Genomic DNA, 144,179 nt, shown 5'->3' on the forward strand with positions numbered 1-144,179 from the left:
CATTAGACTAGAGTGTATGGTGAGACCTTTCCATATACATAAGGTATGCCCTTGAGGGGGTCCAAGGCGCTATTAGCAGACGTTCTTTGAAATGTTTTAATAACAGAATGTTTACTCCTGGCCTTGTCATATTAATTGCAGAGTGCAGAAAACATTTCAAAATGTGTTAGTAAGTACTATTGTGTGAGCATTTGCAGAAGATTCTCAGACAATAGATAGAACAAACATTTATTTGCTTTGACCGAGGGTCAGCATTCTATGTTATAAGTCTAAAAATGACAGAATAGTGATGTAGCATTCTAAGGCACACATCTTCTGAAGTAAAGTTTTCCAAAATGGAAATTCAATAGGTTTTTCAAGGTTGGTTCCCTCATACCTCACACAAGCTGCATCCTGCTTTGACCAGTTCTGCTAATGTTGCGCAAACAGTAAGTGAATTATCTCACCACATTTGTGAGATTCCCCAAAAATACAAGATTAACTTGCGGGGTAGATGGGTAGGGAGATTTTGTGATGCACATGTTAGCACCTAGTTATAGTAACAGTAAAAAGCCACATGAACAAGACGTCTTCATTTTAACAGACAGTACATGATGGATGTAATAACACCACTTCATCTCAGTTTAAGGGCTTCTTCTGTCTTATTTGTTCCAGTTTTTGTTGCTGGTTTTTGTTGCTTGTTCCTAAGAAGTGAAGCCAATTCTGGTTGTTTTCAGAAAGAGTAGGAGTTATCTTCCCACACTAGGCATTGATTCCCACTGATGCCATGATTCATAAAGCTTAGCCTACTAATTCTTAGCCTGCAAGATGACGCGAACAGACATGGCAGCTCTGCTTCAAGCTCCTTAGCAACTTTACAGTATTTAGTTTATTTGTGTGTTATTTCTTACACTATTAGCCCAGAATTTTGGGGGGGGTCATTACATACAGCCAGAAGTAACTTTTGGATAAATGGCGGTAACTCACCAGCACTGCGACAAGGAAAACGACTTTCCTGAATTGGATCCTTTGTTCGCACCACTCAGGGCAATTGAACTTATCCCAGAGGCTGCTCCAAGACACCGCTGGCGGAGAAGAGGTATTCGGAGTGGACGTCTAGTCCGACTCAGGAGGCATGCACACCATCCACCGCTTCCGAGTATATTACTCGCTAATGTTCAGTCTCTGGACAATAAAGTAGACAATCTCAGGGCGAGGATCTCCTTCCACAGAGACATCAGGGACTGTAACATACTCTGTTTCACGGAATCATGGCTCTCTCCGGAAAGACTGTTCCCGTCCATACAGCCAGCTGGGTTCTCAGTACATTGCACAGACAAGAATAAAGAACTCTCCAGGAAGAAGAAGGGTGGTGGTTTATGCTTCATGATTAACCTTTCATGGTGGGATTGTGAAAACGTAAAGAAACTCAAGTCCTTTTGTTCATCTGACCTAGAATACCTCACAATCAAATTCTATTACCTCCCAATAGAATTCTCTTCGGTTATAGTCACATCCATGTATATTCCCCCTCAAGCCGATATCATGACGGCCCTCAAGGAACTACACTTGACTTTATGCAAACTGGAAACCACATATCCTGAGGCCGCATTTAATGTAGCTGGGGATTTTAACAAAGCAAATGTGAGGAAAATGCTACTGAGGCTCTATCAACACATTGACTGTGGTACGCGTGCTGGGAAAACACATGACCCTGCTATTTTCTCTTCTAGGATGCCTACAAGCCCCTCCCCCACCCGCCCTTTGGTAAATCAGATCATGACTCCATTTTGCTCCTCCCTTTCTATAGGCAGAAACTCAAACAGGAATAAACCGTGCTAAGGTCTATTGGGCACAGGCTGGGGAATATCGCCACCCCAAAGAAGAACTGGAGGCAGCTAAAGCTGAGAGGCAGCGATATGAGGTAAGGCAGTGCAACAGGCACGAGAGGCAGCCCCAATTTTTTGGGGGGGGAGGCGCACACGGGGAGATTGGCGGAGTCAGGCGATAGACCTGAGCCAACTCCCCGTGCTTACCGGAAGAAGCGTAGTACTGGTCAGGCACCGTGTTATGCGGTCAAGCGCACAGTGTTGCCAGTACGCACTCATAGCCCGGAGCGCTATAGGCCAGCCCCCCGCAAGTGCCATGCGAGAGTGGGCTTCCAGCCAGGGCGTATTGTGCCGGCTCAGCGTGTTTGGCCTCCAGTACGCCTTTTCGGCCCAGGGTATCCTGCGCCAGCTCTGCGTGCTGTGTCTCCGGGGCGCTGGGAGGGTGCAATGCACCCTATGCCTGCGCTCCGCCCGTGCTGGGCGTATCTGGGCATTGAGCCTAAGGGAGACCAGATCTCCAGTGCTCACCCACAGCCTGGTTCAACCTGTGCCTGCACTCTGGAGGGTCCGGGCTAAAGTTGTCATCCAGCCTGGAGGGGTGGTGCCAAGGCTGCGCACCAGAGCTCCAGTGCTACCCCACAGCCCGGTCCATCCGGTGCCTCCTCCCCGCACCAGGCCTCCTGTAGGTCTCCCCAGCCTGGTGGGTCCTGTGGCAGCTCAGGTCACCCCAGGTGAGTCAGCACCACACTCACCCAGAGCTTCCTGTTGGTCACATGTTTATATTAATTTGTTTTCTTAAGTTTTCTCCTTCTCTCCAGCGTAAGGCGCTAATGGATTCAGGCACAGCTGGGAACTTTATAGATCGCGGACTCGCCCAGAGGTTGAGGATTCCGTTAGTACAGGTAGACCCCCACTTCCCCATGCACTCCTTAGATAGTCGACCGTTAGCGTCAGGGCTGGTCAGGGAGGCCACGATTCCTCTGGAAATGATTACGCTGGGGGATCATAAGGAGCAGATTAGTCTGTTACTTATCGATTCACAGTGGTGCTAGGGATCCCATGGCTGGCTATTCACAATCATAGGATTTCGTGGAGACAGGGAGCTCTCCAGGGGTGGTCCATTACAGGTTTCCACCATGCGCATTCCCACTGAGTATGCCGATTTGGCTATCGCCTTCAGTAAAAAGAAGGCGACCCAATTACCACCCCATCGTCAGGGGGATCGCATGATAAACCTCTAGGTAAACGCTGCACTGCCCAGGAGTCACGTGTATCCTTTGTCCCAGGAGTAGACGTAGGCTATGGAGACATATGTCAAGGAAGCTTTGGGACAGGGGTACATTCGGCCCAGTGGTTGGCAGAGGCAGATGGAGCTTTCCATCGTTTGAAGGCTCTGTTCACCGACGCGCCAGTGTTGGCACATCCGGACCCCTCTTTGGCGTTCATAGTGGAGGTGGACGCATCCGAGGCTGGGAATGGAGCCGTGCTCTCACAGCGCTCGGGTACGCCACCGAAGCTCCGCCCCTGTGCATTTTTTTCAAAGAAGCTCGGGCCGGCGGAGCAAAACTATGATGTGGGAGACAGGGAGTTGTTGGCTGTGGTTAAGGCCCTGAAGGTGTGAAGACACTGGCTCGAGGGGGCTAAGCACCCTTTCCTCATCTGGACTGACCACCAGAACCTGGAGTATATCCGAGCAGGAGAGACTGAATCCTCGTCAGGCATGGTGGGCCATGTATTTCACCAGATTTAGATTCACGATTTCGTAAAGACCAGGTTCCCTAAACACTAAGGCCGACGCGCTGTCCCGTCTCTACGACACCGAGGAGCGGCCCATCGATCCTACTCCCATCATTCCGGCGTCTAGTCTGGTAGCACCGGTAGTATGGGAGGTGGATGCGGACATCGAGCGGGCGCTAAGGTGCCCGAAGGGTCGTAGGTACGTGCCGCTCGCTGTTCGTGATCAGTTAATTCGGTGGTCATAGTCTTAGTCTACCCTCATCGGGTCACCCGGGGATTTCGAGGACAGTGCAGGGTCTTAGGAGGAAGTACTGGTGGCCCACCTTAGTCAAGGATGTGCGATTATATGTCTCCTCCTGTTCAGTGTGCGCCCAGAGCAAGGCTCCTAGGCACTTGCCACAAGGGAAGTTACAACCCCTCCCCGTTCCACAACGGACGTGGTCCCATCTATCGGTGGACTTTCTCACTGATCTTCCCCCGTCTCAGGGGAATACAACGATCCTTGTCGTTGTGGATCGGTTCTCTAAGTCCTGCCATCTTATCCCGTTGCCCGGTTTCCCTACCACCCTACAGACTGCGGAGGCTCTGTTCACCCACTTCTTCCGGCACTACGGGGTGCCCGAGGACATTGTTTCTGATCAGGGTCCCCGGTTCACATCCCGAGTGTGGAAGGCATTTATGGAACGTCTGGGGGTCTCGGTCAGCCTGACCTTGGGGTATCACCCGGAGAGTAACGGGCAGGTGGAGAGAGTGAACCAGGACGTGGGTAGGTTTCTGCGGTCGTATTGCCAGGACCGGCCGGGGGAGTGGGCGAGATACGTCCCCTGGGCTGAAATGGCCCAGATCTCACTACAGCACTCTTCTACCAACATGTCACCGTTTCAGTGCGTGTTGGGGTACCAGCCGGTCCTGGCACCATGGCATCAGAGCCAGACCGAGGCTCCTGCGGTGGAGTAGTGGGTGCAGCGCTCTAAGGAGACCTGGAGGGCCGTCCAGGAATCACTACGTCAGGCGAGTGGATGGCAGAAGAGGAGCGCTGACCGTCACCGCAGTGAGGCCAACCGTTTTCGTACCGGGGGACAGGGTCTGGCTCTCGACCCGAAACCTGCCCCTTCGCCTGCCATGCCGGAAGCTGGGTCCGCCATGTGTGGGGCCATTCAAAATCCTGAGGAGAATAAACGAGGTGTGTTATCGATTACTACTTCCTTCGTATTATTGTATTAACCCCTCGTTTCATGTGTCTCTCCTCAGGCCGGTGGTAGCTGGTCCCCTGCAGGAAGGTGAGTTTCCGGAGGTCCCTCCGCCCCCTCTGGACATCGAGGGGTGAGGGGCCTGCAGTACCTCGTGGACTGGGAGGGGTACGGGCCGGAGGAGAGGTGCTGGGTCCAGGTGGGGGACATATTGGATCCATCTATGCTGAGGGAGTTCCATCGCCTCGATCCGAATCGCCGTGCGCCTCCCCCCGGGTCGTCCTCGAGGCCGGTGTCGGCGCGCTGCGGGAGCCGCGCGTCAGGGGGGAGGGAGGTACTGTCACGATTATCACCGAAGGTGGCTCCCCTTTCCGTTCGGATGGCTTCGGCGGTCGTCGTCGCCGGTCTACTAGCTGCCACCGATCCCTTTTTCCCCTTTTCGTTTGGTTTTGTCTAATCGGTTTCACCTGTTCCTTGTTGGAGTTTTTGGGTTGGGGTTATTTAAGTTTGGTTAGCCCGCCTGTGTTTGTGCGGGCTTGTTACTGTTATGTAAGAGGTGTTCTTTATTATAGTGGGTTTTCCGCTGTCCGGTGAGATACCAGTGTGTACATGGGTGGAGTGTATTACGTTACCCATTGTACGTTTTTGGCATGTTCGGCGTTACCCATTGTACGTTTTCGGTTGGACATTAAAGCGTGTTTTTTCCCCGAATCCTCTGCTCTCTGTGCCTAACTCCACACCCATTCACTCTTTGAGCGTTACATGAAGTCATAAACAACGCAATGCATGAAGCATTGCGAAGAGCTGCTGGCAAACGCAGGAAAGTGCTGTTTGAATGAATGGTTACGAGCCTGCCGCTGCCTACCACCGCTCAGTCAGACTGCTCTATCAAATCATAGACTTAATTATAATATAAAAACACACAGAAATATGAGCCTTAGGTCATTAATATTATCAAATCCGGAAACTATCATTTCGAAAACAAAATGTTACTTCTTTCAGTGAAATACGGAATTGTTCAGTCTAAATATTGCTGTTACATGGCACAACCTTCAATGTTATGTCATAATTACGTAAAATTCTGGCAAATTAGTTCGCAACGAGCCAGGCGGCCCAAACTGTTGCATATACCCTGACTCTGCGTGCAATGAATGCAAGAGAAGTGACACAATTTCCCTAGTTTAATATTGCCTGCTAACATGAATTTATTTTAACTAAATATGCAGGTTTAAAAATATATACTTCTGTGTATTGATTTTAAGAAAGGCATTGATGTTTATGGTTAGGTACATTTGTGCAACAATTGTGCTTTTTGTTAAATCATCTCCTGTTTGGCGAAGTTGGCTGTCTTTGTTAGGGAGAAGTTTTGTTCGCAACGATCCATGTAGCCCAAACTGCTGCATATACCCTGACTATGTTGCACAGGACGCAATTGTGACACAATTTAGTTAAAATAAATTAATGTTAGCAGGCAATATTAACTAAATATGCAGGTTTAAAAATATATACTTGTGTATTGATTTTAAGACCGGCGTTGATGTTTATGGTTAGGTACACATTGATGCAACGACAGTGCTTTTTTCGTGAATGCGCTTGTTAAATCACCAGTTGGGCGAAGTAGGCTGTGATTCATCGATAAATAAACAGGCACCGCATCGATTATATGTGTTGCCATCAGACGGGGAAGAACCGTGACAAAGTCCAGGAACATGTGGGACCAGGGACGGTGGGGGACAGGCAGAGGTTGGAGGAGACCAGCCGAAGCCTGCCGAGGACTCTTGTTCTGTGCACAAACTGTGAAAGCTGCGACAAATGCGGATATGTCTAGGACCATGGCATGCCACCAAAAGCTGAAGCATCGGCTTCCACAACGAACTGATGAGATGGGTCCGGATGAACCAGGATTGGAGATTTGGTGAAGCAATGTTTGAGATCCCAGAACGCCCGGGACCACGTGAACGAAACCTTGGGCAAGGTGAGTGCTGACAGGGGGGAAGCCAGAGTGCTGTAACCCCAGATAAAGCGGCGACAGAAATTGGTGAACCCCAGGAAACGTTGCAGCTGCACCCTGGATTTAGGCTGAGGCCAATCCATCACAGCTCTCACATTCCCGGGATCCATCTGGAAACTCCAAGCAGAGTTGATGTAACCCAGAAAGGGGATTGTGGAGCAATGGAACTCGCACTTCTCCACCTTCACAAACAGCTGATTCTCCAGAAGGCGTTGAAGGACCTGTCAGATGTGGAGCAAGTGTTCTTGAGAGGAGTGGGGGAAGACGAGGATGTCATCAATGTAGGCGAAGACGAAATGGTTCAACATGTCTCAGAGAACATCATTCACCAGAGCCTGGAACACAGCAAGGGCGTTGGTGAGGCCAAAGTACATGACCAGATACTCGTAGTGGACACTGGTCTTGTTGAAGGTGGTCTTCCACTCACCCCCCTCTCGTATCCGTGCCAGGTGGTAAGCGTTCAATAGATCCAGCTTGGAAAACACAGTGGCCCCCTGGAGCAGCTCGAAGGCCGAGGAGATAAGTGGTAGCAGGTATTGGTTCTTAACCGTAATGTTGTTAGTCACCGGTAGTCAATGCACGGGTGCAGGGTCTTGTCCTTTTTCTCCACGAAGAAGAAGCCTGCGCTGGCGGAAAAGGGATGGATAAATTCAGCAGCCAGGGAGTCCCCAATGTAGGTATCCATAGCATTGGTCTACAGACATCCCCGGGCTGCATGGTGCTAGGGAGAAGGTCAATCCCGCAGTCATAGGATCGGTGCTGCGGACACAACATGACCCGGACCTTGCTGAACACCTCCCGGAGATCCTGCTTCTACACCTGCATTGCTTGCTGTTTGGGGTTTTAGGCTGGGTTTCTGTACAGCACATTGAGATATCAGCTGATGTACGAAGGGCTATATAAATAAATTTGATTTGAAATTTGATTTGGTACCCCGCGGGAATAGCAGAGAGGTCCGGGGCACCGTCCGAGCCCCCAGGAAGATGTCCCTGGACAGGTTGTGCTGACTTCAGGCAATGGGCGTCGCAGAACGGGCTCCAGACCATGATGGCACCAGTAGACCAGTTAATGATGGAATTGTGTAGTTGGAGCCAGGAGAATCCCAGTTTATACGACCATCAAAGTCATACAATAGTACCCATTACCCATTCTAGCAAAATACATTCTAAGTAAACTCTTTCACCTGGAGCGATACTAAAGCTTTTATGGCAATCACTTCCTCTCTTTCTGGCATAACATACCCAACTGTATCTATGTTTTACAGGCAGTCTCTATCCTGTAGTCTGCACCAGCTGCAGGCACAGCACAATAACAATGTCATCCTGTTTTCCCTCTAGGCCAAATATTTATTTTCAAGTTGAAATTTTATTGGAAAAAGTATAGTGTTTGTCTCTGTATTGACAATATATGACATTTAACTGAAAATATACTGAACAAAAATATAACCGCAACAAGTAAAGTGTTTGTTCCATGAGCTGAAATAAAAGATCCCTGAAATGTTTCATACTGTATGCACAAATTTGATCACATTCCCGTTAGTGAACATTTCTTCTTTGCCAAGGTAATCCATCCACCTTACAGATGTGGCGTATTACAAAGCTTATTAACCAGCATGACCATTACACGGGTGCACCTTGTCATCCTGACTGCAGGAATGTCCACCAGAGCTGTTGCCAGATAATTGAATGTTAATTTCTATACCATAAGCTACCTCCAACATCGTTTTAGAGAATTTCGCAGTACGTTCAACCGGCCTTACAACCACAGTGTAACCACGCCAGCCCAGGATCTCCACATCCAGCTTCTTCACGAGTGGGATCATTTGAGACCAGCCACCCGGACAGCTGATGAAACTGAGGAGTATTTCTGTCTGTAATAAAGCCCTTCATTCATTCTGATTGCCTGGGCCTTGCTTCCCAGTGGATGGACCAGTCTCCCAAGTGGGTGAGCCTATGCCCTCCCAGGCCAACCCTTAGCTGTGACCCTACCCCGAAATGTGAAATCCATAGATTAGGGCCTAATGAATTTATTTTCAATTGACAGATTTCCTTAGTATATGAACTATAACTCAGTAAAATTGTTGCATTTCTATTTTTGTTCAGTATAGTTGAGCCACAGTGGGCGCAGGTCCAGTATGTGCTGACAGGTTGGCTCTCTCGCTGTAGTTGGTTTTACTATCCTTGTAGGGACATTTCACCGGTCCACACAAGGAAAAAGGCTATGTTAGGTTTAGGGGTTGGGTTTAGGGTTAGGGTTAAGGAAAATAGGATTTTGAATGTGAATCAATTGTTTTGTCCCCACAAGGATAGTGTGTGTTTGTGTGAGTGCGGATGTGAGAGAGGGTGGGAGTTCAAGAATATACCTCTCATGGGAAAGAGAGAGAGAAAGAGAGTTGGTACAGTAGATGTAGCTATTTGCCAGGCCCTCAGTCGGGAGTGTCTAGTATCACAGAGATGTACAGATTAGGATGGCAGGAGATCAATGAGGGCGGTTCATCCTCACAATCTTTAAAAGACCCCCTGCCCAGGCACACACACACACATGCTGGAGAAGTAGCATTTTATATAGTGCCTTTATACAGCCACGGTTACTGACTAGCAGCTGTGTGATGGCTCAGCTGGCTCAGTAGTGTCAAAGTGAGCCGAGATGATTAGTCATAGGATAATAATAATAATAATAATAGTAAAAATAATAATACATGGGACTTATATAGCGCTTTTCAAGGACCCAAAGTCGCTTTACAATTATAGAAATGAAAAAGAAAAAGAAAACAATACATCAGACTAAACAAAACATGAATAAAGAGAGGGGTGGGCTCAAAGAAGGGAAATAGTGATGTATCAGTGTATGGGGAGAGGAGGGTTGGACACAAACCCGGTTTAGGGTAAGGGGTGGGGATTGGGATTTGGATACACACACGGTACAGATCTGAATCCCATGGAAAACATATGGTGAGATCTGACAACAGCAGTTGGTGGAAGGCACCCCCTCAAACACTGAAGAATTTGAGCAGTTTGCAGCTGAAGAATGGGCCAAATGGCCAGTAGAAAGGTGAAGCAATCTCATTGATGGCAGGCAGTTATCTTGGCCAAAAGCTGCCAAAATAAGTAATAGATATGAGGTGCCAATAAGTTTGTCAATGCCATTTCTAATTTTGATATCATGGATGGTCAGTCCTTGCATTCATAGCTCTGTCTATGAATTTGAGAGTGATTTCCGCATCCCTCAGCATTTTACCGAAACAATGGAGGGCTACACACAGATACAGTGCCATCAGAAAGTGTTCATAACCGTTGTCTTACAGCCAGAAAAAAAAGACCTACACACAGTACCCCATAACGTCAAAGTGGAATTATGTTTTTCGAAATGTTTACCAATTAATACAAAATTTAAAGCTGAAATGTCTTGAGTCAATAAGTATTCATCCCATTTGTTATGGCAAGCCTTAATAAGTTGCTTAACAAGTCACATAATAGTGTTTAACATGATTTTAGAATGACTACCTCATTTCTGTACCCCACACATACTGTACAATTATCTGTAAGGTCCCTCAGTTGAGCAGTGAATTTCAAACACAGATTCATCCACAATGACCAGGGAGGTTTTACAACGCCTGACAAAGAAGGGCACCTATTGGTAAATGGGTAAAGAAAGCAGACATTGAATATCCCTTTGAGCATGGTGAAGTTATTAATTACACTTTGGATGGTGTATCAATACACCGCTCAGGGATTTCTCCATGATGCCAATGGTGACTTTACAACAGTTACAGAGTTTACTGGCTGTGATAGGAGAAAATTGAGGATGGATCAACAACATTGTAGTTACTCCACAATACTAACCTAATTGACAGAGTGAAAAGAAGGAAGCCGGTACAGAATAAAAAATATTCCAAAACATGCATCCTGCAACAAGGCACTAAAGCAATACCGCAAAATAATGTAGCACAACAATTAACTTTTTGTCCTGAGGACCAAGTGGGTCCCACTTTAAATGATGTGCAGCATATAAAGGCTCCATAAAGACTTTATAAAGCCTCCATAAACACTACATACAGTTATAGATGATTTGTAATTCATGTCATACTTTATAAAGAGTTCATAAATGTGGCATAACTGTGAGACGTAACCACCAATGTCAAATGTGATATAACCCACTATGTCAAATATGAGATAAATCTGTGCTTTATAAAGGGTGGCATAAGCACCACTTAATAAAGTCTTTATAAATCATATTCAATTGAGGCTTCACAAAGCATTTATAACCCTGTTTATGCATCTTTGTAGAGCATTGAAATGCCAGGATAGTGGGTTCGATTCCCGGGACCACCCATACATAAAGATATATTCACGCATGAATGTAAGTCGCTTTGGACAAAAGCTTCTGCAAAATTGTATATATTATTTTACTCTAAAACATTTTTAGAATGACCCAACTTCTTTCCCTCTTGGATGCATAGTCAATATTGGACCTGACGTCAACTTTCCCCAAAATGCTGTGCTGCAGGATGACACACCCTAAAGTGCAGTTATGCACAGCAAAAAACATTGTCAGGGCCTTGTAAAATTAGTTTGAAACCTCCCCCCAGAATTAGGAAAAAATGAGAAAGTCAATTTTTTGTTTTTTGTTTTTCCAGGTTATGAATGTACCCCATTTGTTTTATAGAAAAGCAACAAAATTGGATTTTCGCTGTTCACAACAGTGCTTAAACCACATTACGAATGACTTTTCAGGTCTGGGAAAAATCTAAGAAACTATTGGCCCTCTAATTCAGTGCACATGCCCTGCACTGTTGTTTGGTTAGCTGTGTTTCTGTTTCTGTAGTGCAATAAATGCATATTTGACAGGTTTGCAAATCAAAAAAAGATCAAGTTAACCTTTATTTATTGTAATTTAAATTAGTTTGTAGTAGTTAAGTGTTGAGTTAGATTACATACAGTAGCTACCTCAATCATTATTTCAAATCATTTTGGTAACTTCACAGCAATTGCTAGCTAGCCGAGATTCAGCAAGCTAATGTAGTAGGCTCAAGCTAAATAAAAATCCCCGTAGATACAGCCACGTCTCATAGTCACGTCTGAGTCACGTCTGAGTCACGCAATGAGACAAGATAGTAGCTACTACAACAATTGGATACCACGAAATTGGGGAGAAAAAGGGGTAAAATTAAAAAATAAAAATAAAAAATGTAAAAAATGATTTAAACCAACTTTGCTGTAGGCTACTACTAACAAAAATCATGTACAGTTGAAGTCGGAAGTTTACATACACTTAGGTTGGAGCCATTAAAACCCATTTTTCAACCACTCCACACATTTCTTGTTAATTAATAAACTATAGTTTTGGCAAGTCGGTTAGGACATCTACTTTGTGTATGACCAAAGTAATGAATCAAACAATTGTTTACAGACAGATTATTTCACTTATAATTAATTGTATTGCAATTCCAGTGGGTCAGAAGTTTACATTCACTAAGTTGACTGTGCCTTTAAAAAGCTTGGAAAATTACAGAAAATTATGTCATGGCTTTAGAAGCTTCTGATAGGCTAATTGACGTCATTTGAAAGACTGGAGGTTTACCTGTGGATGTATTTCAAGGCCTACCTTCAAACTCAGTGCCTCTTTGCTTGACATCATGAAAAAATCAGCCAAGACCCCAGAAAAAAAATTGAGGACCTCCACAAGTCTGGTTCATCCTTGGGAGCAATTTCCAAATGTCTGAAGGTACCACGTTGTCACGCCCTGACCTTAGTTATCTATGTTTTATGTATTATTTTGGTCAGGTCAGGGTGTGACGAGGGTGGGTATGTGTGTTTTTGTCCTGTCTAGGGTTTTTGTATATCCATGGGGTTTTTGTGGTGACCTGAATTAGTTCCCAATCAGAGGCAGCTGTTTATCGTTGTCTCTGATTGGGGATCCTATTTAGGTTGCCATTTTCCATTTTGGTTTTGTGGTTTATTCTCTATGTGTAGTTGCATGTCAGCACTCGGTCTATATAGCGTCACGTTAGTTTGTTAAGTGTTCTTTTTTTATTAAAAGAATAATGTATTCATATCACGGTCTCCTCTATACGACGAACTTGATACACGTTCATCTGTACAAACAATAGTAAGCAAGTATATACACCATGGGACCACGCAGCCGCCATACCGCTCAGGAAGGAGACGAACATACTTTGGTACAAAAAGTGCAAATCAATCCCAGAAAAAACAGCAAAGGACCTTGTGAAGATGCTGGAGGAAACAGGTACAAAAGTATCTATATACACAGTAAAACGAGTCCTATATCGACATAACCTGAAAGGCGCTCAGCAAGGAAGACTACGGTTTGCAACTGCACATGGGGGACAAAGATCGTACTTTTCAGAGAAATGTCCTCTGGTCTGATGAAACAAAAATAGAACTGTTTGGCCATAATAACCATCGTTATGTTTGGATGAAAAAGGGGGAGGCTTGCAAGCCGAAGAACACCATCCCAACCGTGAAGCACACCATCCCATCCTTGAAGCACGGGGGTGGCAGCATCATGTTGTGGGGGTGCTTTGCTGGAGGAGGGACTGGTGCCCTTCACAAAATAGATAGCATCACAAAATTATGTGGATATATTGAAGCAACATCTCAAGACATCAGTCAGGAAGTTAATTAGAGCTCCCCTGAATTATTTCAACATTTTGTTAAAAATTGCGCAACATTTCAACATCCTGCTACTCATGCCAGGAATATAGTATATGCATAGGATTAGTATGTGTGGATAGAAAACACTCTGAAGTTTCTAAAACTGGTTAAATAATGTCTGTGACTATAACAGAACGTGAACAGCAAGCGAAATCCCAAGAAAAACCTGGTCACAAAAACCCCCAAAAAGTATTCATCCGCCAGTCTCTGAATTGTCTATCGCAAAGGAAAATAAATAAAGGTAAGGTTACAGTTCCTACAGCTTCCACACGATGTCGCCAGTACTGGCATTTTCATTGGTTTAAATCCTTGGTGGAATGACAAATAGGCCCTTCCTTTCGTCCAGTAAACAGGAAGAGACTTATGGGAGAGAGACAAAGGACCATGATTTCAAGAGTAGCTGCTATTGAATACAGATCGCCCAGTGATCAATTTGATTGATTATTAACGTTTACAAATACCTAAAGTTGGGTTACAAAAGTAGTTTTGTCAAAGAATATAGGCAACTTATTTAATTTTTAAAAATGACGTTGCGTTTTGGAACGGAGCTTTTGGATGGATCAGACGGGCTATATAAATTTACATTTTGGGTATACATGGACGGATTTAATCGGGAAAAAGACCCAATTGTGATGTTTATGGGACATATAGGAGTGCCAACAAAGAAGCTCGTCAAAGGTAATGAATGTTTTATATTTTATTTCTGCGTTTTGTGTAGCGCCGGCTACGCTAATTATTTAGTTAACGTCCCCTTCAGGTATTTTGGGGTGTTGCATGCTATCAGATAATAGCTTCTCATGCTTTCGCCAAAAAGCATTTTAAAAATCTGACATGTTGGCTAGATTCACAACGAGTGTAGCTTTAATTCAGTACCCTGCATGTGTGTTTTAATGAAAGTTTGAGTTTTATCGAGTACTATTAGCATTTGGCATTGCGCACTTCCATTTCCTGTTGACTAGGTGGGACGCTAGCGTCTCACATGGCTCTAAGATTAAAGCTTGGTCGCAAATGGGTCTTCCAAATGGACAATGACTCCAAGCATACTTCCAAAGTTGTGGCAAAATGGCTTAAGGACAACAAAGTCAAGGTATTGGAGTGGCCATCACAAAGCCCTGACCTCAATCCGATGAACACACAATCTTAGCTGAACATCGTTTGTTGCTATAAGCACAAACTTGGCAAGCTGTGCCAAGAGTGAATGGAGATGCATTGTATTCCAGATTCCCAGCAATTATCACACATAAAACATACAAGGTTTCTGATGTCATTGTTTGCAGTTGTGCAGAGTGGATTTCCCCACAGTATAAACAAGTGCAATTTAAACCATTCATCATAGCAGGGTAAAGTTGCTCTTCTCTCTGTCCTCCCCTTCTAATGAGAAAGCTGTGAAATATAACACCAATGCATACGTGGTCATTATTCAGGAAAATGTCCCATAGAAAAGAAAAAAGCATACATGAGTAGATACATCAAAAAGGTCATCATTGTGACTGAGGAAAAAAACTCCCACTGAATAACTCCTCTTAGATTTATTCATTTTTAAAGGAATTTACTCTGAGTTTTAGTTTTACATCGCAGCATACAGTAAGGAAATCCATTTTCATCCACACTGGTCTAAGGTTATTACTTGGCACAGGTGCCCCAGAGAAGTTATGGAACATTTAACACAATGCATAAAGTTTTACAACTAAATCCCCTAGCTCCAAAGGCAATGATGGAATATCATATTGCTCAGGTGTTGCAATTCAGAGTCGATATTCTGTATTTCATGAAATACCATTCTCTTCCAGGGACATGGCCAATGATAGCAACTTTTATTAAGCACAAACGGAACACAGAAATTCCATTCTGAGGCACTGAAGAGCTACGCAGACAGGCTGCATTGCCAAAATCCCTCTCCCTTTAATTCTAGTCCTCGTTGCGGGGCGTTAATGACTTACACAACAGCTGTTTCACCAGGAGCGTTTGGGTTTATGATTCTTCTATGTGAACCATAACCACCCACAGTCAGACTGATGCACAGCAACCAGTGACTATCTCTGAGGTAAAACAACAGCGTTCTCCTCATTCTCCCACTCTCTCTCTCTCTGTCAAACACCTTCTCTTTCTGACATACACACACACTCAGACATACTCACACGAACACACACACAATGCAAACACACTGTGTGTGTGTAATACATGTATGTGTTAGAGAGGACTAGAGAGAAAGAGAGGGGAGAGAGAAATCAAAATAAATAAAATCCCAGAGATAAAGAGAGAGAAATAACGGCAGAAATGTGATGGAGTGATAGCCCAGTCACTCATAGGATTAAAGTTACGACTCAGAGCTCCAACAAGCAAGAAATAACCCACTGCTGGGTCAAACGATGTATGAACAATAATCTAGCAAGAAATAACCCACTGCTGGGTCAAAAGATGTATGAACAATAATCTAGCAAGAAATAATCCACTGCTGGGTCAAAAGATGTATGAACAATAATCTAGCAAGAAATAACCCACTGCTGGGTCAAAAGATGTATGAACAATAATCTAGCAAGAAATAACCCACTGCTGGGTCAAAAGATGTATGAACAATAATCTAGCAAGAAATAACCCACTGCTGGGTCAAAAGATGTATGAACAATAATCTAGCAAGAAATAACCCACTGCTGGGTCAAAAGATGTATGAACAATAATCTAGCAAGAAATAACCCACTGCTGGGTCAAAAGATGTATGAACAATAATCTAGCAAGAAATAACCCACTGCTGGGTCAAAAGATGTATGAACAATAATCCAGCAAGAAAGTAAAGCAACCCACTGATGGATCAAAATAAGATTTTGGGGGGTAATCCCAGTAACCCAACACATTGGGTTATTCACAGCGGTATTTATTTAAAATAACCCAGCATGATTTCTGTGCTATAACCCAAGTTGGGTTGCTTTTAACCCAGCATTTGTAGAGTGAGAGAGAGAGAACAGAGAGAAAGAGAGAGAGAGAGAGAGAGAAATGACAACCATCTGCTAGGGAGCCACTGGCGTTGACTCAGACAAATCCACCGTTCAGTGCATCTGTACCCGCTAACGTAATAATAAGGGTATTGTACCAAGTCTATTTTATACAATTAAAAGTGATGCTGGTGTCCTCATCTTGCAACTTTTCAATTACATCTGCAATACATTCGATGCACTGTTGATTAGAGAGAGGTTTGGTTTTCTGCCAATGATAGTCCACAGAGAGAGAGAGCAACTTCTAATGCACTGAACTTGGCTTTCTAGACAGCCATTGGTATTTGAAGTGCTCTCTCACTCTTGAAAATCTGCATGAATTTATATTCATGCCTGCAAATGTTCAGACTCATGATACAAGTATGACTCATAGCTTACCTTCAAACAATACAAATTGTTTGCTGTGTCCAAATCACATACATGTAGGCTATAGCAGGTGTGATTTCAACAGCTGACTGCACCTGTTTGACACATTCACCCCAAGGTGCAAAATAAGCGCACCACACTCATTCTCTCTGTGTCACGCAAGAGCTGAGCTTGTCATATGTAATGTTTTCACTTATCTGGCTGTGGTCATACTCAGTATGATGAGTCTAATGTGATGGGAGGTTACCTACCTCCAACATCTTGCAATACAGGTGTGCAGATAGCCGAGGGCAAGACCAGAGCAACGGGTTGAGTTTGCAGTGTGGGCTCTAATATCACATATTTTACTTTAAAATGACGTCAGAGGGGTGTCAGCCGAAGCAGGACTGGCAGATTGTCAGTCTGTGAAAGGCACGGAGAGGCAGGGAGATATAGCACCGGGTGATAACACTGCACTCTCTCTCTTCAAATGACAAGTGCTTATTTTCCCCTATACCGCGCGCAGCATCTCGCGCTCATAGACTCACTCTTCCAAAAGAACTCGTCTTCTCACTTGGTCTCCTGTTTCTTTTTTCTTTTTTAACCTATTACTTACATTAATTTGTTCAAAGATGTACGAAATGTGCAATTTTAGCCAAAGGTGACCTGTCTGCATGTCGAAATTCATCGGTGCATCTTTTCGGGGTTGACTGTTATAACCGTCCAAACTGGGTAGGCTATCTATCCCGATGTTTTGCGATGCTCTGCCTCTCAGCAATTTAGAAAAGTGCGTGGTCATTTTCAGCGCGGAATCCACAGATGCCTCCGACGAATCACCTTGCCTTTCCGGTGTAATTTTTCACAGCCCTTTGACTGTCCAGTGGAGTAAATTCGATGATTTATATAAAGACAAAGTTTGACCGTCACAAGTGGTCAGCGGGCACCTTTTGGTAATCGGACAGTGGACGGACCACCTGTCCACGGGCTCGGTGCGTCCTTATCAAATTGAAGGAAAGATAATTGCAAAGTCCAATATATTTGCATCGTCTCGCCTTTGGTGGTGTAATAGCAGGATTTACATCATATCTGGAGTAATTTTATGTGCGCAATATTGAAGGATATAGCCTTAGAATGTTTGCATTAATGACATTTGGAGTAAGGTACATCACTTGAGTGTATTAGACACTATAGACTTTTGTGGAAACCATCTAAATGTGAGGAAACCTGGAAAACTGACTTGTTGTTGAGAAAATTTGGATAAAACGGTCTATTGCACGCAGGTAAGAAGAATTTAGTCTCTACCTTATGTAATTAGCTTTATATAAGTTTCACTGTAAGTGGAACATGTCTCTGGGTGTTATTTAATCTACAAAATTTTATTGTTTCATATTTGCATACGCCCATATCGAACGCTCTCTCTTCATAATCTATGCCATTTCAAGTGTTATGAGCGTCTTCTGGAATTGAATATTAGCCTACTGTATCGATTGTAGGGTTCACAGGAAACATAAATATTGTGTCTATAGTGTGTTTATTGGCACAATGTTTTTTACATTGTGCATTCAATATGTTGAATGTGTGAGTTAATTTTGTGAGCTTCAACAGAAGACTGTTTCCAGCTTTATGATGAGAAATTGAGCAAAACTTTCACTTACCGTACGCTGGGGGTCGCCAAAGGTACATGCTGCTGCGCTACATGACTGCAAGCCCTTGTTGGCAAATAGGTTGACACACACCAGGGGCGTAATCACAGGTGGGACCAGGGCGGCGTAAGCACGGGTGGGCCCAAGCACACCTACTGGGAAGCCAGGACTACCCAATCAAATTGAGAAAAAATAAGCTCTTTACATGTCATTGATCCAAAAGGGGTGTTATTTGTCTTTTTACCTAAACATGCAAGCAGTGCACTGGGTTAGTCAGATTTGATTGAATATAACAGAACAGATGGGCTGGAATGTAAAAAATAACTAACTGAAAGCCACACCCGTAATAAGCCACAAATATGACCGCATTGAGGCATATGTCACTGTGCTTCTATGGCTATATGCACCAAAATGAGAGCTTGGGTTCGATCTGCAAAATATGATTCTGAGGTAATTGGCTTTAAATGTTCTGAACCCTTATTGGTTTGAATGGTGTCGGAAATGTTTATCTTGCAACATGAATTGGGGTATTTAGAGGACTATATAGTACTGTATCCCCCAATTTTCTTTTACACAAATGCAGATAGAACCTTATAGTCCAAAGCTCTCTCCATGCCACTGCCTATTTAATGTGTTAATTTAGCGAACTAAACACATTTGTATTTTATCTTTAATTAGCTTTATAAATGCTATATTTTCTCTCAGCCTCATGGCAAAATGTGTAGAATTGCAGGAAATTTGCCTTAAAACAGCAACATTTTTCATCAGTTTCATGGCACAAAGTGTAGAATAGCATGAGATTAGCTATACAATTGCTAAATGTTCTCTTTGCTCCAATGGCAAAATGTGGAAAATTGCCGAAAGTTATCAGCTGTTTTTGGCCAACCCAAATTTCTGCAGGCCTACCCACCCACCATGAATTTCTGGCTACGCCACTGACACACCCACACACACTTTCTCATTGCCTAACACAAGAAAAATATGTATGAATTACAAGCCATTAGTTGTACCAGAACTGTCAACCCTGTTTCAAAGAGACAATGCTATAATAACACTTGCAATGGGCGATTTTACTTGTATATGACCATTATGTGGCCATAGGCCTATAGTATATGCTTGGTCTTATGAATTGGCTAATATGTCTTTATGAGATAGCACCATTCATCACCACTAGATTCTTTGAAGTTTGTTCCTGTGGCTGGCCACATTAGAGCAGAGCTAATGTAAGCAAATCCATCTTGCCAAGTATGTTAATGTTTACTGTTAATGTTTACAACAGCGGTTACAAGAGCAGCGGAAAGTATCAAAAGCCAAGTGACATCCACCGTGGCACAGTGCCCCACCTTGTTACTCAGAGCACACAGCTGGTTAAATGCCTCTAACGAACTAGCTACTCCCTCTCCCAAACTCAACATCAACTGAACATCACTTCATTAAAGCCTCACAGCCAGTGATTCATACTGAATTCTGCAGTGTTCAGATAGAATGAGGCTGGTTGTTTAGTTGAGACAGGTCCCCCTCTGTGAGAGGCAGAAGAGGTGCGTTTTATTCATTTTTATTCAGAAGGATCTTTAATTAGAAAAATAATAGTATTGGAGTGAACCAGCCTTTCAGGTGATTCAATGAACACAGAGTGGGAGGGATCCTACTAATTAGAACACCATTTCATGCTGAATTGTGCCTCTAATCACTAAACATTTATTTATTTCCCACAAACAATGTTAATTAGGTATTAAGGATAATGTTGAGGGTTGACTTCACAGTTGAATGATAATACGTTTGAACAGAGCATTGCTTTTGAAGATGCAGAAATTAGAAGCCTTTAGAATGATTGGTCAAGTCAATGATATCACAGTTACTGTAGAGAGCTAGAGATCGAGTCCCACAACCCACAACAGTTCTCTGCCCCCGCTTTAAAATGCCATTCATTATCTTTATATAAAAACTGGTTTAATCAGGCTGAAATATAATTGAAACAATTCTGAGAATTTTGAGATGCAGCGTTCCATATTGAGATTCAGTGTTTTCAATCTGGTTATGTTCTGAAACATGATACTAGCCTTCCTAATTCTAACGTTGGATTGTATCACTATGCGTGTTACAGTGTTTGTATGTGTGTCTGTGTTTAGGAGAGTATATTGTGCATGAGGTGCAGTTGATTTGAACATCTGAAGGTGTAATAATACCACCATGTGTTGCTATATGTTAAATGCAACAGGAAACATAAATAGTGTAGTATCTACAGTAATCTGCTCATCTATGTTGTTTGTAGATTGGAAATGAGCCATTTTGGACCTTTTCAAACGTCAGCTTTACACAGTGACACTGATTAAATTAATATTTGTTTTGCTTTAAATAATAAAGAGGCACAGGATTTTATTGAATAGGACTTTCTGTGTTTACAAATGTAACAGCAAATTCCTACACCTTCTGCTGCAGAAGTTCCTCCATTGGGCTGGAAATATGGCTGGCTAGAAACGCCTGAGCGCTCAACACAGTATTGACTAACCAAGCACGAAAGCATTGCTCATTATGCTAATCTAATATGTTGCCTACACGGAGATGTTGTCTATACAGCAAGAATGTGGTAGGAAAGCATGTCACCTATTTGTGCCTTTTTATATGACCAAAGTTACTACTACTAAAGGTAAATGAAAATGATTTATCTACGGAATAGGCTATTAACTCTTTGTGAACAGTTTCAAATGATGTAGACATTGTTCCCTTGAATCCCATCACCCCCAGGGTTCTCTCCTGGTATCTAAAAGCATAGTATGTGGGAGTGCCCCAAGGTATTGATAGTTTTAAAAATGAAAAATAAAAACGCTGCACACTGCTCTTCATGCTCCCAGGTGATTTTATAGTCTTAAAAGTGGCCCTAAATGGTTTGTTCTATTTAAAGATACTCCTCCTTATATTTCTCCTCACTGTGATGGTATAGGATAATAGAGTAAGTATGTGTGCTTGGCTTGTCTTAACCAATAGGGATTCCTCCCACTCTCTTCCTTCTTGGCATCAATGGTGTTTAATATAAGGGCTTCCACATTAAATAATCTTAATATATACACTACACGACAAAGGTATGTGGACACCTGCTCATCGAACATCTCAATCCAAATCATGGGCATTAATATGGAGTTGGTCACCCCTTTGCTGCTATAATAGCCTCCACTCTTCTGGGAAGGCTTTCCACTAGATGTTTGAGCATTACTGTGGGGACTTTCTCCCATTCAGCCACAAGAACATTAGTGAGGTCGGGCACTGATGTTGGGTGATTAGACCTGGCTCGCAGTCGGCGTTCCAATTCATCCCAAAGGTGGTCGATGGGGTTGAGGTCAGGGCTCTGTGCAGGCCAGTCAAGTTCTTCCACACCGATCTTGACAAACCATTTCTGTATGTACCTTTCTTTGTGCATGGGGGCATTGTCATGCTGAAACAGAAAATGGCATTCCCCAAACTGTTAACACAAAGTTGAAAGCACAGAATTATCTAGAATGTCATTGTATGCTGTAGCGCTAAGATTTTTCTTCACTGGAACTAAGGGGCTTAGCCCGAACCATGAAAAATAGCCCCAGACCATTATTCCTCCCACACCAAACTTTACAGTTGGCACTATGTAGCGTTCTCCAGGCATCCGCCAAACCCAGATTCGTCCGTCGGACTCCCAGATGGTGAAGTGTGATTCATCACTCCGAAGAACGCGTTTCCCCTGCTCCAGAGTCCAATGGCGGCGAGCTTTACATCACTCCAGCCAACACTTGACATTGCACATTGTGATCTCAGACTTAGATCTTAGTTTGGAACTCAGTAGTGAGTGTTGCAACCGAGGACAGATGATTTTTACACGCTACGTGCTTCAGCACTCGGCAGTCTTGTTCTATAAGCTTGTGTAGTCTACCACTTCATGGCTGAGCTGTTGTTGCTCCTAGACGTTTCCACCTCACAATAACAGCACTTACAGTAAACAAGGGCACCTCTAACAGGGCAGAAATTTGACGAACTGACTTGTTGGAAAGGTGGCATCCTATGACGGTGCCAAGTTGAAAGTCAATGAGCTTTTCAGTAAGGCCATTCTACTGCCAATGTTTGTCTATGGAGATTGCATGGGGGTGTGCACGATTTTATTTACCTGTCAGCCACGGGTGTGGCCGAATCCACTAATTCGAAGGAGTGTCCACATACTTTTGTCTTTATAGTGTATATTTTTTGTCAATGTTTTGCCATCAAACTTGTGGCAGTTGTGAAAAAAATCTATAGTTGGAAGAGTTGCAAAGTTAATTAAAAATAATGTCCTTGTTGATGAGATGTTTTTTTCATTAATTTGGCTATTTTCTCTTTATTAGTATTAGTATTGTAGTATAATAGTTCCCTACAAATGCTGTTTTGAACACAGATATAATAAATTAATACTAGATATGAAGTTATTCAACTATAAATAACCTAAGTTACGATAGATTGCCATAGATTTTTTGTTAATTATCAAAATTACTGAAGATTCCGGTAACTTTAGTAAATTAACGGAATCTTTGCAAACCTAGTCACACATGTGACGTTCCCTACGGTGAGCCCTGGCAGTGGTCAGGTAGATCAGACAGCTACTGACGCTGGAGGGGAGGACTTGGCAGGGCTGCCCGGATCCTTTGGGAGGGGGTGAAGGGTTGGTTGTTTTTTTAGTGTGTCTTCAAACAAGATTATCAATGGATCCTACACATTGAAAATGTATGGCTATGATTTTGTCAACTTTCTATGAGCCAAGGGATGTAACTGGTTGTTTTAATGATGGATGGTTTCTATGGACCTGAATTTAAATATTTTTTCCTAACCATTTCCTGACATCTCTTATTTTTGAGTGTGCAAAATAGCCCAGTGCACATAGTTTTACATATATCATGGCTTATGCAATATATCAATATATGGTTCATAAGCAATCTTATTTTTCAATATGCCCTCAATGAAAATGATGAAACAACATATTATTAGGGTTAGGCCTCGTGATACACTGCAAAGAATGTAAATGTTATTACATTGAGATAATTCAGTTAAAATTACTTGTGAGTTGATCCCGCTCACCAAGAAAAGGCATTTTCTTGTTTTCATTAATTTAGCTTACCCAGAAATGCATCAAGATAATTTGTATTGTTTTAAGATATTCTGACTTGTTTCAAGCCTTTTTTAGGTTAAAGTAAGAACAATTATCTGCCAGTGCACTAAGACAATTTGTCTTGGTAAGATGTCTTATTAAGATCAAATAACTTGAAATGAGGTCATTTATCTTTTTGGGGGGTTAAAATAAGCAAAAGTATCTACCAGCGCACTAAGAAAATGTACCTTGGTAAGACATCAAGTCAATGCATTCTAATGGTAGGAGATAAATAGGTAAGATAAACATTTTTTTAAACTGCAGTCTAGACTAGCGTCATGTCCAGAGGGTGCACACCAAGCTGCCTTACGCTACAGAAACAGGAGATGGGCTTCTGGCCTATGGGGCGTTCTAGCTCAAACAAGGCAATTTACTTACTATGTGTGATTTTACCAAGTAGCCTACCTCCCTTTACTTGTGTGTCAACTACTGTAGTGCATTATGAAGTAAACCTCGATCTGATATTCAGATTCTTAATAGCCTTTATGGGGGTTATTAACTGGAGCCTCTGGAGCGTGATTAACCTAATTTGCTGTGAAAAAGGCTGTGTTGCATCTCTGAGCTTCCCTTCTGTGGAGGATTATGTGTGTGTGTGTGTGTGTGTGTGTGTGTGTGTGTGTGTGTGTGTATATGTGTGTGTATATGTGTGTGATTACTAACACCCTGCACTCAGCAGTCTGATAAACCCATGAGGAGGGGGGAGCAGAACTGGTCCATGTGACACACAGCAGTGACAGTAAATCAAATACAAATCAAATGTTATTTGTCACATGCTTTGTAAACAACAGGTGTAGACTAACAGTGAAATGCTTACTTTTCATCACACACTGACTGGCACCACCAGCTCGGACCACACTATTAACACCTGACATAACAGTATACATCTTAGTTTGACAAAAGGTGTGATGGGTCTGCACTCAAAAATACGTTTCAAAAAGCTTACTTCATTTAAAAAATGATTTCAATTATTTTCACTGCATCAGGGATAGCGTGCACAGACATTTAGGTTCTGCAGTCTTCTTCAGTGTGTAGGTACAAATCTTTTAAATTAAAAACAGCATTTGTAGGGAACACAGGTGAGCACGAAGGGAAATTGAGGGCATCAGGAGTGAACCATTCATGAATCAGTTGCCTTACAGTAGTTGTCTGCTCACTTGGATACATTATATCAATTCATGAGATAGCTTACCACAAAGGACATTAGACTCAGACGTTCATAAATATGTAGGGCTAACTCATAAACGATATGCAACATTTTATATGGACAGTGTTCTCGTCTAACAGTCTGAATTTGGCCAAAAGGAATGAGGTGAAATATAGTTATTTGTTTAATCCGTGTGGGGATACAGAATTACATTTATATACAGTTCTTTAGTTCTTTAGAAATTAGTCAGACCCCTTGACTTTTTTCACATTTTGTTACGTTACAGCATAAAATGTATACTTTTTTTCTCAGCAAATCTGCACACAATACCCCATAATGACAAAGTGAAAACTAGTTTTTAGAAGTGTTTGCAAATGTCAAATCAAATCAATTTGATGTTTTTTTAATGGACAAAAATGTGCTTTTCTTTCAAAAACAAGGACATTTCTAAGTGACCCAAACTTTTGAATGGTAGTGTAAATTAGCAAAAAAAATCTAAAAACCTGTTTTTGCTTTATGTGGTATTGTGTGTAGATTGACGAGGAAACATTTTAGAATAAGGCTGTAGCATAACAAAATGTGGAAAAAGTCAAGGGGTCTGAATACTTTCTGAATCCTTGGGCAGCAGGCAGCCTAGTGGTTAGAGCGATGGGCCAGTAACCAAAAGGTTGCTAAGATCAAATCCACAAGGTAAAAATCTGTCGTTCTGCACCTGAACAAGGAAGTTAACCCACTGTTCCTTGGCTGTCATTGTAAATAAGAATTTGTTCTTAACTGACTTGCCTAGTTAAATAAAATTTAAAAAAAATCCACACTACTTCTCTTTGGAGTAATTTGTTGTCGTAATCATCTCCTCTCGGCGGGGTGGATGAACTTTTTCAATCCTGACACATTGCAATTCATTAATATTATTATTTTGTTCTCTAAAGTGTCTCGCAGCTGGCGAGGTGATATCTTCATGTCGGAAAGTGGATTTATGTTCTCATAGGCACATTCAAGCCGCGGGATGTTTTTCCAAATAAATCTTATTGTAAGAACACTAACATAGAAATAAGTTATTTCGTAGTGCAAGTTATACATTGCTTTATCTCATAGGTTCTAGAGGTCTGAGGGCATACAAAGTTATAACATTTCCTTATTTTGTTTGCTACATGAGGTATATGATCTACATCCTTTTATGAATGCCTCTTTTCTCTCTCTGACCACATCTGATTTAACCAATATGTTTGATAGATTTCTTGATCATTTATAGGTGAATAAAGGTGGATTCTGGAAGGCAGAATTTATAGAGGAGTCAGATGATACTATATGCCAGTGTTTATTGGCAATAGACTTGATGCCATTACAACTTGCTCACCTGTGTTTCCTACAAATGCTGTTTTGAATTCAAAATATTTGTACCTACACATTGAAGAAGGCTGCAAAGCCAAAACGTCTATGTACACTAGCCCTGATGCAATAACAAATAATAAAAAACACAAAATTAGGAAATCTTTATTAAATATATTTTTGAGTACGGACCCATCACACCTTTGGTTTGTCTGAATCACGGGTGTTACGCACCAGCCAAGCTTCTGGGAGAGCGCAATGGTCCCCTTTTGAATACATCTCAGTTTGTCCAAGCTGCACAACCTGATCTTCTAAATTTGATTAGCGAGTTGTAGAATGGCCACAGTATGTGTTGGAGGTGACCTTGTACTGTAGAACAGCACTGTCTGTTAATGTCAGTCAGAATCAGTGGCGGTCAGTGCTGTTAATTTTTATTTATAAACGATATGAACAGAATGAATACAACCCTGATCACGCGTAAACACAACTAACTTTCATAGCAGCCACGGTGTATTCCTTCTTGCATCTATGCATCTCCTCCTCTCACCTGTGTGCAATGAACTCAAGCTTACAGACAATGTCAAATGTGATATAGCGAGCACCTGAGTGAGCTGGGTGTGCAATTACGCAGGTATTTTCCTGAAACAGACGACACAAACAACTGGAATCATTATCCCTCTAGTCCAGTTACCGATATCTGAACAAGAGTGCCTCATCAAAATTGCAACAAGCGGTTCTGTGAAAATGTAATTTAATTAGAAGCCACTGCCAAATCGGATAGGGCTGCGCTCAGAGTATCCTGCCATGGCAAGTCGTGCTGTTAAGACACTGATGCCCTTTGCAACCACATACCTATGTGAGAGTGGATTCTCGGCCCTCACCAGCATGAAAACTAAATACAGGCGTGTGGAAAATGATTTAAGACTGAGATTCTCTCCAATACAACCCAACATTGCAGAGTTATGTGCATCCTTTCAAGCACACCCTTCTCATTCACCTGTGGTGAGTTATTCACAATTTTTGATAAACAAATAAGGTTTTATTTGTAATATATTTATATTATTATTTGTGCCCTGGTCTTATAAGAGATCTTTGTCACTTCCCACGAGCCAGGTTGTGACAAAAACTCACATGTTTAATAAATGTTTTGTATAGTGTGTGCGTGGCAGGCTTACAATGATGGCAAAAAACAACATTTGAGAGTGCGCTGACCCTGGTGCTAGAGGGGGTATGCAGTTGGAGGTTGACTGTTTGAAGAGGTACTGGACTGTAAACAAGTTTGGGAACGACTGAATTAGAGAATGATAGCTGAAGAGATGGAGAAAACACCTGTCTCCGGATGACATATTCAAACTAAGGACAATTGTGGTATGGCATTCCTGACAGGGAGACAGGAAAGATAGTCCAGTGTTAGCTAGCTACATTTTCAGATATTGTCACGATCGTCGTAAGCATACTCGGACCAAAGTGCAGCGCGATATGGGTTCCACATGTTTATTCAATGAAACACACAAAAACAATAAAGAACAAACGAAACGTGACGTTCTGGAGTGCTCATAGGCAACACAAAAACAAGATCCCACAAAACACAGTAGGGAAATGGCTGCCTAAATATGAGCCCCAATCAGAGACAACGATAAACAGCTGCCTCTGATTGGGAACCATACCAGGCCAACATAGAAATAAACACATTAGATCACCCACCCTAGTCACACCCCGACTTAACCAAAATAGAGAATAAAAATGCTCTCTATGGTCAGGGCGTGACAGATATGTCAAGTTTCTAATTTGACAGTGGTTTCATTTCAAGCTAAAGTGTGCTAGGTAGCTAACGTTAGCTGGCTGGCTCCCTAGGTGACGTTATTATTTGTATCCCAGAGCTGTATTCATGCAGGGTAGCAACGACATGATGGTGTTGTGTTCATTGTTGTTTAACTAGCTAATATTACGTGACGTGTGTGATCTTAAACGTTTTTTACCTAGTTAGGTTCATTGTTTTACTAGCTAGCTAGCTACCTGTCTTAAGCTAAAGTGTACTGATAGCTAGCTAACATTAGGTGGCTGGCTCCCTAGCTGACGTTATTATTCATAACCCAGAGCCATTTGCATTTCTAGTTAGAGCCTAATATTAGCTAGCTAACATTGAACCTGGTTGGTTAGCTCTCAGCACTGTGGCATTGTTGGCACTGTGTTCATTGTTGTTTAGCTGGCTGGCTCATTAGCTAATGTGACGTGTGTACAACACCCGTTGAATATGGCCTGTGTCAGTAAACGTCTGCAAAAAAGCGTAATGAAATTGTTGCCAGCAGAGCTGGATAGGCTGTTTTCATGTTATCCATAGGTTAACAAATCCTCGACCAGAGCATCAAGTGTGCACTCCGAGAGCAAAACGAGATGGGTGGGGCTAATGCTTAAGAGGGTGTGATCAATGGTGAATGGGTGGAGCTCTTCACTAGATACCAAAACATTCAAAGGCCATATTCTCAAAGTTGATCAACTTTCAAAGCAGAATTACTTTCCCATTGTTCCACAAATGCAGTGTATGATATACCATTTTGTAGCTCTGTCTCTACTTATATTGAAAGTAAAAAATACACCATTTCAAATTTTGCTACATAAGAAAGAAATCCAGGTGGTAAGTCACAAATGTGCTTATCAAGTTACCTAATAAGTTGCATGGACTCACTCTGTGTGCAATAACAATGTTTAACATGATTGTTGAATGACTGAGTGAAAAGAAGGAAGCCTGTACAGAATAAAAAATATTCCAAAACATACATCCTGTTTGCAATAAGGCACTAAAGTAACTTTATGTCCTGAATACAAAGTGTTATGTTTAGGGAAAATCCAACGCAACACATTACTGAGTACCACTCTTCATATTTCCTAGCATGGTGGTGGTTGCATCATGTTTTGGGTATGCTTGTCATCGGCAAGGACTATGACATTTTTGGGGGATAAAAATAAACGGAATAGAGCTAAGCACAGGCAAAATCCTAGAGGAAAACCTGGTTCAGTCTTTCCAACAGACACTAGGAGACAAATGCACCTTTCTGCAGGACAGTAACCTAAAACACAAGGCCAAATATACAATGGAGTTTCTTACCAAGACGAAATTAAATGTTCCCGAGTGGCCTAGTCTTGACATTGAAAATCTATGTCAAGACTTGCTGTCTAACCAATTTGACAGAGCTTGAAATCTTTTTTAATAAAAATGTGCAAATAATGTACAATACAGGTGTGCAAAGCTCTTAGAGACTTACACAGAAAGACTCACAATTGTAATCTCTGCCAAATGTGCTTCTAACATGTATTTACTCAGGGGTTTGAATACTTAAGCAAATTAAATTTTTCTGTATTTCATTTTCACTTATGGGATATTGTGTGTAGATGGGTAAACATTGTTTTTATTTCATCCATTTTGAATTCAGGCTGTGGAATAAGTCAAGGGGTATGAATACTTTCTGAAGACACTGTACAGTATGTGCGGACCCATCACAAAAGAACTAGCCTGAAGACACTATTCAGACATATTCTTGTGTTATGGTCAAATATGCCTAATATCTGCATAAATTATACATGTTATGTACATGACAAAGTTCTACTAAAAAGGGTTTGAATCAAAATGAATCTTTCAGACTCAATACCATGCACGCATTTGGGATGTCAATTTCAAATATTCTCAATCCCATCCAAAATATAGCACCATTCCACACCATCCATGCAATTTAAACATTCTATTCCAACTGTAGAGAACAGCTTGATTGAGTGGTTTTAATGACCACTGCTGGAACCGAGCCTTGCCACAGTTGCAAGTGTGTGAGCACGTGTCGGAGGATATGTGCTATTATTTCACTGAAGCACATCCATCGCACTGAGCCGAGCCTGGGAGAGGGAGCGGTTGACCTCATACTTGATTCATGTAGTGAGCTTTTGTCGGATCAATAGAGCCTCTGCAAAGGATCAGATTTATCCGTCACGGCCCCTCCACTAACTAGCCTGCTCCAGGCATGGAGGTCACCTCTCAGTGGCCCGCTATTCCGAAAACACTTCATAAATGAACAACAGGGATTTTCTGGGAATAGTTTCCCTTTTTCCCATTCCATCCACTTAGACTGTTATAGAGATGGCTGGATGGGAGGCGAAAACCTTGACTATGAGGGCTGAGTTGAATCGAACATTGTCCTGTTAGTCCTATCAGGAAGCTTGCAGACTCTTTTTCAGCATGTGGGCCATGTACACAGTAGTGGAAGGCGTTGTGCTGAGGGATTAATTAGTTGAACGCTACAGCACTCTTGGCTGTTGCATCTTGGATCTTCCACACTTTTTGTTTTGCCAGGCGTAGATTCCCTCAGCTAGTGGTGACACAACATTGCTTCATCCACCCGTAGTAGCAGCTGCTGCCTGCTCGGCCTTACAGGCATGGTGTGTGTGTGTGATATGGTTGACTTTTTACAGCTTTTCATGTGAGCACCTTAAGCACGTTATTGAAACACTTGAAAGATTAAGTACAATATTTACCACCCAGAGGCCTGTACTGAGGCAATCCATAAAGCTGCAGAACCTTCGCTAGAGCTGGCTGTGGTAATTTACTCTGAAATAGTGGATTTCTGCTGAGAAACCATGAGGCTGTGCTAGTTCCCTCAATAACTGCTACATCTCAGTCTGCTTTTCAAAGCCATTCAACCACGCACTGACCAGAATCTGGAAACTGCACACTCCAAGTAATGTTCCAGTCTGTACAAATATAGAAAATAACACTGTTTGATTTATTATTTGAAAATGTCTGGAGATATGATTCTCTTGTGAAACACTAGGTCTAGGAGATACAGTGCCTTGCAAAAGTATTCGGCCCCCTTGAACTTTGCGACCTTTTGCCACATTTCAGGCTTCAAACATAAAGATATAAAACTGTATTTTTTTGTGAAGAATCAACAACAAGTGTGACACAATCATGAAGTGGAACGACATTTATTGGATATTTCAAACTTTTTTAACAAATCAAAAACTGAAAAATTGGGCGTGCAAAATTATTCAGCCCCTTTACTTTCAGTGCAGCAAACTCTCTCCAGAAGTTCAGTGAGGATCTCTGAATGATCCAATGTTGACCTAAATGACTAATGATGATAAATACAATCCACCTGTGTGTAATCAAGTCTCCGTATAAATGCACCTGCACTGTGATAGTCTCAGAGGTCCGTTAAAAGCGCAGAGAGCATCATGAAGAACAAGGAACACACCAGGCAGGTCCGAGATACTGTTGTGATAATAAATGTCGTTCCACTTCATGATTGTGTCCCACTTGTTGTTGATTCTTCACAAAAAAATACAGTTTTATATCTTTATGTTTGAAGCCTGAAATGTGGCAAAAGGTCACAAAGTTCAAGGGGGCCGAATACTTTCGCAAGGCACTGTACATGGAGGTACTTCATATTGTGGTGCACCTCCTTGTCCCTAAGGTAAAAGGTTGAAGGGGAGATATAATCATTATTAGGATCCCCATTAGCTGTTGCGAATGTAGCAGCTACTCTTCCTGGGGTCCACACAAAACATGAAACATGACCCAATACATAAAATTAATAGACAAGAACAGCTCAAGGACAGAACTACATAAAAAAATGTAAAGGGACACGTAGACTACATATCAATACATACACACAAACCGTCTAGGTCAAATAGGGGAGAGGTGTTGTGCCGCAAGGTGTTGCTTTATCTGTTTTTTGAAACCAGGTTTGCTGTTTATTTGAGCAATATGAGATGGAACGGAGTTCTATGCAATAATGGCTCTATATAATACTGTAGACTTTCTTGAATTTGTTCTAGATTTGGGGACTGTGAAAAGACCACTGGTGGCATGTCTGGTAGGGTAATTGTGTGTGTCAGAGCTATGTGTACGTTGACTATGCAAACAATTTGGGATTTTCAACACATTAATGTTTCTTATAAAAATAAGAAGTGAAGCAGTCAGTCTCTCCTCAACTCCTAGCCAAGAGAGAATGGCATGCATAGTATTTATATCAGCTCTGATATACAGTGTAGAGCAAGACGTTCCGCTCTGTTATGGGCCAGCTGCAGCTTAAATAGGTCTTTCAGACTCAGACACAAGAGGCATGTGGCAGGGTCTACAGTCAATCACGGACTACAGGAAGAAATCCAGCCCAGTCACGGACCAGGATGTCCTGCTCCCAGGCAGACTAAATAACTTTTTTGCCCGCTTTGAGGACAATACAGTGCCACTGACACGGCCTGCAACGAAAACTTTCGGTCTCTCCTTCACTGCAGCCGAGGTGAGTAAGACATTTAAACGTGTTAACCCTCACAAGGCTGCAGGCCCAGACGGCATCCCCAGCCGCGCCCTCAGAGCATGCGCAGACCAGCTGGCCGGTGTGTTTACGGACATATTCAATCAATCCCTATACCAGTCTGCTGTTCCCACATGCTTCAAGAGGGCCACCATTGTTCCTGTTCCCAAGAAAGCTAAGGTAACTGAGCTAAACGACTACCGCCCCGTAGCACTCACTTCCGTCATCATGAAGTGCTTTGAGAGACTAGTCAAGGACCATATCACCTCCACCCTACCCGACACCCTAGACCCACTCCAATTTGCTTACCGCCCAAATAGGTCCACAGACGATGCAATCTCAACCACACTGCACACTGCCCTAACCCATCTGGACAAGAGGAATACCTATGTGAGAATGCTGTTCATTGACTACAGCTCGGCATTCAACACCATAGTACCCTCCAAGCTCGTCATCAAGCTCGAGACCCTGGGTCTCGACCCCGCCCTGTGCAACTGGGTACTGGACTTCCTGACGGGCCGCCCCCAGGTGGTGAAGGTAGGCAACAACATCTCCTCCCCGCTGATCCTCAACACTGGGGCCCCACAAGGGTGCGTTCTGAGCCCTCTCCTGTACTCCCTGTTCACCCACGACTGCGTGGCCACGCACGCCTCCAACTCAATCATCAAGTTTGCGGACGACACAACAGTGGTAGGCTTGATTACCAACAACGACGAGACGGCCTACAGGGAGGAGGTGAGGGCCCTCGGAGTGTGGTGTCAGGAAAATAACCTCACACTCAACGTCAACAAAACTAAGGAGATGATTGTGGACTTCAGGAAACAGCAGAGGGAACACCCCCCTATCCACATCGATGGAACAGTAGTGGAGAGGGTAGCAAGTTTTAAGTTCCTCGGCATACACATCACAGACAAACTGAATTGGTCCACTCACACAGACAGCATTGTGAAGAAGGCGCAGCAGCGCCTCTTCAACCTCAGGAGGCTGAAGAAATTCGGCTTGTCACCAAAAGCACTCACAAACTTCTACAGATGCACAATCGAGAGCATCCTGGCGGGCTGTATCACCGCCTGGTACGGCAACTGCTCCGCCCTCAACCGTAAGGCTCTCCAGAGGGTTGTGAGGTCTGCACAACGCATCACCGGGGGCAAACTACCTGCCCTCCAGGACACCTACACCACCCGATGTCACAGGAAGGCCATAAAGATCATCAAGGACATCAACCACCCGAGCCACTGCCTGTTCACCCCGCTATCATCCAGAAGGCGAGGTCAGTACAGGTGCATCAAAGCTGGGACCGAGAGACTGAAAAACAGCTTCTATCTCAAGGCTATCAGACTGTTAAACAGCCACCACTAACATTGAGTGGCTCCTGCCAACACACTGACACTGACTCAACTCCAGCCACTTTAATAATGGGAATTGATGGGAAATGATGTAAATATATCACTAGCCACTTTAAACAATGCTACCTTATATAATGTTACTTACCCTACATTATTCATCTCATATGCATACGTATATACTGTACTCTATATCATCGACTGTATCCTTATGTAATACATGTATCACTAGCCACTTTAACTATGCCACTTTGTTTACATACTCATCTCATATGTATATACTGTACTCGATACCATCTACTGTATCTGCCTATGCTGCTCTGTACCATCACTCATTCATATATCCTTATGTACATATTCTTTATCCCCTCACACTGTGTACAAGACAGTAGTTTTGGAATTGTTAGTTAGATTACTTGTTGGTTATTACTGCATTGTCGGAACTAGAAGCACAAGCATTTCGCTACACTCGCATTAACATCTGCTAACCATGTGTATGTGACAAATAAAATTTGATTTGATTTGATTTTGATTTGATTTCCTTGCAGCACTCGACATCACGACTGGACAATAATCAAGATAAGACAAAACTACAGCCTGCAGAACGTTTTGGATTGTGTCAAAAAAGTAGAGCATTTACCAAGAGAGAAACATGAAGTTAATGCTTATATTACTGTCCTCTTAAACATTTCCTACTCTGGAAAAGCTAGAAAATACTGTATGGATACTTGGATGAGATAGTCCTTGTAAACCAGGAGTGTAGTATGTGTATCCTCTGTGCCTCCTATCTCCTGGCAGGTGGCGTTTCCACAGAGCTACAGTATGTGTGAGGACATGCTGGGCTGTGTTTGTCCTATCGCTTAATCTAAGAGCTTAAGCACACAGGCCTCTCCCACCCCAACAAAGGCAACCTCGCAAATTCAACAGGCTCCAAATGGAGGCTCAATGGGCTCTCAGACTTTTAAACTTTCCTAAGACTTGTGACTTTAAACTGACTTACCGAAACCACACAGGCAACTAACAATATTCACAAAATGGGATCTCTTGAGCAAGCACAAGCCACCAGACCTTACAGTTGTACGAAAGCATTACTACCTTTTGCAGACTTAAATTGACAATATCACCAGTATGCTCAATATAGTCTCCATAAATATAGGGTTTAGGTTTTGCATATAAACTCTTAAATGTCAAAATAGAAGCTTAGGGAATATAATCAAATCCCCCAAAAAATTGTCACATACACATGGTTAGCAGATGTTAATGCGAGTGTAACGAAATGCTTGTGCTTCTAGTTCTGACAGTGCAGTAATAACCAACGAGTAATCTAACCTAACAATTTCACAACAACTACTTTATACACAAGTGTAAAGGAATGAAGAATATGTTTTTAAAAATATATGAATGAGTGATGGTACAGAACGGCATAGGCAAGATGCAGTAGATGGTATCGAGTACAGTATACACGTATGAGATGAGTAATGTAGGGTATGTAAACATAGAAAAGTGGCATTGTTTAAAGTGGCTAGTGATACATGTATTATGGCAAGATGCAGTAGATGGTATCGAGTACAGTATATACATATGAGATGAGTAATGTAGGGTATGTAAACATTATATGAAGTGGCATTGTTTAAAGTGGCTAGTGATACATTTTTCATCAATTTTAATTTATATCAATTTATATTATTAAAGTGGCTGGAGTTGAGTCAGTGTGTTGGCAGCAGCCACTCAATGTTAGTGGTGGCTGTTTAACAGTCTGATGGCCTTGAGATAGAAGCTGTTTTTCAGTCTCTCGGTCCCTGCTTTGATGCACCTGTACTGACCTCGCCTTCCAGATGATAGCTGGGTGAACAGGCAGTGGCTCGGGTGGTGTTGTCCTTGATCATCTTTATGGCCTTCCTGTGACATCTGGTGGTGTAGGTGTCCTGGAGGTGCCAATTATCAAATTAAATCAATTCTATCCCCACTTCCAAAAATCATGTCAACAATTAGCCTATGTGGGCTGATTATCCCAACCATTTAGTCACTGTTATCCAAAGCCTGCCAGAGTATGATGCTTATCTCTTCTCCAGACTGTCCCTAGTCACCCACCTTTCCCCCTGTATGCCCCCTCCACAACACTGATACTCTTTAGGAGGCCAAGACTTAGCCCTTTCTATCTTCAATTAACTTAATGAAACGACAGAGCATATTAAGACCTTTATTGGAAAAAGGGAAAAAACATGGTCAATAAAGGATTAAAAGAACTATAGACAAAATTGCCAATGGCCCTAGTTTGAAGCACTGCCACAATGTGACATTTACTCAGGGGATTATGTGAGATAAGTAATGCATTGATGTCTCAAAAGAACACTTCATATTTTCCAGGCTTTGATAATAAGGAAGCAGATTCAGTGCCAACGGTAGTTTTGGATAGAATGCAAGCTACAGTAATATGGAATGAGGCACTTTATATCTTGTATTTCCTAATTCTGTATCCTGAGACTACCGGCACCGCATTTACTTATTGTCTGTGACTGTGCATGTCTTAAAGTGAGATAGAATAGGCCTAGCTTTTTTTCCATGATGACTTGACTGTATGAAAGAATAACGAACTTGAAAATAGATTACACTTTTTCTCTTCTACTCATGTCAGATATTTGGTTTTTCCCAAAGTCTGGAGGACTGCCGGGCTGGAGCTGGATACGTAAAATTAAAATGTAATAATGGAAGCAGCCATGTATCCTCATCATTCATACATTTCTAATGCGGCTGCATTCATCCGTCCCTCCGAATCCCTCTCAGTATTTTGTATACATTCGGACGTATTCAATTTACCTTATCGTTAGTAATTCATTGAGTTTATTGGACTGGAAAGCAGGGCTGCCATATTTTTCAGTTGAATAAGACAATTTTCGGTGAAGTCCGGCCTACTACATACCTCCAGCAAATGATAGCTGGTGTTTTCCCGACATCACGGATTGATTAGCTCAATTGTACGTTAGAGATGAACATAATTTCAGACGTTAGCTCTTGAGAGACACTTGCATTACAGTGCATTAAGCTTAATTCAGAGAAAGAGGATGCCATTGTCAATGAACGTTCTCCCCTTTCTCTGCAGTGGACTAAGTGTTAGTCTCACTCAAACTATCTGTAGAATAACAATTGGTCAGTGATTCATCCATCTGCAGAATCAGAATTTCCCTTGATAGCTATGTTAACCATTCCTGACTAGGGTGATTGAGAATAAAGTCATTAAGAGAGATCAGTGTTGTAAATCTTCATAAGTACATCTCTAATAATTCCAGCCCAACCATTTAAAAGTGCCAGTCAGTACTGTAATATATCTCTCCTTTTCCTAATGATATCTGAATTGTAATGTGAGACTGGTGATGGAGGTATTGGGAAAGAATGCTGTGGAGATTGTATCTCCTCTGTTGACGTGAGTGCTTCACCTAATTGGCAAGGAAGGACCACATCATCTGCCCCCCTATTTCAACCCTCAAACCTACCTAGCCATAAAAGTGCTTTTTGAGCAAGCAAACCCGCCAGCCCTTCAAAAAAAGAATAAACTGTATGAAACCACAGGCTTCTTGAGGCCTTATTTGTTTTAATATCTTGGCTGTTTCAAGGTTCTTATGTAGAGATAAAGGGAGTCTGTCTCCAAGGCTGATTTAACACAGCTCATTCATGTCTGTGCAATGTGAAAAGTTGTCATAAGGGGGACAGAAATTGGGCTTTTTGAAATCTCTCCGTAATATCCTCGTTTAAAAAATAATATTGATAGGGGCCAGTCCAGTCGTTCAGTTCAGTCGTTTGAAGCAAGGCTGCTTAGCTATCTAGGGTTTAAAGTCCATTTCCACTGACCTCGACTTGAAAACAGTGATTATTCTGGGTCAGTCTCCCTTAAAGCTGCAACGTTCGTATTACTGGAAGTGGGAAGCGCAGTGAAACACTGTTCTTATGCCCTTACTTTGCCATACCCTTCAATAGAGGTACAAAGAAACCGCATGACCCGCTTTCTTCCTTATCTACTTAGGGTCAAACTAATCTCCCAGTGATGTCTAAAGCAATATAGAAAGCAAAATAAATAAATGTAAAAAAATAAATATATGCTGCATATGAATCATCGAGACACAACCACTTACTATTTTGGTAATTTACATTTCTAATGTAATTAATTATGGGGTAATGGCCATCCTATGGTGCTTGTGTGTGTTTTGTGCGCCAATCTAGACTTCGGGGGGGGATTTACTTTTCCTCTCCTTCTGATGTTAATCGTGATGCTAATATGAAATGCTCAACATAGTCTTTCAATATGAAAAGCATGTTTTCCTATTCCCATCAAGTTGAACTTCATTGTTCTGAAACAACAATGAATGGTTGCATGGAAGCATGTTCATTAGTTTCTGTCGATGAAACCTTTTATGACATAGCTATAGCAGCATTCATTGGAACAAGACCAGCATGCTTTTTCCCATCCAGAATCACTGTTGAAGTCCACTGACACATTGTTGTTTGGGTTATGCACCAAAATGAAGTCCGCCTGTAATACCACATTCAGCTGCTGCACCAAAAACAATAGCAGAGCCCCGGTCCCCTCATCCTTCTCCCTGCATGCTTGAAGCTATTCATTAAACCATGGGCCTCGGCTCTTCTCCGCTTTCCTCTTAACTGCATTCATGGGACCATTGTTGTAGTTTAATGAAGCGGTCAAATTTGCCCTGCTGACAGTGATCTCCCAATCTCTGACTCTGTCTGTACTGCCCCTGTGAGTCAGATGAAAGGGATGGGTCCTTGTTCCATGGCCTGTATACAATCACATAGTTTCCCCCCAGTGGGGCAGGACTACCACACCACTGTGCAACTGTTCAAGAGCTCCTCTCAAGGTAATGCATCCCCCCCCCACTCGTATATCATTACCCCTATGGGGCAGGTGCTCTGGGCTGCCAGTTTCAGGAGAGGGGAGGTAGAATGAATGGATTCACATTGTATGAGCTCCTGCTGATATTCAGCTAAAGTGTCAGATAACTTTCAATGCTCTTCATGCAGAGATAGACCTGGTTCTTAGTGTCATGACTCAAACTGTGTGGTTTAAGTATGTCGTACCCCACTCCCGCGTCCCCTCAAGGTGTTGGAAAGCCTTGACAATGCTGTGTCTTTGCAGTGAGAAATAAGGAATAAATAGCAGCCTTTTTAGACAACTTGCCTAAAAATAAGTCTTATGTCAGAATACACACAGGCATAAAATGAAAGAGGTCATATAATTCCCATTCCCTTTCAGCCAACTGGAAATGGATCCTGTTATGTAAATCACCATACTCTTCTCCAGAGTTGTGAAATATGTAATTATTTATTAATTAAGGCACCCATTATGACAAGCTTTGTAATACATTACACCATTGTTCATAATGTGACATTTACATTTAGGTCATTTTAATAGCAGATGCTCTTATCCAGAGTAGAGGTCGACCGATTATGATTAGGACAAAAAAGCAGATTAATCGGACAATTTTAAATTTGTAATTATTTAAATACATATATATATATATATATATATATATATATATATATATATATATATATATATATATACACACAATATAATAATGACAATTGCAACAATACTGAATGAACAATGAACACTTTTATTTTAATTTAATATAATACATAAATAAAATCAATTTAGTCTCAAATAACATGAGAACATGTTAAAATGAACCACCAGCTTTCATGGGTCTTCAATGTTCCCAGTTAAGAAGTTTTAGAACACACACACAGCTCTGAAGTGACAATGATACTGAAGAGTCTGCTTAGGAGACAAATACTCTCAACTGTTGTCTCGTTTAGACCTTAGTTCCTTTGTTTTTGTCTGTGTTTTAGTATGGTCAGGGCATGAGTTGGGGTGGGAAGTCTGCTTGTTTTTCTATGTTGGTTTTTGAGTTCGGCCTAGTATGGTTCTCAATCAGATGCAGCTGTCAATTGTTGTCCCTGATTGAGAATCATACTTAGGTAGCCTGGGTTTCACTTTTGGTTTTTGGGTGTTTGTTTCCGTGTGAATGTTTGGGCCACACGGTACTGTTTCGGTTTTGTAAATTCACATTGTCCTTTATTGTTTAGTGTTCTGAGTTTGAATTAAAAATCATCATGAACACTTACTACGCTGCAAATTGGTCCTCCGATCCTTCTCGCTACTCCTCCTCAGAAGAGGAGGACGAGATCCCTTACAACTGTTTGAATAAAAATAGAGTTTAAGTTACCTGTGATGAATGTTGAAAACAAAAACAAATTCTATATGCAGGAAATCCTATTTTAATAATGGGCATGGTAAGAATTGACTACCAAAGTGCGAGTCATAATTCCCATGACACCTTCTAGCAAAATCTGAAAAGCAGTTCCTTCATTAATTTATTCCATAGGATATTTTTAGATTCACTTTGCCAATTTTATAACTGTGTAGATATCCACAGGACAAGGTAACTCTGATCAATATTTGATAAATATAAGTGAAGATACATTTTTTTGTAGAGTGGATTTATGAAAATATGTGTCACGCAGGACTAGGTGGGTGAGGAAGGAATCAGTCGCAGAGAGTTCCACAGGGAAAAGGTGCACTTTAATGCGGCACAAAATAACAAGCCCATAACACAGGGCACGGATAAAAATGTGGACCACCCAAAACACAGGGTGCCAGGTCCAGAACACGAACACCTCTACCTAGCGCACACACGGGTACAAGGGCGGGTACACGTACTTTAAATAAAGCCCATCAAGCACATACAACAGGACACAGGTGAAACTAATAAGACAAAACAAACAGACAACTAAAAAGGGATCGGTGGCGGCTAGTAGGCCGGTGACGACGACCGCCGAGCACCGCCCGAACAGGCAGGGGAGCCAACTTCGGCGGAAGTCGTGACAATTTGTTGACAAATGTTACCTTATCCTAGTGAGATTTACACGGGTATCAAAACGCCGAGGCGGTTTAAGCCTGCACGAAACACAGACCTTATTTGAAGTAGATCAAGACATTCTCTATGGAAGACATGAACGGTAAAATAGTGAAAGAACCCCTTTCAAGTTCAACCGCAAGTTATTACAGGAATTATAACGCGTCGACTATTTCTCTCTAAACCATATACATTTTACTATTACAAGCCTGCTGCTGCCTATCACTCCTCAGTCAGACTGCTCTATCAAATATCAAATCATAGACTTAGGTCAAATCCGGAAACTATCACCTCGAAAACAAAACGTTTATTCCGTTCCGTATTTTATCTAACGGGTGGCATCCATGAGTCTAAATATTCCTGTTACATTGCACAACCTTCAATGTTATGTCATAATTATGTAAAATTCTGGCAAATTAGTTCGCAAAGAGCCAGGCGGCCCAAACTGTTGCATATACCCTGACTCTGCGTGCAATGAACGCAAGAGGTGACATAATTTCACCTGGTTAATATTGCCTGCTAACCTGGATATCTTTTAGCTAAATATGCAGGTTTAAAAATATATACTTGTGTATTGATTTTAAGAAAGGCATCGATGTTTATGGTTAAGTACACATTGGAGCAACGATAGTCGTTGATTTATTGTTTTTTATAAGATAAGTTTAATGCTAGCTAGCGACATACCTTGGTTTCTACTGCATTCAAGTAACAGGCAGGCTCCTCATGGAGTGCAATGTAATCAGGTGGTTAGAGCGTTGGACTAGTTAACTGTAAGGTTGCAAGACTGGATCCCCCGAGCTGACAAGGTAAACATCTGTCCTAGGTTTCTAGGCCGTCATTGAAAATAAGAATGTGTTCTTAACTGACTTGCCTAGTTAAATAAATATGTAAAAAAAAAAAAATGTAAATAAATCAGCAAAAATCGGCGCCCAAAAATACCTATTTCCGATTGTTATGAAAACTTTAAATCAGCCCTAATTAATCGTCCGACCTCTAATCCAGTATATGACTGTTGTTATAAAGGCTTTATAAATGCATCAGGAGGACTGCAGTAAAGTGTTACCAATAAGGCATATCTGAAGATGGTGAACAGTTTACCAGCACACCTAAGGTTAACCTTGTTAACACCGCAAGTGTAAGGTCTCCACTAAACATGTCACCAGTTAAATGTTGTGCTGACTTTGCACATCCATTTTGGAGTAGGCCTACTGTAGCTGCTTAGAACAGTATTTTTACTGTGGATGTTTTCCTATCTTATAGCTAATGGCCAGTTAGGGATGTGTATTGGAAATTGACCCTTTGCTAAGCCCCGCTGCAGAATGTTGGGCAACCAATCGCAGCAAGCCGGTGAATAGCAGTTAACCAGCTTGACTCTGATTCCTCAGGCAAGCTTAAGTTTCAAATGCATGCAAGCCAATAAGGGCAATGGCAAAAACAGAGTTTATCAAAAATAAATAGTCTAAATGGCTAAATAATTGAATAGTGCACCAGTGGTACTGACTTTCAAATCCAAAATTATATTGTTACATTGTTTGCTAGCTGTCATTGAAGATGTTGCTAACAGTAGCATGCTAGCTAGACAGTTAATAAAATATGTTTTTTCCAAATATATGTTTGCTACTGTAGCTAAGTTAGCTATATTATGAATATACTGTAACTCATGTGCTGTAGACATCAAGATACAATTTGAGAGCCCTAGTAACTCCAAAAGTGGTTAGTAGCTTTACTGCATGCTGACAGAAAATTCAGAGCCATCCAGTGGCTAGCAACAATACAAACTTACTTTTACCAGGTTTCCCATGAAGTAATTGTAATGACAGTCCACCACAACATACCCCAAAGTCTCCAGAGTTCTATCATACGAATCAAGTTTGAGGAGTATCTTTGGGCAACACATTTTAGCCAGGTACATTTCTATAGCAACACATCAATCAGAAGTAACCTGCTCCAGACAGGCTAACTCCATTTATCCTGAATTAAATGTCTGAGCCGCGAGTTCAGGACCAATGAAATCAGATTCCTCCCTCTGACAAAGATTGATTAAATATTTTATTAACACCTTTTTATTTGTGTGTTAAAAAAGAGCAATGTTAAAATACCTATCAGAATAAACATTTAGTAATGACATAATTCATTTGATGATTCAATACAATTATTTTATTGATTCAATTGGGATAAAAGTTTGTGCATTGATAAGCACACCAAAGCACTCCAAAGATTACATTAACGATAAGTAATAAAATAAAGACTGCATTTCTAAAAGCCTATTTGTCACGCCCTGGTCTTAGTATTTTGTGTTTTATTTATTACTTTGGTCAGGCCAGGGTGTGACATGGGTTTATTTATGTGGTGTGTTTTGTCTTGGGGTTTTCGTAGGTATTGGGATTGTGGTTTAGTGGGGTTCTCTAGCAAAGTCTATGGCTGTCTGGATTGGTTCTCAATCAGAGGCAGGTGTTTATCGTTGTCTCTGATTGGGAACCATATTTAGGCAGCCATATTCTTTGAGTGTTTCGTGGGTGATTGTTCCTGTCTCTGTGTTAGTTTGCACCAGATAGGCTGTATAGGTTTTCCCGTTACGTTTGTTGTTTTTGTACTGTTCGTGTTTCTTCTTTATTAAACATGTATCAGAATAACCACACCGCATTTTGGTCCGCCTCTCCTTCACCTAAAGAAAACCGTTATACTATTTCACACCATAGCCTGCTGAATTTTCTTGATAACTTTTCTTTCATTTTGATATCAGCACAAATGAAAATGTGGCACTGACTCGCCCATGGATTAATGTTTCGGCATTGTCTCAATGAAAAGTTCCGCGGTCAACTAGCCATGTGCGACATGCACACGCAGTTACAAGCCTGCTAGAGTTAGCGGCAGGTAGACAAGCAATATCCACAGTTGTAGTACAGATGAAGCGCTGGAATGTTTGGCAGCTGCCCTGAAGGACTACATGAAAGATGAAAGTCCTTTGGTCTTGTAAACCAATCTCACGATAATTGAAATATTATTAACCTGTCTAGGACTGGGGTTCCACTCGCAACAGCCAGTGAAAGTGCAGGGCGCCAAATTCAAAACAACAAAAATCTCATACTTACAAATATTTTACACCATTTTAAAGATACATTCTTGTTAATCCAGCCAGAGTGTCTGATTTCAAAAAGGATTTACAGCGAAAGCACCACAAAAGATTGTTAGGTCACCACCAAGCCACAGAAAAACACAGCCATTTTTTCCAGCCAAAGAGAGGAGTCACAAAAAGCACAAATAGAGATAAAATTAATCACTAACCTTTGATGATCTTCATCAGATGACACTCATAGGACATCATGTTACACAATACATGTGTGTTTTGTTTGATAAAGTTCATATTTATATAAAAAAAATCGGAGTTTACATTGGTGCGTTACGTTCAGTAGTTCTAAAACATGCGGTGATATTGCAGAGAGCCACATCAAGTTACAGAAATACTCATAATAAACATTGATAAAGATATGACTATTATACATGGCACTTTAGATAAACTTCTTGCGACTCTCAAACCCGGATCCGGGAGCGTAATCATCGCCTCAAACTAATTAGCATAACGCAGCGGACATAAATCTTCCTATTCATGGAAATCACAAATGAAAAATATTGAGACACAGCTTAGACTTTTGTTAATCACACTGTCATCTCAGATTTTCAAAATATGCTTTACAGCCAACGCTAGACAAGCATTTGTGTAAGTTTATCATGGCATAATGCTATTCTAGGCTCTGCTAGCAGCAGGCAACATTTTCACGAAAATAAGAAAAGCAATCAAATTAAATAATTTACCTTTGAAGAACTTCGGATGTTTTCACTCAGGAGACTCCCAGTTAGATAGCAAATGTTCCTTTTTTCCAAAAAGATTATTTTTGTAAGCGAAATAGCTCCCGTTTGTTCTTCACGTTTGGCTGAGAAATCGACCGGAAAATGCGGTCACTACAACGGCAAACTTTTTTCCAAATTAGCTCCATAATATCGACAGAAACATGGCAAACGTTGTTTAGAATCAATCCTCAAGGTGTTTTTCACATATCTATTCGATAATATATCCGTCGGGACAATTGGTTTCTCATTAGAAGCGATTGGAATAATGGCTACCTCAGTACTTTACGCAAGATTTTCTGCGGGAGCCATCATGTGACCACTTGCTCAATGTGGTCCTTTACGGCTATTCTTCAACATAAATGCGTAAAAAGACGTCACAATGCTGTAGACACCTTGGGGAATACGTAGAAAGCGTAAGCTCATTCGTAGCCCATTCACAGCCATATAAGGAGTCATTGGCATGCAGGGCTTTCGAAATATGGGGCACTTCCTGGTTGGATTTTTATCTGGGTTTCGCCTATAACATCAGTTCTGTTGTACTCACAGACAATAACTTTGCAGTTTTCTATCCAAAGCTGTCAATTATATGCACAGTCGAGCATCTTGTCGTGACAAAATATCCCGTTTAAAACAGGAACGTTTTTTATCCAAAAATGAAAATACTGCCCCCTAGTCACAAACGGTTAATGCAACCGCTGTGTCAGATTTCAACAAAACTTTACGGAGAAAGCAAACCATGCAATAATCTGAGTACAGCCTTTAGACAACAAAGCAGCCAAAAAGATACCCGCCATATTGGGTAGTCAACATCACTCAGAAATAGCATTTTTAAATACTCACTTACTTTGATGATCTTCATCAGAATGCACTCCCAAGAATCCCAGTTCCACAATAAATGTTTTGATTTGTTCGATAATGTTATGTCCAAATATCTTCTTTTGTTAGGGCGTTTGGTAAACAAATCCAAAAGCGTGTTCAGGTCGCACCGAATGTCGGGCGAAAAGTTCCATTACAGCCCGTAGAAACATGCCAACCTAAGTATGGAATCAATTTTTAGGATTGTTTTAACATTACACTTCATTAACCTCTCTAGGGTATGTGGGACGCTAGCGTCCCATCTGGCCAACATCCAGTGAGGTTGCAAAGCGCCAAATTCAATTACAGAAATGCTCATTATAAAAATTCTGAAAACAAAACATATTTTACATAGGTTTAAAGATGAACTTCTTGTTAAACCAACCACAGTGTCATATTTATAAAATGCTTTTCGGCGAAAGCATACCTAGCCCAGAAAAATTATTACAAACAGTAACCAGCCAAGCAGAAGCTTTACAAAACTCAGAAATAGAGATAAAATTAATCCCTTACCTTTGATGATCTTCATATGGTGGCAATCAGAAGACATTAATTTACTCAATAAATGTTCCTTTTGTTCGATGAAGTCTCTTTATATCCAAAAAACGTAATCCTTAGGCTCAAACTCAGTCAAAACAATCAGGCAAAAAATTCAAAATTCTATCCGTAAAGTTCATAGAAACATGTCAAACAATGTTTATTTTCAATCCTCAGATTGTTTTTTAGCCTAAATGATCTATAATATTTCAACCGGAAAATAACGTTGTCAATATAAAAAGGTAAGCCTGAAAAAACTCTGCATCACGTTAGGGTCCACTCGTTCAGACTGGTCTTACTCCCTCATTTATAAGAAAACAAGGCATAGGAACTGCAAATTGAGTCCTAAGTCAATGGATAATGTAATGGCATTGAATAGAAAACTACAAAACCCCCCAAAAAACTACTTCCTGAATGGATTTTTTCTCAGGTTTTCGCCTGGGAAATCAGTTCTGTTATACTCACAGAAACTATTTTAACAGTTTTGGAAACTTTAGTGTTTTCCATCCAAATCTACCAGTTATATGCATATCATATCTTCTGGGCCCAAGTAGCAGCCCGTTTAATTTGGGCATGCTTTTCATCCAAAATTCAGAATGCTGCCCCCTACCCTGGAGAGGTTAATGTTCCAACTGGACAATTCCTTTGTCTGTACAAATTAAGTGGAACGTAGCTACCTTTTACATGAGCGCGCCAGACCGAGGCACTCTGCCAGACCACTCACTCAAAGAACCCTTATGAGTCCCTCCTTCAGAGTAGAATCCTCAAAACAGGTTCTAAATACTTTTGACATCTAGTGGAAGCCTTGGGAAGTGAAAGATAACCCCCATTGAAGATACAGGGTGATTTTAGTTGAGTTGAAAAACTACAAACCTCAGATTTCCCACTTCCTGGTTTGATTTTTCTCTGGTTTTCGCCTGCCATATGAGTTCTGTTATACTCACAGATATAATTCAAACAGTTTTAGAAATTTCAGAGTGTTTTCTATCCAATACTAATAATAATATGCATATATTAGCATCTGGGACAGAGTAGGAGGCAGTTCACTCTGGGCAAGCTATTCATCCAAATGTGAAAATGCTGCCCCCTATCCCAAAAAGGTTAACAATGAGTTGCCCCAATGCCTCTACTCTTGTTACATGGAAACAAAGGTGAGATTAAGGACTGCAAAAGGAATGCATTGCTGTTGAAAATAACTGGAAAACTGATTTCATGGATAGTTTCATCCCCTGAAAATGCTAATTTAAACCCTCAGATGTATACATGGACCATCCAAACTGTACCACCTACTGTAGAAATGAATCACATGCTATCTGAAGCTTGCAAATTTTTCACCATTGATTTGACCTCAGGGCCATTTTTATATACTTTGTGTGGGAGAGAGCGGGATACAACAATAGCTGGCATAAACACACCATCAATTGCTAGACACTTCCCAACAGAAAGCGTCACTTACTGTAAAGCCTCCGAAGATTTTAACATAAGCTTAAACCACGAGACCTGTCTCGGGGGCTATAAATCACATAAAAAAGAGGGGAGCTGAGTGGAGGGGCCAGGGGGTGAACTAGATTATATAAAGGCCTGCCTTTCTCACCTCCCTCTGGTGAAGGACCTGGATCTGCCAAAGGCCTTGTGTCTGCTGCTAACTGACTCCCAGGAAGAGTTCTAATTACAACCTACATTAAACACAGGATTACTATACTGTGACCATGGCAGACCTTTGCTAGCCAAGCCAGAAGACAAACATTAAAGAGATAATAACTGATTCGTTACATAGGCAATGTTTTTCTTTAGCACTTAAAAAAATATATTGTGTTTATACTGTAGGCATATTGTGTATTTTGTGTGTTTTTATGGTCACTGGGTACATGACTGCCGACTGCATATTTTTCTATGTTACTGGGTACGTGACTGCATTTAGAGTATGCTGGAGATACAATGACTATAGAACAAACCTACAGTACTGCATTATTATTTTCTAGTCCACATTCAATCAATCGATACAAACTGACAGGAGAGCACTATGGTCAGACCTTGTATACAGCAACGTGCATATTGCAAGGAACAGCCATTTATCCTTTGTGTTGTCTGTAACTTGCATGACTTAAATGGTGTTTTCCCTAAACCTTTCTCGTTGGAGTGGTGTGCATAACCAGTTTCAGGTATCTGCCAAAACAAAAGAAGCACCGACAAAGTGTCTTAATAGGGTGTTGGGCAACCACGAGCCAGAACAGCTTCAAAGCACCTTGGCATAGATTCTAGTGCAACACCATTCTTCCACAATAAATTCCATCATTTGGTGTTTTGTTGATGGTGGTGGACAACTCTGTCCAAGGTGCCGCTCCACAATCTCCCATAAGTGTTCAATTGGGGTTAGATCTGGTGACTGAGACAGCCATGACATATGGTTTATATATTTTTCATGCTCATCCAAACATTCAGTGACCACTCGTGCCCTGTGGATGGTGGCCCTAAGCATGATGGAATGCTAATTACTTAATTAACCCAGGAACAACACCTGTGTGTAAGCAACTGCATTCAATATACTAATTTCTGAACTGTTTCCATTATTTTGGCAGTTACTTGTACATGGTGTTATTGTCCTTGAAACGAATACTTCGCAGCTGTGCTGAAACTGCATGAAACTGCACATCCCTGTGTGCCTTGTCCTGGATGGTATCGTTAGTCTCTATCGCTGCCAGTGTAACCACAACTGCATAGTGACACTACCCTCCTGCGTGAGATGAGGCTTTGCACTCTGTCCTCCTTGCCCTTTGTTTTCTCATAACCACTGAATGTTATCCAGCCTGGCCTCATTACACACCTGAGATCTGAACACCAGGCACAAGCGCTCATAAATCCGTTCCCAAACAGGGAGTTACAACTTAACCATCCATTCAATTACTCTCTGATTACAGAGATGGATATCTCTCCCGGTCTTCCAGGTGTGTGCCTCTCGACCTTTCAGGCCAACCATGTTCGATGACAAAAGCCCCCAGGGCAGACTCTGAACTCAAGTGGCCCATTGTGCGTTCGTCAGTGGCCCCTGAGTAGAGACCTGAAGGCTGTGTCTGAGACTGGGACAGTCTGTGAACTGCCAACAGTGGGCAGGGTAGAGTCAAATGTCACTGGTTCTCTGTTACAAGTGTCTTAGTCATCCTGTCATTGAGCGTGAGGACCATTGAACCGTTGTTGCCCTCTCTCAGAATGCATAGATCACAGAGAGCCCAGTGCTATAGACTTAAAGCACAGCAAACATGCAGCACAGTTCACTACATCACTATGTCAATGAGCTGAAAAGGCATATAGGCCACATCCTCTATCCACAGCAAGATCCGAGCGGTAATTCCATAAATACATTGAATGAAATATTTTTTTCTTTCCTCCTAACATTCGAATCAGGATGATTTCCCAAATCCTTTGTTGAACTGACATCAAAAGAAGGTAATTCTATTATATGCTCATTTAGCTTTTGGATGGCTTTTTGTTGCAAGTAATGACATTAAGTAGTTGTGCAGAATGGATTTCTGATGAATATGCATTTCCTTTTTTTAATGGATCACAGTTTCTTGTTTTCTGTATGTTCGTATTGAAAGTTTGTTAACACTTTACATGAAGCTTGCAAGTATAATGCTGCACAAGCCTTAATATAATGTCTTACAATCAGGCTTATAAAATGCAGTTTCTCTAAGTATTAACATTTCAACTGACTTGAAATGTCGGTTATTTAGGCAGGATCATTAGGAGATGATTATAATATATTATAAGGTGGTCATTCTTGCTCATAACATGTTTTAGAATGTATTATAACTGCATCATAATGTATTATTATACCTTTAGGCTTTATCTGTTACTGAAAGTTCACACAATTTATTATATATTTTTTTGCGGAATGCATTTTCAGAGTATACTTTAATCTCATTTGTGAAATCTCTACTGTGCCAGTTTGTACACACAGCCTGATTTTCAAGAGTCAATTCACGAGAAAGAATGCTCTTTTAGGAAAGTGCTTTTTTATCATTTTTTAATGACTTACCCTAAAATGCAATTTAACTGTGTAAATCAAGTCTTGAGTCATATGCCAATGATATTTTTATTAAAGCGAAAACCTATGAATTCAAAAGCTGGGTTCAAAAGCTGGAATGTCCCGGATCCCTCCGGCACTTTCATTACGCACATCTGGCCCCTATTCCCAGTGATTAGTAATTGTATAAGTGTGCCCTTGGTTTACCATTGTCCTGTTGATTATTGTTACAATGTCCATTGGTCGTGTGAGTACCTGTGCTTTGTTGTTTTGGCTTTCATGCCATTGTGGAGTGTGTAGATGATTACGGGTCTCATCCCATGTGATATTAATTGTGTGCTAGTGTAATTTATTCAAGGTACTCCTCGCTCTTTTGTTTGGGTTTCAACCCAAACATGTATACATGTTTGTTTGGTCTTCGTCCCCATGCCGTTACATGGTACGCTGTAATTTGGGGTAATAAAAAACCCTATTACGCATTCCTGCACCTATCTCCCAAATCATTCATACCAACGTGACATGGAATTCAATGAAAACCTCACTGCTTTAGAATAGGAAACACACCAGAGCAACGGATGTCAGTGGATAGGGTGGCCATCCTATCATCGCTGACCAAAATATCGGTTGCCAATTTCAGTTAGTTTCCAGACAATTCTAGATGTTGAATCGCGACTGTTTGTCTCCACCCAGCAGATAATCGCTAACACACTGCTGCTTCTCACTGCCATTCAACTCTGCTGTGTTTTTATTCTCTTACACCCACAGAAATAATATTGTTACTGCCTCAAACAAAAGCATATTTGAAATTCAACCCGTTAATGAACTATTATTAGGCAATATTTATGGGTTTTGTTGTTGATGAAAATTTAGATTTTTCCATGGATGAAGAATGGGATTCTTCCAGAGTGGAGAAATCTGCAGTGTGGGTTTGATTGAAATCATGCCTTAAGCCACTCCCTGTTCTGGGAGCCCCCACAGTGACTAATGACTCATAACAGAAACATGATCCCATGCTGCGTCTCTGCTCTGAGCATCATACTTGGAAGATAAATAGGTACAAGGAGAGAGAACATTCACTGAGTAAACATACACTGAATGCATACGTTATATTTCGACAAGGTGTGTGTGTGTACCTGCACTTGTATGTGAGCCTGTGTGTGCGTGCTCTCTCTCTAGTTGCCTGTTTTCTCCATTCAGGGAAGTCTTTACCTGACCTTCAAGCCCATGTCTCCAGGCGAACTGACACACTAATTAATGGGGCGCTCTACAGCTTCACAAAGTAATTCCCTTCCCTGTATGACTTCAGCTGCAGAATGGACCTGGCATATTGAGATCCAGGCACAGATAGCTGAGCCTGCCGGATGTCTAAAGAGAGCCTGAAAGATGCATATTGTTTACAATCAACTTATCCTTTGCCAGTCTCTCAACACTAAGACGTGCATATGCATGTGGATATGTGTGCTCCCTCCTGTTTTACTGGGCATGAAGATCAATGAAGCTGCACTAACCATGATGACTCCCCCTCCCATGATCGCACAGTACCATCAGAATGTATTATGGTAATATTTATTATGGGGGTAGTAGTGGGGGGAAATTGCCAGAAGAATCAGAGGTACCAAAAATATTTTCCACTCCCACTCCAGTTCTTTCTGCCAATAGCCTTTCTCCCTTTCCTTGCCAGCAGCGAATCAGACACTAATGGTTGTGATGCAGAGATATATATCATGCTACATGTGTCATCACGTTTACGATCCCCTCATACAATGGACCTTACTGCTTTCACAGAGCAACACGTTCATGATTACGGCATCGTAGGTGGCATATATGAACCACTGTACCATGGGATCTGGCAACCATTAGACCTACAACAACACTTTATTTTCTTTACCCATGATAATTCACACTCACATAGGGCTGCAACAGAACAGTATGGCACTCTGACAGTCTTCTATGTGGCTGTAATGGAACCCAGTAGAGCAGTCGGATAGATGCTGAACCAAGGTGGTCATTAAACATCACCTGGCACTTTTTGACAGGGCAGAGGTGTTATCCCCCATCACCTACTAGAATCAATATTATTCAGGACGGGTAACAACCACTCCCCTTATCAGAGACTACATTAATTTCAGAACCCTCAGATATAGCAATCTTAGGTGACAATGTAGTCACTTTAAAATGGTGCTTTTTAGAAAGTACACAACTTGGTTTGAGAGCAGGACCAATCCAAGTCACTAGACGTAACAAAATACAGTAGACCATATTTTATCTTTTAAGCTATAGTCATGTGAACTTTCACCCTCTGTCAAAAATGTGAGAACCGTTTGGTGTATTTTCCCAGAACCTTGCACACATCAACAACCCACCAAAAAAGTAAACACTGAAAAAACTAATAATTGTATTAAATGTATTAAAGTTAATTTTGTTCCTGCACTGTGCTTTTGAACACCAGCATTTTTTATAATATGGCAGTTGACTTTCTCCTTCTTTGTGGGTTTTTCATGCCCCTCAGCAGTGTGCAAGTTTTTTCCCTTTTGATGTTTTATGATGACTGTGATTCCCATGCATGGAAAACAACTGATGTTTAGTATGCACAGTCCCATCCTACTTTTACTATGTTTACCGACCCCGAAAACCTTTCCATTGTCCAAATTCAATTCAATCATTTAGTTTAAACAAAATTGTTTAAGTCCTTGTTGAGTTTTGCTATTCAATTGTTAACTTGCTCAATTAAAAAAATTCAAGCAATTGAAATTAAACTGACTGAGACTGACTGAGACTGCTATATCTTTTAAAAAGTCACAGTCGACATGAGCTGGTAACTTGTCTTAAAATGTTTTAGGTGTGTATTTTTTGTTTGTTTTCTGCTAGGTATTACTGCTCTGTTGGAGCTAGAAACTCAAGCATTTTGCTGCACCCGCAAAAACATAATTGAGGGACGCGACCAATAAAATGTGATTGTTTTAATGAAATTGTTTTCATTCAGTCGTTTTTCAAAGCTAAAGTTGGTATTGCTACTGATTTTGCGACGCGGTAAGAGTTTAAGGGTGGGACCGCAAGTTTGTGTCCCGGATTCCTGTTAAATAGTAGTTAGCTGCTAGCCATCATGAAAATGGAGCACGGCTGGACACAAATGCTTCAGGTGTGAGATGATTTCCACACAATCACAAGATGCAGATAAGGTGGACAGTCTGCCCTAAATGCACCACCATCAAGCATCTTAGGGAAAAGATCTGGCTGTTATCTCAGCTGCGAGAAGAGGAAAACTGCTTTCTAAGTACACCAACCTTGCTGTAACCCAGGCAAACCCGAATCTCAGTTTTGAATGCCTCATATTGCAAAGCTGTTGATGAGTCGGGTAGCGTTGATCTTTCCCAATCTAACGGACAGATGTTAAACTCAACTCTGCGACCCATGGGAGACTGGACCCTCACAAGGCACAGGAGATCGGGGAGGCAGTCTGGACCCCCATTTATCTGAGAAGATCCAATCCGGCTATCAAACAGCTTTGCCCTGCTTGAGACAGATTTACGAGTCCCAGGAGTGAGCGAGGATTCTGGGTGCATACCAACAGCCGGCGGCTGCCCAGTGGCACACTCCCCCATGGCCACCACAGTTCAGCAGGTCGTTTCCTCATCGGATTCCATCACTACAGTATTGACACCATCATCACTCACTTAGGTTTTGACGGCCTTCGTTTTAGGCGATCTGAGGAACTGAGGGAGGACTACAAACATTGACAACTTTGATTTGCTGTGGGAGCAACCAGCACTTTTTAAAAGAGAAGGGATTCACTCTAACCTCTGGGGTTCCAAGATTATTTCCAGCAACATCGCAAACTGTTTTAGAGACTGACAGACAGGGTCTGGTAGTGCTCCAGTTCTCCCTGTCAAAATATGCAAGAGGACTTGGAAAAAATATCAACTCCTATAGAAATGGCACTATGGTTATTGGGAGTAAACTAATTTATGTTCCTTTAACTCCGCCTTCTGGTGAGTTTATACAAACTGTAATCTCCTACTATTCCGATAGATTGGAGAAAATGTGGTTGTAACGTTAATAATTTGGTTGTTATTCCATTGGTTACCTCTAGGCAGATGCCCCAGGGGCAGAGTGACCCACACTCATTGAATATAGCACTTTTAAATGTTAGAGCAATCCCTAGTAAAACCTTTCTCATCAATGACCTCGTTACTGAGCTCAAAGTTGATTGCAAATTTCTCACTGAAACATGGCTGTCTTCAGACTGTAGTGCCACTCTTATTGAAGCCTCCCTCCCGGACTACAGCTTTTCATACTATCTGAATAGGGAAAAAAGGTGGGGGGACAGCCTCTATATTTACTAATGCTCTCAGCTGTAAGGACGTTTCATTTGGCAGCTTTGGGTATTTTGAACATCATGTTATACTGTTTCAATGTCAGCTACCAGTGCTGGCAATGACCCTGTGTAGGCCACCACCAAAGCCTCACTTTTTTACTGATTTCTCTGAACTATTGTCTATTGTCCTTGAAAACTATGATAATATCAAGGTGTTGGGTGATTTTAATATTCACGTTGAGAGACAGACTCAAAGGCCATTGAATTTCTGAATCTTTTAAACTCTTGTGTTCTTTATCCAACATGTTACTGGGCCCACCCATAATCGCGGCCATACTCTGGACCTGATTATTACCAAGGGGCTTTCTATTGACATATCCTCTATTGTTGATGTTGCTTTATCTCATCACCACTGTGTATTTTTTACTACCTTGTTGCCCATAGCACAGGGTAATACTGAATGCATTATTAAGAAACGCTATCTTACCTCTGAAGTTGTGAAAGTCAAAGTTGCAGGTCCCTTATGGTATTCTGAGAGTGCAACTTGAAATATACTGTTTAACAAGGCAATTAGAAATGCCAAATGGGCTAATGTTTAGAACTTGATCACTAATAAACCCAAAATATTTGAGAGTGCTCTTCTCGACCATTGATGGCCTGATAAACCCTAACACCGCAAACCTATGTGAACTTTCCTCCACATCTAAAAGTGATGATTTTGCTGCATATTTCAGAGATAAGATAACAAACATTAGGCTGGGTATCACTCAAGGAAGACCTCATGAGAAGTTTGATATGTGCCCTATCCTACCACGCAAAGGCACTATGGATTTATTTTCCCAGGTTCACACAGACATGCCCAGGGGAAAATGATATCACAATTTAAGCCTTCTACCTGCTTTCTCAATCCTATCCCCACCACCTTTTTCAAAACAGTTTTTAATTGCATATCTGTAGAAGTGCAAGCTGTTGTTAATCACTCCCTGTTCACAGGAACTTTCCCACTGCACTAACAACTGGTGAAACCCCTTCTGAAGAAAAGTAATCTAGATTATTCAGCTCTTAGCAAACCTTCCATTCTTAAGCAAAATTCTGTATAATTGTTTTTCAAACAATGATCAAAAAATGATTTTATCTTACATAGCACATGTGACGTTCCACAAGGTTCGATTTTGGGTCCGGTACTGTTTTATATTTGTTACCCCTTGGCAGCGTTATCAGAAAGCACAGCATTGATTTTCACTGCTACACAGACGATAAACAACTTTACATTTCTGTGTCACCAGATGATTTTTGCTCCACAGATACATTATCAAATCAAATCAAATGTTAGTTGTCACATGCAGCGAATACAACAGGTGTAGACTACAGTTGTCGTGACGTTGTATTAGTTAATGTGACGACTGTTGCTCATCGAATGATTACAAGTTTCTAATTACGTGATTAACTGAATCAAGCAATTATTAACTTATTAACCTGGGGCACCATGGGAAAACTAATGTCCTCGGAGTACACGTCCTGGTAATCCGTCTGGTCCTGCAGCCTTGTGAATGTGTTTAAAGGTCTTACTCACATCGGCTACGGAGAGCGTGATCACAGTCGTGCGGAACAGCTGATGCTCTCGTGTATGCTTTCATGTTACTTGCCTCGAAGCGAGCATAGAAGTAATTTATGCTCGTGTCACTGAGCAGCTCGCGGCTGTGCACCCCTTTGTAGTCTGTAATAGTTTGCAAGCCCTGCCACATCCAATGAGCGTCGGAGCCGGTGTAGTACAATTCAATCTTAGTCCTGTATTGACGCTTTGCCTGTTTGATGGTTTGTTGGAGGGCATAGCGGGATTTCTTAAAATCTTCCGGGTTAGAGTCCCGCTCCTTGAAAATGGCAACTCTACCCTTTAGCTAAGTGATGATGTAGCCTGTAATCCATGGCTTCTGGTTGGGGAATGTACTGTACGTACAGTCACTGTGGGGACGACGTCATCGATGCACTTATTGATGAAGCCAGTGACTGATGTGGTGTACTCCTCAATGCCATCGGAAGAATCCCAGAACATATTCCAGTCTGTGCTAGCAAAACAGTCCAGTAGCTTAGCATCTGCTGCATCTGACCACTTTCTTATTGACCGAGTTACTGGTACTTCCTGCTTTAGTTTTTGTTTGTGCACAGGAATCAGGAGGATAGAATTATGGTCAGATTTGCCAAATGGAGGGCGAGGAGAGCTTTGTACGCGTCTCTGTGTGTGGAGTAACTATTTAACATAAAGGGATTTGAGTTTTCTATTATTAAACTGTATTAGTGATTTAAATACTTGGATGGCTCACAACTTCCTCCAGCTAAATCAAGACAAGACTGAGGTACTTACTGTATTGTTGGAGCCAAAGCACAGAAAGAGAATCTGGCCGCACATTTTAATTCACGGGCAAAGAAGATAAAAAAACGTTAGGTGTTATTTTATATTCCGAACTAAATTTCGAATCACACATTAGGAATGTGACCAAAATTTATTTTTAGAAGCATGTCTGACATGTATTGGGGTGCACAATTGTGGATTGATTTAATTAAGGTTCCGCCCCTTTTTTAAAATTTTCACCTAAAATTAAATAGCCAAATCTTACTGCCTGTAGCTCAGGACCTGAAGCAAGGATATGCATGTTCTTGATACCATTTGAAAGGAAACTCTTTGACGGTTGTGGAAATGGGAAATGAATGTAAGACAATATAAAACATTAGATCTGGTAAAAGATAATACAAAGAAAAAAACATGAGGTTTTTGTTGTATTCTTTTTTTTACCATCATCTTTGAAATGCAAGAGAAAGGCCATCATGTATTATTCCAGCCCAGGTGCAATTTAAATTTGGCCACTAGATGACAGCAGTGTATTTGAAATGTCTTAGACTGATCCAATGAATCATTGCATTTGGGTTCAAAATTTTGTATCAAGACTGCCCAAATGTCCCAAATGTTTATTAATACATTTTGAAGTTCATAATTGTGCACTCTCCTCAAACAATATCATGGTATTACTTCACTGTAATACCATGATATTACTTAGCTACTGTAAATTGGACAGTGCAGTTAGATTAACAAGAATTTAAGCTTTCTGCCAATATCAGATACATCTATGTCCTGGGAAATTGTCTTGTTACTTACAACCTCATGCTAATCACATTAGCCTATGTTAGCTCAACCGTCCCGAGGGGGACTCCCCGATCCTGTAGAGGTTTTAAGTTATGTACCCAGTAGGTCCCTCAGGTCCTCTGGCACAGGCCTTTTAACTATCCCAAAGCCTAGGACCAAGAGGAATGGAGAGACAGCCTTTAGTTCAGGGATCATCAACTAGATTCAGGCGTTGGCCGATTTTTTTCTGGAGCCGATGGTCGGGGGGCCGGAACACAAATACAAATAATTTGTCAACTGCAACTTGACCGCAAGAAGCGAAACAGATATTTTTGACTAAAACAATCATTTCGAACCTTGCTTAGATTTGTGTACAATTTGTCTCTCTATTGTGTGTGGGAATACTTGGGAACAGATTTCTTAAATTAAAATCACTTGGAGCTGATTGTGGTGTTTTTACAGTCTTATGTTTAACAATGAAAATTCCACATAAACAAAATGTTTTTTTTGCTCAGAAAACTTTGAGGGGGGGAATAAAACCACCTGCGGGCCGCCAGTTGGGGAACCCTGCTTTAGTTATTGTCCCCAGCCTCTCGAATAGCCTGCCATATAACCTGAATGTGGGCAAAACTGTTGACAATCTTAAAATACCTTTTTAGCTTTGCTTTTTCTTAGGGTGCTTTTTAGTCATTCAGTTGTTATTCTTTAGTTTATCCTCTTATGTTTGTTGTGTAGAAAATATTTCATTTTTCCCCCTGTAAAGCACATTGTGTTGCATTCCATGTCTGAAGTGTGCTGTTTAAAAAAACCTTGATTTGATTTAATATGTAATGTCCTCTTACGACAGCATAACTGTTCACTCCAATAGCTCCTTTTTTTTCAGCAACGCCTCCAGATGACTTGCTGGCTTAAATTGACCAAGGACAATAAAGATTAGAGACACCCCATTTCATGACACAAGGTGAGACCCAGATGCAGACACAGGAGGCAGATGGTTGGAGTCTTACAATATTTATTAATCCAATAGGGTAAGGCAAGAGAATGGTCGTGGACAGGCAAAAAGGTCAAAACCAGTTCAGAGTCCAAAAGATACTGAAGGGCAGGCAGAATCAAGGTCAGGGCAGACAGGATGATCAGGCAGGCGGAAAGTAGTCCAGTCAGGCAGGGGTCAAAACCAGGAAGACTATCAAAAAGAGAATAACAAAAGGAGTACAGGAAAAACACGCTGGTTCACTTGACTAACATACAAGACAAACGGGCACAGAGAGACCGGAAACACAGGGATAAATACACTGGGGAAAATAAGTGACACCTGGAGGGGGTGGAGACAATCACAGGAACAGGTGAAACAGATCAAGGCGTGACACCCCATGATGAGGTTGTTCCCTCTGAAATCAATCGTTTTGCTTTGTCACATAGTTGCAATAGAAGGTTGCACTCGGCAGATCAATTCTTCTCTATATTCTAGTCAGGATCGTGAAAGGTCAATTCCACGGTAACAAAATGACGCTGAGACTCCGATTGTTCACTTTAAAAGTATGACAAAGCAAAAACCATTTGATCGCAAAGTTAAACAAACCATACGACTCTATGCACAAGGACTACTTTTAATAATTTCCACAGATTTTGTTTGACAAAAACACATTTACTCGAAGAACATTGCAGATGTAAAGTTGGGTAACAGAATGACAGTATAATCTCCCTCAGTTTTTTATGTTACCATTTTTTCCAAAAACTCTATGATATGACACCTTGAGTTTGAAAGTGAAGTGGATTAAACACCCGGGAACAGAATGATGGTAATAGAACGACATCATCGGTCCCAGATCTGTACTATACAGAAATGCGTAATTATGAATGGCATTCTCATTATGGTGATGTATCCTGAATAGGTACACAAATGGAGAAAAATGTTATATCCTTGTTTGCATGTTTGGGTATTATTCTACACACTGGCTATTATTCTAATGAGGACCAAATCTTTACCAATCATAGTTTATGCAAGTTTGGACATCACAGTAGAGCACAATAGAGCTCAGTAGAGTAGAGTACAGCACAGCACAGTACGTTACAGTATCTTACAGTACAGTCAATTATACTCTACTCTAGTGTACTCTACTCTAGTGTACTGTATTGTACTGACATTTTCTCTACTATACTCTATTTTTCTTTACTGCACTGTACTGTGTTCTACTGTACTGTACTGTGCTGTCCAAACTTGTGAAACAGATGGGTTCAGATTTGTAATGACCAAATTTGAAGTACTTTTCAACATCCATGGACGTCTGGTTTTGGTGTGTGCTCAGTGCGTGAGAGGGCTGGTTACAGTAAATATAAAGAGAGGGGGCTCATGGGTAGGTGTCCGTAAGAGCCGGGAGAGATTACATTAGAGAGAGAGGTTGTCCATATTGTTTTAACATTCTTGCTTTGACCACCATGCGACAGAAAGACAGAGAAAACATTGAGCCAACTGTGGTTTGTGACTACTATGAACTCCCATTGTAAATATTAACCAATTCAGTTGCAGTCATTCTGATACAGATTTTTTGGTCATTCTGTTACCAATTTGGTCATTCTGTTACCAGTTTAAATGTTTAAACCAAACTGTTATCAGTAGAGTAAAAACCCTATAACTAATTGGTAGGTCTACCTCTATGAACTTGCTGAACTCCTCCCTGTGCAACTGGGTCCTGGACTTCCTGACAGGCCGACCCCAGATGGTGAGGGTTGGTAACAACACCTCTGCCATGCTGACCGTCAACACCGGGGCCCCCAAGGGACGTGTGCTTAGCCCCTCCAGTACTCCCTATTCACCCATGACTGCACGGCCACGCACGACTCCCACTCAATCATCAAGTTTGCTGACGACACAACAGTGGTAGGCCTGATCAGCAACAATGATGAGACAGCCTAAATGGAGGAGGTTAGAGCCCTGGTGGAGTGGTGTCAGGACAATAACCTCTCCCTCAACGTCAACAAAACCAAAGAGCTGATCGTGGACTACAAGAGACTGATCATAGTGCAAGCTCCCATCCACATCGACTGGGCCATAGTCTGGACGGTCAAAAGCTTCAAGTCCCTCGGTGTCCAATCACTGAGGACCTGAAATGGTCCCATCACATCGAAAATGCGGTGAAGAAGGCACTACAGCGCCTCTTTAACATCAGTCGGCTGAAGAAATTTGGCATGGCCCCTAAGAACCTCATGAACTTCTACAGCTACACCATTGAGCGCATTCTGTCGGGCTGCATCACGGCAACTACACCGTCCTCAACCGCATGGCTTTTCAGAGGGTGGTGTGGTCTGCCCAACACACCATCAGTGGCACGCTGCCTGCCATCCAGGTCATTTACAGCATTTGGTGTCGAAGGAAGGCTAAGAAGAAGATCATTAAGAACCTAAGCCACCCGGGCCACAGACTGTTCACTCTGCTACCGTCTGGCAGATGGTACAGGTTCAACGGAGCATTGACCAAGAGGCTTGGAAACAGCTTTCATCACTAGGCCATCAGACCATTGAACAGCTATCACTAGCCATCTTCCTGCCCGGTACTCAGTCCTGCAGCTTAGAGACTTTTGTGCACACATACTCCCACACACTCACACAAAACATACACACGCAGACTCTTGCACTCACGTATACACTCACACACGTGCATACACCCATACTCACAAACACACACAAACATACACACACACAGCCAATGCTGATGTCCCATGTACAGTATATAGAGACATGAAACACTGAACACTTCCTGTTTCTTTTATACTGTTATTCACACTTGATTTATATACTGTATTCTCGACATAGCTCATTCTAATATATCTACTACTGTACATCACATTTTAAGACGCTGTTTATACACACTGCATATTTATATACTGGATGCTTGTCATAGAAAATATGCCTACTGCTGAACATACCTATCATTTTTTGTATATATTTTCAGTGTTTATATGCATAGATTGCATTTGGATTACTGATACAGTCTTATTTGGTTTGTTAATTGGATTAGTTCTGACATTTATTTATTTCATTTTTTATTCGTTTTTGATTATTGTGTACTTGATATTTTACTGCACTTAGGCCCTAGTAATATAAACATTTCGCTTAACCCGCTATAACATCTCCTTAAACTGTGTACGCAACCAATAAACTTTGATTTTGATTTGAACAATCATCATTCTCCCTCATGTATTATAAAATATAAAGTGTCTTAATTAAAGATATGAGTTTTTGGTAATAACAACTAGGTAGTATGGGGTGGCAGGTAGCCTAGTGTTTAGATTGTTGGGCCAGTAACCGAAATGTTGCTAGATCGCATCCCCAAGCTGACAAGGTAAAAATCCGTCGTTCTGCCCTTGAACAAGGCAGTTAACACACTGTTCCTAGGCCGTTATTGTAAATAAGTAATGGTTCTTATCTGACTTGCCAAGTTAAATATAAAACTATGTGACTGACTGCCTCATTTGTCTTATGTAGCAAAATTTGAAATTGTGTTTTTTACATTGGATAAAAGTAGAGACTCAGACCTAGAAAATGGTATATCATACACTGCAGTTGAGGAACATTGGGAAAGTAATTCTGCTTTGAAAGTAAATCCACTTTTGAGAAAATGGCACTTGAATGTTTTGATACTCCTACAGTGCCTTGCAAAAGTATTCATCCCCCTTGGCGTTTTTCCTATTTTGTTGCATTACAACCTGTAATTTAAATGGATTTTATGTAATGGACATACACAAAACAGTCCAAATTGGTGAAGTGAAATGAATAACATGTTTAAAATAATTATAAAAAATAAAACCCGGAAAAGTGGTGCTTGCATATGTATTCACCCCCTTTGCTATGAAGCCCCTAAATAAGATCTGGTGCAACCAATTACCTTCAGAAGTGAAATCATTTGTTAAATAGTCCACCTGTGTGCAATCTAAGTGTCACATAATATGTCACATGATCTCAGTATATATACCTGTTCTGAAAGGCCCCAGACTGCAACACCACTAAGCAAGGGGCACCACCAAGCAAGCGGCACTATGAAGACCAAGGAGCTATCCAAACAGGTCAGGGACAAAGTTGTGGAGAAGTACAGATCAGGGTTGGGTTATAAAAAAATATCTGAAACATTGAACATCCCACGGAGCACCATTAAATCATTATTAAATCATTATTAAAAAATTTAAAGAATATGGCACCACAACAAACCTGCCAAGAGAGGGCCACCCACCAAAACTCACGGACCAGACAAGGAGGGAATTAATCAGAGAAGCAACAAAGAGACCAAAGATAACCCTGAAGGAGCTGCAAAGCTCCACAGCGGAGATTGGAGTATCTGTCCATAGGACCACTTTAAGCTGTACACTCCACAGAGCTGGGCTTTACAGAAGAGTGTCCAGGAAAAAATAAGTAAACATGTTTGGTGTTCGCCAAAAGGCATGTGGCAGACTCCCCAAACATTTTGAAGAAGGTACTCTTGTCAGATGAGACTAAAATTGAGCTTTTTGGCCATCAAGGAAAATGTCTGGCGCAAACCCAACACCTCTCATCACCCCGAGGACACCATCCCCACAGTGAAGAATGGTGGTGGCAGCATCATGCTGTTTTTCATCGGCAGGGACTGGGAAACTGGTCAGAACTGAAGGAATGATGGATGGCGCTAAATACAGGGAAATTCTTGAGGGAAACCTGTTTCAGTCTTCCAGAGATTTGAGACTGGGATGGAGGTTCACCTTCTAACAAGACAATGACCCTAAGCATACTGCTAAAGCAACACTTGAGTGGTTTAAGGGGAAACATTTAAATGTCTTGGAATGGCCTAACCTCAATCCAATTGAGAATCTGTGGTATGACTTAAAGATTGCTGTACACCAGCAGAACCCATCCAACTTGAAGGAGCTGGAGCAGTTTTGCCTTGAAGAATGGGCAAAAACCCCAGTGGCTAGATGAGCCAAGCTTATAGAGACATACCCCAATATACTTGCAGCTGTAATTGCTGCAAAATGTGGCTTTACAAAGTATTGACTTTGGGGGGTGAATAGTTATGCACTCTCAAGTTTTCTGTTTTTGTCTTATTTCTTGTTTTTCACAATGTAAAATATTTTGCATCTTCAAAGTAGTAGGCATGTTGTGTAAATCAAATTATACAAACCCCCACCCAAAAATATACTTTAATTCCAGGTTGTAAGGCAACAAAATAGGAAAAATGCCACTGGGGTGTGAATACTTTCGCAAGCCACTGTACTGGAGAGATCTTCTTTGTTACATCCATTCAGCACTGTTCACACCCACTTAAGCCTTAGTCCCACCCATCTCTTTAAGAATTCACATATGAGGCCATGTGGCAAACACACGCTATAGTAAAACAAGTCTAAGTTTATTTGTCACATGCACAGGATACAGAAGGCATAAACGGTACAGTGATAGTACTTGCATAGTAGCAATATTAAAAATAGAAAGTGTCCAGATAAAAATATTTTATAATTATTTTATCGTTATTAGATGACGCTTACCCGACACACTTGTCTAAATTGATGGGTCATGTGAAGGAAATGCTATAACCACCCCTCACCCACATCTAGCTAAGTGGATGGGTCACTATTGTCTAGACATGTACACATGCTCATGAAATACAATCAATGGCCGTAACCACCCCCAGATACACCTGTTCATTTGATGGGTCATGTAATATTACGGCCGAAGTGGAGTCTTTTGTTTAGACACATAAATAGCTAGGTAGCTAGCTAGCTAAACAATGAACTGGCATAACCCCAACTCATACTACTACAAATACAAACATTGTCATAGCTGTAGTATGAATCTGCAGGTAGCTAAATCTAAGAAACTTGGTTCAATGTTAACTAGCTAACATTAGGCTATAACTAGCAATGCACATTTTTTTTTATTTTTTTATTTTTTATTTTACCTTTATTTTACTAGGCAAGTCAGTTAAGAACAAATTCTTATTTTCAATGACGGCCTAGGAACAGTGGGTTAACTGCCTGTTCAGGGGCAGAATGACAGATTTGTACCTTGTCAGCTCGGGGATTCGAACTTGCAACCTTTCGGTTACGAGTCCAAATGGATTTCTGATTCGAATAATATTACTACACCGATCATATATGTAACCTTAGCTAGCAAGCCAGAAAGCTAAAGTTTGCTAGCTAACTAACAGTAGCTAACTAACAGCTTTCTGACAAAATTAAAAACGTATCTGGAAAATTTAGCTAGACTTTTACATGGATGAACGCTTCATGGCAGACTGGAAACATTGAACTCCATTTTGTTTGTAGCTACATCTTGTTTGGCCAGCTTTGTGTCAAGTCACTTCGGTTCACACTGACCGTGGTGTGTGCAGAAAGTAGCCCATCACTTTTTCCTACTGATCTGACAATAGCGGCCACTAAATTCAGGGTATTAATGTTGTTGAGAAAAGTAGCAAAACTTTTGTAGTTCTTGATGGCTATCGTTATATATTTTCAAAAACCGCACAGTAGACAGGACTGTCAACACATACTGAACAGCTCACGTTAAAGACAGAAGCGTGCTACATGGCAGACCAATCCAAACTCATCTCCTGGCATGTCCAGCTCATACATTAGTTCAGCCAATCATGGCTAGTGGGAAGGTTGCTGGCTTTTTCCATGGCTAAACCAACTAGGCTCATAATTTAACAATTGTATTTATGGAATACAAGTTTGTTATTAAAGCACATGAAAATTCACATGTTCCAGAAGGCATTTCTGACCAAAACAATTTTCTTCAAAAAAAAATGTATACGTTCAAATGCTGCTCCTGTGAAGTAGTGACGTGCGACATACGCCTAGTTTCCTGAAATGAGTCACATATTTCCTAAACTTACAGAAGGCTTGTAAAGTGTGGTGTACCGCACGACAGATCTCTAGGTCCGCTACTCTTTTCTATGTTTACCAATGTCCTACCACTGGCATTAACCAAGCATGTGTGTCCATGTATGCTGATGATTCAACCATATACACATCAGCAACCACAGCTAATGAAGTCACTGAAACCCTTAACAAAAAGTTGCAGTCTGTTTTAGATTGGGTGGCCAGTAATACACTGGTCCTGAACATCTCTAAAACTAAGAGCATTGTATTAGGTACACATTATTCCCTATGTTCTAGACCTGAATCTGGTCATGATTGGTGTGGCTGTTGAACATATTGAGGAGACTAAATTACTTGGTGTTACCTTAGTTTGTAAATTGTCATGGTAAAAACATATGGATTCAATGGTTGTAAAGATGGGGAAAGGTCTGTCCGTAATAATAGATGCTCTGCTTTTTTGACAGCACACTCCACAAAGCAAGTCCTGAAGGCTCTAGTTTTATCTTATCTGATATATTGTACAGTCATATGGTCAAGTGCTGCAAAGAAAGCTGCTGCTGGCCCAGAACAGAGTGACACGTCTTGCTCTTCATTGTAATCAGTGGGCTAATATTAATAATATGCATGCCAGTCTCTCTTTTGGTTTAGTTGAGGAAAGACTGACTGTGCCACTCCTTGTTTTTATAAGATACATGAATGTGTTAGAAATTCCAAATTGTTTGCATAGTCAATTTACACATAGCACCATCAGACATGCCACCAAGGGTCTTTTCACAGTCCCCAGGTCCAGAACCAATTCAAGGAAACCTACAGTATTATACAGAGCCACAAGTGCATGAATCCCTTCCATCTTATAAAGCGCAAGTGAACAGCAAATCTGGTTTAAAAAAACAAATAAAGCAACACCTCACGGCACAACGCCTCTCCCCCATGTGACCTACTTGTTGTATGTACTGACATGTATGTGTAACTGATAGATGCACACACACATTAAATACATGTTAATGTTGTTAAATATATGTAAATTATAAACTATTTTGTCTGTAATGTCTTTTTCGTTATGTGTCAGACCCCGGTAAGAATAGCTGTTGCCATTGGCGTGGGCTAATGGGGATTTACAAGCATTTCGCTACACCCACAATACCATCTGCTAAGCAAGTGTATGTGACCAATGAAATTTGATTTGATCCTAATAAATCAAATCAAAATCGAATAATAACTGCCAAACGAAATATAAGTCTTGATATTAGTTGGCAGGGGTCTTTACTTCAACATGATTGTGTTTTGATGTATTTGTAATACCTTTTAAAACTTTAAGACCCCTTTTCCATCTGTTTGATCAGAAATAAATTATTAAATTGTTTAGGATGGAAAATGGTTGAACAATGTATATATGCCTTTTCTTATAAGTATAGATTCTTAGCTTTCATTTGACACCAAATTTGATGTGCTCTTATGAACTTCACATGTTAGTGCTTATGGGACAGGGTCCTGTTTATAGATATCAATCAGTGGAGAATTTGGAAACAGGGTAACATTTAACAGGTGTTTAAATGTTTGTTTGAGAGTTTTAATGGTGATGTTAATGATGACTAAAGTGATAAAGAATGTATTCCTTCCAATGTTAAATGTAGTATTGGGGCGATGTCCTGTTTATAGATATCAATAACAGCAAAAACATTTAATCTGCCAATACTACACTGAGCCCTCTTTTGAGACATGCCAATGGTGGCAGGTTTGACAGATTTGAAGTCTGTTGTTGTTGATATTTTATAAACAGGAAGTGGCCCCGCTGTGCATGCTGATGTCGTGTCTCTGAGTCTACCTTTAAGTTTTCATATTCAAAATCATACTCACATCAAGCCATGTCTAATTCTGAGTTTGTATTATATGACACCCTTCAGTGCTATTTCGCAGCATAATCAAATTGCCCCTCGGGAATCAAGATGACATTCTATGCTGAATATTATGATCAGCTAAACTAGGCCTGACTTTTTTTCTTTTTTTTTACAGTTAATCATGACTGGATTGAAGAACTAAACCTGTAAAATCAAGGATAAATCCTTGCTGCATTTGACAGCACAGAGCATTATTTTAAAGCCTTAATCTTTGAAAATGTATTACACTATTTTTTTTGTGTCGGACCTTTGCCATTTCAGGTGCTCAATTTGCCAGAGTTTAGTTAGTCAGAGAGCAGCATTTTGCCTGAGAGGAAAATTCAGGTCTGTCTGGATTTTAGTCCTAGATTAGGCCTAAAGTGCTTTTTAGTCTAGGATTATGCTTATTGCATGTCTGGGAAACCAACCCTTCATCTACAAAGCTACTACTATCCCTTTTGGTTTAAAATGTGCACCGACGCCATATCTAAAATGGCCTCTCCTTCTCTCCCCAGTCCGATGTCTGCTCTACGGCCGGGGAGCTGTCTAGGGCGTCAGGTGTGGATCCTCCTGGCCATGACCCACCTCACCCTGGATTTCTCCCTGTGTAGCCCCCTCAGTCAGGGCCTGGGGATCAAGCTCATCCCCAAACCTGTGCCTCGCTCCCGGCCCCACTCGGCGCCCCTCTGGGAAACTCCCAACATTCTCCATTGGAGGACTGTGAGCACTCTGGCTCACCGGCTCCTCAACCCCGTTCCACTGCCAGACAGCAGGGGAGGGTCAGTGCCAAAGGTCAGGGGTCAAAAGTACAGGAGACTGGCACACAAAGGACAGCCATGTAAGGAGTGCCGGTTGAAATACACATCCACCGAGGCGGGGGATTCGGCAGCAGCGGTAGGTCTTCCCAGGGGGAGCAAAACAGACGTGGTGAGGTTGTTACGGAGGGCTCGGAGACAGCTGAAATGGGACGCCGACGACAAATCTCAAGATGGCAGGACCACGACTGTGGCCGGATATATCGACTGGGGACCCACAGGGACGGAGGACAACTTTGACGATGGTGAGGGGAAAACGGCAGCCAACTCCACGCTGTCCACCAAGGCCTTGACCACTACTGTGGCCACCACCACCACTACCACCACCAAGAGCCCACAGAGGACGTTCGCGGTGGTGACCACACCACACCCTAGGATGCTGAGCACCACCAAGGCCAGCGTCAGTTTAGGGGAGACTGTCAAACCACCAAAGCCATATGGAGACACACCAGGTAAAACTTCTTTCCTATGTTTTCTATCATGCAATTTCGAAAGTCATCTGTATTTCTATCCTGTTTTAAGTGCAGCTGGATTCGGCATGTCAAGGCTAGTCAGGAAGACAGCAGGAGTGCATCAAGTTATTATACACCCATTGCTAACTGTTTGAAGCAAGATTTTGGCACAAATTGCAGTTGTCTGGGACAGATAAGTAAAGAATGTGTTGAATATTTGTGTAAAATAAGTGAAATATCATTCAGTGATGTAAGTGTTCTTATTTTGACATATCTAGGGTATTGAGAGTAATGGACCCCTCAAAATTGTTCAACTATTCAAAGCACATCTTCCCTAACCATCGGCCAATTAATATTTTAGGACACTTAATCTTTCCCCAGAATTTAAAGGAGCTGTGACTCAGAGCAAACTGTTTTGTTTTATTCAGCAGTTTTTGTTTTCAGAATAGGCATATGCCATGTTTATACCTCTGTAGTTACATTGCCTATCGTAAGTATTCACCCCCTTAGATTTCTTAACATTTTATTGTGGGATTAAAATGGATTTAATTGTCTTTTCTTGTCAACGATCTACACAAAATACTTTAATGTCAAAGTGCTAGAACAATTCTAAATGGAAAAAAAATAAATGAAAAATAAAAAACAAATATATCTTGAGTATTCACACCCATTAGTCAACACATGCTAGAAACACTTTGGCAGCGATTACAGCTGTGAGTCTATTTGGGTAAGTCTCTGAGATTTGCACACCTGGATTGTGCAATATTTTCACGTTATTATTTTTTTAATTCTTCAAGCTTTGTCAACTTGGTTGTTGATGGTTGGTAGACAGCCATTTTCAAGTCTTGTCATAAGATCATCTCCCAGTCTCTGGTGGAAAGCAGACTGAACCAGGATTTCCTTTACAGTTTTGCCTGGAAAACTCCTCAGTCCTTGATGACGACAAGCATACCCATAACAGGATGCAGCCACCTCCATGCTTGAAAATATGGAGAATTGTACTGAGTGATGTGGTGTTGGATTTGCCCCAAACATAACAATTTGTATTCAGGACAAAAGGTTAGGCAGTATAACTTAAGTGTCTTGTTGCAAACAGGATGCATGTTAAGAACTACTTTTATTCTGTGCAGGATTAGATTAGTATTGTAGAGTAACTACAATATTGTTGATCCTATCACAGTCATTAAACTCATACTTTTTTTAAATCACCATTGGCCTCATGCAACTCAGTTTGGAAGGATGCCAGTATCTTTGTAGTGACTGGGTGTATTGATACACCCCCCAAAGCCAAATTAATAACTTCACCATGCACAAAGGGATATTCAGCTTTTTCTTTTTTTTTACCAATCTACCAATTGGTGCCCTTCTTTTTGAGGCACTGGAAAACCTCCCTGGTCTTTGTGGTTGAATCTGTGCCTGAAATCCAATCCACTACTTGACTGAGGGACTTTACAATTACAGTATGTGTATGTGTGGGGTACAGAGATGGACATTAAAAATCATGTAAACCTTACTAGGGCAGGTGTTCAACCCCTCAACAACATTCCGGTGAAAAGGCAGCGCGCAAAATTCATTTAAAAAAAATGTAATTATGTAACTTTCACACATTAACAAGTCCAATACAGCAAATGAAAGATAAACATCTTGTTAATCTACCCATCGTGTCTGATTTCAAAAATGCTTTACAGCGAAAGCACAACATTTGATTATGTTAGGTCATAGCCAAGTCAAAAAATCACAGCCATTTTTCCAGCCAAAGATAGGAGTCACAAAAAGCAGAAATATAGATACAATTAATCACTAACCTTTGATGATCTTCATCAGATGACACTCATAGGACATCAGGTTACACAATAAATGTGCAGTAATGTTTTGATTCCAAAATATCCGGTGATTTTGCAGAAATACTCAGAATAAACATTGATAAAAGATTCAACTGTTATTCACACAATTAAAGACAGACTTCTCCTTAATGCAACCGCTGTGTCAGATTTTAAAAAAACTTTACGGAAAAAGCATAATCTGAGAACAGTGCTCAGAGCCCAATCCAGCCAAAGAAATAGCCACCATTTTGGAGTCAACAGAAAAAACACTATAAATATTCACTTACCTTTGATCTTCATCAGAAGGCACACCCAGGAATCCCAGTTCGACAATAAATGACTGATTTGTTCCATAAAGTCCATCATTTAGCCGCTTGTTGTTAGCATGTTCAGCCCAGTACAAGCCAAACGATGTATGGAATCAATCTTTAGGATGTTTTTAACATAAATCATCAATAAGGTTCCAACCGGAGAATTTCATTGTCTGAAGAAAAGCACTAGAACGAGAGCAAACTCTGTCGGGGGCGCGCGTCACAAGCCTGAGACACCCTGCCAGACCACTGACTCAAAGAGCTCTCATGAGCCCCTCCTTTATAGTAGAATCCTCAAACCATTTTCTAAAGACGGTTGACATCTAGTGGAAGCCCTAGGAAGTGCAACTTCATCCATATCTCACTGTGAATTCAATAGGGCCTAGGTTGAAAATCAACCAACCTCAGATTTCTCACTTCCTGTTTGGATTTCTTCTCAGGTTTTTGCCTGCCATATGAGTTCTGTTATACTCACAGACATCATTCAAACAGTTTTAGAAACTTCAGAGTGTTTTATATCTAATACTAATAATACTATGCATATATTAGCATCTGGGACAGAGTAGGAGGCAGTTCACTCTGGGCACGCTATTCATCCAAAAGTGAAATGCTGCCCCCTATCCCAAAAAGGGTAACTCATATTATATTAGTCCATGCAACTTATTATGTGATTTGTTAAGCAAATTTCTACTCCCGAACTTATCTAGCCTTGCCATAACAATGGGGGTGAATACTGATACAGAAAAACCAATACATTATATTTATTTATTTATTGTTAATTTTGTATTTTCATAGAATGTCCATTTCACTTTGACATTATGGAGTATTTTGTGTAGATCAGTGACAATTAATCACAATTAAATCCATTTCAATCCCACTTTGTAACGCAACATAATGTGAAAGAAATCCAAGGGGGGTGATTTCTTATGATAGGCACTATAGGTCTATTCGTTTATACGGGCATTGTATTACTGTTTTGAAAGTGTTAAATATATTGTGATTTGCAGATAGAGCATTGTTAAATTGTTCTTACCACATGCTTGTGGTACCATGGTATAACTAAATATACAGTACCAGTCAAGGGTTTTTCTTTACTTTTACTATTTTCTATGTTGTAGAATAATAGGGAAGACATCAAACTATGATATAAGACATATGGAATCATGTAGTAAGTGTTAAACAAATGAAAATATATTTTATATTCTTCAAAGTAGCCACTTTTTGCCTTGATGACAGCTTTACACACTCTTATCATTCTCTCAACCAGCTTCATGAGGAATGCTTTTCCAACAGTCTTGAAGAAGTTCCCACATATGCTGAGCACTTGTTGGCTGCTTTTCCTTCACTCTTTGGTCCAACTCATCCCAAACCATCTCAATTGGGTTGAGATCGGGTGATTGTGGATGCCAGATCATCTGATACAGCACTACATCACTCTCCTTCTTGGTTAAATAGCCCTTACACAGCTTGGGTGTGTTTTGGGTCATTGTCCTGTTGAAAAATAAATGATAGTCCCACTAAGCGCAAACCAGATGGGATGGTGTATTGCGGCAGAATGCTGTGGTAGCCATGCTGTTAAGGGTGCCTTGAATTCTAAATAAATCACTGACAGTGTCCACAGCAAAGCAACCCCACACCATCTCCGTGTTTCACGGTGGGAACCACACATACAGAGATCATCTGTTCACCTACTCTGCGCCTCACAAAGACACGGCGGTTGGAACCAAAAATCTCAAATTTGGACTCATCAGACCAAAGGACAGATTTCCACCGGTCTAATGCCCATTGTTGTGTTTCTTGGCCCAAGCAAGTCTCTTCTTATTTTTGGTGTCCTTTACTGGTGGTTTCTTTGCAGCAATTCGACCATGAAGGCCTGATTCACGTGGTTTCCTATGAACAGTTGATGTTGAGATGTCACAACACAACTAATTGGCTCAAACGCATTAAGAAAGAAAGAAATTCCACAAATTAACTTTGAACAAGGCACACCTGTTAATTGAAATTCATTCTCACCTCATGAAGCTGGTTGATAGAATGCCAAGAGTGTGCCAAAACTGACATCAAGGCAAAGGGTGGCTACTTTGAATAATATTTTGTTTTGATTAACACTTTTATGGTTACTACATGATTCCATATGTGTTATTTCATAGTTTTGATGTTTTCATTATTTTTCTACAGTGTAGAAAATATTTTAAAAAATAAGAAAAACCGAGGGCCTTAAGAAAAATTAATTCCATAAAGATTTGCACAATAGGAGAGATATGCACAAACATGACAGATATGGCAAACCTGCAACTCATTACACCTGACTTTTGGCAGGGATTTGACGACAAGAAGTTTACCCACAAAGAAAAAAAGTTATTACGATAGAAAGCGATTTGTAGTCGTAAAATCCCAGCCAAAAGTCAGGTGACCTAAGCGCTTCCAAATATGGAGTTGGAGGTTTGCCATATCTGTCATGTTTGTGCATATCTCTCCTATGTGCAAATCTTTATGCCAGTCATTTTACTTAAGGCCCTCGATTTACATATACAAATCAAATGGTGTTTGTTTGTTAATAGTGAATTGCATTTGTGGATAGTGATTTATATTTGTGGATTGGTGATTTACATTTGCGAATTCATTTGACGTGATATTGATCCCATATTAAATGTTGTTACCGATTACTGTCCATTTGATGTACAAAGTAATGTGTGATTTTATGGTCTCTCCATGCCGCGAACACATGAAGTTGACTGGCTATGCACATTAGATTGACCATTTAATGAAATCAACGAAGAGGCTCTGCTTCTTTAATGGACTATGCAGGTGGCAGTAAAACCAGAGTGAGGTTTAATGATGTATGACCTAGCACTATGTTAACTGACTTTTCCCATTGGGTAAATTTACATGAATGTCATACAATCACGTTCCCACTGCAGAGGGCAACCAAAGGGTCCGCTGAAATATATTGACCACTAAACTGTACAAGTGTTAAAACATCTCAAGACATTGTAGACTATGGACATTTGGCCAGATGTGGTAAATGCCAATACATAACTATACAGTAGGATGATGTCATTGAGCCTTCAGAAAGTATTCATACCCCTTGACTTGTTCCACATTTTGTTGTGTTACAGACTGAATTCAGAATGGATTAAGTATATTTTTTTTCTCACCAATCTACACAGAATACCCCATAATCACAAAGTGAACACATGTTCACTTGGTCTTCAGTTTAACACCTGTTTAGAATCTGTGGAATGTCAGTCCTGGACTCAGAACTACATGTGCCACGTGTTCATTGTTCTGTACATTGAGTCTGGAGCAGGATACTTATTATTGTTATTTGGCCATTGGCCAAGGTGCACTGCAAGGACTTCTGATTGGTCAACCCAAGGCTAGGGTGGGGGGTTATAAATGGCATCCTGTTCCTTTGTTCTGTGGAGAAAAGCTGAGGACAGGGGAGGCTGAACATCTACCTCCCAGCATAACAGCTATGATTTGTCCTTCTCAGATAAATCTATTTTTCTCTCCCTGATTTGCTTTGGACTTCAACTGCTAACATATCCTAAAAAACTCCCTAATCCTTGCTGATGACAAGCATACCAATAACATGATGCAGCCACCACCATGCTTAAAAATATGAAGAGTGGTACTTAGTGATGTGTTGTGTTGGATTTGCCCCAAACATAATGCTTTGTATTCAGGACATTAAGTTAATTTGTTTGCCACATTTTTTGCAGTTTTGATTTAGTGCCTTATTGCAAAGAGGATGCATGTTTTGGAATATTTTTATTCAGTACAGGCTTACTTATTTTCTCTCTGTCATTTAGGTTAGTAAACACTTGGTGTTTTCCTATCACAGCCATTAAACTCTAACTGTTTTAAAGTCACCATTGGCATCCTGGTTAAATCCCTCAGTGGTTTCCTTCCTCTCCGGCAACTGAGTTAGGAAGGTCGCCTGTATCTTCACGGTGACTGGGTGTATTGATACACCATCCAAAGTGTAATTACATATTCAATGTATGCTTTTGTTATTTCCTTGCAGGCATTGGAAAACCTCCCTGGTCTTTGTGGTTGAATCTGTGTTTGAAATGCACTGCTCCACTGAGGGACCTTACAGATAATTGAATGTGTGGGGTACAGAGATGAGGTAGTCATTCAAAAATAAACAGGGAGTCCATGCAACTTAATAGTGTATGTGTTTTATTATGCACATTTAAACTCATTAACTTATCTAGCTAGGCGTGCCATATCATAAGGGTTGAATACTTATTGACTCAAGACATTTTAGCTTTTCATTTTTAACAACAACAAAAACATCTCAAAAGACAATTCCACTTCGACATTATGGGGTACTGTGTGTAGACCAGTAACACACAATTTCAATTTAATCCATTTTACATTCAGGCTGTTACACAACGACATGTTGAAAACGTTAATTGGTGTGAATACTTTCTGAAGGCACTATATGGCATAGTGAAATGGGAAACTGCCATACTTCTACAGTAGACTATATCTTAACTTTTAGCTTTGACCCAGTGGTACAGATGTTTCAATTCATATGAACCCAGCCCCATCCAGACCTACTCAGCTGGATTTTCTCAGACTGTGCAGAACACACACTCATGACTCCATTCTATGTGCACCAAAGTTACAATCTGTTTGTCTGAAGTGCCTTTTGAAAGTCTAACACTGTAAGATCGTAGTTTATAATTTAGCTAGTAGCCATGTAGGCAATAGAATAAGCTTTCAAATGATGCACACCTGACCCATATTACAATTTATAATGGTATGTTTTTGGATTACGTAAACAACAACAGTAATTGTGTGTTGGTGGGGATGCAGGGCTGTGTTCGAAACAAAAGACTACCAGCATGCTTATGTTACTCAATGGCAAATCTAGGAGAGCTCAAAAAAGTACCTTTATAAATGAAGAGTGTATGTTCTAAGTTTAGATTTAAAACAAATAACAACTGTCCATTTTTCCTGGTTGATCAGAAAAAGTGTGTCCTTGATTTGGTTAACACCACATAGTACTGTGGTTCGTCCTTTACAAGTTGCAGCTTACTGCAGCATGGTGCCGCAGAATTATATGGCACATTATTTAAGAATCAGCTATTGTAACCACTAAAGCTAGTTAGAGCTAGTTTGACCACCAGAGGGGATCTTTGAGAAGCATTTAATTGCCTTCAATAGTGGCTGTGCTAGAGAATTTAGGAGCTTTTTTTGTAAGAACATAGTATATGGGACTGATTTTAAGAAATTGTGCTTAATTAATATGATTAATATTGTTGTTTCTATTCCAAGAAAAATGAAAACCCCCCAGGGTTTTCGTTAGGATGACAGGATGAGGCTACAATACTAAGAGCATAACATTTCCACACCCTAATTGTAGTCTAACCAATACCCAAACGGAGATTCAGTGAAAATAAAAAATCTCATTGATTTATCAAGACCAGTCCCCATGCTTGTCTCAGAGCAGCGTGAAAAGGTGCTAAAATAGTTGACCACAGCGAGTAGGCAATTGCTTCAAATCCTATTACTTCTAAAATATGCACTTTAAATAAATAAGACCTACACCACTTTTAACAGCACATTACTGAACTCTAGTGAGACTCATGTCGCCTACGGTAGGCCTACAGTATATCAGAGTATTTTTTGTTCAATGACGTGACCGCCAATAATTACATATGGGTCTCGCCGTGGCGGCCGGCACGGGTATCAAATCTGTAGCAACGCATCTTGCACTGCGATGCAGTGTCTTAGATCGTTGCGCCGATCAGGAGGGCTATTATAATACTGTACATGGTGTCCAGGTCAAGATAACCAAAACATGTCTTTATTAAAGTATATCATAAAGAATGTTGGTACTTATTTATTTTGATCCAAGCCATGAATGAGTGAGTTACTCAGCTTTATGTAGGTGCTGGGCTATATGACTGTGCCATCAACTTGATAATATATAACGATATTTTGTAGGTTATTTTGTTTTCAAAAAAACAAAAGTGAGAGATTGTAATCTGAATAAAGGACATTATCATATTTGTAAAGGCCAAAACATTTATTTCTATTTTTAGAGAGAGAGAAACGCTGGGCCAATTGTGCACCGCCCTATGGGACTCCCAATCGCGGTTGGATGTGATACATAATAATAATAATACTTTTTGTTTTATTATTTGTTTTGTCTTTTCTGGTGGATTATACTGAAATTGCAACCATTCACGGCCGGTTGTGATACAGCCAACCTAACTAAGACATTTAAAAAAGAAACGTCCTCTCACTGTCAAATGAGTTTATTTTCAGCAAAATTAAGATGTGTAAATATTTGTATGAACATAACAAGATTCAACAACTGAGACAAAAACTAAACAAGTTCCACAGACATGTGACTAACAGAAATGGAATTATGTGTCCCTGAGCAAAGGGGGTCAAAATCAAAAGTAAAAGTCAGTATCTGGTGTGGCCACCAGCAGCATTAAGTACTGCAGTGCATCTCCTCCTCATGGACTGCACCAGATGTGCCAGGTCTAGCTGTGAGATCTTACCCCACTCTTCCACCAAGGCACCTGCAAGTTCCCAGACATTTTTGGAGGGAATGGTCCTAGCACTCACCCTCCAATCCAACAGGTCCCAGACGTGCTCAATGGGATTGAGATCCGGGCTCTTTGCTGGCCATTGCAGAACACTGACATTCCTGTCCTGCAGGAAATCACGCACAGAACGAGCAGTATGGCTGGTGGAATTGTCAAGCTGGAGGGTCATGTAAGGATGAGCCTGCAGGAAGGGTACCACGTGAGGGAGGAGGATGTCTTCCTTGTAACGCACAGCGTTGAGATTGCCTGCAATGACAACAATGTCAGTCCAATGATGCTGTGACACACCGCCCCAGACCATGACGAACCCTCCACCTCCAAATCGATCCCGCTCCAGAGTACAGGCCTCAGTGTAATGCTCATGCCTTCAACGATAAATGCAAATCCAACCATCACCCCTGGTGAGACAAAAACGCGACTCGTCAGTGAAGAGCACTTTTTCCCAGTCCTGTCTGGTCTAGCGACAGTGGGTTTGTGCCCATAGGCAACGTTGTTGCCGGTGATGTCTGGTGAGGACCTGCCTTACAACAGGCCTACAAGCCCTCAGTCAAGTTTCTCTCAGCCTATTGCAGACAGTCTGAGCACCGATGGAGGGATTGTGCTTTCCTGGTGTAACTTGGGCAGTTGCTGTTGCCATCCTGTACCTGTCCCGCAGGTGTGATGTTCGGCTGTACTGATCCTGTGCAGGTGTTGTTACATGTGGTCTGCCACTGTGTCACGTTCTGACCTCTATTTCCTTTGTTTTTGTATTTATTTAGTATGGTCAGGGCGTGAGTTGGGTGGGCAGTCTATGTTCGTTTTTCTATGTTTTGGGTCAGTTCTATGTTTTCGGCCTAGTATGGTTCTCAATCAGAGGCAGGTGTCTTTAGTTGTCTCTGATTGAGAATCATACTTAGGTAGCCTGGGTTTCACTGTTTGTTTGTGGGTGATTGTTCCTGTCTATGTGTTTTTCACCAGATAGGCTGTTTAGGTTTTCGTTACGTTTTGTTTTGTAGTATTGTATTGGAGATTCGTGTTTCGTATTATTAATAAACATGGATCGTAAACCACACGCTGCATTTTGGTCCGACTCACCTTCGTATGAAGACGAAACTCGTTACAGAATCACCCACCACAACAGGACCAAGCGGTGTGGTAATGGGCAAAGGAGAAAGCAGCAGCAGGAGCAGCGCGAGGAGGATTGGACATGGGAGGACGAACTAGACGGTAAAGGACCTTGGGCTCAGCCAGGAGAGTATCGCCGCCCCAAGGAAGAACGGGAGGCGGCGAAAGCGGAGAGGCGCTGGTATGAGGAGGCAGCGCGGCGTCGTGGATGGAAGCCCGGGAGTCAGCCCCAAAAATTTCTTGGGGGGGGGCTAACAGGGAGTATGGCTACGCCAGGTAGGAGACCTGAGCCAACTTCCTGTGGTTACCGGGGGGCTAGAGAGACCGGGCAGGCAACGTGTTATGCTGTGGAGCGCACGGTGTCCCCAGTGCGGGTGCACAGCCCGGTGCGGTACATTCCAGCTCCGCGTATCGGCCGGGCTAGAGTGGGCATCGAGCCAAGTGCCATGAAGCCGGCTCTACGCATCTGGTCTCCAGTGCGTCTCCTTGGGCCGGCTTACATGGCACCAGCCTTGCGCACGGTGTCCCCGGTTCGCCTGCATAGCCCAGTGCGGGCTATTCCACCTCGCCGCACTGGCAGGGCGACCGGGACCATTCAACCGGGTAAGGTTGGGCAGGCTCGGTGCTCAAGAGCTCCAGTGCGCCTGCACGGCCCGGTCTATCCGTCACCACCTCCACACCCCAGCCCTCCGGTGGCAGCTCCCCGTACCAGGCTGTCTCTCCGGCCCATCCGTCCAGAGCCTTCCTCCTCTCCAGCTCTGCCGGAGTCTCCCGCCTCTCCGGCGCTACCAGAGCCTTCCTCCTCTCCAGCGCTGCCGGAGTCTCCCGCCTGTCCGGCGCCTCTGCCGGAGCCTCCCGCCTGTCCGGCGCCTCTGCCGGAGCCTCCCGCCTGTCCGGCGCCTCTGCCGGAGCCTCCCGCCTGTCCGGCGCCTCTGCCGGAGCCTCCCGCCTGTCCGGCGCCTCTGCCGGAGCCTCCCGCCTGTCCGGCGCCTCTGCCGGAGCCTCCCGTCTGCCCAGCGCCGCCCGTCTGCCCAACGCCGCCAGCGCCGCCCGTCTGCCCAGCGCCGCCAGCGCCGCCCGTCTGCCCAACGCCGCCAGCGCCGCCCGTCTGCCCAACGCCGCCAGCGCCGCCCGTCTGCCCAGCGCCGCCAGCGCCGCCCGTCTGCCCAGCGCCGCCAGTGCCGCCCGTCTGCCCAGCGCCGCCAGTGCCGCCCGTCTGCCCAGCGCCGCCAGTGCCGCCCGTCTGCCAGGAGCCGCCAATGCCGCCCGTCAGCCAGGGGCCGCCAGTGCCGCCCGTCAGCCAGGGGCCGCCAGTGCCGCCCGTCAGCCAGGGGCCGCCAGTGCCGCCCGTCAGCCAGGGGCCGCCAGTGCCGCCCGTCAGCCAGGGGCCGCCAGTGCCGCCAGTCAACCAGGGGCCGCCAGTGCCGCCCGTCAGCCAGGGGCCGCCAGTGCCGCCAGTCAGCCAGGGGCCGCCAGTGCCGCCAGTCAACCAGGGGCCGCCAGTGCCGCCAGTCAGCCAGGGGCCGCCAGTGCCGCCAGTCAGCCAGGGGCCGCTAGAGCCCCTCCGCCCGGAGCAGCTGTCCCTCTGTCCCGAGCAGCTGTCCCTCTGTCCCGAGCAGCTGTCCCTCTGTCCCGAGCAGCTGCCCCTCTGTCCCGAGCAGCTGCCCCTCTGTCCCGAGCAGCTGCCCCTCTGTCCCGAGCAGCTGCCCCTCTGTCCCGAGCTGCTGCTTCACCTCTGTCCCGAGCTGCCCCTCTGTCCCAAGCAGCCCCTCTGTCCAGTGGGGTCATTGAGAGGGGTGGGCATGGGGAGTAAGCCACGGAGGCGGACAATACGGCGGACTAAGACAATGGCGAAGTGGGGTCCGCGTCCCGCGCCAGAGCCGCCACCGCGGACAGACGCCCACCCAGACCCTCCCCTATAGGTCAAGGTTTTGCGGCCGGAGTCCGCACCTTTGGGGGGGGGTACTGTCACGTTCTGACCTCTATTTCCTTTGTTTTTGTATTTATTTAGTATGGTCAGGGCGTGAGTTGGGTGGGCAGTCTATGTTCGTTTTTCTATGTTTTGGGTCAGTTCTATGTTTTCGGCCTAGTATGGTTCTCAATCAGAGGCAGGTGTCTTTAGTTGTCTCTGATTGAGAATCATACTTAGGTAGCCTGGGTTTCACTGTTTGTTTGTGGGTGATTGTTCCTGTCTATGTGTTTTTCACCAGATAGGCTGTTTAGGTTTTCGTTACGTTTTGTTTTGTAGTATTGTATTGGAGATTCGTGTTTCGTATTATTAATAAACATGGATCGTAAACCACACGCTGCATTTTGGTCCGACTCACCTTCGTATGAAGACGAAACTCGTTACACACTGCAGGGACGATCAGCTGTCCGTCTTGTCTCCCTGTAGCGCTGTCTTAGGCTCTCACAGTACAGACATTACAATTTTTTGCCCTGGCCACATCTGCAGTCCTCATGCCTCCTTGCAGCATGCCTAAGGCATGTCCACGCAGATGAGCAGGGACCCTGGGCATCTTTCTTTTGGTGTTTTTCAGAGTCAGTAGAAAGGCCTCTTTAGTGCCCTAAGTTTTCATAACTGTGCCCTTAAATGCCTACCGTCTGTAAGCTTTTAGTGTCATAACAACCATTGCATGTTAATTAATTGTTTCTGGTTCATTGAGCAAGCATAGGAAACCAAGTTTAAACCCTTTAAAATGAAGATCTGTGAAGTTATTTTAATTTTTACGAATTATCTTTGAAAGTCAGGGTCCTGAAAAAGGGACGTTTCTTTATTTGATGAGTTTATAATTCTAAATTAATAATAATAATCGCTTTGTTTAACAAATAACAATATTTTGGATATGATTTTGTTTTCAAATAACGTAACATTAACAAGAAAAAAGGACATTCTTGAACATGTGGTGAGACATTGCTACTAATTTCTAAATAAAGACAGTTTGTTTTTAGAGGGAGAGAAACCAAAAACCTACAGTCATCTCTAAATAAAGACAGTTTGTTTTTAGAGGGAGAGAAACCAAAAACCTACAGTCATCTCATGGGTCTCCCAGTCAAGGCCAGCACAGATATTGAACCAGCATCTGTAGCAACATAGCTTGCACTGCGATGCAGTGTCTTAGACCGGCACTCAGGCACTGTACAACGTGACTGGTCGGGAGTAGGCTACAGAACTACAGTAAGAGCAAAAATAATCCTAACATTTCCACACCCTAATTGTAGTCTAAGTTTCTCTTAGAATAAAAACCTTAGTGTAACAACAGTTTAGTAAGTAATACTGAAGTCGTGCACAATTATCAGTTTCTATTTAGGTATATGTCACCCATTCATTGTCAGTTAGAGACACAGTAGCGCCATGGGACCAGTAGCGCCATCTCCCCCTTGCGCTGGTCTGTAGCAATGAAGTAGTGACGCAGGGTACCGTACTAAACCACAAGACCCGCAGCATAGTCTTAAAACTTTTTGTGGAGCATCCACTGTAATTTGTTCCTGAATATATACTGCAAATCAGTTTCACAAAAAATGTCAAACAATTTTCTGGCTCATGAATAGCTATGACTAAGGTCCCTTTTTTTGTGATTCTGGCATATTTATCAGCATGTTCCACATTTTTGACTAATCTCACATGGTTCCCAACCCATATCTCCACAGATGGCCAGGTTTGGAGTCAGTTTGTGCACACCAGTAAGGCAGCAGATTGCTCGGTTTCAAACATTGTTACAATTAGTACGCACTTTGGATCCTCATACCCAGCAGCGTAGTCCATCACCGGACACACACAGGATTTATACAGCTGAGAATAAGCACATTAACCAAGATCCTTACATAGGTAGATTCTGCAGGCTCACCTGCAGAATCTGCTAGTGATCAAATGCCATCTTCCAAGGTCATGTGTTCATCCAGAGTGAAACCAAGGTATTTATAGAGCACAATGTAGAATAATGGGGTTGTGCCAAAACAATAGTTGTGTGCACTTCTCTGAACTCCTTTCTTTATGAAATGATCAATCTGGGTCTTCTCTTGATTTAACGCTAGTCTCCATTTATTACACCATCAATTAACAATATTCAACATATTCTGGAGGTCATCTTCGGTCTCTGCAAGGAGAACTATGTCAGCAGCATACAACAAGATGGAATATATCCGCAACTTCAACATCAAGTTTAGCATGTTTGCGGGTCAGAATTTACACACACTCAATTACTATTTGGTAGCATTGCCTTTAAATTGTTAAACTTGGGTCAAACAATTTGGGTAGCCTTCCACAAGCTTCCCACAATAAGTTGGGAGAATTTTGACCCATTCCTCCTGACAGAGCTGGTGTGACGGAGTCAGGTTTGTAGGCCTCCTTACTCACACACGCCTTTTCAGTTCTGCACACACATTTTCTATAGGATTGAGGTCAGGGCTTTGTGATGGCCACTCCAATACCTTGACTTTTTTGTCCTTAAGCCATTTTGCCACAACTTTGGAAGTGTGCTTGGGGTCATTGTCCATTTGGAAGACCCATTTGCGACCAAGCTTTAACTTCCTGACTGATGTCTTGAGATATTGATTCAATATATCCACATCATTTTCCGTCCTCATGATGCCATCTATTTTGTGAAGTGCACCAGTCCCCCCTGCAGCAAAGCACCCCCACAACATGATGCTGCCATCCCCTGTGCTTCACGGCTGGGATGATGTTCTTCGGCTTGCAAGCCTCCCCTTTTTTCATCCAAACATAACGATTGTCATTATGGACAAAGTGTTATAATTTTGTTTCATCAGACCAGAGGACATTACTCCAAAAAGTACGATCTTTGTCCCCATGTGCAGTTGCAAACCGTAGTCTGTTTTTTATGGCGGTTTTGGAGCATTGGCTTCTTCCTTGCTGAGCTGCCTTTCAGGTTATATCGATATAGGACTAATTTTACTGTGGATATAGATACTTTTGTACCTGTTTCCTCCAGTATCTTCACAAGGTCATTTGCTGTTGTTCTGGGATTGATTTGCACATTTCGCACCAAAGTACGTTCATCTCTAGGAGACAGAACGCGTCTCCTACCTGAGCGGTATGACGGCTGCGTGGTTCCATGGTGTTTATACTTGCGTACTATTGTTTGTACAGATGAACGTGGTACCTTCAGGCGTTTGGAATTTGCTCCCAAGGATGAACCAGACTTGTGGAGGTCTACAATTGTTTTTCTGAGGTCTTAGCTGATTTCTTTCAATTTTCCCATGATGTCAAGCAAAGAGGCACTGCTTGAAGGTAGGTCTGGAACAACATCCACAGGTACACCTCCAATTGACTTGAAATTATGTCAATTAGCCTATCAGAAGCTTCTAAATCCATGACATCATTTTCTGGACATTTCCAAGCTGTTTAAAGGCACGGTCAACTTAGTGGATGTAAACTTCTGACCCACTGGAGTTGTGATACAGTGAATTATAAGTGAAATAATCTATCTGTCAACAATTGTTGGAAAAGTTACTTGTGTCATGCACGAAGTAGATGTCCTAACCGACTTGCCAAAACTATAGTTTGTTAACAAGAAATTGGTTGAGTGGTTGAAAAATTAGTTTTAATGACTCCAACCTAAGTGTATGTAAACTTCCTACTTCAACTGTAAGTGTACGTAACCATTATAATTTAAATAGATTAAATGTAATATCAGTGAAGCACCTAGGTGCCCAGCAACAAGCTCTGACAATATTTGTGTATTTGCCTTTTTCTGATCATTATTCTTTAGTGATCCTGTGACCCACTGTGTGAAGTAGATTTAAGCCTCCAGATGCTGGCTGATTGTTCCCGGTGATGTTGTGCTAGCTCCGCTCAGCTCTCTCAAAGCCGCGCAGATGGAGCTGTCAGCTTCATTATGGATGTGAGATGATTAAAACTGCCGTCCATCCTCCTGGCTGATCGCTCAAGTCTCCTTATCGCGTTCTGAAGTCGAGAGGTAAAACGAGGCAGTGGAGTCAATAAGTAAAAATGAAATCCCACCAAAAATGTGATAAATGCATTGAAAATGTATAGAACCTGCTGCAGCTGCTAATTCAGGTCTTGTTATCACACTCTGAAGAGGTGAGGTGAAACGAACAGTCAGTTAAATAAGCAAGTCCAGAACCCACCCGAAGCACATATAAAATGTACGTTAAGTACAGTACTCGAGTGCTGCAGTTAGTTATCTATATTTAAAGAGGTGTGCAAATTTGGCAAAAGCCACGCCACCAATGCTACATTGTGACCTCTGAGAGCCTTGTAGAGGTGTAGGCTACAATAGAGTGAGAGGCTCTTCAGGCAGAAAGAGAGAAACTTTCCCCACTGGTTACCATGGCAATCTAATAATCTCACCATTACTCTATATTTACTCTCGATAAGCTGGGTAAAAATGAATTTTTAAATCTGGACTTAAATGCTGATGCCCGGTGACAGCCATGCAGAGTCGAGCCTTCTGATTTATAGAAACTCGGCCAAGAAGAGATGAAGAGTAGCCAGAATGAACAGATGCTGTTTTACTTCATGTTTCCAATGCACAGCTCTTTCATGGCTGACATCTCCTCTGAGAGGAAAAGGTGCACTATTGGCAAGCGACCATTTTAAAAACCTTTTGTTGTTTCTGTATTGGCTAGCTAGACTCCAACACCTTATTCATCCAAACAGGTCAGGAGATAGCAAATTGTTCCTTTACCCAATGTCAACTAGAAATATGAGGTGTTGGTGTACCTATTTTAGAATGCAATCTCTAAGGTCATTTGTTTGTTTTACACAAATTCAGACATCAATATCAAGTCAGATAATTGAGTGGGGAGGATATGCCAGGGATTACGGTTGAATACATCACACTCATAAAACTTTCTCTCTGTTATGTAGTCCCACTTGTTGGTGGCAATCCCCTTTCTGTACTTAAAAAGTGACTGCCTATACAAAGCATTGATTCAATGAATAAATAGTTATGTCAAAATTGACCACAAAGTGTAAGTAGCATAATTTTGGTCATAAAGTCAGCCACATCTTAAAGTTTGAAACACCCGTGCATCACAACATGTAAATTAAGTTTAGGTGTTAATTTGACGATGTTCATTTGCCAACTAACATGGGGTGAACAGCTGCAGTGATTGCTCTCTATCCAATAGCATAGAGAGTGAGACAGACCTGCCCAGCAGCTCCGACTTTGTTTAGATAAGACAAAACATTCCAAATTCTTTTACTTGAGAAATACTGCACCAAAACCTTAATTAGATGTCAAATTGCGCAACTAAAACATCCTTGGCAAAACCATAAAAACAAACCACAGATTTCTTGAGTCATCTTAGATTGATTCTGCGTAGAATCGGTGAGGAAACACACTTCCAAGACTGAAATCTTGTTTTTCTAATGAGCAACTGAAAGACACACGTGCCAATCGTTGTGTTCAGTGGCTCTTTAACACTAGAAGAAGTATTTCATAGCCAACTGTCCCCAAATGAAGTACAGGCATAAATGACAACTGCATTTACTGGTAAGTAACAAAATCAGCGGAACTTGAGCAAGAGTCTGACCAAATCTCCTCGACTATCAAAGTTTGCTATCTAGAGTGATTGAATTATGCAATGCTGCCTTTGACATTGGGAGAAAAGGTGTGTGGAATAATTGGCTCTGATCTTGCGCTCTCTCTCTCTCTCTCTCTCTCTCTCTCTCTCTCTCTCTCTCTCTCTCTCTCTCTCTCTCTCTCTCTCTCTCTCTCTCTCTCTCTCTCTCTCTCTCTCTGTCTCTCTCTCTTCAGAAGCACCCTCTCTTCTTCTGTAAGTGTTTTAGATTGCTCGGTGACTCAGTGGAAATCAGGTCAGATTGACACTTTGACACCAGCGTTAATTGGCAATTGTGAGCCATCAGCAGGCTTCGACAGAAGGTTTCCCCTGCCCCATCTCTCCCATCCCTCCCCGCTCAGGTACCACGTTTGGGAGGATGGATTGGCGAGGGGCCACGGGGAAGAGCACAGGGGATAGGGGGGTTAAGTCTCACTGCATGTCAACCCTCACACTCTCCAGGAAGTTTAATGCATTATAAATGAGGGACAGATTCCGTACATTTGCAATGGGTGGGAGGAAGGGAGGGCTGGCTTGCTCTCGACAACATATCCATTCACAAATGAGGGCTATTCCCACATTTTTCATGAGCTTTAATGCTGCTAGCGGATGTGGGCTGTACGGAGGCATTAGGCCTTAATGCTCAATGGCCATTTAGAATGATTGCCTTATAGCTTCAAATAACTCCTTGCTTAGAAACTGAGTTCCACATATTTTTCCTTTGCTCTGCAATGCTTTTGTTATTGAGGCCATTTTGGGAGGACAAACCCGCTCAAAAGCAGTTCCCGCACAAATGGTCTGATAACAGTTTAAAATCAATGCCCACAAGCAATTCAAATAGCCAGGCTATGAAATTGAGCAAGGGTCAAGGGTCCCCTGTGATGGGAAGCTAAGCCAATGTCCATTTATATGGGAGAACACAGTTTCTGGTTCAAAAATGAAGCCATCCTTCATTACTAGATGCACTGTTTGCTTCTGGTACCATTTTCAGCTTGACGTCAGTGTTCCATCTCGTTTTCAAGGTTGGCAGTATGTTTTTGGTTGTTGTTGCCAATTAAGAGCTATAGTGCTGCTAGATTTTTATCAACTGGCGGTGGAGTTTTACCACAGGCTTTTATCCACTACTGTTTAATTAACTGGATGTGCATACACATAGGTACTGTACAGTATATATGTATGTTAAGGTCAATGTGTTTGATAAACTATTTACATCTGTTGCTGATATTATATTCTACTATTCCCCTACTGGGCTGGGCTAGATAGTCTTTAATAAAGGCAGATAGTGAGATTTTCTTAAAACGCCATGCTTGTCAATGGCATGTTCATCAAACTGTCAAGACCATGAAGGTGAAAACCTAATTTATTTCTCTCCGGGAGCCTTGGTGTGCCCCAAACTCTGCTGACACAGGGGTCAGTAGCTCTTTCTGTCCATCTCCTATTCTCTCTCTTTCCCATTCTCACACCCCCTCTCTTTGTCTGGCACTGATTCTTCCAAACAAAACCTAACCCAGCACCTCTAAAGCAAGGTGACTGCTAAAGGTGATTTTTCAGCCTTACTGCTAGAGCACAATGAGTTTGAGCTAGCAGGACCAATTTTTTCAGTTCTGGACAGGGATAGAGAATCATCTGGACTGTCTCCCGGTTGTGACAGTGGAATCATTATCTGACATTATCTTGTCTTGTTAATGCACTGCCCTAAAAGAAGGTTATAATGAGACCTAAGACTGTATTTGTATGGCCAGGGCTTCAGCCTGATATGAATTTGGTATAAGCTGGAAATCTCTGCCAGAGAAGCCTTTCATGCCGACATGAATGTAAAACGAAACAATTCTCCATGGAGACGTGGACTATCGATCCATGATCTATTATCCATGAACTTGGACAGGTGTTCATTTATTACTCCACACTTTCAACTTAAGCCTTGATGTCAGCCAGGAAGGGAGGCATGGGAGTGAGCAAGAGAGAAAGATGCATATGACTGCCAGATAAGTTAATGTGTCTTTGCTGCAGAGGGACTGATTACGGCGAAGGAAGGGAGGCATTCCTGAGACAGCCACAGAAATCATTAATCCAAGGTTGACCTGGCTGCTTTGTGCCCTGCCCACAGAAGTTTGTTATCCAAGGGAATGTATATGCACAATGAGGGAGCTAGCATTTTACAATGACTGAGTGGCCGCTCCTTTTGAGCTATCCCGAAGACTAACTAGACTGAATCAGCAGACAATCACCTGGCTGATGAGGGTTTGGATGTATGGGCCCGCAAGGACGTTTTCATCATGAACAACTTGGCGTTCTGCTGCATGTTTCCCACTCAGTGCTGGTGAATTGTCCCCCCCCCCCCCCTTCCCAACCCCACACCACCTCATCATACTGTATGTCGGCCATAGAGAGAAATCTGTGGTGCTGATATGTACTGTGTCTGTGACTGTAGATGACCTTATTGACCTTACCTTGTTTTTCGGCGTTGTGCAAAAGCAAGGCTGCGATTGGTGGATGGAGACTCATGGTTGGAGGTTTGTGTCACAATAAGCAGAGAGGGGGCACCACTGTGAACCATGTTATATGCACTGTAGAAATGTGCAAATGTTTTTGTTTGTTCTTATTAGCGCCTTGATACACATGAATTAATAATTTTTTCAAAATTCTAAATATGTTACAGGATCCTAGGCTTATTATATTTTTTACAAAAACTTCTGTAATTGAAGAAAGTAACGGGAAAGTAATGCTGCTTTGAAAGTTGATGACCCCAATTTTGAGTTGGAACATAGCTAACCCAAAATATGAACTTAAAAACTGTCTGGGTTCATCAAAAACAGCTTAGGCATGGATAACATGTACATTTGTATTTGAACTGAACTATTGGTTATTTTGAGGTAAAGACTTTGAGATTAAGTTTTGACAAGTGAAAAGTATTAGTGCTTTGAATTCACTTTGAATTAGGGAAGAGTTAAGAAACTCAAAGTGAGGTTTAAGGTTCCCACCAGTTCAGGAGAAGTTGTAAAAATGTTGTACAAAAATAGATAACTAATCTAATATGCAGGTGGTTGGCTTTGATTAAATACTTTATAGATCTGTTAAATAATGAAGAGAGAATGATCAATACCTCCACAGATATCTTCCTCTGACCTTGAGTAGATTGCCCTTGGTGTTATGTGGAGCACATATGGTTATCATCCTTAAAATGTTACTAGTTTTCTGTAACATGGCAAATTACTACCAGCCTTTAAAACCGTTCCATTCGTGACTAAACTCTTCTTTGTGTTTTGTGTTCTTCTTTCTTTGCAGGTCTGGCAGTTCACCAGATTATCACAATCACTGTGTCTCTCATTATGGTCATTGCAGCCTTGATAACTACACTTGTCCTTAAAAACTGGTAGGAAAGATTCCTTTACTTTGCAATTACTTCCTGACACACACACAACACATCGCTTTTGAAAGTTTAAATTAAGCTTTTATCAGAGCCACTCATCCACAGTGGTACAAGGTATGATTTTATGTTTGTTTCTTGTCTTTGGTACGTGTTTTTGTAGCTGTGTACAGTCGGGGAATGGCCGTCACAGTAGCCATCAGCGGAAGATCCACCAGCAGGAGGAGAGCTGTCAGAACCTGACCGACTTCACCCCTGCCCGCGTGCCCAACAAAGTGGACATCTTCACCGCCTACAACGACAGCCTGCAGTGCTCGCACGAGTGTGTGCGCACCGCCGTGCCCGTCTACACAGACGAGATGATCCAGCAGACCCCTATATACAAGACCACCTATAACGGAAATAGGTACACCGGCTTTAAATCGCTCTCAGCGCTATGTTTCTGGGTCAGTTTGATCACTGTTTGTGTAAGTGCTTCCTTCTCACATTTGGGTTGGTTATTATGAGCAGTGCTGGGGTCGTTACTCAAAAAAGCAAATATATTACCTGTAACTCGTTACTTCTTTCAACAATAACAAATTACTTTACTTATTACTCCCTGGGAAAAGTAAAAACTTACCCCCAAAATGTTGCGCATCCTCACACAATGTAGGCCCTATACACCAACACAAGTAGCCTAATAATGAGCAACCCAAAAAAGAAGGGTATAGGGCAGTATTTCTGCTACATACCCATCTACAAGCTTATTTAGCTCTCACAGCCTGTCCTCCTCAAAACAAGCCTTGATTGTTTGGATGAGGTAGGCCTACAGTCATCTTCAGCAGGAGTGGTCAGGCCTTGGGGTTCTTTCGCTATGAATTTCGTCTTGGCGTGTTGCTTTTGAAGGTGCTTCAAGAGATTGGAGGTTGCGTTTCTAGCAGTGGAAAAGTGTTTCTCTCCTGGGCACAGTTTACATTTTACAGTTATATTCTTGTCATTTTGTCATCCTACCAAATCAAAATAATGGGAGTACTTCCATGCTGAGAAACAATGTTTTAAATGCCACTTTTCAACTAAAACGGTCAGTACTGTAGTAGGGCATGCGTGCGTGAACAGGAACTTGGTGAGAGGACGACAGAATAATCATCACATATAATAACTATAATAGGAATAGGATACCTACTGTATCTTTGATCAATAACTGTAATATTGTTTCTCAAATTGGTACAGTACTACGTTATATTACTCGTTACCGCAAAAAGTAATAGTATTAATGTAACGCATTACCCCCAACACTGATTATGAGTCGGGACAGGAGTTTCACCTGGTATAATCACATATTTCGGAAAAAGTCCTTGCCCTAAATGGTGTAAATCCTCTTTTTGTAAGTGGTATTGTTTTCCTTGCAAAGTACCTCTATACAGTGTCTCCTGGACTCAGATTCTCATTATCTTTGTGTCTCAATCCTTTGTCCTACAGACCTTCTCCCACTGAAAGGCAGCTGATTCCTGTGGCCTTTGTGTCAGAGAAGTGGTTCGAGATCTCCTGCTGACTATCTGAAGCCTTTTTTACATCACGTCGATGGAACAAACTTCCAGAATTTATGCTTTGGTGAGAACTATGTCACTTTCCCCTCCGCAAATCCTTTCCTGAGCCTTCCCAACCTTGATCACTGTGGTGTTAGTGTCCCAGTTTGGGAATAGAAGGGAAATGGTATATGGTTGTTATTTCGGCATGGATTTTTCATAAACTGCCCTGGAAAATTGTATTTAATGGCAAGATCACCAAAGGTCATTCATTAGCAATTATAATCCAATTATGTTTGATTCATGCCCTTCAACAACCTAGCCTTTATGAAAAATATTATGCATTTATGGGGTTGCGGCCCTCATTCAGGCGGCCAGTGTAATATTGTTTCAATGTTTTGTTATGGGAAAGGAGAACTTTCCCTTGACTTTCCTGTATTTTTTATGCATCACCGATAAGCTGGACTGCCTCCATTTGAAATTCCAAGCGTGAAAGTTAAACACATGCACTGGGCTAGTGTGTGGCTAAAAGCCCAGGGGGCCACACCTCTGTTATTGACCCAGCTTTGAAAAGGAATAGAACGACTGCAGGAACAGTAGCAGGAGGAAGAGGTCCAAGACCATTGTCTGTACAGACATTGGTCTCGGTCAGAGAAAGAACTAAAACGCCCCAGCACTGCAGACTTAAAGACCATGGAGAGCCGTTGTAGTTAGATGGGCATAAACAATGTTATTGCAATGTAGATGCACATTGTGACATGGTACTTACAACTGGCAGTTACGCAACATACTGTAGGTTATTTACTGTGTTCAATGTTGAGTTTGACACATGCTTATTTTGCTTTAACTACTGCTATTGGTTTTCTACAGCTCTTCTGACAATTGTATTTATTAATGTCAAGATTTTTCTCCACAGGATCCTTTGGTAAGCTTTTCCAACCAAGATAAAGAAGCGACTAAAAAGGACACAGATGAAGATATTTATTTTTCTATAAATGATGACAAACCAAGCAGCCATAACGCTGCCACTCTATACTATTTTCCAGAGACCTGTGTTAATTTAGATATCTAGTTAGAGTTAATATATAACTACATTACTGGATGTGCCAGAGAAGACCATCTACGTCAGCGTCACCTTGAAGGGGACTAGGTTTCTTGGAGAGCTAGGAGACTTGGAGGATCTGCTCTCAGTGGAAAAAGCTGAGCTGTATTACTGAACAATGTGCCAATTACGCCACTATGTGCCATAATCTGTACAGAACAACAATTCATGGACAACTAAAGACAGTGCTATATTAACCTTGTATCAAACATATTCTTTTTAAAGAAAAATGAAGAAAAAAATATGTTTAAAGTATTTGAATATGTTTTCTGAAATAGTCCAAAAAATATATATTATATGAAGCACTAATCATTGAGGTGGGAAAGAAAAGAAAACGGTAAATGCTTTAGTCAACACCTACATTTAATGCATTGTTACTATGTCCCATTTTAAAACCAGAGTAGTCTGTCTATTTTTATATACGCAAAGAGGTCAGTCAGTCAGAACCCAAACAGTAGAATTCCATGCCACATGATGTTTGGACAGCGGAACGCCATTAACTGTCCAATCAGAGATCGAATCCAAGCCCAGATTATTTTCCCTTTCGCTATGTTCTTTTTGTCAGAGGTTTTGGATTGTGCTAACTACATAAAAAAAAGGGCTCTATGGCTGTCGAACATTGCATACCCTATGTCCTGTTGTGTTCAGTTCTATCTGAATTTGAATAGCTAAAGCAAACAGAGAGGATTAGCAGTATGTTTACATATGTACTGACTCAGGTCAGTGTCCAATACACAAGTCTTCATTCCATTTTCCATCCCAAGCATTATTCACAAGGGATAAGACATGATGAGTTACTTTGAGTGGTGGTAGGATATGAGCGGTACCGCACAAGGGTGGAATTTAGAATTAACTTGTAAGAATATAATTATTCTAACTCAACAATTACAGTAAGTGAGAAATATTGAATATCTCCTCTGAACTATATGAATAGTCAGTGTTTACCACTGTTTCCCAGTGTCTAATTGCAAATATTTGTCTTATTAGTCTTAAAACAACCACGGGTCAGATTTATCAAACAATGCTCCTAAGGCCACTAATAAGTGTGATTTGTGTGTATTATTGGGGGAATCCCAATACCTTTTTGTGTTGCATTTATCAAGCACATCCTAATTGGAATTATAATTATAATTATCATATTATCATCAAGCACCTTTACAAATGGTGCCCTGTGCGAGAAGTATTTACATTCAGAAGTAGTATTTTCAATACCACAATCTCCGAAATGGAAATGAACAGGACATCTGAATAAAAATGGTAAAGTATTCCTCCAAATTAGGTCCAAATTAGCTGTATATCTTGTGCTGTGAATGCAGACACAACTATTTTTAATAATGTTCCTCCCTAAAGCTCACTTATATGAAGGAATACACTATCTCTCTTTCATGTCAAGTGCAGTACAGTGAAAAACAACCATGTTCTTTCCTGGTTCCTGAGGGTTGCTCATAGATGCGATTTTGTTGAACATCAGCCTCATTTTAACCTCCAGCATCATCAATGAGATGTGGAACTAGGGGGATTAGGAGCAGCCAATCAGAGTCTAGAAGACTGGGCAACATGTAATACATTAATTAATTGATTAGTTCATACAATTCCACTATTAGTGAGTCAGGACACTTGAACATAACACAAAACATTTCATTACGCTAGTGGGTGGGGTGGAAAGCACAAAAAAGAACAACACGTGATTGCAATTATTCGGTGTCGACAGCAATATGTACATATTTAAAGATGGACTGGATTCTTGTCCGGATGTGGGCTGATATCTGCACTTACTCAATGAGATGGACAAGATTCAGCCTTCAGCTATTCTGTTTCCAGAGCTCAAGGTAGAGGTGGACCCATAGTACAGATCCTAAATCACAAGCTTATGTAACACAGACCTTGGATCTGTGGCTGTGGTGCAACTGTGACTCCAAGTACACCACTCTCACAGCAAAACACCATGAACGACCATGCCAATTCATCCAAACATGTACGCTGAGACCAAGTTGCATCAACATAACATATATTTTTTGAACAAAAAGTGTTATCTTGATAGTCAGAGGGTTACTAAACTGTATATTATACATGTGTAAATGTATTTTCTATATATTTACTTCTATTTGTGTACAGGTATGTTCTATTTTTAAAGACCTGTCTCTTTTTGGGAAAGGTTTAGCTAGGTCGGGATAGTGTCTTTGTTTACATGTGAACTACCGTATTTCTTTCACAACACAAAATAACCTTGTGCCAAGCTTCCTACCTGCACTTTCAAGCAGTACCTGTATTATATATTTGGCTAATCAATACAATACTTAAATAGACACTGCAATATTTCACATACTGAAAAAGTTGTTAGAAGTAACAAAGCTAGGGAGAGAAGGTCTTTTGATTGTATACTATGATGAGATCGGCGTGCTGATGCTTGGGGTTTGGTTGGTAGAAGATGCGCAATTATCAAATGCTGACAAACCATTTTCATATGAAATCTATTTGCTTCTGGAAATATGATTAGTCATGGTGAAAAGGGGAAGTAATGTAAACCCAATAATAATTGTTATGAGTGAAAGTTAGACTGAGTTAATTTTTGGTTCATTTTTGCTGTAATATTTAAAACTACATGTAACCACTCTAGAGACCAAGACATATGTGTCAGTTTTCTCTTTAAAGGCAGGGAAAACTATTAGGCCAATGACCTTGTACTATTTAGCATGAGTTGAAACCACAGATAAATGATCAGAAAGAAGTACAGTAGTAAAGAGAACAAAGAATAAGGGTTCAGGGTTTTTAGGGTAAATATTTCACTCCCCTTTGCATTTGCAGAGAACAAGTACATGAACAAGGATTTTTATGTTTTGGTTATGCTGGTACTGAAATGTATCGGGTATGTACTTATTATGTCTTTCTTTCATATGATGATGACAAACACCACCAATGTTTTGCAACAAAATTCTCCACTTTCATGAACATCTTCATGATCAGATTTTTAGATAGCATGATTGTTTAAAGCCAGCTACATACTACACCATTATTACCTCAATATTCTAAAGGAAGTTTGGAACATCATAGGAATATAGGGGGCACAATTTCTTTAATGTGAAAGGTTTCCTCGAATGCTGTCTACAAGCCTCAGATGTTCGAATATCCTCCCAAGCATTGTCCCCAATGCGCATTTCTTAAATTTCTAATATAGTTTCAAATTGTTACATATGAAAGTGTTGTCTTGAAATACACTACATGGCCAAAAGCATGTGGACACCTGCTCATTGAACATCTCATTACAAAATCATTGGCATTAATATTGAGTTGGTCCCCCCTTTGCTGCTATAACAGCCTCCACTCTTCTGGGAATGGTTTCCACTAGATATTGTAACATTGCTGTGGGGACTTCCTTCCATTCAGCCACAAGAGCATTAGTGAGGTCGGGCACTGTGGTTGGGCGATTAGGCCCGGCTCACAGTAGGCATTCCAATTCATCCCAAAGGTGGTCGATGGGGTCGATGTCAGGGCTCTGTACAGGCCAGTCAAGTTATTCCACACGGATCTTGACAAACTATTTTCGTATGGACCTCGCTTTGTGAATGGGGGCATTGTCATGCTGAAACAGGAAAGGGCCTTCCCCAAACTGTTGCCACAAAGTTGTAAGCACAGAATCGTCTAGAATGTCATTGTATACTGTAGCATTATTCCTCATCCACCAAACTTTACAGTTGGACTATGCTTTGGAGTAGGTAGCAATCTCCTGGCATCCGCCAAATCAAGATTTGTCTGTCGGACTGCCAGATGGTGAAGCGTGATTCACCACCCCAGAGAACGCATTTCTACTGCTGCACAGTCCAATGGCGGTGAGCTTTACACCACTCCAGCCGACGCTTGGCATTGCGCATGGTGATCTTAGGCTTGTGTGCGGCTGCTCGGCCATGGAAACCCAGTTCATGAAGCTCCCGACAAACAGTTATTGTGCTGATGCTGCTTCTAGAGGCACTTTGGAACTCCGTAGTGAGTGTTACAACCGAGGACAGATTATTTTTATGCCCTACACGCTTCAGCACTCAGTGGTCCTATTCTGTGAGTTTGTCTGGCCTATCACTTACCACTTCACGGATGAGCCGTTGTTGCTCCTAGATGTTTACACTTCACAAGAACAGCACTTACAGTTGACCGGGGCAGCTCTAGCAGGGCAGAAATTTGATGAACTGACTTGTTGAAAAGGTGGCATCCTATGACGGTGCCACGTTGAAAGTCACGAGGTCTTCAGTACGGGCTAATCTGCTGCCAATGTTTGTGGAGACTCCATGGATGTTGGCTCCATTTTATACCCCTGTCAACAACGAGTGTTGCTGAAATAGCCGAAACCACTAATTTGAAGGAATGGCAAAGTAAATGGTAAAGTAAATGTAACTTGACACTAGCAACTCACAGTTGCTTCTCTCAGTTCCCTCAGTTCAGTTCATCCCTCAGTGTGAAATATCAGTGCCAACAACAGCACCCATGCTTCTCTGTAGGTAATGTGGACATAACAGAGCTATTCTTTATTATATCTGCTGATTTTTCAGTTAGCCCATAGTGGTTGAGGCAGTTCAATTGACTGTGAAGATGACTATAGGAGTTGCAGTAAGATCAGAGAAATATGAGACTGAACAACTTTTGTGAGCAAACAAATATCAACATAAGAGACAGACTGTATGTCCTCTAGCTGTCTCTTCAGTGATCCTTGACACTTATAGTACAGCATGTCCCCAATGTGTCACCTATGAGACAAACAAACTGTCAAGTAATAAAAGGACGCAGTCGGTGCCAGCAAGAGGAAAGGTGTCACACATAATTGTGCTGTATTTTGCTTCATGTTAATACTACAGTTAATAATCAGTCATATTGATTCCGACCTTTTGACATATTCAGAACGTCAATTCCATGTTTGCCTGACATCTTACTGGCCCAATCTTTTTTTAATCTATGAGATAGGATCCAGAACTTGAATGATCAATCTGTTTTGAGTCTTAGTCTAATCACAGGCCAGGGGGTTCAGGCTTAAGGTATTTCAATATGGCACTATACTGTTAGGGAACATATTATTATAATGAACATTGTGAGTAGCCTAGCAACGACTGATTGATAGCACTAGAATTAATCTGGCCAGAGGCTAATTACGGTATAGGGGGATACTGATACTCCTTGTTGTTCTGAAATACTTAAGAGAAAGGGGATAAATGCGTGATGTTTGGATTGTTTTTGGGTGTATATTTTTGCTTTACACAGGGTCGTTCATTCTCAAACTGCTTTCCTCATCATGTTTTTATGACTTTACATATTGTGCGCTTAAACTGTGTCTAAAGAGGAGGACTCCAATTCTCCTTGCGGATCATGTTTTTATTTTTCTATTCAAAAGAGCTATTGTACTGATATAATCACCAGTGTTTGTCAACAGTGTTAATGACTTGAACTATGATTTAATGACGTCACCATTTCCTATATGGCCATTTTGGGTCAAGCAGAGTCTGGTTGCATTAAACACATTTGCCTATGAGCATAGCTATATGATACAGCACAAACTAGGGCCTCAGACTGACACTCAGTATGATGCCTTGAACATGGAGTGTATATTGATCTGGACTGGTTTAACATTGATATTTGAGATAGCACAGCTCAATCGATATATGGTTATCACTGGACAGGTCGTCAGATTGGAGCAGAGTCAGCCGGGACAGTGAGGCATTGCCTCAGCATTGCCTTGTCACTCTCTCAGAGCAGATGAAGCCAAACCGATATACTGTATGTCTGAGAGATATTGGTAAGATGTTTGTTCAGGTATTGAAATAATTCGCAAAGCTAAATGGTAGACAAACAAATATGTCTGACTGAGATGACATCTTTTTCTTTCTGGTGTTTCACACAGGTGCACACAACAGTTTGTTCAGCAACACAATCACAAGAATCGATACTACTACTACTACACAGAACCTGACTGAAGTCTTGTTGTTGCCATAGAAACGAAACATTTGTACTTTGTGACTCTTAAACTTTTTATATTTGTGTTAAATATATCAATGAGTAAATCTGTTACTTTTATATATGATCTATCTATGACTGTAGTACACACAAACACACACAGAAGGACTGTATAAACAGTCCATTTCTGTGTCAGCTAAATGTTGTATCATTTTATTTTGTGTCTTATGGATCACATCTCTTTTTGTAGGTATTGGTAATGTTTAAATTTACAGGTGATTTTGATTTGGTTACTATTGTACTTCTAAGCTCTGTATTTGCAAGCACTGTAAATGCGATTCTCATCGGATTCGTCCTCTGTACATTTAGTACTCTGATGTTCCTATAAATAAAATGTAAAACAACACAGACTGTCTGTCTAAATTCATGCCGGGGAGTTTGTCGAATAACACAAATAAACTATTTGAATATGAGGAGTACCCACATACATTTGAGCTCCTTTCCTCCCATATCGTTCTCAAACAAAATGTCTAAGCAAAGCACCCAGGGGGGGGGGGGGGGGGGGGGTGTCTCTCCCCCTAGTTACCCTGAAGTTTGCTGTGCCTGCTTGCCTGACTACTTGACTGACTGCCTGGTCCACAGTAAGAGGCAACAAAAAAATAAGAGAATGTAATAAAATCACACGTACATATAACTAATCTAATTATTTATATAACTCATTATTAATAAACGCAGCAAAAAAATAAATGACCCTGTCTTTCAAAGATAATTCGTAAAAATCCAAATAACTTCACAGATCTTCATTGTAAAGGGTTTAAACACTGTTTCCCATGCTTGCTCAATGAACCATAAACAATTAATGAACATGCACCTGTAAACTTAGGACACCAAAAGGCCTTTCGACTGACTCTGAAAAACACCAAAAGAAAGATGCCCAGGGTCCCTGCTCATCTGCGTGAACATGCCTTAGGCATGCTGCAAGGAGGTATGAGGACTGCAGATGTGGCCAGGGCAATAAATTGTAATGTCCGTATTGTGAGATGCCTAAGACAGCGCTACAGGGGGACAGGACGGACAGCTGATCGTCCTAGCAATGGCAGACCACGTGTAACAACACCTGCACAGGATCGGTACATCTGAACATCACACCTGCGGGACAGGTACAGGATGGCAACAACAACTGCCCAAGTTACACCAGGAACGCACAATCCCTCCATCAGTGGACAAAGGGCTTATAGGCCTGTTGTAAGGCAGGTCCTCACCAGACATCACCGGCAACAACATCCCCTATGGGCACAAACCCGCCGTCACCAGACCAGACAAGAATGGCAAAAGGTGCTCCTCACTGACGAGATGCAGTTTTGTCTCACCAGGGGTGATGGTTGGATTCGTGCTGATCGTCGAAGGACTGCGCGTTACACCGAGGCCTGTACTCTGGTGCGGGATCGATTTGGAGTTGGAGGGTCCATCATGGTCTGGGGCGGTGTGTCACAGCATCATCGGACTGAGCTTGTTGTCATTGCAGGCAATCTCAATGCTGTGCATTACAGGGAAGACATCCTCCTCCCTCATGTGGTACCCTTCCTGCAGGCTCATCCTGACATGACCCTCCAGCATGACAATGCCACCAGCCATACTGCTTGTTCTGTGCATGATTTCCTGCAAGACAGGAATGTCAGTGTCCTGCCATGGCCAGCAGAGCTCGGATCTTAATCCCATTGAGCACGTCAGGGACCTGTTGGATCGGAGGGTGAGGGCTAGGGCCATTCCCCCCAGAAACGTCCGGGAACTTGCAGGTGCCTTGGTGGCAGAGATGGGTAACATCTCACAGCAAAGATCTGGCAAATCTGGTGCTATCCATGAGGAGGAGATGCACTTCAGTACTTAACCTCTCTGGAATATGTGGGAGGTCCCACCCCGCCAACAGCCAGTGAAAGTGCAGGGCGCCAAATTCAAAACAACAAAAATCTCATAATTAAAATTCCTCAAGCATACAAGTATTTTACACCATTTTAAATTTAAAATTCTTGTTAATCCAGCCACAGTGTCTGGTTGCTTTACAGCGAAAGCACCACAAACGATTATGGTAGGTCAGAGGCATATCACAGAAAAACACAGCCATTTTTCCAGCCAAAGAGTGGAGTCACAAAAATCAAAAATAGAGATAGAATGAATCACTAACCTTTGATGATCTTCATCAGATGACACTCATAGGACTTCATGTTTCACAATACATGTATGTTTTGTTTGATAAAGTTCATATTTATATAAAACAAATCTCAGTATACATTGGTGAGTTATGTTCAGTAGTTCCAAAAACATCCAGTGATTTTGCAGAGAGCCACATCAATTTACAGAAATACTCATTATAAATGTAGATGAAAATACAAGTGTTATACATGGAAATATAGATAAACTTCTCCTTAATGCAACCGCTGTGTCAGATTTCAAAAAAGCTTTACGGAAAAAGCAAACCATGCAATAATCTGAGCATGGCGCTCAGAGAACCAAGAAGTCAAAAATAGCATTATAAATCTTAACCTACCTTTGATGATCTTCATCAGAATGCACTCCCAGGAATCCCAGTTCCACAATAAATGTTTGATTTGTTCGATAATGTCCATAATTTATGTCCAAATAGCTTCTTTTGTTAGCGAGTTTGGTAAACAAATCAAAACTCACGAAGCGCGTTCACTAGTTGCAGACGAAATGTCAAAAAGTTCCGTTACAGTCCGTAGAAACATGTCAAACAATGTATAGAATCAATCAGAGACAGCATGTGAGGCTGCAAATGTTTTTTGATAGCTAAATCAGTCAAGCTGTTAATAATACAGTTAATTATAGCTTGGCAGGTTCTATCAATGTTTTTTATATTCTTTTTTTCAATATGAATTTATTATAGAAAACTGTCCGTCGATGGGATTTCAACATTTGTCACTAGATGATGTCCTTAAGAGAAAAGCCACTACAGTTTTTTTACCTGCCTCGTGTGGCCAACTTTGCCAACATATTCTGTAACTTGTACGGTCATCACCTTGTACCTGAATTTCATATATTTTCCACGAGAGAAAGTTAGGTGTATTCCTGCTTGTTCAAACCACATTTCCATTTCAGTCATTATTTTAACAAAAAGGTTATTCTGGATTATGGTTTGAACAACGGTCTACCACTTCAACTACCACCTGATACAATGGTCTGACTCTATTTTAGTTTTTTAAAAGGCCTTTGTAAATTGGGTATCACATGGAGACATGGTCTACCACCACCAGGGCGTAAGCCTCCTCTCCAGACACTCTTTGATGAATGTGCATGGGCAGAGTGAGTCCTCCTGCTGCCTGCCCTGGTATCCTCTCCCTCTGGTCCCCTCGGGGAGGGCTGCCAGGCGGCATTAGTATGAGACAGGGAAGATCAGTCTCTACTCCCTCTGACAGTCTCTGAGCCCCTCAGTCCTCATACATTAAACAGAATTATGCAGCCCTAAACAGACGCCTGGATCAATGAGGTCGACAGCACATGCCAACTGCTGCCAGAGAGACACTTTAGTGTGGTGAGAAAAAGTACCCACTGCAACCTGTGCCCATCAAAGGAGGTTCCATTGCCAGCTCAGACACTCCAGTCAGAGTTGATTAGCTTGTGGCTGTCTCGGTGTAGACACTTTGCACTTTTGACTGGCGGCTATGATGTAGTGCATGGCGAGAAGCCAGTGTTGCACAATGCTGATACCCCAGACGGGAAAATGTGTAGGGATGACTGTGACTGGCTTAGGCTTAGTCTGTGAATATTGAAGAGTATGTGGTCTTGGACATAAATAAAGGTAAGGCTGGGTTTAAAAAAATTGGTTTCTGGGATAAGTCAAGAATAAAATGTGTCTTGTCCCAACAAGAGTACAACACAATTTGAATCATGTAAATATGCTAAATAACATTTAAAGTGTCAAACGAAGTAAGACTCAATTCAAAGCAGAGGAAACAGTTTCGATTGTATAGAAACCAGAGTCTTAACTACAATTCATATATTTCTTAGCCTGACATTTGCACATGATTGAGTGTAGAGCCACTTTGTTTCTAATATAGGACCACATCTCTCGATCAAACAGCCCCAAACAGCCAATCCACAAAAGACTGGCACAAGTGAATATTGTTTATTGTTTCTATCAAGTCATTTCAGTCAAGTCTGATGCATTAAGATAGATTGCGGTCTTCAAATATTTACAGTCCAATCTGCAAGTGACCAAACATTTTGGAGCGATCAACTAACGGATATCTGTCACCGGGGAGAGTCCGAGGGGAACGAGGGAGATGACGAGGTGCTAGCATTCTAGTAGAAACCAAACACTCCAGTCATTGCGCTAAAGCTAGTTAGCATAGGCTCGTGAAATTACATCTAACGTTCATCATACTAGATGAATAAAAATGGTATCCATGGGTTCATCTGACTCTGGGGAAATAGATAGACGGCTTCATTTCCAAAATCCTGAAGTATCCCTTAAAGCAATAAATTATTTGAAATTACAAACCTGATTCATTGCTGCTGGAACCACCGGGTACATCTGAGGATAACTCTGAACAAAAGTAAACAAATGTGTACATTGTACATTACCCTTTCACACCTTATCTTTATGATTCAATGTTGAGGATTACAATATTCAGAAGTGAACAAATGACAATATTTACATACATACAGTCATTTCCAAAATTATTGTCAACCTTGATAAAGATGAGCAAAAAATACAGTAAAAATAAATAATAAACACTGAGCTATGGAAGTCGGAAGTTTAGGTTCAACCACTCCACACATTTCTTGTTAACAAAAAATAGTTTTGGCAAGTCGGTTAGAGCATCTACTTTCTGCATGACACAAGTCATTTTTCCAACAATTGTTTACAGACATATTATTTCACTTATAATTCACTGTATCACAATTCCAGTGGGTCAGAAGTTAACATACTGGTTAAAGGCAAGTTGACTGTGCCTTTAACCAGCTTGGAAAATTCCAGAAAATTATGTCATGGCTTTAGATGCTTCTGATAGCATCATTTAAGTCAGTTGGAGGTGTACCTGTGGATGTATTTCAAGGCCTATTGTAATTGTAGACCCCCACAAGTCTGGTTCATCCTTGGGAGTAATTTCCAAACGTCTGAAGGTACCATGTTCATCTGTACAAACAATAGTACACAAGTTTAAACACCACTGGACCAAGCAGCCGCCATACCGCTCAGGAAGGGGACGCATTCTGTCTCCTAGAGATGAACATACCTTGGTGAGAAAAGTGCAAATCAATCCCAGAACAACAGCAAATGACCTTGTGAAGATGCTGGAATAAACAGGTACAAAATTATCAATATCCACAGTAAAACCAGTCCTATATCGACATAACCCGAAAGGCGCTCAGAGGAAGGAAAAAGGGAGAGGCTTGCAAGCCGAAGAACACCATCCCAGCCGGGAAGCACAGGGGCGGCAGCATCATGTTGTGGGGGTGCTTTCCTGCAGGAAGGACTGGTGCACTTAACAAAATAGATGGCATCATTAGGAGGGGAATTATGTGGATATATTGAAGAAACATCTCAAGACATTGGTCAGGAAGTTAAAGCTTGGTCGCAAATGGGACTTCCGAGTGGACAATAACCCCAAGAATACTTAAAGTTGTGGCAAAATGGCTTAAGGACAACAAAGTCAAGGTATAGGAGTGGCGCTCACAAAGCCCTGACCTCCATCCTATAGAACATTTGTGGGCATGACTGAAAAAGCATATGCAAGCAAGGAGGCCTACCAACCTGACTCAGTTACACCCGCTTTGTCAGGAGGAATGGGTCAACATTCACCCAAATCATTGTGGGAAGCTTGTGGAAGGCTACCTGAAATGTTTGACCCAAGTTAAACAAGTTATAGGCAATGCTACCAAATACTAATTGAGTGTATCTAAATTTCAGGCCCCACTGGGAATGTGATGAAAGAAATAAAAGGTGAAATAAATCATTCTCTCTACTATTATTCTTACATTTCACATTCTTAAAATAAAGTGGTTATCCTAACTGACCTAAGACAGCGACTTTTTACTAGTATTAAATGTCAGAAATGGTGAAAAACTGTATTTGGCTTAGGTGTATGTAAACATCCGACATCGACTGTACACAGACTGGTGTTTTGCGGCCTAAAGGCCAGTTTTATTGCTTCTTTAATCAGGACAAAGGTTTTCAGCTGTGCTAACATAATTGCAAAGGGCTTTCTAATGATCAATTAGCCTTTTAAAATTATAAACTTGGATTAGTTAACACAACGTGTCATTGGAACACAGGCGTGATGGTTGCTGATAATGGGCCTCGGTACGCCTATGTAGATATTCCATTAAAAAAACAGCCATTTCCAGTTACAGTAAAAAAAAAATCTGTTTCCAGCTACAATAGTCATTTACAACATTAACAATGTCTACACTCTATTCCTGATCAATTTGATGTTTTCTTTCAAAAACAAGGACATTTTTAGGTGTCCCCAAACTTTTGAACGGTAGTTTAAATATTGACTGGCTTTCATCAAGCTGCCCAGTCAAGAAAAAGCATTAAACAGTAACCAGTGCCTGCAACTTGGTTCAGGTTATCAGTCAACCTTCCAGAGTAGTTACAAACAGCATAGGAATAAAATCATCAACATGTATGATCCCATATTTACTAATGCTGCAGAAATTAGCTTGAAAGCAGTATCTAGATCCATCAGATGTAGTGATCACAATATAACAGCCATACTTTGGAAAACCAAAGTTACAATGGCTGGGCCTAATATAATTTATAAGAGGTTATACAATACGTTTTGTAGTGAGTCCTATGTTGTTAATGTAAAGAATATTTGTTGGTGCGTAGAGTGTAATGGGGTGCAAACAGACACTGCACTTGACACATTTATGAAATTGCTTATTACACTTACTAATAAGCATGCACCAGTTAAGAACATGACTGTAAAAACTGGTAAATCCCTGTGGATTGATGAGGAATTGAAAAATTGTATGTTTGAGAGGGATGAGGCAAAAGGAATGGCAAATAAGTCTAGCTGCACAACCGATTGGCAAACGTATTGCAAATTGAGGAATCATGTGACTAAACTGAATAATAAGAAGAAACTACACAATGAAACAAAGATACATTAAATAAAGAATGATAGTAAAAAGCTTTGGAGCACCTTAAATGAAATTTCGGGAAAAAAAGGCAAACTCAGCTCCATCATTCATTGAATCAGATGGCTCATTCATCAAAAAAACAATTGATATTGCCAACTGTTTAAATTATTTTTTCATTGGCAAGATTAGCAAACTTAGGCATGACATGCCAGCAACAAACATTGACACTACACATCCAAGTATATCTGACCAAATTATGAAAGACAAGCATTGTAATTTTGAATTCCATAAAGTGAGTGTGGAAGAGGTGAAAAATGCATTGTTGTCTATTAACAATGACAAGCCTCTGGGGTCTGACAAATTGGATGGAAAATTACGGAGGATAATAGCAGACGATATTGCCACTCCTATTTGCCATATTTTCAATTTAAGACCACTACTATGTGTCTGCTCCCAGGCTTGGAGGGAAGCAAAAGTCATTCCGCTACCTAAGAATAGTAATGCCCCCTTTCCTGGCTCGAATAGCCGACCAATCAACCAAACCTTAGTAAACTTTTGGAAAGAATTGTGTTTGACCAGATACAATGCTATTTTACAGTAAACAAATTGACAACAGACTTTCAGCATGCTTAAAGGGAAGCAAGCACAGCACTTACACAAATGACATGTTTGGCTGAGAGAAATTGATGATAAAAATATTGTGGGGGCTGTTTTGTTAGACTTTAGTGCGGCTTTTGACATTATCGATCATAGTCTGCTGCTGGAAAAATGTATGTGTTATGTCTTTACACCCCCTGCTATATTGTGTATGAAGAGTTACCTGTCTAACAAACACAGAGGGTGTTCTATAATGGAAGCCTCTTCAACATAATCCAGGTTGAATCAGGAATTCCCCAGGGCAGCTGTCTAGGCCCATTACTTTTTTCAATCTTTACTTATGACATGCCACTGGCTTTGAGTAAAGCCAGAGTGTCAATGTATGCGGATGACTCAAGACTATACATGTCAGCTACTACAGCGACTAAAATGACTGCAACACTTAACAAAGAGTTGCAGTTAGTTTCAGAGTGGGTGGCAAGGGATGAGTTAGTCCTAAATATTTCTAAAACTAAAAGCATTGTAATTTAGGACAAATCATTGAGTTTTTCACAATTCCTGAAATTTAATCCTAGTAAAAATTCCCTGTCTTAGGTCAGTTAGGATAACCGCTTTATTTTAAGAATGTGAAATGTCATAATAATAGCAGAGAGAAAGATTTATTTCAGCTTTTATTTATTTCGTCACATTCCAAGTGGGTCAGAAGTTTACATACACTCAATTAGTATTTGGTAGCATTGCCTTTAAATTGTTTAACTTGGGTCAAACATCTCAGGTAGCCTTCCACAAGCATACCACAAAAAGTTGGGTGAATTTTGGCCCATTCCTCCTGACAGAATTGGTGTAACTGAGTCAGGTTTGTAGGCCTCCTTGCTCACACACGCTTTTTCAGTTCTGCCCACACATTTTCTATAGGATTGAAGCCAGGGCTTTGTGATGTCCACTCCAATAGCTTGACTTTGTTGTCCTTAAGCCATTTTGCCACAACTTTGGAAGTATACTTGGGGTCATTGTTCATTTGGAAGACCAATTTGCGACCAAGCTTTAACTGATTTCTTGAGATGTTTCAATATATCCCCATAATTTTCCTACTTAATGATGCCATCTATTTTGTGAAGTGCACCAGTCACTGGTGCAGGAAATCACCCCCACAACATGATGCTGCCACACCCGTGCTTCACGGTTGGGATGGTGTTCTTGGCATGCAAGCCTCCCCCATTTTCCTCTGAATATAACGATGGTCATTACGGCCAAACAGTTATATTTTTGTTTCATCAGACCAGAGTACATCTGAGTTTGAAGGTTGGCCTTGAAATACATCCACAGGTACACCTCCAATTGACTCAAATTATGTCAGTTAGCCTATCAGAAGCTCCTAAAGCCATGTGTCACGCCCTGACCAGAGAGCCCTTGTTTCACTATGGTGTAGTAGATCAGGGCGTGACAAGGGGTTATTCTAGTTTATCATTTCTATGTTGGTGTTTTGTATGATTCCCAATTAGAGGCAGCTGGTAATCGTTGTCTCTAATTGGGGATCATATTTAACTTCTTGACCATACTTGAGACGCAGACGTCTCAAGTATGCCCCTGGAAATGCAAATGCGCTACGCTAAATGCTAAATGTACTCGTTACAACTCAATCTTTGATCAAAATTCACAAGCAGGGTATTGAATTAAAGCTACACTCGTTGTGAACCTAGCCAGCAAGTCAGATTTTTAAAATGCTTTTCGAAGAAAGCATGAGAAGCTATTATCTGATAGCATGCACCCCCCAAAATGCCAGCACGACACGTAAACAACAGATTTTGCGGTAGCCGGCGCTACCCAAAACGCAGAAATAAAATATAAAACATTCATTACCTTTGACAAGCTTCTTTCTTGGCACTCCTATATGCCCCATAAACATCACTATTGGGTCTTTTTTTCGTTTAAATCGGTCCATATATACCCAAAATAGCTTTGTATGGAAGCTGTGTTATTCAGAAAAAAACATTGTTTTTAAACGCTGCGTAATTTTTTAAAATTAAAAAAGTTGACGATAAACTTTCACAAAACACTTCGAAATCCTTTTGTAATCCAACTTTAGGTATTAGTAAACGTTTATAATCTATCAAAATGATTACAGGGCGATGTATTTTCAATAGGTCTTCGCTTGCAAATCAATGGCTGCTAATGTCTTCTTCAACAACATCCGGGTGAAGACTGGGAAAATGGATGCCAGATAGATGGATTTTCCAACAATTAATTCAATTGAAAATGACGACAATGGCGAATGGAATTTGTATGAATTGCAGGCAGGTCGATATTAAATTCTGTTCTCTTTTAACAACTCGTGGAAGTGACTTATGGAAATTATTTTTAGCTTTCAGAGAGCAGTTTTTCTTGCGTTTTTCAATGAAACACACGATCTGTTATAGTCACAGCCGTGATTTAACCAGTTTTATAAACTTCAGAGTGTTTTCTATCCACACATACTAATCATATGCATATACTATATTCCTGGCATGAGTAGCAGGACGCTGAAAAGTTGCGCGATTTTTAACAGAATGTTCGAAAAAGGAGGGGGTAGAAGTAAGAGGTTTTAAGTAGACATTTCTCCTACCTGTGTTTGTGGGATATTGCTTTGTGTTTGTGCACCACGTAGTCACGTTTAGCTGTTCGTTTATTTGATTTATTGTTTTTTCTTTAAGTTTCACTTTGCAATAAATATGTGGAACTCAACATCCGCTGCGCCTTGGTCCCGTTCTTATGACAACCGTGACACCATGACATTTTCTGGAATTTTCCAAGCTATTAAAAGGCACAGTCAACTTAGTGTATGTAAACTTCTGACCCACTGGAATTGTGATACAGTGAATTATAAGGGAAATAAGCTGCCTGTAAACAATTGTTGGAAACATTACTTGTGTCATCCACAAAGTAGATGTCCTTACCAACTTGCCTAAACTATAGTTTGTTGACAATAAATTTGTGGAGTGGTTGAAAAACCAGTTTTAATGACTCCAACCTAGGTGTATGTAAACTTCCGACTTCAACTGTATATATACTGAACAAAGAATATAAACACAACATGCAACAATTTCAAAGAGTTTGAAATAATCTGAGTTACAGTTTATAAAAGGAAATCAGTCAATTGAAATAACTTCATTAGGCCCTAGTCTATGGATTTCATGTGACTGGGCATACAGTTATGCATCTGTTGGTCACAGATAAACCCCCAAAAAGTATGGACGTGGATCAGAAAACCAGTCAGTATCGGGTGTGACCACCACGCGCCACATGCAGTGGGACACATCTCCTTCGCATAGAAATGATCAGGCTGTTGATTGTGGAATGTTGTCCCACTCCTCTTCAATGGCTATGTGAAGTTGCTGGATATTAGTGTGACCTGGAACATGCTGGCGTACACCTCGATCTATAGCATCCCAAACATGCTCAATGGGTGGTGTGTGGCGTGGTAATTTCCTGTATTACTAAGTGAAAGGAGAGTTTACAAAACCACACACAAGTCAGAGTTATATTTTAAACTTCATCTTTTAATAATATGAGCTTCACCATAGCCCTTTGACTCTCAGATCAATTCAGTGTCTATAAATGAATTCTGAGTGCCAAAATAATGGCCACAGATCTTTTATAGCAAAGATCCACCCCCTAGTCGACATGACAAACCACAGATCTTAGGAACTGTTCACATAGAAAGACTTTTACTTGAGAGAGGAGTATCCCATAGCCAGACAGCATTAGCTATAAATTCTCGTTCAGTTTGCTCTCTAAGACGAGGTTCTAGTTCTCGTTCTTGGTACTACCTATTACCAAAACATTACCTCATCCAATGGCATATATCAATTTTCAATTCTAGACGTCCCATCTCAAATTCTCCTCCTCCTGGACAAGCTCACGGAGGAGAGTGAGCCTCTAGGTCTTATACTAGGTCAAGATTATTGGACCATGCTGGTCATTTATGAACATTTGAACATCTTGGCCATGTTCTGTTATAATCTCCACCCGGCACAGCCAGAAGAGGACTGGCCACCTGGTTCCTAGCCTGGTTCCTCTGCAAATAGTCTGGGTAGCCATTTGATACGCTGTCCAGGTTTCTTATGGCTTAGGGGTATAAGCTGTTTAGAAGCCTCTTGAACCAAGACTTGGCACAGAGAGAACAGTCTATGACTAGGGTGGCTGGAGTCTTTGACAATTTTTAGGGCCTTCCTCTGACACCACCTGGTATAGAGGTCCTGGATGGCAGGAAGCTTGGCCCCAGTGATGTACTGGGCCGTACGCACTACCCTCTGGAGTAGCTTGCAGTCAGAGGCCGAACAGTTGCCATACCAGGCAGTGATGCAATCCACCAGGATGCTCTCGATGGGGCAGGTGTAAAACCTTTTCAGGATCTGAGGACCCATGCCAAGTCTTTTCAGTCTCCTGAGGGGGAATAGGTTTTGTCGTGCCCTCTTCACAACTGTCTTGGTGTGCTTGGACCATGTTATTTTGTTGGTGATGTGGATGCCAAGTTACTTGAAGCTCTCAACCTGCTCCACTACAGCCCTGTCGATTATAATGTGGGCATGCTCGGTCCTCCTTTTCCTGTAGTCCACAATCATCTCCTTTGTCTTGATCACGTTGAGGGAGAGGTTGTTGTCCTTGCACCACACGGTCAGGTCTCTGACCTCCTCCCTATAGGCTGTCTCATCATTGTCGTGATCAGGCTTAGCACTGTTGTGTCATCAGCAAACTTAATGATGGTGTTGAAGTCGTGCCTGGCCGTGCAATCATAAGTGAACAGGGATTACAGGAGAGGGCTGAGCATGCACCCCTGAGGGGCCCCCGTGTTGAGGATCAGTGTCGGATGTGTTGTTACCTACCCTTACCACATGGGTGGCGGCCCGTCAGGAAGTCCAGGATCCAGTTGCAGATGGAAGTGTTTAGTCCCAGAGTCCTTAGCTTAGTGATGAGCTTTGAGGGCACTATGGTGTTGAACGCTGAGCTACAGTCAATAAATAGCATTCTCACATAGGTGTTCCTTTTTTCCACTCAAACTTTGATGAGTCGATCTGTGTTAACCATGAACATAAATTACATATCATGTCGTTGCGAACAATCACTCCACTTTGTGGGTAATATGACCACAAAATGCAACTTAGAGGCCATACCTCAAAACAGTCATGTGATGCACTACTTGATTCAGGCTTGACAATATCGCTCATCTCTCAAACATTGTTCAATGATCTCAAAAGGGCTTTGAACCCAAACGTTGGTTAAAAACGGAAAATGGGAAATTGGGAAAATGACCAATTGTTGTCACAGGTAACCGTGTCATCCCACTGACCACTCTGTATTCTCCTAACGCTGGCTTCAACACAGTCATCCACAAGGAGTATCGGTTAAAAGTACCCATTGGAAAAACCTCGGTGCAAAATCTGACTCAAGCAGATACTACAATATCTTGTCACATTCAATCACCAAACCTGATTCACTATTCTTTTCATGATTTCGAGCCACCAGTCTCTGTGAGTGAACAACTTCCCTCCCCCTTGGAGTCATGCGATACTTTAGCTAAGATGAACATCTCTTGTCCTTCGTATACTTCCGCAAGCACTGCGGCTTTCTCAGGAAACAAAGCATCAATGTGCAGAGTGTACTCTGCTGCCGATGATACATTTTCCGCATTGAGGGGGACTGAAACCACTTACAATGAAACTAACGGTGTCAGTCGCGCAACTGACCCAATGACTCCCACTGGTGAAACACTGTGCGATATCAGAGAAAGATTTCGCAGGCACTGGAACAGTTGCCACATGTGGATGCTGTGGTGACTGGCAGGCCACGACAGCCACTGAGCATTTTGAAGCACAAACACCAGGAGATTGGAACAGTTGCCACATGTGAAAGGTTACAGCCAATCTACTAACAACGTGGCTGCTGACAACTCATACAAAGGGCCTGACCTGGTACAACAAAAAATACAAAAAATATAATGTTTTTTTCTTTGTATTACCTTTTACCAGAGCTAATGTGTTATATTCTCCTACATTAACTTAACATTTCCACAAACTTCAAAGTATTTCCTTTCAAATAGTATCAAGAATATGTATATCCTTGCTTTAGGTTCTGAGCTACAGGCAGTTAGATTTGTGCATTACATTTTAGGCGAAAATTGAAAAAAAGAGGAGGATCCTTAAGAGGTTTTTAACACACATACCGCTAATAAATAGAACCCTCCATTCAGGAGGAAAGTTATTAGAAGTCATGAACCATGATCACACCGCGTACGACTGTTTCAGTGCTTATAGAGTACTTCTGTCATGAAGTTAGCTCCTCCATGGATAACATAGCTATGAAATAGACTCCTTCATACCTATCACCACTGTAATGGTGTAAGACGCATTAACTTGTTAAAAAACCACTAAAGCTTCCCTTGGCATATGGCTTAAGTTTGGCACCAATTCTTACTGACACACTGTCAATGACACGGAAATGATCTGATGAAGCCAGACTCATTCTGAACAGGTTGCAGCCTTCCAGGACACTTGGTTTTCTTTCCTTTGGCATGTGTGCTTGTGTAAGAATAAGCGCACATGTACAACTGAACATCTAATGAAGATTTATACCAGGATCACTTAAGGGTCTGAGAAAAATACTAGCCTTGGTAAAGTTGAAAATGTACTCTGAAGCCCCTTTCATTCTACAGCTACATTAATCACCAGTTTCTCCCCAGAGGTCCATAGGTCATCCCTGTAGACTGCCTGAAGCTAGTGCCTTACAGCTGTAGACTTATCATGTAGTTCTCAACTTAGGATAGTGCCCTGTGCAATACACAGCTAAATAGGATCACCCTAGATATGCCATTAGACAAAATGCCAAGACCGTAGATGTATACATAATATAGTCCAATTAGACGATTAAGGTGTGGTAACTATATTTTGTCTAACTTTTGACAGCGCCGCTCATTTGGGGAAGAAATGTAATGATGTATTGCCTGGGTGTTGTGCGTTGTTAATGTCTGCCTAAGTTACAGCCTATATCCACCAGCCTGGACAACCGGACAACGGGTCCTGAACGACTATCCACAACCAGGACATCCCCTGGCCATTCTTGTTGGTGGCATGCAGCTTGAAGAAATCCTACCAGGGTAAACCACCAGAGGGGGACTGCTACGATGATCCTCAAAACAGGACATCCCGTGGTCATTTTTATGGTGGGTTGCAACTTGCAGAATCATTCCAAGATGGAACCCACCATAGGGGGACTGACATGACTGAGGATCACAAAAGGTCAGATCAGCTTGGCAATGGCTGACAATAATCAAACCTTCTCTCACCCCTTAGAGGGGAGGAGGGAACTCCTGTGGGTGTTTTGACACCTCCAAACCCTGTCATAAATGAAGCAGGAGATGACTCTCTCTCTACCCTCCAGTATTGGCTAAAGGAATGTACTTTGTCTCCAGAGACTTTTGCCTGCCCAAAACTCTAATGTCCAAAACGTGAATACCGGAACAATATTTCTAACATAAAAATTTGAGGAATGTAATATTGTTTTTCATTTTGTGATGTCATTAAAAACTGTATATGGAAATACTGTAACTTGAGAAGTATATTCCCTTTATCTGTGAAGTTTTCATCAAATATGTTGTACATATAATATGAAAATTATGAAAGTATTTCTGGTAAGATAGTAATGTGATTTTAGTCTTCTATAAGATAATTATTTTTGATAATACATTGCAGTGTCACGAACCTCGCCGAGGATGGTGCCTCTTCCTGTTCGGGCGGTGTTCGGCGGTCGTCGTCGCCGGCCTATTAGCTGCCATCGATTCCCTTTCCGTTTGTTTTGGGTTATTGGTTAATTGGGTACACCTGTTTTGTATTAGGATTTGTTTGTAGGGTATTTAGGGGCACTAGGCCCGCTGGGTATTTGTGCGGGCTTGTTTTTGTTACTCTGTGTTTTGTTGGTGTGATTTATTATTGTATTTATTCTCCGGACTGTTTAGTCCTGTTGTTGTTTTGGACTAGCAACTTATTTACGCCCTGTGTGTTGGCGTGACTGTTTTTGTTGCGCTGGGGAATAAATCTGAGGAAAACGACTGAACCCTGCTCTCTGCGCCTGATTCCACCCACCACACCTAGTAGATCGTAACAGAAGCCCGCACCATTGAAATGGAGTCAGCAGGAGCAGCGACCACTCCTCTCCCCACTATGGAGGAGCGCGTTCATCACCATACAGCTGTCCTCCATCGGATTGGTACCGCGATGGACCAGATGATGGAGAGGATGGAACGATGGGAGAGGAGTGGTCTCCCGACATCTACCCCAGCTCCCCCACTCCCGACACCACCTACTCCACCTACATCGTCCTCTGGGTCCGGCGCACTACGTCTCTCCCCCCCGAGGGAGTACGATGGAGCGGCTGCTGGGTGCCATGGATTTTTGCTCCAGCTGGAGCTCTACCTGGCTACCGTGCGTCCGGCTCCCTCGGGTGAGGAGAGTGTGAGCCTCCTCGTCTCCTGTTTAACGGGCAGGGCCCTGGACTGGGCTAACGCAGTCTGGAACAGTCCAGACTCAGCTCGGGACAACTACCTGGAGTTCACCCGCCGTTTCCGAGCAGTGTTCGATCATCCACCAGAGGGTAAAGCGGCGGGTGAGCGACTGTTCCACCTCAGACAGGAGACGAGGAGCGCGCAGGACTTCGCGTTAGAGTTTAGGACCCTAGCTGCTGGTGCTGGGTGGAATGACAGGGCCCTGATGGACCATTACCGGTGTAGTCTCCGGGAGGACGTCCGCCGGGAGCTGGCTTGCAGGGACACAACTCTCTCCCTGGATGAACTAATAGACATGTCTATTCGATTGGACAACCTGCTAGCTGCCCGCGGGCGTTCAGAAGGGGTCCTGTTAATTCCACCGTCCAGCTCTCCCACTCCCACTCCGATGGAGTTGGGAGGAGCTGCATCTAGGGGGATCAGAGGGGGCTCCTCCTGCTCCTATTGTGGACGGAGAGGACACACTTCGGACCGGTGTTGGAGGAGTCCCTCTGGGAGTCGAGATGGTCGGCAGAGCGCTCCTCGGCCACCCCAGGTGAGTAAGCACCAAACTCACCCAGAGCTCCCTGTTGGTCACATGTTTTTGTTAATTTTTTTCCCTGCATTTTTCCCCTCTCTTCAGCATAAGGCGCTAGTTGATTCAGGCGCAGCTGTGAGTTTTATGGATCGTGGACTCGCCCGTAAATTGGGTATTCCGTTAGTGCAGATAGACCCACCTGTCCCCGTGCACTCCTTAGATAGCCGACCGCTAGGGTCAGGGCTGGTCAGGGAGGCCACGATTCCGCTGGACATGGTAACGCAGGGGAATCATAGGGAGAGGATCAGTTTCTACCTTATTGATTCACCTGGGTTTCCGGTGGTGTTGGGGGTTCCCTGGCTGGCTATTCACAATCCCCTTATTTCCTGGAAACAGGGGGCTCTTAAGGGGTGGTCAGACGAGTGTTCAGAGAGGTGTTTAGGAGTTTCCATCGGTGCCACGACGGTGGAGAGTCCAGACCAGGTTTCCACCGTGCGCATTCCCCCCGAATATGCCGATTTGGCTATCGCTTTTAGTAAGAGGAAAGCGACCAAATTACCACCCCATCGACGGTGGGATTGCGTGATAAACCTCCTGGAGAACGCTGCACTTCCCCGGAGTCATGTGTACCCACTGTCACAGGAGGAGACGCTGGCTATGGAAACATATGTCACGGAAGCTCTGAGACAGGGGTACATTCGGCCCTCCATGTCACCCGTCTCCTCGAGTTTCTTTTTTGTGAGGAAAAAGGAGGGAGGTCTGCGTCCGTGCATTGATTATCGAGGTCTCAATTCGATCACAGTGGGTTTTAGTTATCCGCTACCTCTCATCGCTACGGCGGTGGAATCATTCCACGGAGCGCGTTTCTTCACAAAACTGGACCTCAGGAGCGCGTATAATCTGGTGCGTATTCGGGGAGGAGACGAGTGGAAAACAGCGTTTAGTACCACATCAGGCCACTATGAGTACCTCGTCATGCCGTATGGGTTGAAAAATGCTCCAGCCGTCTTTCAATCCTTTGTAGATGAGATTCTCAGGGACTTGCACGGGCAGGGTGTGGTAGTCTATATTGATGACATCTTGATTTATTCTGCCACACGCGCCGCGCATGTTTCCCTGGTGCGCAAGGTTCTTGGGCGACTGCTGGAGCATGACCTATACGTCAAGGCTGAGAAATGTGTGTTTTCCAAACCAGCCGTTTCCTTCTTGGGTTATCGCATTTCCAGCTCGGGGATGATGATGGAGTGTGACCGCGTTAACGCCGTGCGTAATTGGCCGACTCCGACCACGGTAAAGGAGGTGCAGCGGTTTTTAGGGTTTGCCAATTACTACCGGAGGTTTATCCGGGGTTTTGGCCAAGTAGCGGCGCCCATTACCTCACTGCTGAAGGGAGGGCCGGTGCGTTTGCGGTGGTCAGCAGAGGCTGATGGAGCCTTCAACCAGTTGAAGGCACTGTTCACTGGGGCTCCCGTGCTGGCGCATCCGGACCCTTCGTTAGCATTCATAGTGGAGGTGGATGCGTCCGAGGCTGGGGTTGGAGCCGTGCTGTCTCAGCGCTCGGGTACGCCACCGAAGCTCCGTCCCTGCGCTTTCTTTTCTAAGAAGCTGGGTCCGGCAGAGCGGAACTATGATGTGGGGGACCGGGAGTTACTAGCTATGGTAAAGGCCCTGAAGGTGTGGAGACACTGGCTAGAGGGGGCTAAACACCCTTTTCTCATCTGGACTGATCACCGTAATCTGGAGTATATTCGTGCAGCGAGGAGACTGAATCCGCGCCAGGCTAGGTGGGCCATGTTCTTTACACGTTTTAGATTTACGATCTCTTACAGACCAGGTTCCCTCAACACTAAGGCCGACGCGCTGTCCCGTCTCTATGACACCGAGGACCGGTCTATCGAACCCACTCCCATCCTTCCTGCTTCTCGGCTGGTGGCCCCAGTGGTATGGGAGGTGGACGCGGACATCGAGCGGGCGTTGAGGGTTGAACCTGCGCCTGCACAGTGTCCGACTGGCAGAAGTTACGTACCGCTTGGTGTCCGTGATAAGTTGATTCGGTGGGCTCACACACTACCGTCTGCGGGTCATCCGGGGATCGATAGGACAGTGCGGGGTCTTAGAGGGAAATACTGGTGGCCCACCTTAGCTAGGGATGTGAGGCTCTATGTCTCTTCCTGTTCGGTATGCGCCCAGAGTAAGGCTCCTAGGCACCTTCCTAGAGGGAAGTTACAGCCCCTCCCGATTCCACAACGGCCATGGTCCCATCTCTCGGTAGATTTCCTTACTGATCTTCCCCCTTCTCAGGGGAACACTACCGTTCTGGTCGTTGTGGATCGGTTCTCTAAGTCCTGCCGTCTCCTTCCATTGCCTGGTCTCCCTACGGCCCTACAGACTGCAGAGGCTCTTTTTACCCACGTCTTCCGGCACTATGGGGTCCCAGAGGATATCGTCTCCGATCGGGGTCCCCAGTTCACATCTCGGGTTTGGAAGGCGTTTATGGAGCGTCTGGGGATCTCGGTCAGCCTTACCTCTGGTTATCACCCCGAAAGTAATGGGCAGGTGGAGAGAGTAAACCAGGAAGTGGGCAGGTTTCTGAGGTCGTATTGCCAGGACCGGCCAGGAGAATGGGCAAGGTACGTCCCATGGGCAGAGTTAGCCCAGAATTCTCTTCGGCATTCGTCCACGAATATGTCGCCATTCGAATGTGTACTGGGTTACCAGCCGGTCCTGGCTCCGTGGCATCAGAGTCAGACCGAGGCTCCTGCGGTGGAGGAGTGGGTACAGCGCTCTAGAGAGACCTGGCGGGCAGTCCAGGATTCTCTCAGGCAGGCCAGTGAACGGCAGAAGAGAGACGCTGACCGCCACCGCAGTGAGGCCCCGGTGTTCGCACCAGGGGACAGGGTCTGGCTCTCGACTCGAAACCTGTCCCTCCGCCTGCCCTGCCGGAAGCTGGGGCCGCAGTGTGTGGGGCCATTTAAAGTCCTGAGGAGGATAAACGAGGTGTGTTATAGATTGCAACTTCCCTCTTATTATCGTATTAACCCCTCGTTTCACGTGTCTCTCCTCAGGCCGGTGGTAGCTGGTCCCCTACAAGACGGTGAGGTACCGGAGGTCCCTCCACCCCCTCTCGACATCGAGGGGTTCCCGGCGTACACAGTACGAGCTATTCTGGACTCGAGACGCCGGGTGAGGGGCCTGCAGTACCTCGTGGACTGGGAGGGGTACGGTCCGGAGGAGAGGTGCTGGGTACCGGGGAGGGACATTTTAGATCCTTCCCTATTGAGGGATTTCCATCGCCTCCACCCGGATCGCCCTGCGCCTCGTCCTCCGGGTCGTCCTCGAGGCCGGGGTCGGCGCGCTGCGGGAGCCGCGCGTCAGGGGGGGGGGGTACTGTCACGAACCTCGCCGAGGATGGTGCCTCTTCCTGTTCGGGCGGTGCTCGGCGGTCGTCGTCGCCGGCCTATTAGCTGCCATCGATTCCCTTTCCATTTGTTTTGGGTTATTGGTTAATTGGGTACACCTGTTTTGTATTAGGATTTGTTTGTAGGGTATTTAGGGGCACTAGGCCCGCTGGGTATTTGTGCGGGCTTGTTTTTGTTACTCTGTGTTTTGTTGGTGTGATTTATTATTGTATTTATTCTCCGGACTGTTTAGTCCTGTTGTTGTTTTGGACTAGCAACTTATTTACGCCCTGTGTGTTGGCGTGACTGTTTTTGTTGCGCTGGGGAATAAATCTGAGGAAAACGACTGAACCCTGCTCTCTGCGCCTGATTCCACCCACCACACCTAGTAGATCGTAACATGCAGAGTAACTAGCCACACCCCGAGTGAGGTCAGAGAGCTTGTCAGCATGACGGAACACCCTTTTGACCAAGAGTGCATAAAGGCTTGGAAGAGAAATCAACCTTGAGACCAGGAAACATGAGGCATTAACTAAATGTTTGAAATGGTTGAAACTTTTAACCTCAACACGTGGTGAAGAAATAAACTGACTTTCCTTTATACCAGAGAGACGAAGAGCTGCAAGTCATTTCCATAGTGGTGTGAATCCTGAACTCTGATTAATCAACACACTCCCCTCTCAGACAATGACTGGTACAGCTGATTAGCTGTCCTGAGTCAAATATCTCAAACTTTTCAAACCATCCCATCCTACTTCGAGTCTCAAATCCCCATAGTACGCTACTCTCATCACCTCAAATAAGCTCTATTCAGGACTACACAACGGACAAAGACACCCACACATAAATACATTCATGATTTCTTATTCCAAATGGACGGCAGTTTGTGTGCAAACTATATGACTGTGAGAATAGTTATAGAATGTGACCACGATAAGTGTCCCTTTTTCTCTCTCTCCCTCTCCATGTTGTTGGGTAAAATGCCATATTCTGTCAGTCCGCTAGGGACCTTTGTCTCATGTAGTAAGTTTGTGTTATTATTTAGTTATCTAGTAAATGAATAATTAAATCAATTTGTGTAGAACTGACTGATCAGCAAAGGCTGGGGTTCTTGTGGATTCAAGAAGTGAAGTAATGATTAATAAATTACTGTTATCCATATATCATATATATATATTGTCTTCAGTTTAATTTGGGAGATAGTAACTCATTAAACTTCTACGGTAGAGCCCCAAATATCTGAAGAGTTAATTGTTACAAGACTAATTTAAATCAGGTAACAATTAAATATAGTCGGTGGACTCAATGAATAAATCATCACATGAATTAACTTCGTATGGCTGCAGGGGCAGTATTGAGTTGCTTGGATGAAAGGTGCCCAGAGGTGCCCAGACTAAACGGCCTGCTCCTCAGTCCCAGTTGCTAATATATGCATATTATTATTAGTATTGGATAGAAAAGACTCTGAAGTTTCAAAAACTATTTGACTTATGTCTGTGAGTATAACAGCACTCATATGGTAGGCAAAAACCTGAGAAGAAATCCAAACAGGAAGCGGGAAATCTGAGGTCGGTAGATTTTCAAACCAGCCCCTATTGAATACACAGTGGGATATTGGTTATGTTGCACTTCCACTAGATGCCAACAGTCTTTAGAAACTTGAATAAGGCTTCTACTGTGATGTGGGGCTGGATGAGAGCTCTTTGAGTCAGTTGTCTGGCAGAGAGCCAGGTCCTGGCCACACGCATTTCACATGATAGCGACCTGCTTTTCTACAGACAATGGAATTCTCCGGTTGGAACGTTATTGAAGATTTATGATAAAAACATCCTAAAGATTGATTCTATACTTAGTTTGAAATATTTCTAATATAACTTTTTGAAGTTAGAGGAGGAGGTCTTTATCCTAGTGTGATTGCTAAGGCAAACACCGCCATGTTTAGTTTTTCCCAACCTAGGTCGAGGCACAGACACGGTCTCAATGGGGATAGCTGAGCTGACTACACTGACTGTGCTAGTGGCAGACTCCACTAAGCTGGCCTGCACCCTATTTCATTGTGGAGCTAGAGGAGTTAGAGCCCTGTCTGTGTTGGTAGATAAGATGAGAGCACCCCTCCAGCTAGGATGGAGTCCGTCACTCCTCAGCAGGCCAGGCTTGGTCCTGTTTGTGTGTGAGTCCCAGAAAGAGGGACAATTATCTACAAATTCTATATTTTGGGAGGGGCAGAAAACAGTTTTCAACCAGCGATTGAGTTGTGAGACTGCTGTTGAGCTTATCACTCCCCCTAACTGGGAGGGGGCCAGAGACAATTACTCGATGCCGACACATCTTTCTAGCTGATTTACACGCTGAAGCTATGTTGCGCTTGGTGACCTCTGACTGTTTCATCCTAACATCGTTGGTGCCGACGTGGATAACAATATCTCTATACTCTCTACACTCGCCAGTTTTAGCTTTAGCCAGCACCATCTTCAGATTAGCCTTAATGTCGGTAGCCCTGCCCCCTGGTAAACAGTGTATGATCGCTGGATGATTAGGTTTAAGTCTAATACTACAGGCAATGGAGTCGCCAATGACTAGGGTTTTCAATTTGTCAGAGCTAATGGTGAGAAGCTTCGGCGTCTCAGACCCCGTAACAGGAGGAGTACAGACAAGAGAAGGCTCGGCCTCAGACTCCGACTCGCTGCTTAATGGGGAGAAATGGGGAAAAATGTATGTACATGACTTCACTAAGTACCATGGACAACACTGTGAATTAACTACTACTGTTTAGCTTTGGTGCCATAGACAGTGCCATTACATTACTTGGTATAGGGTGGTAGCTTGTCTGATTGTGTGTTCATTGGTACTGTGTGTTTTTCTCTCTTTTCTTTCTCTCTCTCTTGACTCTGATCTGACACCCACATCATCTCCAACCTAGACGCCAGGAATAACATATTGTTATGACCGTGCTCACACAATATTGTTCAAACATTTATGAGTAATTTACTATCATGGCAGAATCTCATACTTCAGTATAACATGATAAGATATAAAGTATATCTGCAAGTACATCTGGAAGTATATGATTCACTGCATTTTCTGCCCTAAGCAGTTAAGTCCTCTTCAAGTTCCAAAAGACTGATTCCATCTTCTGCAAATGGGGCTTCCAAGCGTATATAAGAGAACATGCACAGTTGCAGAATGGATGCAGAAAAATCAAATCAAATCAAATCAAATTTATTTATATAGCCCTTCGTACATCAGCTGATATCTCAAAGTGCTGTACAGAAACCCAGCCTAAAACCCCAAACAGCAAGCAATGCAGGTGTAGAAGCACGGTGGCTAGGAAAAACTCCATAGAAAGGCCAAAACCTAGGAAGAAACCTAGAGAGGAACCAGGCTATGAGGGGTGGCCAGTCCTCTTCTGGCTGTGCCGGGTGGAGATTATAACAGAACATGGCCAAGATGTTCAAATGTTCATAAATGACCAGCATGGTCGAATAATAATAAGGCAGGACAGTTGAAACTGGAGCAGCAGCACAGTCAGGTGGACTGGGGACAGCAAGGAGTCATCATGTCAGGTAGTCCTGGGGCATGGTCCTAGGGCTCAGGTCCTCCGAGAGAAAGAAAGAGAGAAGGAGAGAATTAGAGAACGCACACTTAGATTCACACAGGACACCGAATAGGACCGGAGAAGTACTCCAGATATAACAAACTAAAACTCCTAACTCTAGTGATAAATTGTTTTTATCACTACAGTTTTATCACACCATATTCTCCTAATCAAATTTGATGTCATTGATTGTTGAAATGTACACTGACTGTCAAACGTTTGTCCACATTTCTTGCATGGTTAGAGGCAAGGCAACTCATTTCAGCTGGGAAAAAGCCTCCTCAAGGTATTGATTTCTCCCCTGTAGACGGTCAATGTATATTAAAAGAGTTATCAGTGAGCTGCAGTAAACCAGGAAGGAAGCCCCGTAGGGTATCCTTATTTCACAATGAAAAATAGTGATAGAGCGAGAGAATGGGCAAGGGGATAGAGAGTGTGTGCATATATATATATATCTCACACACACACTGAGTTAGCTGTGCATACACACACAGCTGTGTCAAGATAAATGGATGTCCTTTGTGTGGTGGACCATTCTTAATACACACAGGAAACTGTTGAACATTAAAAACCCAGCAGCATTGCAGTTCTTGACAAAAATCAGTGTACCTGGCACTAACTACCATGCCCCATTCAAAGGCACTTAAATCTTTTGTCTTTCCCATTCACCCTCTGAATGGCACACATACACAATCCATGTCTCAATTGTTTAAAGGCTTAAAAATCCTTCTGTAACCTGTCTCCTCCCCTTCATCTGCTCTGATTGAAGTGGATTTACCAAGTTACATCAACATTCCAGTGATATACTGGGCTGTACGCACTACCCTCTATTGCGCCTTACTGTCTGTCGGATGCCGAGAAGTTGCCATTCCAGAAGGTGATGCAACCGGTCAGAATGCTCTCCATGGTGCATCTGTATAACATTTAAATCCCCATTGCAAAAGAGCCAACTTCGTCATTGATTTTTTGTTATGCAGAAATAACAAAAAATCCCAAAAAGCTGCTGTGTTGTTCAATGTACATGTAACCAGGTAAAAAATCCCGACCTACGGTTCGCAATACTCGCATGTAGGTGAAATTGATCCTAAGAGAAGAGCCCTGTGGCTTCAGGCTATCTGGCATGGAAGTTTGGGAAATGTGGGGACCCGGTGTCCAAGTAGGCTAAATGTAGCTATGTGTGTGGAAAACATTTCATCACAGGTAAGACATTTTACTTGTTTAGTACAGCCGGTTTGTAACGGCACTCACTACTTGTAGCTGTATATTCCGATTGTTTGTGTTGGTGGTCTTGGCTATCTTAACTCACTCACGTGGCTGCTAGCACCGTCATGAAAAGGGGCATGAGGGAAGCCCTACAATATTACATTTTCTAAATAGTGAGAATGCTCAGGAGCAGGCAATTTGGAAAAGTAATCTTGACATGTTGTACTTTTGTTAAATGTCGTTTTGTAATTGACTAAGACAAGCAGACAAAAATAAAATTGCGTTTGGAATAAGGTCAAGTATTTGCTGTGAGCCAATGGGGTAACCTAGGTAACCACAGGTTGCTTTCTCCACAGGGGCGCGGGTCTGCGACTTCCTATCTAATACCTGGAACTTTAACTGCACAGTCAAACACAACAGTGTGGGTGGCATCATTCAACAGGTTGAGATTTGAGGATCATTTTTATTGGTCCAACCAGGCAGCATCCACCAACAGTGGCAGCGTGTCCGTTGCTGCTTATGGCTATAGCAAAAAAAAAAATGTAGCAGTGCTGCTAATGGCAATTCTGTTTTTGAACTTTTAATTTCCAGGGCAGGTCAGGTCACCCAGCAGTATAAACTACTTTCCCGCCCCCTATCACACCAGAGGGCTAAGTGAGAGCAAAGCTGGTTTAGAGTTCAATATTTAAGTCATAGCCTCTATCTACCAAGGGATGGCAGATTCGGGTTGCTATTAGCTAAAGGCTTTCCTGTCAGTTTAGCTCTTTGTAACTTTTCCTTTTCGCAAAACAAAAGAGTCAAGTAGGGTTAAAATAATGAAAGTTTGCAGATCACAAGTGGATGCATGGAAGGGAGCTAGTTATTTTGGTCTCATGTGGTCATATCTTTGACATTATTGTATTAGTGATGTTTAAGTGTTGGTGGGTATATTCACTGCAGAAAACACACAGTGACATAGACAAGAGTGATGATGATTGCCAAATATTAGTATTATAGTTTTTTGGTAATCTATACATAAAGACATGTATTAGCATATGATGGGGATTTTTGAGATTCAAAACAAACCACCAAACCAAAATAACACACTATGCTAATAGAATAAGTGTAAGTCATTTCCTGCCATCACAAATCTTACAACATATTTAACCACATGCAACAACCCAAACATTTCTGCAATAAACATTTCAAAATGCGTTGAATTTCAACCTTGGATCATGTTTTGTAATGAAGTTAAACCTTTCCTCACATAGGCCTTCCTACATCCACAGCTAATAATTGGCCACAGGCAGCATTGTGATTGTAATCACAGATTGAAGATTTTCCAGACATTTCCCTGCCGGGTTGACCTTTTGGCTGTTTTCAGGGGACTTTCCCGTTTATGATCAACATACTGAAGCAACTGAAGGGGATTGAGAACCGCAGTCTGAATTCATTATCTTCATCCTAATCACTATATCAATTTCTGTGACCGTTTCAGTCATCTCTACAGAGAAAGAAAAACCCTCTGTCAGTTGTATGACTATGGCGCTTTTAAGAGTTTTATATGACAGACGGGTTTGTTTTTGAATTTATCGAATCTTGTAAATTAATTTTAATAATTCACAAACCATGCATTGGTTTGTGTTTTTGTATGAGATTTGAGCATTTAAATTTATAAATAATATTTATAACTCTTTCATGTCAACACAGTGAAAGTATTAATTACAAATGTGGTCCTCCCCATCGGTTTGCAGAGGTAATGGCTAACACATCTACTTCTTTGTCAGCCAGTGCTGTACTCCCCTTACAATGATCTAATGTTTTTTTAATTACAAACAACACATGGACGTAAACATTGAATAACTTAATGATTTTCCACTTCCCCCCCTTGAGGTCAAAGTCTAAGGAACTGGATATTTGACTATGCATAATGTACTACCAGCCACTTCAGGCAAATCTATAATTCTTATGCAATCTCATGTCTGCAGTGTTTGCTAATGGTTGCATTGAATTTAGTTATTTTTATATGATTTTGCAAAGAATTATATTACAAAGATATTTAATCTCTGTTTTCATGGTGAAAGCATTATCCATCTACAGTATATGCGGGAAGTATTCTGACCCCTTGAATTTTTAAACATTTTGTTACATTACAGCCTTATTCTAAAATTGATTTTTTTTGTATCCTCAAAATCCTCAACAAACTACACACAATACCCCATAATGACAAAGCAAAAACAGTTTTTCGGAAATGTTTGCAAATTTATACAACATAAAAAACATAAATACCTTATCTGTTTTACCTGTCTTGTGCTTGTCTCTACCCCCCCTCCAGGTGTCGCCCATCTTCCTCATTATCCCCTGTGTATTTATACCTTTGTCCTCTGTTTGTCTGTTGCCAGTTCATTTTGTTTGTGAAACCTACCAGCGTTTGTTCCCTTGCTCCTGCCTGTTTCTTGCTCCTGTTCTCTAGTACTTCCCAATTTTGACCGTTCTGCCTGACCATGAGCCTGCCTGCCGTTCCTGTACCTTACCCCACCTTACTGGATTATTGACCCCTGCCTGCCCTAACCCTGAGAATACCTGCCGTTCTGGACCCTCAGCACCCTCTCTGGATTATTGACCCCTGCCTGCCTTTGACCTGTTGTTTGCCTGCCCTTGTTTTAGAAATAAACTTTATTTTCTCCGACACTGACTCGGACCAGCTCCTCAACATCCTCTCCTCCCAAGGAGCCACCACTGGAAGGCACGAGGATTCACCTCTTACCGAGACAATGCTACTAGGCCATCTCCAGCTGAACGGCTATACAGGCGTCACACTAAGAGCTGCCTGTAGTGCGGGAATACTGGTCATTTTATCTCCACCTGACCACTAAAAGACTAAGCTCACCGGTAGGAGCGAGTACTCTGGTGGGCCATACGGAGAACTTTTCCTCTCCCCTTACTCGCATCCCTTTTCATGCCATGTTGCTGTGGGGAAACCAGTCAAACTCACTTCGGGTCCTCATTGACTCTGTGACAATGAAAGCTTGATGGACGCTACCCCGGCTTCCGAGCTCGATATCCTCACTCTCCATTCCCATGGACGTTAGAGCACTGGACGGGCACTCAAATAGGCCGGGTCCCCGACAATTCCACCCCCATCAAACTACATGTCTCAGGGAACCATCCAGTTCCTGCTCATTAAAGGACTTGTCCCGAAGTCACTCCTGCATTGTCCTGGCTGAACCTTTTCCCTAGTCTGAGGTCGTGAGCGCTCTGGAGCAGGACCGTGGTGCGGACAGCGTCAGACACGGACATCCTGTTATCTGGACACCCCCAGAACCTTGGGAGAGGTGAGTGCAGACAGGTGGAATCCAGTGTGCTGTAGCCCCGGGTATAGCTGTGTCTTTATGTATAGATTACCAAAAAACTATAATACTAATATTTGGCAATCATCATCACTCTTGTCTATATCACTGTGTGTTTTCTGCAGTGAATATACCCACCAACACTCCGTGTATTGGGATTCTCCTTGCTCCAGTGACACAATCCCCTCATTAAACAGTCTGCTGGTGCCATCATGGTCTGGAACCCGTTCTACCACGCCCATTTCCTGAAGTCAGCCTATCCTGGCATGTCTTCCTGGGGCCTCGGGAGTTGCTCCAGACTTCCCCGACATTCCCACGGAGTACCAGGACCTCCGGGTGGTGTTCAGTAAGGCCCGGGTCACTTCACTGCCACCGCACCGACCATATGACTGCGGGATTGATCTTCTCCCAGGCACCACTCTGCCCCGGGACAACTGTACTCTCTGTTGGGTCTGGAAACCAAGGCTATGGAGACGTACATTGAGGACTCCCTAGCTGCTCATCTGTCCTTCTGCCTCCCCTGCCGGTGCAGGGTTCTTCTTTGTGGAGAAGAAGGCCAAAACCCTGTTCCTGTGCATCGTCTACCGAGGTCTCAACGACATCATGGCAAAGAACCGCTACCCACTACCTTTCATCTCCTCGGCCTTCGAACCGCTGAGAGCAGTGGTGGATTGGCCCCAGCCTATGTCCAGAGTACAGCTGCAGTGGTTCCTGGGTTTCACCAACTTTTATCACCGCTATACCCGGGGCTACAGCACACTGGATTCCACCTGTCTGCACTCACCTCTCCCAAGGTTCTGGGGGTGTCCAGATAACAGGATGTCCATGTCTGACGCTGTCCGCACCACAGTCCTGCTCCAGAGCGCTCACGACCTCAGACTAGGGCAAAGGTTCACCTTCCAACAGGACAACGACCCTGAGCACACAGCCAGGACAATGCAGGAGTGACTTCGGGACAAGTCCTTGAGTGACCCAGCGAGAGACCGGACTTGAACCAGATCGAACATCTCTGGAGAGACCTGAAAAATAGCTGTGCAGCTATGCTCCCCATCCAACTTGAAAAAGCCTGATATTCATAGAAGAATGGGAGAAACTTCCCAAATACAGGTGTGCCAAGCTTATAGCGTCATACCCAAGAAGACTTGAGGCTGTAATCTCTGCCAAAGAGATTCTGCCCCGGGACAACTGTACTCTCTGTTGGGTCTGGAAACCAAGGCTATGGAGACGTACAACAAAGTATTGAAGACAAACATTTCTAAAAACCTGTTTTTACTCTGTCATTATGGGACAATGTGTGTAGATTGATGAGGGAAAAAAAATATTTAATACATTTTAGAATAAGTCTGAATTTGAATGCACTGTATATTTTCATGTAGGTCTCTATTGAGTTAACAAATACACTTGTAATGATGTTTATTCTTTCTTGGTCCTTTACTCTCCCCAGAGCCCTTATGAATAAATACTTGAGGCCTAGTAAACTTTTCTGTGTCTGACTCTATTCCCACCGGAGCCATATCACTACATTAATGATGCTCTTGGAGGTTTTTATCGATTGGTGATGAGATTAATGCTGTGGCCCCGCTGGGCTTCATCGTGTCAACAAGACTCACGTCCTCCATTTTGTGCCGGCCCGCCTTTGGTTTCTGCTGATTTAAGTGGGAAATTGAAAGCTGTGGATTATTACCACCTCGCTAAAAAGCAAGCCTGGTAAGTCAACGCCACAAGAGAGCTCCGGGTTCCAATACACAGGGTGGCTAAAGTCTGCTTTCATCTCACTAAAGACTAATTTTACTGCCTATCAGGGTCCCCATCTAATAACCTGGAAAGGCAATACATCACTTTCCTGCCACTCTTACAGTACGTCACCACAAGTGGTCCTCCGATGCAAACTCCAGGTGGCAGATATCTTTCCATAAATCACAAAAATCTCTTCTGATTATCCTTTTTCTCGATTTCTCTCTCCTTTATATGTTCCATCTTTTGTTTTTACCTCCGGTCTCTGCTGTAATATTTGGGGGTTTATGGATATCATTTTTGGAGTACTTTTGGAGTTGTTATTATTCAGTTTAGCAGTTGTCTTCATCACAGGGCAGCTACTGTGCATCTTGATTATGAATGCATTTATTGAGTTACTGATTGAGTAGTGACTTCATGTTATGGGGGATGCATAGCCTGTAACCAAGATGTTGGGATTGTTGTTGAACACAACAAGTGTTGTACAGTATCTAACTCTGAGGAAGTGTACCACTTAATTTGCTTTGTGTCTGGTTTGTGAGAGCAGGTTGCCTTACCTAGGGTAATATGCTACACAGTAGTAGATGGTATGGTATCTATACATGTTTTCCCTGCCAAATTATAAGCCCATCAGTCACTGACTTACTGTATATTGGCATCATCCATCCTCAGCACCTACCTCAGTGCTGTGGCACATCATATGAGCATCAGTCCATCCTCTCTGTACCATAGACTAACCACCATCCATTCATCCTCACCATTTCCAACAGCATGGCCATCCATCCATTCTTAATGTGCTACAGAACCTGGCCATCAATCGCTGGCACCTCAGTTGGCTACAGAATAAAGAGCAGCTTGGACCTGTGTCTCAGAGCCTACTGAAACACAACAGCAGCATTAGCAGGATTTTTTTAATAGAGGCATTTTATAGACCATTCCTCTTTAGCCTATATGTTCTTGCATAGTGCATCATCTTGTTACTCTCTGTTGCGCTTATACAACCAGATAGCTGCACCACACAATTACTTAACAGCACAATCTGTAATGTCAACAGCAGGACTTTGTTTGTAAGCTGAGGGATGGGGCTGGGGGAATTAAACCACACTCAAATGTATAGATGGAGCTGTGGATGCAAGCAATGATAGTCCCGATGAGATCAACATCTAGTAGAAAAGTACAGGGCATTTCCATGTAAAATTATATTTCCATAAGCACCAACATGTAAAATGTGGTGTCAAAAAAGCTAAGGTGATATATTTTTCCATCCAAAAATTAGGAATAAGCAAAGGCTTCGATTTCTGGTCAAACAGATAGAAAAGGCATCTTAAAAACCTCTTTGGGCTAGGGGGTATTATTTTCACGTCCGGATGAAAGGCATGCCCAAAGTAAACTGTCTGTTACTTAAGCGACATCAGGAATTCTAAATAAATCACAGACATGGTCAACAGCAAAGATCCCCCACACCATCACACCTCTTCCTCCATGCTTCATGGTGGGAACCACACATGATGAGATCATCAGTTCACCTACTTTGCGTCTCAAAAATAAATTTCGGAATTGACCAAAAATCTCAAAGTTGGATTCGTCAGACCAAAAAACAGATTTCCACCAGCCTAATGTCCATTGCTCATTTGTCTTGGCTCAAGCAAGTCTCTTCTTATTATTGGTGTTCTTTAGTAGTGGTTTCTTTGCAGCAATTCAACCATGAAGGCCTGATTCACGCAGTCTCCTCTGAACAGTTGATGTTGAGATGTGCCTGTTACTTGAACTCGGTGAAGGATTTATTTGGGCTGCAGTCTAAGGTGCAGTTAACTCCAAGGAATTTATACTCTGCAGCAAAGGTAACTCTGGGCCTTGCTCTCCTGTGGTGGTCCTCATGAGAGCCAGTTTCATCATAGCGCTTGATGGTTTTTGCGACTGCACTTTTCCGCATTGACTGACCTTCATGTCTTAAAGCAACGATGGACTGTTGTTTCTCTTTGCTTATTTGAACTGCTCTTGCCATAATATGGACTTTGTCCTTTACCAAATAGGACTTTCTTCTGTATACCACCCCTTCCTGGTCACAACACAACTGATTTGGTCAAAAGCATTAAGAATGAAAGAAATTCCATAAATGACCTTTTAACAAGGCACACCTGTTAATTGACTTGCATTCCAGCTGACTACCTCATGAAGCTGGTTGAAAGAATGCCAAGAATGAGCAAAGCTGTCATTCAAGGACAAGGGTGGCTATTTTGAAGAATTTAAAATGATAAAATAAATGTATATTTGTTTAACACTTTTTTTGGTTACTCCATGATTCCATTTGTGTTATTTCAAATCTTAATTTTTTTTCTCTATTGTTCTACAATGTGTAAAATAGTTTTTAAAAAATGAAGAAAACCTAAGGATGAGTAGGTGTGTCCAAACTTTTGACTAGTACTGTATATATATATCTCAGATATAGGACAGACACTTCAGAACAAACTTCCTTTTTATAATTCTTTGGGACTATCTGTTGTTCCACGTAGTGCATCTGTTATTCAATGTGTTTCTATGGGCTAATAGCAGTAAGGCCAAATACATTTTTGTTCATAAAATCTTTATGTATATATATTTGAGATTCTTGAAGCGGTCTTAAAATTCTAAATCAAATAGAAACATGATCTTGGTATTACCTTAAAACAATTCCATATAGCTTAGACATGGCTTCAATTTATGGGTTAAATGTAAGTAATATGAAATACAGTGTCACACCCTGACCATAGTTTGCTTTGTATGTTTCTATGTTTTGTTTGGTCAGGGTGTGATCTGAGTGGGCATTCTATGTTATATGTCTAGTTTGTCTATTTCTATGTTTGGCCTGATATGGTTCTCAATCAGAGGCAGGTGTTAGTCATTGTCTCTGATTGGGAACCATATTTAGGTAGCCTGTTTGGTGTTGGGTTTTGTGGGTGATTGTTCCTGTCTCTGTGTTTGCACCAGATAGGGCTGTTTTAGGTTCGCTCACGGTTATTGTTTTGTTGGTTTATTCATGTATAGTGTCTTTATTAAAGTACCATGAATAACCACCACGCTGCGTTTTGGTCCGCATCTCCTTCACCCGAAGAAAACCGTTACATACAGTATATCACTTTTTTAAGTAACTAATGCCACCACTGTTGAGCACCAACTGACACCGGACATCCATTGACATTGAAAAGTAGTTGAAATTTGGTCAGTCCACCCTGATGTCGTTTTTTAGTCTGGACCGGCTTAAGTTTTTGGTCTGGTCCAAATCGGCCTTGATTTGGCCCAAACATAGATGCCCATGTTTGGTTCAGATTTAATCCAGTCTGAACAAAACATAGATGTCTTTGTTTCACAAGTTTGGACAGCAGAGTAAAGTACAGTAAAGAAAAGAAAGCTGAGTAAACTTCCTAATAGTACAGCACAGTTGAGTACAATATAATGTACTGTATTGTACTGTACTCAATGTGTACTGTATTGTACTGAACTTGAGGTGGAGGATGGCAGCGCTGAAGGCGGCAACTCTGTTTGACCCGTCTCCACAGTGAAGGGCTCTGACTCAGAGCCGATGTTGATGAGCATTGTGGCAGACATGTCATCATGCAGCAGCCTCAGTATTCTGATGTAATTGTCAGTTTAGCCGTATTTCGAGATTATCCGCCAAAGAGAGTAGCGGTCAACTGTGTTGAAGGCTTTTGTTAGGTCTATGAAGGTCATGTACAATGGTTGCTTTTGTTCCCAGCATTTATTTTGTGGTTGACGTACTGAGAAGATCTGCAGTATCTGCAGTACCTCTGGATGGGTGGAAGCCACACTGCGATTCTGGGAGTACTTCCTCAGACCAGGGTAGCAGTCACTTGGCATGTGCAAGTATTTCACCTGTGTTTGACAGGAGAGGGTTTGTCTCTGTGGTTCCCACATTATGCCTTGTTTCCCTTTTTGAAGATGATCACTATCAGAGCATCTCTGAGCTCTGAGGGTAGTTCTTCCTTGTCCCCGATCGTCAGGAGTAGGGCATGTATGTGAATAAGGAGCTCTGGTTCGCCTTTCCTTTAGGATTTCTGCTGGGATCCTGTCTGGTCCGGCGGCGTTTCTCAGGCTCCTGATGGCATCTTGCATCTCAGTCACAATGGGAGGTTCGCCCATATCATCTCTGATTGATCTCTGGGGGATTTGGTTGATAACCTCCAGTTCAGCATTGAGGATGCAGTTGCAAAGCTCTTGAAAGTGCTCTCTCAATAGGGTATTGATTGCCTCATTGTCCATCACTCATGTTTGTCCATCCTTAGAGCGTAGGGGGTTAGGCTGTGGCAGCTTGAACCGTCACTGCCTTGGTGGCACTGAAGAAGCCTCTGGTATCGGCAGTGTCTGCCAGCTGCTGGAGTTCCAGGACTTTTTTAGTCCACCACCTGTTCTTGAACTCCCTCACCCTGCGCTGGTCACCAACCTTAGCTCTGGAGTGAGCCTCTCTTTTAGCCTTCCAATTGATGTCATTCTGCCAGGCACAAAAGGCTTTCCTTTTATTTGTGATGAGCTGCTCTTTTTCTGTATCAAACCAATACTAATGTTTTCTGTAGTTGTACCCAAGGGTGTTCTTGCAGGTGTCGAGAATTATTGATTTGAGCAGACCCCAGTATTTTTGGATATCCTGAGTTATTTTCCCCAGCAAAACCTGGAGGTGTTGCAGAGTGACTAGGCTCTCAATGTTGAGTCTTGGCCGGATCTGTCCAGCAGTCATCTGTACTGGTTATGGCCCTGGTGACATTCACTTCTCAGCAGTCACTAGCTCGAACAATTACATAATTACAGAGTGAGAAACAAGAGTGTTATTGATGGTAAGGTCGTACTCAGAACATTTGATGAGAAGAAGAACTCCATTGGAGTTGATGTTGCCAATGGCTTCCTTTCCTATTCTGTCTCTCCCAAGGTTGTGGTCCCGGGCCCACCCTGGCATTGAAATCCCCAAGAAAAATGATCTTATCCTCCTTTGGGATGCTTGACGGTGTTGTGTCTAACCTGAGGTAGAAGGTCTCCTTTACATTCTACCTGCGAATCCACAGTTGGAGCATAGGCACTTACAACTGTTGTCATCTGGCTGTTAGCAAGCACCAGATGGATGGTCATGAGGTGCTCACTGAATCCCAACGGGATGTTCAGAGAGGCGGCTGATGAGCTGGTTCTTGATTATAAATCCAACGCCATGGATCCTTGGCTCTTCAGCTGCTTTCTCTTTCCAGAAGAAGCTATACCCACCCTTCTTCTCCTTCAGCTGCCTTTCATCTGCCAGACGTGTTTCAGAGAGGGCAGCTAGGCTAATATGGCACCTTCTAATTTCTCTGGCTATGATCTTAGTTCTCTTCTCAGGCCAATCACTGGTTGCACTATCCATTAGGGTGTGCACATTCCAGGCTCCAAAATTCATTTTTCAATGTTTCTGACCACATGTAGGTGATCCCTCTGCATGCAATAATTGAGACAGGAGTTTGAGGCAGGCTATTTGAACCTGTCTAGGACCCGCAACAGCCAGTGAAACTCCAGGGCGCCAAATTCAAAACAACAAAAATCTCATAATTAAAATTCCTCAAGCATACAAGTATTTTATACCATTTCAAAGATATAATTCTCGTTATATCTGATTCCAAAAAGGATTTACAGCGAAAGCACCATAAACAATTATGTTAGGTCATCACCAAGCTACAGAAAACACAGCCATTTTTTTTCCAGTCAAAGAGACAAGTTACAAAAAGCGGAAATAGAGATCAAATTAATCACTAACCTTTGATGATCTTCATCAGATGACACTCATAGGACTTCATCTTACACAATACATATATGTTTTGTTTGATAAAGTTAATATTTCCATCAAAAAATCAGAGTTTACATTGGCGCGTTACGTTCAGTAGTTCTAAAACGTGCAGTGATATTGCAGAGAGCCACATCAATTTACAGAACTCATAATAAACATTGATAAAGATACAACTATTATACATGGAACTTTAGATACACTTCTCCTTAATGCAACCGCTGTGTCAGATTTTAATTCAAACTTACGGAGAAAGCAAACCATGCAATAATCTGAGTACAAAAAGATACCCGTCATATTGGATAGTCAACATTACTCAGAAATAGCATTTTAAATATTCATTTACGTTTGATGATCTTCATCAGAATACACTCCCAGGAATCCCAGTTCCACCATAAATGTTTTGATTTGTTCGATAATGTCCATCAGTTATGTCCAAATATCTTCTTTTGTTAGGGCGGTTGGTAAACAAATCCAAAAGCGCGTTCAGGTCGTGCTGAACGTCGGATGAAAAGTTCAAAAAGTTCCATTACAGCCCGCAGAAACATGCCAACCGAAGTATGGAATCAATCTTTAGGATGTTTTTAACATAAAACTTAATTAATGTTCCAGCCGGACAATTCCATTGTCTGTACAAATGAAGTGGAACGTAAGCTACCTTTCACGTGAGTGCGCCAGACTGAGGCTGTGGCACTCTGCCAGACCACTCACTCAAATATCCCTTATGAGCCCCTCCTTTAGAGTAAAATCCTCAAAACAGGTTGTAAATACTGTTGACATCTAGTGGAAGCCTTGGGAAGTGAAACATAACTAATATGTATATTCAATGGGAGCTGAGTTGAAAAACTACAATCCTCAGATTTCCCACTTCCTGGTTGGATTTTTCTCAAGGTTTTTGCCAGCCATATGAATTCTGTTATACCCACAGACATCATTCAAACAGTTTTAGAGACTTCAGAGTGTTTTCTATCCAATACTAATAATAATATGAATCTTCCATTCCTCTCAACAACAAAAAAATGAAAAAGCTGTTGCGCAGCAACTCACTGCCTTCCTGTAGACAAAACAGTTTGAATGCTTCAGTCTGGTTTTAGACCCCATCATAGCACCGAGACTGCACTTGTGAAGGTGGTAAATTACCTTTTTATCCTCTCTAGGGTAGGGGGCAGCATTCTGAATTTTGGATGAAAAGCATGCCCAAATTAAACGGCCTGCTACTCGGGCCCGGAAGATATGATATGCATATACCTGGTAGATTTGGATAGAAAACACTCCAAAGTTTCCAAAACTGTTACAATAGTGTCTGTGAGTATAACATAACTAATTTAGCAGGCAAAAGCCTGAGAAAAATCCATTCAGGAAGTAGTTTTTTTTGTGGTTTTGTAGTTTTCTATTCAATGCCATTACAGTATCTATTGACTTAGGACTCATTTTGCAGTTCCTATGCCTTCCACTAGATGTCAACAGTCTTTAGAAATCGTTTCAGGCTTGTATTCTTATAAATGAGGGAGTAAGACCAGAGTGGACCCTAACGTGACGCAGTTTTTTCAGGCGCATGTGCATTTCTTGTTTACCTTTTATATTGACGACGTTATTGTCCGGTTTAAATATTATAGATCATTTAGGCTAAAAAAAACTACCTGAGGATTGAATATAAACATTGTTTGACATGTTTCTATGAACTTTACGGATACAATTTTGATTTTTTGTCTGATTGTTTTGACTGAGTTTGAGCCTGTGGATTACTGAAGAAAACACACTAACAAACGGAGGTTTTTGCATATAAAGAGACTTCATCGAACAAAAGGAATATTTATTGAGTAAATGAATGTCTTCTGATTGCCACCATATGAAGATCATCAAAGGTAAGGGATTAATTTTCTCTATTTCTGAGTTTTGTAAAGCTTTTGCTTGGCTGGTTACTGTTTGTAATAATTTGTCAACTGGGTTATGTTCTGGGCTAGGTATGTTCTGGGCTAGGTATAAATTTTATAGATATGACACTGTAGTTGGTTTAACAAGAAGTTCATCTTTAAACCTATGTAAAATATGTTTTGTTTTCTGAATTTTTATAATGAGCATTTCTGTAATTGAATTTGACACTTTGCAACCTCACTGGATGTTATACAGGTGGGACGTATACCCTAGAGAGGTTAATGGCATCAGACCGAGGCTCTGCATCTGTCCTCGTGCTCCTAGACCTTAGTGCTGCTTTTGATACCATCGATCACCACATTCTTTTGGAGAGATTGGAAACCCAAATTGGTCTACACGGACAAGTTCTGGGCTGGTTTAGATCTTATCTGTCGGAAAGATATCAGTTTGTCTCTACCTCTTGGGGATGTCATTCGAAAACATAATGTTAACTTTCACTGCTATGCGGATGACACACAGCTGTACATTTCAATGAAACATGGTGAAGCCCCAAAATTGCCCTCGCTAGAAGCCTGTGTTTCAGACATGAGGAAGTGGATGGCTGCAAACCTTCTACTTTTAAACTCGGACAAAACAGAGATGCTTGTTCTAGGTCCCAAGAAACAAAGAGATCTTTGTTGAATCTGACAATTAATCTTGATGGTTGTACAGTTGTCTCAAATGAAACTGTGAAGGACCTCAACGTTACTCTGGACCCTGATCTCTCTTTTGATGAACATATCAAGACTGTTTCAAGGACAGCTTTTTTCCATCTACGTAACATTGCAAAAATCAGAAACTTTCCGTCCAAAAATTATGCAGAAAAATTTATCCATGCTTTTGTTACGTCTAGGTTAGACTACTGCAATGCTCTACTTTCCGGCTACCCGGATAAAGCACTAATAAACTTCAGTTAGTGCTAAATACGGCTGCTAGAATCCTGACTAGAACCAAAAAATGTAATCATATTACTCCAGTGCTAGCCTCCCTACACTGGCTTCCTGTTAAGGCAAGGGCTGATTTCAAGGATTTACTGCTAAACTACAAAGCATTACATGGGCTTGCTCCTACCTATCTTTCCGATTTGGTCCTGCCGTACATACCTACACGTACGCTGCGGTTACAAGACGCAGGCATCCTAATTGTCCCTATAATTTCTAAGCAAACAGCTGGAGGTAGGGCGTTCTCCTATAGAGCTCCATTTTTATGGAATGGTCTGCCTACCCATGTGAGAGACGCAAACTATATGATTGAGTGTAGTCTGGCCCAGGAGTGTGAAGGTGAACGGAAAGGAGCAACAAACCGCCCTTGCTGTCTCTGCCTGGCCGGTTCCCCTCTTTCCACTGGGATTCTCTGCCTCTAACCCTATTACAGGGGCTAAGTCACTGGCTTACTGGTGCTCTTTCATGCCGTCCCTAGGAGTGGTGTGTCACTTGAGTGGGTTGAGTCACTGATGTGATCTTCCTGTCTGTCTGGGTTGGGCTATATTAATACATTTGATTTGATATTAGCATCTGGGACAGAGTAGGAGGCCGTTCACTCTGGGCACGCTATTCATCCAAAAGTGAAAATGATGCCCCCTCTCCCAAAAAGATTAAAGGCAACTTTTATAGCCCCTTCCCCTAATGGGGAAGGCAGAGTGGATACTAAAGAAGGCTGCTCAGTCATGAGTAAGGCTGCAGAAGGACTCTTTCTGCCTCAGTCCTTTTGGAGGACGCCTGTGTGTGTCGTTGTTTAACATGGGGAAACTAATGCACGGGCAGTCATCACACGGGTCTTGACAGATAGGGACTGGGCACCTACTCTGCTGCAGCCTTCCTCCGCCTTCACAGCTGTTGTGACTTGCCGTCATCTTAATTAAGCCTTCTCCATCTTAGAGGTCTTGGTTGGATCGCACTTTGTCTGGAACCTCCCCCTTGACCTTACCACCATACCTACCCGGAGCTAGCTTATCTCCAGATGTCATCGCTCTCAGGATCTTTGGTACTTTGGAATCTTCTCCCCACCACGGAAAGGTCTGCCACACGGAATTCAAATCCTGTACTAGACAGATGGCAGGATGTTCAATCTCAAAAGTTCAAAGTTATTTGCTTGTCAGATGAATCATTGGGTTGAAACTACAGAACAGTACAAAACAAGGAGAAACACACATTGTTAAGGTTCTAAAAAAAATATACACATATATACAGTTGAAGTCGGAAGTTTACATTACTCTTAGCCAAAAACTTTTATGCTCAGTTTTTCACAATTCCTGATATTTAATCCATTACAAATGATCTGTTTTAGGTCAGTTAGGATAACCACTTCATTTCAAGAATGTGAAATGTCAGAATAATAGTAGAGAGAATGATTTATTTAAGCTTTTATTTCTTTCATTAAATTCCCAATGGGTCAGAAGTTTACATACACTCAATTAGTATTTGGTAGCGTTGCCTTTAAATTGTTTAACTTGGGTCAAAAGTTTCAGGTAGCCTTCCACATGCTTCCTATAATATGTTGGGTGAATTTTGGCCCATTCCTCCTGACAGAACTGGTGTTACTGAGTCCGGTGTGCAGGCCTCCTTGCTCACACATGCTTTTTCAGTTCTGCCCACACATAGGATTGAGGTCAGGGCTTTGTGATGGCCACTCCAATACCTTGAGTTTGTTGTCCTTAAGCCATTTTGCCACAACTTTGGAAGTATGCTTGGGGTCATTGTCCATTTGGAAGACCCATTTGCAACCAAGTTTTAACTTCCTCACTGATGTCTTGAGATGTTGCTTCAATATATCCGCATAATTTTCCGTCCTCATGATGCCATCTATTTTGTGAAGTTCACCAGTCCCCCCTGCAGCAAAGCACCCCCACAACATGATGCTTCCACCACCGTGCTTCATGGTTGGGATGGTGTTCTTCGGTTTGCAAGCCTCCCTCTTTTTCCTCCAAAAATAACGATGACCAAACATTATATTTTTGTTTCATCAGACCAGAGGACATTTCTCCAAAAAGTACATTTTTTGTCCCCATGTGCAGTTGCAAACTGTAGTCTGGCTTTTTTTACGGCGGTTTTCGGAGCAGTGGCGTCTTCCTTGTTGAGCGTCCTTTAGGTTATGTCAATATAGGACTCGTTTTACTGTGGATATATACTTTTGAACCTGTTTCCTCCAGCATCTTCACAAGGTCCTTTGCTGTTGTTCTGGGATTGATTTGCACATTTCGCACCAAAGTACGTTCATCTCTAGGAGACAGAACGTTTGGTGCTTTTGGCGTACTTTGGTGCAAAAAGTGCAAATCAATAATCCCAGAACAACAGCAAAGGACCTTGTGAAGATGCTGGAGGAAACAGGTACAAAAGTATCTATATCCACAGTAAAACAAGTCCTATATTGACATAACCTAAATCTCTAGGAGACAGAACGTGTCCCCTTCCTGAGGGGCATGATGGCTGCTTGGTCCCATAGTGATCATACTTGCGTACTATCATTTTTACAGATGAACGTGGTACCTTCAGGCATTTGGAAAATGCTCCCAAGGATGAACCAGACTTGTGGAGGTCTCCAATTTGTTTTCTGGGGTCTTGGCTGATTTATTTAGATTTCCCCATGATGTCAAGCAAAGAGGCACTGAGTTTGAAGGTAGGCCTTGAAATACATCCACAGGTACACCTCCAAATTACTCAAATGATGTCAATTAGCCTAACAGAAGCTCTTAAAGCCATGACATCATTTCATGGACTTTACCAAGCTGTTTAAAGGCACAGTCAACTTGGTGTATGTCAACTTCTGACCCACTGAAATTGTGATACGATTAATTATAAGTGAAAAAATCTCTGTAAACAATTGTTGAAAAAATTACGTGTCATACACAAAGTAGATGTCCTAACCGACTTGCCAAAACTATAGTTTGTTAACAATACATTTTTGGAGTGGTTGAAAATGAGTTTTAATGACTCCAACCTAAGTGTATGTAAACTTCTGACTTCAACTGTATATACAGAAACTTGAGTGGACTCATGGAAAGGCTCTGCAAGACATTATATGGGATTGAAGATTTTATATATATAAAATCTTCTGACTGTGATTAGAGCGATGTTAATGTTGTGCGGTGATGCCAGCAGATTCCAGATTGCCTTTGCCGATCGCTCATCATCTTCAACCATCCATGAGTTGATGGCTTGAATAGTCTCGCTGGAAATGGAATACAATGTAAAAATGTGCAGCATATGTTAAAGACCAGCAGTCAATTTATTTAAGCATTTCTTTTTACAGTATTGTAGCCTACTTTACCTGTTCATTTTCCTGAGCTTTCGCATTGAGCGTAACATAGGCGAATAGCACTGTCCATGACCATAATCCCCAAGTCTAACAATATTTTACCAACATGTGTAATTATTCAAGGCTCCTTTCTCTTTGTGCTGGAGTTCGTTTATGAATACAAAAGAAGCCATGCACCCTTGATGGGCTATCAGCAGGACTCTTACCAAGTCCACCAAATGCATTGTTTTCTAACCACATCTGGATGAATCCATAACGAATTACTATGGGAATAAATATCACTGAATGACAGAAACATTTGAATTAAGTAGGTTAATATAGGCAACAAACTCTTACTTACTGGAACATCCAAAGTCATCCAATTGTAATAATAGGATTTGACCACACCTACCCACGTGTGGTCAACTATTTCATCATCGTTTTGCGCTGCTCTGAGACAAGCATGGGGTGTGGTCTTGATAAATCAATTAGATTTTTATTTTCACTGAATCTCCATTTGGGAATTGCTTAGGCTACAATTAGGGTGTGAAAATGTTAGGATTATTTTGCTCTTCACTCGCAGTTACTTAGTAGCCTACTACCGACCGGTCACGTTGTACAGCACCATATTTTCCTAATGGAAACATTGAAGGTTTCTTTACTCTTGGAATAGAAGCACCATAATATTAATCAAATTACGCAAAATTTCTTAAAATCAATCCCATATATTATGTTCTTACAAAAAAATGTTTTTTAATTCTTTAGTACAGCCAATATTAAAAACAGTCAAATGCTTCTCAAAGATGGTCAAACTAGCACTAACTAGCATTAATGGCAAAAATGGCTGACACTTAAATAATGTGCCATGGAAATCTGCAGCAGCCCGCAAGGTGTGCTACAGTATGCCACAACTTTTAAAAGAATAACCACAGTACTTAAAAACGGAAATCAACAAATTCTCTGCCGTTCATGCAATGGAAATGTCAAATGCTTTACTATGTAAAAATTGTAAGTGCATGGGCGATGGAGAAAAACAAAATTGTGCAGTTGGAGATAGGGATGAGGGCTAGTGGGTCAGGGAAGGTGTGATGCAGTTGATGTTTGTACAGTATGATGTCATTGTGTTTGTATCTGTGTTTTCTATTGATGATAAAATATAAAATACAATCTTATAAAAAGTAAAATGTTAAAACTTGCTTCAGAATCACTCCACCTAACAGTGTGGAATACAAAAGCTGAATGTTTAACACCATTACCCAAAGAGGACCTCGAAGTTTACTCCCCTACACCCGCCCCCATCCCCCCATCCCTCCCTCTTTCCCTCCATTCCTTACTATTGTAATGTGGAAGGAAAGAGAAAAGTGTTGGGAGCCTTGTTTTCAGCAGCTGCTGTGTGTGTGCCTGTTGAGGTTTTCCTAATTACCTCCCAAAGGAGCTCTGCTGCTGTCAGATAGAGAGGGAGAGGAATAGAGAAGAAGAGAGGGAGGGGAGAGAGCGAGAGAGAGAGGAGAGAAAGAGATGTGCATGCAGTCCCTCTCAGCCATGTGCTCCATGATGGCTGTCATTTCAGCTATCTTAGTATAACATGTACATCTCCAGTATGCATTTAAAAAAATATATGGGCTTCTCCAAAGAGGCTAGATCTAATGGGTCATAATATAAGCATATAAAAACTCTCATCATGCCGTGTTACTGTAGTTTGTGAAATGTTTGTCAAAATCAGAATAATGGCATAACTAATTATATTTGTAGAACATTTCTCTGCAGGTCTAAGCAAGCAATGTCATTTCAACTCCCTCCAAAGATTTTCTATGGGGTTGAGATCTGGAGACTGGCTAGGCCACTCCAGGACCTTAAAATGCTTCTTACGAAGCCACTCCTTCATTGCCCGGGCGGTGTGTTTGGGATCATTGTCATGCTGAAAGACCCAGCCACGTTTCATCTTCAATGCCCTTGCTAATGGAAGGAGGTTTTCACTCAAAATCTCACGATACATGGCCCCATTCATTCTTTCCTTTACACGGATCAGTCGCCCTGGTCCTTTTGCAGAAAAACAGCCCCAAAGCATGATGTTTCCACCCCCATGCTTCACAGTAGGTATGGTGTTCTTTGGATGCAACTCAGCATTCTTTGTCCTCCAAACACAACGAGTTGAGTTTTTACCAAAAAGTTCTATTTTGGTTTCATCTGACCATATGACATTCTCCCAATATTCTTCTGGATCATCCAAATGCTCTCTAGCAAACTTCAGACTTTTTTTTCTGGGATTTTTGCTCACCGTTCTTGTGATCATTTTGACCCCACGGGGTGAGATCTTGCGTGGAGCCCCAGACCGAGGGAGATTATCAGTGGTCTTGTATGTCTTCCATTTCCTAATAATTGCTCCCACAGTTGATTTCTTCAAACCAAGCTGCTTACCTATTGCAGATTCAGTCTTCCCAGCCTGGTGCAGGTCTACAATTTTGTTTCTGGTGTCCTTTGACAGATCTTTGGTCTTGGCCATAGTGGAGTTTGGAGTGTGACTGTTTGATGTTGTGGACACGTGTCTTTTATACTGATAACAAGTTCAAACAGGTGCCATTAAATCAGGTAACGAGTGGAGGACAGAGGAGCCTAAAGAAGAAGTTACAGGTATGTTAGAGCCAGAAATCTTGCTTGTTTGTAGGTGACCAAATACTTTTTTTCCACCATCATTTGCAAATAAATTCATTAAAAATCCTACAATGTGATTTTCTGGATTTTTTTTCTCATTTTGTCTGTCTACCTATGATGAAAATTACAGGCCTCTCTCATCTTTTTAAGTGGGAGAACTTGCACAATTGGTGGCTGACTAAATACTTTTTTGCCACACTGTATGTCTGTAATAAAGCTATTTTGTAGGGAAAAACTGATTCTGATTGGTTGGGCCTGGCTCCTCAGTGGGTCGGCTCCCAAGTGGGTGGGCCTATCCCCTCCCAGACATCACCTATCCCCTCCCAGGCCCACCCATGGCTGGCGCCTTTGTCCAGTCATGTGAAACCCATAGATTAGGGCCTAATTCATTTATTTCAATTGACTGATTTACTTATCATCTGTAACTCAGCAAAATCTTGGAAATCTTGGAAATTGTTGCATGTTGCGTTTATATTTTTATTCAGTATACATAAATTAAATTAAATATAAAACTACATTACATATCATTAATAGACAGGTACAGAACTACTGTACATACATTTAAACAGTGAAGAGGCGTCCCTGGGATGCTGGCCTTCTAGGCAGAGTTCCTTTGTCCAGTGTCTGTTTTTTTTTGCCCATTTTAATATTTTATTTTTATTGGCCAGTCTGAGATATGGCTTTTTCTTTGCAACTCTGCCTAGAAGGCCAGCATCCCGGAGTTGCCTCTTCACTGTCAATGTTGAGACGGGTGTTTTGCGGGTACTATTTAATGAAGCTGCCAGTTGAGGACTTGAGAGGCGTCTGTTTCTCAAACAAGACACTATAATGCACTTGTCCTTTTGCTCAGATGTGCACCGGGGCCTCCCACTCCTCTTTCTATTCTGGTTAGAGCCAGTTTGCCCTGTTCTGTGAAGGAAGTAGTACACAGCGTTGTACGAGATCATCAGTTTCTTGGCAATTTCTCGCATGGAATAGCCTTTATTTCTCAGAACAAGAATAAACTGACACGTTTTAGAAGAAAGTGTGTTGTTTCTGGCCATTTTGAGCCTATAATCGAACTCACAAATGCCGATACTCCAGATACTCAACTAGTCTAAAGAAGGCCAGTTTTATTGCTTCTTTAACTTATTTGGGACTGGGGGCAGTATTGAGTAGCTTGGATGAATAAACTGCCTGCTACTCAGGCCCAGTTGCTAATATATGCATATTATTAGTACATTTTGATAGAAAACACTCTGAAGTTTCTAAAACTGTTTGGGTGATGTCTGTGAGTATAACAGAACTCATATGGCAGGCAAAAACCTGAGAAAAAATCCAACCAGGAAGTGGGAAATCTGAGGTTTGTAGTTATTTCAAGTCATTGCATATCGAATATACAGTGTCTACGGGTCATATTGCACTTTCTGAGGCTTCCACTACATGTCAACAGTCTTTATAACCTTGTTTGATGCTTCTACTGTGAAGGAGGGGGGAATGAGAGCTGAATGAGTTAGGGCTCTGCCAGAGTGCTATGAGCTGATCACGCGCGTTCACCTGAGAGCGACCTGCGTTCCATCGCATTTCTACAGACAAAGGAATTCTCAGAGTGGAACATTATTGAAGATTTATGTTAACTTCTGTAGGGTAGGGGGCAGCATTTGGGATTTTGGATTAAAAGCATGCCCAAATTAAACTGCCTTCTACTCAGGCCCAGAAGAAAGGATTTGGATAGAAAACACTCTAAAGCTTCCAAAACTGTTAAAATAATGTCTGTGAGTATAACAGAACTGATTTGGCAGGTGAAAACCTGAGAAAAATCCATTCAGGAAGTAGGATTTGTTTTGTTGTTGTAGTTTTCTATTCAATTCCATTACAGTATCCATTGACTTAGGACTCAAATTGCAGTTCCTATGCCTTCCACTAGATGTCAACAGTCTTTAGAAATTGTTTCAGGCTTGTATTCTGATAAATGAGGGAGTAAGAGCAGTCTGAATGAGTGGACCCTGCCGTGTCACAGAGCTTTTTCATGCGCACGACCAGAGAGAGTGCCTTTC

The 144,179-nt window shown here is 42.1% G+C and overlaps 1 protein-coding gene across 1 annotated transcript; it reads left to right on the top strand.

The window, feature by feature from the left end:
• The first annotated feature begins 17,993 nt into the window (after positions 1 to 17,993).
• LOC139416593 (adherens junction-associated protein 1-like) lies at positions 17,994 to 91,784 on the top strand. The gene is made up of 6 exons (XM_071165442.1): positions 17,994 to 18,035; positions 67,517 to 68,268; positions 88,918 to 89,005; positions 89,163 to 89,405; positions 90,458 to 90,589; positions 91,421 to 91,784. The coding sequence occupies exons 2-5, from the start codon at positions 67,521 to 67,523 to the stop codon at positions 90,528 to 90,530; spliced, it is 1,152 nt and encodes a 383-aa protein (XP_071021543.1). The 5' UTR covers positions 17,994 to 18,035; positions 67,517 to 67,520; the 3' UTR covers positions 90,531 to 90,589; positions 91,421 to 91,784.
• Positions 91,785 to 144,179: the final 52,395 nt, after the last annotated feature.

Source organism: Oncorhynchus clarkii, chromosome 9, assembly GCF_045791955.1.
Source record: "Oncorhynchus clarkii lewisi isolate Uvic-CL-2024 chromosome 9, UVic_Ocla_1.0, whole genome shotgun sequence".
NCBI classification, from domain to species: domain Eukaryota; kingdom Metazoa; phylum Chordata; class Actinopteri; order Salmoniformes; family Salmonidae; genus Oncorhynchus; species Oncorhynchus clarkii.

Excerpts from the sequence above, each read along its gene's own strand:
- LOC139416593 (XM_071165442.1), top strand. The coding sequence starts at position 67,521 with ATGTCTGCTCTACGGCCGGGGAGCTGTCTAGGGCGTCAGGTGTGGATC. Across the intron at positions 68,269-88,917 it reads GCCATATGGAGACACACCAG|GTCTGGCAGTTCACCAGATT; the intron begins GTAAAACTTCTT and ends CTTTCTTTGCAG. Across the intron at positions 89,406-90,457 it reads ACCACCTATAACGGAAATAG|ACCTTCTCCCACTGAAAGGC; the intron begins GTACACCGGCTT and ends TTTGTCCTACAG.